The sequence below is a fragment of the Pseudopipra pipra genome, chromosome Z, assembly GCF_036250125.1.
Source record: "Pseudopipra pipra isolate bDixPip1 chromosome Z, bDixPip1.hap1, whole genome shotgun sequence".
Taxonomy (NCBI): Eukaryota; Metazoa; Chordata; class Aves; order Passeriformes; family Pipridae; genus Pseudopipra; species Pseudopipra pipra.
The window spans coordinates 16,047,077-16,190,742 of NC_087581.1; the positions used below are offsets into that span (position 1 = coordinate 16,047,077).

The 143,666-nt window shown below is 41.5% G+C and overlaps 3 protein-coding genes and 1 long non-coding RNA gene across 10 annotated transcripts; 3 read left to right on the forward strand and 1 right to left on the reverse strand.

Annotated features, from left to right (window-relative positions):
• Positions 1–2,460: 2,460 nt before the first annotated feature.
• Positions 2,461–9,913, forward strand: SETD9 (SET domain containing 9). 2 transcript variants are annotated; one of them, XM_064642076.1, is made up of 6 exons: positions 2,463–2,674; positions 3,396–3,760; positions 5,497–5,620; positions 6,582–6,697; positions 7,854–7,959; positions 9,769–9,913. In XM_064642076.1, exons 1-6 carry the CDS (start codon positions 2,577–2,579, stop codon positions 9,854–9,856), a joined length of 897 nt encoding a protein of 298 aa, XP_064498146.1. In that variant the 5' UTR covers positions 2,463–2,576; the 3' UTR covers positions 9,857–9,913. The 2 variants fall into 2 exon arrangements, with proteins under 2 accessions (XP_064498147.1, XP_064498146.1); XM_064642077.1 differs by lacking the exons at positions 7,854–7,959; positions 9,769–9,913 and adding an exon at positions 6,932–7,100 and having other exon boundaries at positions 2,461–2,674.
• Positions 9,914–22,740: 12,827 nt separating this feature from the next.
• On the reverse strand, positions 22,741–44,848 carry MIER3 (MIER family member 3). Of its 2 annotated transcripts, none has more exons than XM_064641142.1 (13): positions 44,387–44,848; positions 43,736–43,760; positions 41,467–41,612; positions 39,539–39,673; positions 38,013–38,133; positions 35,725–35,810; positions 35,462–35,534; positions 33,189–33,340; positions 32,650–32,731; positions 29,040–29,131; positions 27,060–27,187; positions 26,723–26,868; positions 22,741–26,638 (listed from the first exon to the last, which is right to left on the reverse strand). In XM_064641142.1, the coding sequence occupies exons 1-13, from the start codon at positions 44,831–44,833 to the stop codon at positions 26,181–26,183; spliced, it is 2,091 nt and encodes a 696-aa protein (XP_064497212.1). In that variant the 5' UTR covers positions 44,834–44,848; the 3' UTR covers positions 22,741–26,180. The 2 variants fall into 2 exon arrangements, with proteins under 2 accessions (XP_064497212.1, XP_064497211.1); XM_064641141.1 differs by having other exon boundaries at positions 29,040–29,134.
• On the forward strand, positions 27,191–29,701 carry LOC135406740 (uncharacterized). The gene is made up of 3 exons (XR_010426453.1): positions 27,191–27,336; positions 28,568–28,630; positions 29,510–29,701. It is a non-coding gene; the product is annotated as an uncharacterized LOC135406740 (long non-coding RNA).
• A 10,379-nt stretch (positions 44,849–55,227) lies between the features above and the next one.
• On the forward strand, positions 55,228–100,653 carry GPBP1 (GC-rich promoter binding protein 1). Of its 5 annotated transcripts, none has more exons than XM_064641144.1 (13): positions 55,228–55,329; positions 55,750–56,796; positions 57,586–57,653; positions 79,969–80,087; positions 85,231–85,354; positions 85,842–86,068; positions 86,712–86,778; positions 88,326–88,510; positions 89,304–89,444; positions 89,914–90,075; positions 95,058–95,239; positions 98,545–98,647; positions 99,719–100,653. In XM_064641144.1, the coding sequence occupies exons 4-13, from the start codon at positions 80,025–80,027 to the stop codon at positions 99,875–99,877; spliced, it is 1,413 nt and encodes a 470-aa protein (XP_064497214.1). In that variant the 5' UTR covers positions 55,228–55,329; positions 55,750–56,796; positions 57,586–57,653; positions 79,969–80,024; the 3' UTR covers positions 99,878–100,653. The 5 variants fall into 5 exon arrangements, with proteins under 5 accessions (XP_064497214.1, XP_064497217.1, XP_064497213.1 ...); XM_064641143.1 differs by lacking the exon at positions 55,228–55,329 and adding an exon at positions 55,342–55,629; XM_064641146.1 differs by lacking the exon at positions 55,228–55,329 and adding an exon at positions 55,342–55,561.
• The last annotated feature ends 43,013 nt before the right edge of the window (positions 100,654–143,666 follow it).

Here is a 143,666-nt window from a genome sequence, read left to right on the forward strand (position 1 = left end):
AATACATGACAAGGATTAAGTAAAAGATACATTACAATTAATTTATCTTCCTTTACTTGATTTACCATAGAAGTTCTGAATTGTGCAGTACTGCGTCATACTTGCAACACTGCAGCCTAGTTTTAGTAACAAGGGACGGCAGAGATCTCCTGTCCCGGCAGTTGGCAGTAAAGTCAAAGACACCTACTTAGAGAACCAAATGTCTTCATTTGCAAAGGGCATGTTCAGTTCTTCCACAAGCAAATGGTAAGCTCTATGCCTGTTTGAATTTCTGTGGTGGGAATAACCACATTTCTACATCATGGTCATAGGTTGAAGTCTGATGTTTCGTCTTGCGAAGTTCTCACTTAAAGGTGACAGCTGCCTCCAGGACATGCTGGAGTGTCATGAAGATCACGTATGTCCTTCCATCACATGAGTGGGCAACCTATGTGCATGGCTGTTGTGACCTGACTCAGACCACTTTCCAAGGCACTCTATTTCCCTTACTAACTTTTCACTCATTATTTAGCTTTCCATACCAACCTGAATCACGAATGTGACTGTCTTGCTTTTAACAGCTACAGTATGCATGTACTGTGGCAAACATGTATGTTGTTTTCTGGTTATGGCACGCAGCTGCTAATATCCGGAGTTGAACGGAGACTTTTCTTCCCTGTCATTACCGAGGAAGTCCAGGAGATGGCAGGGAAGCACTTTCAGGCAGCCACTGTGCCTTCTGTTGTTTCTCTCGGTTTGCAATACCTCAGTTGCAATACCTCATTGCTCAGCTCCTGTTCTCGAGAAAGATGTGCCAGGTCAACAGCAGAATTAAAGTGATTATGGAGTAAATCAAGATGCAATTTATAAATACTTGCAAGGCTCTGAAACAGGAAGTTAATTCAGTTTGTTTCATTGCTTTGGTGGACCTGTCTCAGATTCCCAAACTCTCTTCAAAATTTCAGGTCTGGCAATAGGAGTATAACCCCTGAGAGTGTTTGGAGGTTTGATTTCTCTGTTTACCCCCAAACCAATTCTCAAACACTTGCTCCATGTTTTTAAACTAATTTCTGAAGAAAGTAAAACATGTGCATACACATTTGTGTTTTCCTAATTCATTGGCAGTTTTTAACTAAAAAATAATGCAGATAAGGAGCAGTATCCAAAGATGTAAGTATTGTGAAAGTAGGTACCCAAGCAAGGAGGGACAACAGTGGCTAAAGAGGTGACAACAGTACCCTTATCTTGAGATGTGTAATGATTTGTAAAGAATGATTTGCAGAGCTTTGCTAATTTTTGAAGATGAATTGCTGAGCAGTTGTTTTCCTCACTCGATTTTTGTTTTTTTTTTTTTTTTAAAAATGTTACAGATAAATGATGGTAGAATGTGGCACCAGTTGTAAATGCTCATGATTTGTAGCATATCTCTTCAGTCTGGCTAGGTGGGTGTGTAGTAAATGCAGCACTGATCAGCAGGCTGCATCTCCCGGTCATCATAGCCAAATACTTGGCACAAGTGTGGACAGAAATATAACAGGTTTCAGGTCTGGACTATTGATCCACTCTCTTCATGCTACAGACTTGTGATCTAAGTCTTATGAGGAGCAGCTGAGGGAGCTGGGGTTGTTTAGCCTGGAGAAGAGCAGGCTCAGGGGCGACCTCATCGCTTGCCCAGCAATCCTGAAAGGAGGTTGTAGTCAGGTTGGACTCTTCTCCCGGGTAAATAGTGACAGGACAAGAGGACATGTGGTTCAGGTTGGACATTAGAAAGAATTTCTCCAGTAAAAGGGTAGTTAAGCACTGGAACGGTCTGCCCGGGGAGTCGTACTTCTGAAAGTGTTCAAGGAACGGCGGGACGTGTCACTTGGTGTTGTGGTTTCCCTGCCGTGGCGGTGTTCAGTCATAGGCTGGACTCGATGATCTTGGAGGTCTTTTCCAACCTAATTGATTCTATGATCATCTGAAGCACTAACAGCCCTCGGCATCACTAAAAGCAGGCACGAGATGATTTTGAAGAGCTGACATCATAGTGCCGGGATTGCTCCTGGATGCAGAACTGTCAAGGAGGTGGGTTCAATCGCTGCTTCTAGATAACTTCCAAGCCACCTTTTTAATCTGGTACCAGATCTTGTCTTTTTGAATTGTTTCATATAACACAGAAGGGACACATAACATTGTTCAGAGAGAGGTGTGCGTGCTTATATCTGGAAGGGCCGTGAGTTTCCTTTCCCGAAGCCCGCGGCTCTCCCTGCTGGGCTATCCCTGGACGCCGCCCCCCGAGGGGCCGAGTCCTCACGGGCCCTCCCGCGCCGCGGCCGCTCGCAGCCAATGGTAGCTCAGCACACAAACGCGCCCACGGCCGCTCGCAGCCAATGGCAGCTCAGCACACAAACGCGCCCGCGGCCGCTCGCAGCCAATGGCAGCTCAGCACACAAATGCTCCCGTGGCCGCTCGCAGCCAATGGCAGCTCAGCACACAAACGCGCCCGCGCGTGCCCGCAGCGCGGAATGGCCGCCGCGTTCGCGGCTGGGCCGGGAGGGCGGCGCGGGGCTGTGAGGGAGCGGCCGTCGGGCTGAGCCGGCCGGGCTGTGACCGCCATGGGGTGGGTGCTGCTCAGGGCGCTGCGCCGCCGCTGGGCAGCCTACAAGTACCGCTTCGTGCCCTGGCTCGCCCTCAACCTCCGCCGTCAGGGCAGGTGAGGCGCGGGGGGAGCTCTCGGGCGCCAGCCCAGTCCCCGCTGCCCCTCCTCGGACGGGACCGAGGCCGCCGCTCGGGTTTGTCACTGGATAGTGGTTCGGCCTTGGGATATCCCTTGGCTGGCATGGAACTCTTATTTAGATTTTTTAAACCGGTATTTAACATTGAAACTAGATAGGTTGATTGTTGAGGTTTGGTTTTGGTTTTTTGTAAGGTGCGTTTGCCCAATTTTAAAAGGAAAACTAGTGTTTGAGTTTAAATGACTATGACATTGTTATAAGTAACTAAACTAAAACAAGTAACTAAATTAAAGTCTCTCTCATCAGCATAACATTTATCCTCACCTCATTTAAAGTGTTATGAACTACTTGTATTTTTTTTTTAATAAACTTCAATAATCATGTTTCATTTTTGGTGCATTTGTCACAGAGAGCTCAGGAGGGTTTAATCTACTTGATTTGCAGTAAATACACAGATGATGGTTCTATAGTAGAGCAGGCACTGGTTTGAACTAAACAATCCCTTTTATTTCACCTTTAGATGTTTTCAGTGTTATAAACAGTTCTAATTAGAACAAACATGAAAAAAGTTAGGGGTTTTCTCTAATAACACTGCACCTAAGTTACTGCTGTTGCAAAATGGCTCTTTTCTCCTTATTTAGGAAAAAATGTAATATTAATATATCTTTTTAATTTTAAAATACTTTCTTTTCTTCACAGGACCCTCCGATATGTTCCTGAAAGCTCTCAAGACAAAATTATCTCTGATGAAGATGTCTTTGAGACACTACTGAAAACATTTAAAGCTCTGTTCCTAAATGATTTCAGTAGACAAGCGGATATTTTGGCCTTGCTTCCGGAAGTCAAATGTCAGTATCTGGAATTACTGACTTGGGAGCAGAAGTGGTCAAAAGTAACTTCATGTAACCATGGGAGTCAGCAGGTGTTTAGTCCTGAGGAAGTTCTGTTAAACACACTTGGATTCACTGTTGGTAGAGACCAGAGTTCCCTCGTGTCTGCTGGAACTGGAGTCTTTGTTACCAAAGGTTTTGTGCCAAAAGGGACAGTTGTGTCAATGTATCCTGGTAATGGAATGTTCTTATTTTTGGTTTAGATGTGATTTCTAACTGTTTAATTATGGATTGCCAAAGTTCATGCTTATTTTTATTTTATGGCATTTATTTCTGTCATTTCTTAACAAAATCACAAGTTATGGTGCATGAGAATATTTATAAACTGACTAGACTTGTTTTGGAAATAAGCAAAGCAATATTGGGAGGGATAATTTTATTAATTAAAAAACTTCAGTACTTAAATTCTGATTTTCCAGCTGTTACAAAAGCTGTTCCAGATTCTTTAAACACAAATGCATGGGAGAAATTTCAAGTAGCTGAACAGTACAATTTAGTTCCTTGGGGTTTCCATTTTGGTTCAGGATCTGAAAAATGAGGTTCTGAGACCTCCACACGAGTCAGTAGACAAAAGCATGAGTTTCTTCAAAGCACAAAAGTATAAACTGGAGAATGAAAATAAAGCGTTCATTTAGCAGAACTATTCCGTAAAGTATGTGTGGAAAAATCAGCACTCCTCTTTCCTTCTCCTCATTTCTTGGAACTGTATTTATGTACATTTCTTAGGAAGGTTTGTAATTCTGTCGGTATGGCCCAGCTAGGAGCGCTCTGCTGCCATGCTTTGAGTTTGTTTCTGTTTCATCTGTCAGCAGAATCACCCCCTGCATGTGGTCTCTGGCTTGTGCCAGCACTGCGGGATCGGGAGCAGCCCGAGCCCTGGGCAGGGGAGCACAGGGGAGCTGTGCCAGGGCAGGAGTGTGCAGCCATTACCACTGACTACTGGTGAACTGACCAGTTGTCAAGTAACAGTCATAGTGAGTGGTCCTGCTGCTTTGCAGGTCACTTAAATTTTAGACTCATACTAAATGTGAGCCTAGGTTCATTCAGAGTCTCTTCTGGCAGCTCCTCTAGCATTAAAAGGGGATGGGCAGGTGAAATGCCTTTCATTTTCAAGGGAATGAAGGAAACTGCAGAGTGATGGGCTGGGTATGATACCCTGTGGACAGAGACCCTGCATTTGTGAGCACAGCCTGCCCATGGCCTTTGCCTGGCTCCTTGTGAGGCTGCAGTGAAGGACTTCTACTGAGGGGTGCTGAAGGTGTAGTGGGTGTGAGGGGGATGCAGGACAGCAATTCCATGAAAAACTGCGAGCCTGTCAGCTCTTACTTTTCTGTGCTTGGAAGTCGGGGCAGGTTAAATCCCCTCTGCAGATTTGGGAAACGGTCTGCTGACATAATTTCTTCTTGGTTTGTCATTTTCCATTTCCTGTACCAGGCAAAATCTCTGATGTAGGGTGGTGGAGGTTGGTGTTTCAGATTCTTTGCTGTCTGCGTGTGCTTTTCAGAATCCTGACATGGTAGAAACAAAATAGCATAGTCTCTTCAGATGTGTTTTCCTGAGCAAACATCACTTGACATTCTCCTCTCTGAGGCTGATCAGTTGGCTTTAAGGCTTTATCTGCCTGTCCCAAAGATACTGAAGTCAGGCCTTCTCTCTGATGATTTCCTACAATGGCTTCCCTCTTTGGAATACCTCAACTCATTTAGTTGTGTGAGTTTTTTTGCATCCCAGAAAGTTGCGTATAAAAGCCTTTAGATTTACAAATGTCAATGTCACTAAGTGAGAAGGGACTTCTCTCCTATCCCCTCTCTCCTTTGAGTTTCTGTGTGAAGGGGACTGGATGATACCATAAGCCCATTCTAACAACTAACTTATTTTCTTCTGAAATAATAATATCTGTCTTGCAACAGGTACAGTATACAGAAAGCATGAGCCCATCTTTTTCCAGTCCCTTGGCAATCCCTTTATTTTTAGGTGCATTGATGGCATCCTTATTGATGGGAACGATAAAGGACTATCAAGATCAGTGTACAGGTAAGCAAAAGAAATGGGGGATTGTCACTCATCTGATTTAAAAGAGGGGTACTAATAGTCTCAGTTCCCTGTTGTCTTACCCTAAATTGAGTTTACATGATTGTCATCCACCTGTGTATATCTCATAATGCAAACAACACAAGGGTGAAGAGTTGCTGGTTGTGATCCTTTATTGTGTCTTTGTCTGTAACACCAGAGAGATGAGTTTAGATGTACTGAGACTTTCTTGTAAAGAAATTAGTTTTAATAAGCAGGATGTAGCATAAAAGGATTTAAATGTTTCTGAGCTGTTACTCAGACCTGCCTAGTTTGGCCCATCAAATCCAACTCCCTGCTCCTGGCATGACTGCCTAAAATCAAACCATAGGACTAAGAGCATTGTGTAGACATTCCTTAAACTCCAACAGACTTGGTGCCGTGACCACTCCCCAGGGGAGTCCAGTGACCAGCCATCCTCTTGGTGAAGAATCTTTTCCTAATGTCCAGTCTGAACTTTCCCTTACACAGCTAGCCTGGACTGCTTTAACTTACCTTAAAATATAATTTGTAGCAATTTGTGTTTAAATATGACATGAAAAGAAAATAGTAACTAGCAAAATTATCTAAAATAATACCTAGTTTGAATATTAATACCTACTAATACCAGATTTTAATTTTGGGAGTGAATTCGGGGCTAATACTGTAATGAGCCTTTGCATCTTTAGAGGTGAGTGAGATGAGTTGACACTTCTGTGACAGTAACATTTGATGTTGGTTTCTGGAAGAGTATGTGGTAGTTTTGTGCAGATTCTTTCACCAGAGTCTGAAAGACACCACGCACCAGAGGGAGGTTTAAATACTCTTTTTAAAGTATCGTTAAGGTGTTGATCTGCAGCAACTGTGGCCATTTCTACAGGAGGAAGTAAGAAAACCTGTTAGGTGAAGAAGCAGTGATTCACACTGAGGCTGTTGGTCATTTCAGGTCTTGCAGGAGGAGAGATCAGCTTGGCCCATTTCAGATGAGTGATGAGAGCTGGCTCACTGATGCTCCGCAAAACCCACTGGCAGTGGGACAGTATGTCAACAACTGCTCACGTGGTAAGTTTCCAGGTAAATTTTTGAGGCTTGAGTTTGTCTTTATAGATATAAATTACTTTGGAGGTAACACAGAGAATAGGATACTGATCTTAGGGGACAGTAGTCCTGTTTAAAACAAGATAAGCGGTTACAGGATAAAACGTTTCTGAGAGTTTTTGTCACAGTTTGGTGTTGGAATCCTTCAGTGCAGCAGTGCATCAAATACCCTTATTCTTTTCTCACTAATTCCCCCAGTTTCCTTCCTGGTAGAATGAAAGGCACACACCCCAAAATGTGAGATGGTTGGATAGGATATCTGGCAAAGGTCCACCGGGCTGAGACAGAACACAGAGTTTCAAATCAAGCTTCCCAGTCTGGTTCCAGCAGACTTCCTGAGAAAACCAAATGCACAGTGACATATACAGTAAGATTCTATCACTGCTCATTTTGAACCGTTTTTTTAGACTTCCTCATGTTTGTGCACAAAATCTATGAAACTGTTGGTATGATCTCACTGTTAGACCTGAAGAAGGGAACTATTTATTCTGTATCACTGTTGGTCTTAAGTAATTCATGGGAATGGTTGTGATACATGGAAAGTTGAATTGATACCATACCTACCATATCTAGCTTCTGAGTGGCTTTCATAGCCTGCATTACACTAAAGATTCCCTGACTCCAAGTAGCATCCAGAAAAGTTGCTGGAGTAGCAAACCAAGTATGGACTGGCACAGACAGTCCCATGAAACTGTTTCTTCCAAGTCCAATGCCCATGAAGTAGATTTCCCTCTTTCTACTGGACAGATTGGGATTTCCTCCCTGGCTGTACTTCTGACATATTTTGACACTAGAAAAATTTTTTTCAGTATTTTTTTTAACAGTAAAAGCAAACATTGTGTATTAACAACATTAGCAGTGCTGTAAGCTGTCTCTGGTGCTAAGAAAGTTGTGCCTCCTCATATACAAGTTGATAATCGAGTCAGGCTCCTGTAGTTGGTTGTGTAAATTCAAAGTAGGACTTCAGGGGAGTGCAGTAGCTCCCAACAGAGGAGCGGTTTTCAGTCCTGATGAAGCACCTGGTATTATTGTATCAGTACATTTGATGTTTTTACAGATCTTTAAGCACTATCTAATATTTCCTTTGGATTATAGAGACTTTTTTTTTTCTTATTTCTAGAAAAAGCAGCAAACGTGTGTTATCAAGAGTTTGATGTCCCGGAACATTTTCCAATAGAGCTGAAACAGTACCTTCCAAACATCGTCTACAACCACGATACAGAGAGGTTGGCAGCAAATGAAAGAGCTCGTGGATTTGTATGATACAAGCATACTGCATGTGTAAAAAAAGACAGACACAGTTGAAAAATAATATACAGTATGAAGATGAGTTACACAAAAATGTGCAGCTATATGGGAGAGTTAGCTCTTTGAATACACTAAGTTCAGTTCCAAGACTGTTTGTTCCTTTTTCCGCATCTTCACAAGTGAGTTCAGCGTGAAGACACGGTTTTACAAGCAGTGATTGGGTTGCACTGTAGGGCAATTCTTCTGAATCCCATAAAGCACTGGTTATATTTTGCTTGTATTACAGTATTGGAGGTTTTCAGTATGTATTTCAGATGTAGTTAGTGATCTTTAACCATTCAAAGCCCTTCTGAGATAGTTCAGGTTTAGACTTCTTACTCTCCTGGTTCTCCGTGTCTTCTGCTTATATGACAAATAAGCTGAATTTGCAAAAAGAAACCTAAAATTATATTGAGACAAGTGAAGTACTATGAAGTATAAAGGCATGTGACTTTTAGTTATAGTACACAATTACAACATCCTCATTATGATGTGGAAATTCACCTTTTTTTGGAAATTAAAACACTTGGAAACCTTTCTCGGGTAATCCTCTTCATTTCAAGGATGAATGAGGATTTTAGAGCAGATCATGTGAACTTTTAATGTAATTCTGGAGCTATTTTAAAACTCTGAAATTGGAGAAAGTTATGGTGCATATTGGCAAATTGGCTTTTCTGATTAAACTTAGACTTCGTTGAGGCACGGTTTAAGATGCCCTTGTAACCTGCAGATAATTAAGTAAATGCTAATAAAATAACCAGTAGGACTGATTTCTGATGAAGCATGGATGCTGTACTTGAAGTGTGAAAGCACAGTGAGGAGAGATAGGCTATGGGACCTTTTCAGGAAGGGGGAATTTTGCTCTCTTCCTTGGAATCTGTGGAAGAAAGTATGGTCTTTCAGTCATTATTTCTCCCAGTGTACAGCCACTAGACAAAAGATCATATCTACTTCCAGCTGCTTGGTTTGATACTGATATATACAATGCTGGCAGCTTGTGTAATCTGGTTTCTAAGTCTTTTTCTGTCTTGTAAAAGAGTTCTTAGGACTTGTTTACCTTTTGTTTGGTATGTTTCAAAATGGCCTCACACTAAATTTTTAGTAGTCAGACTGTTTGGGTTGATGCTGTTTTTCTGGTTGATCAGCATCAGAAGCATGTGCTCTCCTTCCTAGAGTAGATATTTCAGCTTTAGGGCATGGTCATTTACTGAAAGGAAGTTGGGGGCGGTGGGTTCCTAAATATATCTGTAAGAAAAATGCCAGCCCCTGATTTCAGCTTGGAGTTTATGGAGAAGTCACCCATCACTGTAGATTGAAGCAGATCTCTGATGCAGTTCAGTGCTGTCTTCCTGGGTATTGGTGGGCTCAGAGTAGCTTTAGCCAAGTATCACCTGTGGGCAGGTGTGTCTAGAGGAATGGTTTCTACTCCATGAACTTTGATATAGCTTCTCCTGTCTGAGTAAGTCTTGACCAATTCTTTTCAATTCTGAATAACTGTATGAGTGAAAACATTATTTGCATACCTACATAGGCTGTGCTTTTTTGGTAATTGTATTTGTTTTGTTTATATTTGCTGTCTGTATTTCAGTGTTGTTTTTCCATGGTCCCTGCCCTGCATTATGCCTATTACTCCCAAAACTAATCTAGACAAAGCCATTGTTTTAGCTTCTTGAAATGAAGAATTAAAAAAAATTCAAAAGGAAATATAATTGTTCACTTTCACATGTTTTCTTATCCTTTTTTTACAGCCACCTGAGGTGTGTAGTTCTTGTCGCTCTCAGAGACATCAAGCAAGGAGAAGAACTTTTTTCAAATTACTACACTGTTGTCAGATGAATTAATTGATTCAAGACTGAGGAAATCTGTGTCAATAAAATATGTACTATGTCTGTACTTCAAGCTTCATCATCATTTTTACTCAAGGGAAGGGCTGTAGCCTCTACCATTTGGAGAGCAAGCTGAAGGCTTGAATTTCTCTGAAAACAGTCCACATTCAATGCACAGGTGAAGGTTTACCCATTTACATCATTAGGTTCTCAGCTGTCTGCTGTTTTTCTGCTTATTGGTGTTCAGCTGTCCATATGGTAGCTTATAAAATTAAAACCCAAGTTCTGGATATGTCATTAAATCTACTCAGTTGCACAGTTGTCTGTAACTGGGACTCAGGATGTAACTTGTAAAAATAACTTCCCTCACAGTTCACAGTGCTGACTAGTTCTGGTTCTCAAGTTCTTGGAGCTGACCCCTTTGGTATCAGCTTCCTTTTAAAAAGTATTCCAATGCTGCGAGTTGGCCTCTGGATGACAGTGCACCATGCAGGCACAGCTGAGGGGCCCACCAGCATGGTTCCAAAATGGGCTTCATGTTAGGACATCTTAGCCACTGGCTTCAGTCCTGCCTGTCCTGGGCTAGGAGGAAGGGTGGTGTGTGTCTTGAAGCCTTGTCCAGTCTTAACTTCAGTGATTCACTGAAAGTTTCCTGGCATGTGGCAACTTTCATAGCTTTTATTCTCAAAGACAGAGAGCATCATGTTGCAGTGTAGCTGGAGGAAACAAACACAAACCAAGTGTGCTGTGTATTTTTTTAATGAGTGGCTGGTATAAACTGATCCAGGTATTCCTACGTTAATTCTTGCTGCTTTCTGCAGACTGCAGTCAGAAAGACCATCCCAGTATACTTACTGCAAAAGTCCAAGCAAGCCTCCCAGTGACTTCGTGGTTGGCATAAGCTCATGAGAAAGGAGCTGGGAAACAGTGTGCTGTAAGGAATTAGGAGTGGCTGGGGCAGCCAGGGTGCCCTTGCTTGGCTGCTGAAGCACCTGGTCTCCTTTTCAGAATGCAAAGCTTTTGGTGTCTGTGTTACTTGATCCGTTTCCAAGCCTGAACCTTGTATTTCAGATTCATTTTGAAGTCCTTTGCTGCCAGAGCAGGCTGGCTGTTTCAGCAGGATTTAAATAGCAGAGCTCTGAGGTAGTAGCATCTCGCTCTGCATGGGTTGTGCAAGTTTTATGGTGATGCTTTGGATGACTTCCAGTGACAGTCCTTATGTCTTCACTGCGTGGTAACAGATCAGACAGTGATCTACTGAAGTCTACTGAAGAGGATGCTCCTCCTCCATGACTCTGAGGACCCCTTCTCTCCTAAACTGGCCTTTCTCCCTAGCTCTCTACAGGCCTGTCAGCCTGACCTCAGTGCCTGTCAAGGTTATGGAGCAGATCATCCTGAGTGCAATCACACAGCACCTACAGGATGGACAAGGGATCAGACTCAGCCAGCATGGGTTTAGGAAGGGCAGGTCCTGTCTGACCAACCTGATCTCTTTTTATGATCAGGTGACCCACCTGATAAATGAGGGGAAGGCTGTGGATGTGGTCTGTCTGGACTTCAGCAAAGCCTTTGACACCATCTCCCACAGCATGCTCCTGGAAAAGCTGTCAGCCCACGGCTTGGACAGGGGCACTCTGTGCTGGGTTAGGAACTGGCTGGAGGGCCGGGCCCAGAGAGTGGTGGTGAACGGTGCTGCATCCAGTTGGCAGCCGGTCACTAGTGGTGTCCCCCAGGGATCAGTGTTGGGCCCAGTTCTCTTTAATATCTTCACTGAAGATGTGGATGAGGGGATTGAGTGTACCATTAGCAAATCTGCAGATGACACCAGGTTGGGGGGAGTGTTGATCAGCTGGAAGGCAGGAGGGCTCTTCAGAGGGACCTGGACAAGCTGGAGAGATGGTCTGATTTCAACAGGATGAGGTTCAACAAGACCAAGTGCCGGGTCCTGCACTTTGGCCACAACAACCCCATGCAGAGCTACAGGCTGGGGACAGAGTGGCTGGAGAGCAGCCAGGCAGAGAGGGACCTGGGAGTTTGGATTGACAGGAAGCTGAACATGAGCCAGCAGTGTGCCCAGGTGGCCAAGAAGGCCAATGGCATCCTGGCCTCTATCAGGAACAGCGTGGCCAGCAGGACCAGGGAAGTGATTCTTGCCCTGTACTCAGCGCTGGTGAGGCCACACCTGGAGTACTGTGTCCAGTTCTGGGCCCCTCAGTTCAGGAAGGATATTGAGGTGCTGGAGCAGGTCCAGAGAAGAGCAACTAGGCTGGTGAAGGGACTGGAACACAAGTCCTATGAGGAGAGGCTGAGGGAGCTGGGGTTGTTTAGCCTGGAGAAGAGGAGGCTCAGGGGAGACCTCATCACTCTCTACAGCTCCCTGAAAGGAGGTTGTAACCAGGTGGGGGTTGGTCTCTTCTCCCAGGCAACCAGCAGTAAAACAAGAGGGCATGGTCTTAAGCTGTGCCAGGGGAGTTTTAGTTTAGATATTAGGAAGAAATTCTTTACGGAGGGAGTAATCAGGCATTGGAATGGGCTGCCCAGGGAGGTGGTGGATTCTCTGTCCCTGGAGGTGTTTAAGATGAGACTGGATGTGGCACTTAGTGCCATGGTCTAGTAACCATGGTGGTGTTGGATCAAGGGTTGGACTTGATGATCCCAGAGGTCTTTTCCAACCCAGTTGATTCTATGATTCTGTGATTCTCTCTGGGAGGAGATTATTGGGCACCTTATGATCTGGGGAGAAGGCTGGATGTTGGGGTACCTGCAGCATTCCTTAAGTTGGGGTTTACGGGTAAGTGGGCATCATGGATGGAGTGATGCACTTCACCCGTAGCAGAGAGACAACAATACACTATAACAAGTGAGTTAACAATCTCAGTGGTAGGTGTGGCCATGGTTTAACAAGATTTGATGGCAAGGCACACCTAGCTATTTACTGCATACGGATCAGGGTCAGACAAAGCTGTCACTGCGTCCCTGCTGTCAGATCATGAGGTTCAGACAGGAACCTCCTGCTTTCTAAACTCCTCAGACAGGAGTTCAGGCACAGCTGGATCCAATCCTCGTTCCAGGCTTGGTCGACAGTTTATCAATTCTTTGTATCCCTGAGCTAAGATGTCAAAGTTTAGCACACTTACTGAGAATGTGCTGCCACAAGGAATTGCTTAACCTAGAGGCATAACATCAGTAGACACTCCTGCTCAGGGGGCGATCCTGGTGTGCAGCCACTGCTGTGCTGGAGAACTCAACAGACTCTGGAGTGCCCACTATTTATGGAGGAAGATGACTGGCTCACAGTCATAGTTGTACACTGGCAAAGTGTGGTGGTTTGAGACCCTCAGAAATCCAATTTCCAAGTTCAAGCCCCCTCTCCCATAATTTGCCCCAGTGTGAGGGGGTTTTCAGACAAAACACAACTACTCAGCATTGGGGGAAGGGGAAAATACAAGGTTTATTTACATACATATATCTATATATAGGTAACAACTTAGCTATCACTTCTATGATGAAATAATATATTTACATTAGATTAAATTTCTCTTTTTCTTCAACAAGAGTCCAAGAAGGAAAGAGAAAAAGTCCTTTTGTTACTTTTCAGGTCACAATTCCTTCAAATTAGTTTTTGTGGTATTAGTTAGTGTCCTTTATTTTTAAGGCAGCAGATTTAAGTATTGCAGTTAGAATTTTTCTGTTCTTACTTTGTGAAAATTCCAATCCCTTGAGCCCGAGCCTTCGGGGGATTTCCTTGGAGACTTTCACTCTTCTTCTCCAGTGCTGCCGCATTTCGAAGTTCCCTTCAAATGGAAGTCCACCCCACTCTCCAAAAGAGGGTCTCTAAAAGGGGTTTTGGGGAGATTTAATTCAGTCTTACCCTCAAAACCATCTTTATTGAGTTTTCCCTGTTCTGTTGCCGGCTCTTCTTCGTTGCAGGAACATCTCTCTGTGTCTCTGAGCCTGGCTCCATGCCATCTCGCTGCTGCTGGCTATCTTTCTGGCTTTCAGCCATCGCTGTCTCTGTTCAGCTCTGCAAATAACTGTCTCCTTCCTCCCCCACAGAGGAGGGGAAGAAGGTCCATTCAGAGTCCCCCTCGATCACCAGCCTCAAGGGGGACTTCACTCAGCTACCGAGCTGCTCCAGGCCCCCCAGCCAGGGGCTGGAGGGGGGGGCCTGCTGGCCCTCCCTCCTCGTGGCTTCACAACATGCCTACAACTTTTTCAACTTCCTTCTCTTCTGGCCTGTGCCATATGTTGATTTTTACAGTAGTGAAATGTAGCACATCAGGAACACCACCCCCTGGGCTTAACCACTTTCTAACTCCAGGGGCAAAACACTTTTTATCCTAGGATGCAAAGACATCTGGGCCACTGTTCCAGGTAGGTCTGGCTGCTGTGTTTCATCTGACTCTCAAATCCCCCACTAGTGGTTACGGTTTAACCTCTGGATGGAGGAGCAACCTGCCATGGTGGGGAGGACTAGTCTTGGCACGCCAGGAAACGCAAGTGCCGTTCATTGTTTTGCAGGCTGAGAGAGATGCCGTCATGTCAGGCCATAGGTTACTTCGGCTGTCTCATTATACACTTGTTAATATGCACTTCTAATTGCCCAACTTAAACATGTACTCCTGACAATTTTGAAACTTAGGTTTACAATTTGTTTATTGAGAAAGATTTGCTTTCCTGCTCTTGCTCCCTCCTGGATGTGAATGTTGCTTGTTAGTGCAGGACCACAATGCTGAAGTGCAATGCTCTTCTGTCACTAACAGGGTGCCTGGGAATGGCATCTTCCTGATGAGGTACTAAAACCTGACAGCAGCTTCAGGGACTGCTCATACATAAGGCAAAGCAGCACCTGGCCTGCAACTGGCAGCAGCACTTGATTTCTAAATCCAAAGCGTGACAGGAGGAGGAGCTGCACTCAGGTGGTACTTCTGAGCAAGAAGCAGCACAGTGTGATGACTGAGTGGGAACAAGGAAAATGGAACAGTAGAAGTAATGGTTACACATACATCACAGTGTAAGGAGCTGCAGTTCCTAGGCGACTTCTGTGGCACTCTGGAAGGAGAACAGGAAAGGTGTGAGTTTGTGTAAATGCTGCTGCTGCTCATTCATCCCTCTTCTCTTGCTCTTAAAGCCACCATTTCTTCCTGGCTCATCAGACCCTACCATGAGCTTATCTGACCTGCTAAACATGGTAACGACACCACCACAAACCCCACCCAGGCTTTCTTGCTTGCTTTGTTTTCTGCTATTGCAGTGAGTGAAATAGCTCATAGAAGGGCCAGAGTGAGCAAGACAGCAGGAGGCCCATAGGTGGTGGCAGAGTTGCTGATTTGACTCACTGGATCTTATGAAGCTATGCTTTCAGACACTTCTATTTTGCACATAAAGGTGATGCTGTACTTACCCAACACCTCATTGCCTGCCAGGCTGCTCTGCTCCCTGGCTGTGTGTTCCTTCCCTGTACCAGTTCTGGATCTCACCTGGTGACACAGAAAACCGAGTCAGTAACTGCAGCAAAAGGCAGTGATGATGTTCTGCCATGTTAAAGAACTGTGTCAGATCTTTGGCATAGCAGGCAGCTGTGTGCCAGCCAAGGCACAGGAGTGGTTGGGGATAGGCAGCTGTGCTGCAGGGGGCCCACAACCTCTGCATGGTGTAATAAGTAAGCAATGATAAAATAATTTGCTCGTCAAAATATATATATTGTACTTTTTGTATATTATAGCTAATGCTTTGTTGGGACTGGGGAGTTGTAAGCTGCGGAATAGTTAACTACTGTGTTACTATTATAAGTTGACTATCCTGCAACTGGCAGTCCCCTAGTTGGCAAAGATAAAGTATTTTGCTTTACTGAGTACGTATACTATATCCTGTTTTTCTAAAAATATTAAGTGTACTTATTAGAAAAGAAGAAAAGAACAAGGATCAAGGAGTCAAGGATGAAAATGATGAAAGAAGAGCCAAAGAGAACATCTGGACACCATAATTCATACCCAACTCCAAAGACATTAGAGCTAATTAAAACTATTGATGGAAAATCCCTGGCAATTAAAATGGGCCTACAACAGAACCAACCAGAACGAAGCCTGCAAACTCAAGCCCAATGAAGAGCTAACAAGTGACTATGGGAGGGGAGTTGAAAAAGTATAAAAGTTACTGTTTGTTTTTATTGAGCTTGTGGGCCGTTGGAGAGCAGGGGTCTCTCCAGGCCACCCAGCTGATTTGCTTATTTGCACTTTATATAAATCTTACAATAAATTTTGCTGCTATATTTTGATTTGGTTTAGTTACCTATAACAATGGTAAAGCAGCAGGAAAGCATGTTCCTGCTGGGGCACCCTGGCCTCCTCCCGTACCAGAGGGCCAAGTGTTACTGGGAGCTCTAAATTACTTTTACTTACAGAGAGGGAAGAGAAATCCAAGAACTAGTACAAAGTATTTTATCAAACTGATTGCCTGTAACCCTTGCTGCCTTGCAAGCTGTGGACAAAACAAGTCAGCAAGGCAGCAGTGGCAACTGAGGTAAGTCTGGAGGTGAGGGTTAGATTGAACCACAGAGTGGGGTTCCTGAGCTCTGGAAAACCAGAGCAGCAGCGCTGAACCCCGTTCAGACCCAGAAGCACTCAGAAGCCAATTGGGCACGTTGCTGGGAGCAATGCAGGAGATTTCAATGGCTCTAAGGAGCACAAGCCACTGACAATGATGGCAGAGTATGATAGGGAAGGCAGGGAGGGCAGGACATGGCAGGGTGAACAGAGAATGGCAGTGAGGGCAGGGCACAGCACTTTGCATGGCTGCTCACACAGGAAGGGCTCCTCTTTGACCACCTGGGTGGAGCTAGTAGAGGCAGATAAACAGACTCAGTATGTGATGGAAAAGAGCTCGAAAAGATCCTTCCAGCCCCAGTCTTATCAGTGTACTAGTTTAAGCTTTTTCAGTTACGGTGTTGACACGCCGCAAAGCTCAGTCCCTTAGAGCTGTGGGAGTCACTGAACTCCCAGCTATGTCAGAGGCCTCCAGTCAGACCTGCTGATGGCAGATGCAGCTCTCCAGGTCACAGGTTGCCAGGAGCACCTGCTGCCTCTTTGTGAGGCTGTGAGAGAGGGACAGTTCTTTTGCAGGTGTGCCATGGTTGAAGAGCTGTGTCACCAGGGGAAGGAGCTACAGGAAGAAGTGAACAGGCTACTTGGTATTTGAGTGAACGTGCAAGAGGCTGACCCATTATTTTCAGAGACACTACAGTCTCAAGACTCTCAGTAAATCCAAATCTCCATTGTAGTGGAGAAGCAGGTGGACTCAGAACCCTGAAATGTAAATAGTCAAGGATCTGTTGAAGATGAAGGCTGGAAGGAGGTCACTGCACATACCAGGAGGAAGGTTCTTCCTCCTGGAAACTGAATGAGTAGGACTGGTACCTTCTACAACAGGTATGAGGCTCTAGAAGGCCACACAACTGATGAGGTGAACGAAGGTCCCTCTGGCATAGAGGAGCTTCCTAAGGCAACACCAAACTGTACCCTGCATCACAACCTCCTCTGTCAAGAGAAAAAGAAGGGTAGTTGTAACAGGAGTCTCCCTTCTAAGGGGAACAGAGAGCCTGATATGCAGACCAGACCCCATCCACAGGGAAGTCTGCTGTCTCCCAGGGGCTCAGATAAGGGACATTACTGGAAAACTCTCCAGTCTAGTAAGGCCCTCTGATTACTGTCCACTATTGGTTGTTCAAACCGGCAGTGACAAAATAACAAAGAGAAATCAGAGGGCAATCAAAAGAGACTTTTTCAGGGCCCTGGGGTGGTTGGTAAAGGGATCAGGAGCACAGGTAGTGATTTCCTCAATCCTTCTTGTAGCAAGGAATAATATTGATAAGAATAGGCAGATCCCTCAGGTCAATGAGTGGCTCTGAGGTTGGTATAATCGGAAAAATGTTGTGGTTTTTTGACCATGGGATAGTCTGCTTAATGCCTGGTCTGCTCATGCCTGCTGGAACGCACCTTCCTCAGAGGGGAAAAAGAGTTCTAGCACCGGAGCTGTCAGGGCTCGTTGACAGAGCTTTAGAGTCGCTTGGAAGGGGGAAAAGGACAAAACCAGGCTGGCCAGTGATGGTGTGGCAAAATTTGAGAAAACCAGCACTTAAGAGGATCCCTCAGTCTGCCTCAAGAGGTGTTGGCTACAGTGTACCACACCTGAAATGTTTCTACACCAATGCATGCTGCAAGAGGAACAAACAAGAGGAGCTCAAAGCTTTGGCCCGGTCCAGAGGTTTGACATCATTGGCACAAGTGAAACCTGGTGGGATGAATCCTGTGACTGGAGTGCCCTGTTGGATGGTTACAGGCTCTTCGGGAGGGATAGACAGAGCAGAAGAGGTGGAGGGCTGTTGTAATGTAGTGGAAGGGTTAGAATGTATGGAGCTCACAGTCGGCAGTGGCACAAGTTGAGAGCCTCTGGGCAAGAATCAAGGGGCAACCAAATAATGAAGATGTCATTGTGGGAGTCTGCTATAGACCTCCCAGCCAGGACAATGACGCTGACAAATTATTCTTTGAGGAACTAAGGGGCACTTCCAAGTCAACTGCTCCAAGTCCCCCCCCTCTATGGGGGACTTCAACTTACCAGAAATTAACTGGGAGCATCACACAGCTGGTACGACTGAGGCCAGAAGATTCCTAGAACACTTGTATGACAACTTTATTGAATAGGTCCTAGGGGAGCCACCTCAGAAAGTTGCCATCCTGGATCTGCTGCTTGTCAACAGAGTGGATATTGTGAGCAAAGTGGAGATTGGTGGCCGTCATGACCACAGCAACCACCAAGTGATCAAGTCTAAAATCTCTGTTGAGAGGAGAAAAAGTGCCAGGAAAACCTGAGCTCTGGACACGAGCAGAGCAGACTTTGGGCTGCTCAGGGAATTGGTAAGTAAGGTACCCTGGGAAAATGTTTTTGCAGGTGCTGGGATCCATCAATGCTGGTCGCTTTTCAAACATCACCTCCTAAGGGCACAGGAGCAGGCAATTCCCAAATGCTGGAAGTTAAGCAGATGAGGCAGAAGGCTGGTTTGGATAAGCAGGGATCTTCTCTCGGAAATAAGGCAAAAAAGGAAGGTATATGCCCAGTGGAAACAAGGTCAGGGGACATGGCAAGAATTCAGAGACGCTGCTTGTCACTGTAGGGAGAAAATTCATGTGTCCAAAGCTCAACTGGAGCTGAAGCTGGCCAGAAATGGGGAGGACAATAAAAAGAGTTTTTTCAAATACATTAATGGCAATTGGCAGCGTAGAAATATCATCAGCCTCTTACAGGATGAGGATGGTCACCTCACAAATAGGGACAGAGAAAAGGCAGAGGTGTTTAATGCAGTCTTTGCCTCTGTCTTCAACATGGATGATGGACCAAGGGGGTCTCAGTGCCCTGAGCTGGAGGACCATGACTGTGAGAATGATCAACTCCCAGTCAACCCCAAAACTGTGTGGGATCTACTGCTCCAGCTGGATCCCTACAGGTCTATGGGGCCTGATGGGAATCATCCCAGAATCCTTTCTCAATGATTTTTGAGTGATCATAGGAATCCAGAGAGATCCCAGCTGATTGGAAGCTGGTGAATGTTGTCTCAATTTTCAAGGACAAGAAGGAGCACTCCAGAAACTCCAGGCCTGACAGTCTCAGTTCAGTGCTTGGTAAAATTATGGAGAAGATTATTCTAGGAAGTATTGAAAAACACCTGAAAGACAACACAGTCATTGGTCACAGCCAGCAGAGCTTCATGAGGGGAAAGTCCTGCTTATCAAACCTGATTTCCTTCTATGATGAGGTAATCCACCCAGCTGATCAAGGGAAACCAGTTGGTATAATCTGTTTGGATTTCAGTAAAGCTGCCTCTTATGTATCCTTCTGGACAAAATGTCCAGCACAGCTGGATGAACACATCATGTGGTGGGTGAGCAATTGGCTCATGGGTCGAGCACAGAGGGTAATAGCGAATGGGGTGACATCAGACTGGTGACCTGTCACTAGTGGGGTTCCACACGGCTCCATCTTGGGCCCTGTGCTCTTCAACATCTTCACAAATGACTTGGACACAGGACTGGAAGGAATACTAAGTTTGCCAACACCACTAAATTGGGAGGAGCTGTTGACTCCCTGGAAGGCAGGGAGACCCTGCAGAGAGACCTCGACAAGTTAGAGAGATGGGTAATCACCAACCAGATGAAGCTTAACATGAGAAAGTGCCAGATTCTGCACCTGGGACACAGCAGTCCTGGAACAGAGAGAATGACTGTGGAAAGAGACCTGGGCTCCTGGTCAATGGCAAATTGATTATGACCCAGCAGTGCCCTGGCAGCTAGGAGAGCTGTGTCCTGGGGGGCATCAGGCAAAGCATTGGCAGCTGGTTGAGGGAGAGGATTTGCTATGACTCACCCCAAAAGGGGAGGGTAACCCAGGTTCTTATTAATAAATTCCTTGAGGTGGATTAGGGTGAAACAACACTGAATAATTGGTGTTTGTAAACATATATAGGTAGGGTTTATTTTAGAACAGTTTTGTTTCAGAGGTAAACAGTTATGTTGCCGTTTTGGGTGTCATCACCTATAGTAATACAGCAATATTAAAGAAAAATAACACTTTAGGAAATGCATAAGGAAAGGAAGAGAAAGAAAGGATAAAAGTGGAAAGATATATATATATAGTCACTGCCCACTGGATCCAGCAATGAAACTTGAGAATTGCAGTTTCCTTGCCTGTTGATTAAAGTGATGGTCAAAGTCCTGTCAAAGTGATGGTCTTGATCTACCGGGGCTGGGGGAAGTTCCCTGCAAAACTCAAAGATTTCATGAGTTGTTATTATTAAACACTTCAAGCTCAGGTGGGAATGCCTTGTACCTCCCCTGGGGCAGGGAGTTTTACAATGGATCCTGTCACCTGACATGTCATGAGTTGATGCTCCTGCTCCCCAGAGGGGTTTTCACAGCAGTCGTGTAAGGGAGGATACTGGCATGATAAGAAGGATTATTGCACCTTGCAGGATTTGCCTCTTCTTAGCTTCTTCCCTTACCTGGAAACCCAGTTTGTAACTTCAGGTATGCATACTCTCCTGCATCTGGGATAGCTGGACAATGGCACCCACATATCTGATCTGAAGGTCCTTTCACAGTAGGCATATTCAGGGAGGGGTGGGCTTTGCTGGGTGAGCAGCTGTTTCTTTTCAGTTTGCTACAGTGGGCAAAAGTCTTTTGGTGATCTTAAAAAGTTTAAGCCATTAACTATTTCAGTCTCTGACAGGATTGTCCTGCTCTGCTCTGCACTAGGGCAGTCTCACCTTGAATATTGTGTGCAGTTTTAGGCACCACATAAGAAAGCTACTGGAGAGTGTCCAGAAGAGGGCAATGAAGATGGTGAAGGGCCTTGAGGGGAAGTCATATGAGGGCACTTGGTCTGTTCTGCCTGGAGGAGACTGAGGGGAGACCTCATTGCAGTCTACAACTTCCTAGTGAGGGGAAGAGGAGGGGCAAGTACTGATGTCTTAATTCTTGTGAACCAGTGACAGAACCCAAGAGAACAGCATGAAGCTGAGTCAGGGGAGGTTGAGGCTGGATATTAGGAAAAGGTTCTTCCCCCAGACGGTGGTTGAGCGCTGGAACAGGCTCCCCAGGGAAGTGGTCACAGCACCAAGCCTGACAGAGGTCAAGAAGGATTTGGACAATGCTCTCAGGCACATGGTCTGACTCTTGGGGATGCTCCTGTGCAGTGCCAGGAGTCGGACTCGATGATCCTGATGGGTCCCTTCCAACTCAGCATATTCAGCGATTCTATGACTTAGGCACCAAACAGCCAAGCACAAGGACTTCAGGGGCTGCTTATCTCTTTAGTGACAGAAGGTAATGTGTCCTGAGACTACCTAAATGGAAATGTAAAGTTATGCAACTACCAAGTTGAAGGGAGAGTTTTACATTGAATATACAGATACTAAACTATCACAATTTTTAAGACTCCAGCTTTGCAAGGCAAACAAGTAGTTGTATCAAAACAAGAAAGGACAAGATGGGGTCAGTCATTATCATTTCTCCTAACAACATCGATCCTTATCCTAAACAATAAACAAAGGAAGGTGCAACTTGTAACTGAAGTGTTTTGGATAGGTATTTTGTTTTGCACAGGTATTTTGTTTTGCATATTGTGTTGACCATCATTACAAAGACACCTACCTTATATGTTTTCATCAGAGGCAGAAAAGATCATTACATTACTTGGCAAATTACAACTTTTGCTGTTTAGAATTGTATCAGCTTGCACTCCTGTATAATTGAAAAATAACAATATCTTTACCTGAAGCTTTATTGTGCCAACCACTGTAAAAACAAGCATTCTGGGCCTAGCAAAGCACAGCACTTAGCATCTGGCCTTTGACAGAACTGGTATGTAAGATCTTACAAGGAATATGGTGCTTTTCAGGGTCCAAAATTAATGCTTTTTTTCTTGAGGGAAAGGAAAATCATGCCAAAAAGCATTTCAAATAGTTTAAATTTAGCGTTAAGGCCTAAGCCAAGTAAAATTTTTGTATTCACACCTGTAATGTAGCTTGACATGGATTTAAGAACTCGGGTGAGTTTTCTGTTCCCGAGAACAGCAATGTGATATGCTGAAGCCACAATAAAGTCCCATCTTTTATTTGCTATACTTAAGTCATGTTTTAAAAATTTGAGAGAAACCATTACTTTACTATTTTACCTGCATCACTGTGTGCCGCATTTTTCACTCTTCTCAGTGCTAGGTAGAGTGGTGGTCTGAGACTCAGCAGTACCCAGAGCTGTTAAAGTATGTTCAGAGTAACTGCAAAATATCTGGAAATGAAGTAGCAAATACAGTGCAGATGCATGAAAAGCTTTACAAGTAAAGAAAGGTTTCCAGACATTTATTTCTGGAACTGTACACCAGGTATTAAAGTACAACAAATACAAAATAATGCTCAAAAAATCAGTGTTTATGTACAAATATTAAAACCAATGCAATAACAGCGACTTCCTCTTGAACATCTGATACTAAAACATGTTCCGATTGTCACTTGATTTGTTGTTATGCACAGGGTACTTACTTTGAACGGAGAATAACTGGAATCTCTGTTTTATTAGGAAGACTATATCCATTCCTACTTTATTTTACAATTGATAGTATCTTCTCCTCCTTCTTTCAGTGAAAAATAGGAATAAAAAAAATAGTAACCTTGTAATTATCTTACAAATTACTGTATTTCGTTTCCCTGTAGACAATGTGCTTGTAATGCTGGGCAAATAGTGTCCCTGTTGGTCAGTTTTTCCATTAGTTTACATTCAAACTTGAAATACTCACTAGAGACTTTGGTTAAATTAAGTAGTGTCACTGTGTTCTACTTGAACTTAAGGTTTCCTATACTTTTGACTCTCAGTTTCAATTGCAAAATTCATTGACCTAATTGTATACAATTTCATATTCCTCAAACAGTATTGTACATCCTTCAAGTAAATTCAGCAGTTTGACCATGACAAGAGGAAGACTAAACACTTCAGAAACTAGCATGAAAAGATGATGTGTGACCAACTGAAATACAGGTATTGCTATAATCACAGCACCAGTTACACGTCTAAATGAATGTGCTACCCTCTTCAGATTCCCTGTACATAAAAAGGATACATTTACTGCAATTGCCCATTATGGATTTTTTTGGTTTGTTTGTATGAAGAAAACATGTGGCAAAGGACAAAGAATTCATCACGGTTTGTTATAAGAATTGTGCTTCACCATCCAAGAACCAAGGCATTCTAATTTCTTCATATGGTTGCAATTCAGTTATCTCCATGCTGACTTTCAAAATGCAATTCTTTTAATAAACAGTAACAAGTTCTCCATTTAAAATGTTTAAACTGAGAGAAAAAAAAGTAAGTCCAGCTTTTAAAAGAAAAGTTCAATAAATAGGTATTTTACATGGATAAAGTCATAGTGGTACAAATTTATGAATGTCACATCAAGCATGCACAAAAATGTTACTATACACAGAAGTAGTCAGAAAATATTGAAAGAGATATCTAAAAAGATATGAAGAATTTACATATTTACGAAATCTTGCAAATTATTGCCTCATTTTAACAAGGAATTAAAAGTAAACGATACCAGCTAGCTAGCCAACAGGCTAAGTAAGATCAGCATTTATATTAGACTACCTGGAATTCACTTTTCTCTCATATCATTTTCTGAATTTTGGTCAAAGTCTTTATTAAATAACTAAAGTGTCCTTTCAACTTGCTGACAACCCAAACCTTAGACAAGTCTCTGCCTACATTAAGAGCCCAGCAATGCATAGATAAACTGAATATATTACTGCATCAGCTAATGAGAATGGGCATGTTCATTTAAGTGCAACTGGTATAAGCATTCAGTCATCTTTGTATAATGATTTTTTGCAGACCAGCCACTCACTGTAAACCCATAGATAAACTTGAATGTGTAACAATGGAGGATTTATGGCCAGTATTTTACAAAATTACTTAAAATGGGTTGATTCATAAACAAAAGAAACAAGGTACAAAGCTCAGCACAAAACACAGCAGTAAGAAGCTGAGAACTTGGCTAACAATGTCCAGAGTACAACACAGGGCCAAGGCTACCCGTTATTTACTGTGTACTTAATTAAGTTACATATTTCAGATGTTTAAGAACTGATTAAAAAATTATATCTACTTTTGTCCACTGTGCTAAATTAATTTGTTTTTAATATGGTAAATGTGCTATTGCATAAACACTTCAAAGCAATCCTCATTGCAATGCTGTAAAGAAAATTCCATATGCTGCATCTGAAACTCGGGATGGCAACGCAGTTCACAGTACGCATAATAAATACCCTCTTCCCTTTCAAATATTAAAGTCACTAGTTTCTAATTACTCAGCATAACCTTGAAGCAACTATTACAAATATCAACAATGCAAACAATCACTTGAATAATGAAAACAAATTAGTGGCAATTAAATCCATAATACAAAACAGTGCAAAGAAAAAGAATGGAGGAAAAAAGGCAATCCTACTGAAGTAAGGTTCAGGCTCCCATTAAACACCCTGCAAGCTGTATGCTACGTCAACCTGTCACAAGCCAATACTACGCTTGGTTTGACTCTCCTACAGGAATTGCAACAAACATTTGCTAGACAAACTTCCTGGGTGGCTAAAATTGGTTCAAAATAAAAAGGTTCAAACCAAAAAAATTTACTGAAGTTAAATAGTTGCTTTTATGGGAGACATTTTTACTCATCCTTTCCTATTTGACCAAGGAAGTGAAGTGCCACTTTGAAACCAATGACTTGCCAAAACAAATAAATGCAATCCATGCTAAATAAAAACTTCCAAGCACGTACTTCAAGGTTCTACTATTCCTATGTAATCTAGACAGTCCCTAAAAACTGTAACACTTTGAACTGCAGTGCTCCAAACAATTTAAAATGTCTTCCAAATGTAGACTGTTTGTTTAGTGGTAAATCCTAAGCTGTGAAGACTGTAGCTTTATACAACATCAGCTACTTCAGAAAAGTTAAGGTATATGATTGCATTACTCTTCGAAGTCATGGACAAAACCTACCCAAATTCAATATAGCCTAAAAGTCATCTGTTTAAGCCAGTAAATTTCAAGTACACAGACACCTACAGAAGCATGATTACTCTGTGTAAGGTAGCCATGGCCTATAGTTTTGCAACAGCATCCAAATGTAGATCTTCACTTTACTCATGTTAAGTTCCTTGTGCTAGCTTCCACTAACATGAATTTGCTGTTTTGTAAACTGAAGTGCTCTAGTTTAATATCACATGAGTAAAGGTTCCATTTAAAAAACATCCTTGGATGTTTGTGCAGTTTAAAGTAAAGAAACCCATCCCTGCCTTTATAAGGGGGGAAAAAAATGCTACATTGAGCAGGGATCAGGATTGGTACCTGTAAACATTGTTATTTCACTGCATTCATTACGGCAAAAGTAACTTAAGACTAAAAAGCCACTCCAATCTGTTCAGAACTTCTGTGCTGGTTTTGAAACGGTGGCCTCCGTCTACAGGCTTTAAAATAAAACTGAAGCAGAGCTTAAAGCTGCACTACAGAGTTCTTTTAGTCCCAAACTCTGTCAAACATCCTATGACATTTCCACATTTATGGACTGAAAAAAGAAATTACTCTTGATAAATCAAGATATAGTTCTATACATACAAAGACATCACTGATGTCATAAAGTTCAAACTTCCAGTGAAAGACTAGGCAAACCTGATAGCTCCCATCAAGTTTACTACTACTGCATAAAGTACCCACTGTTTGTTTAGTTTTCCACAGTCATTCTGAGTGAAGGGCAGCATGTTGGTGGAGAGTGTGGGTATTGATAAAACCATTTGTTTCATTTGCAGATAGACTGCTGAAGTCAGCCACTGAAACAGCCATTTTGGCACTGGTAATGTGGTGTGTGTGGTTCTCAAAGTCCACACCAAGGTTATTTACAGAGACATCATTCATGAAAGACTCTGGGACAGCAATTCCCATTTTCAATCTCTTCGCAGGTCTTTCTGTCTCCTCACTGCATATGTTCATTTGGTTTAGCTCTGAATGATAAAAGCCAGTCTCAAATAAATTAAAACAATCACTTTCACCATTGCTAGGCAAGTTAAGCAATTCTTCTGTTCCAACAGGCACATGATTCACTGGTGCTCGTGGTAAGCTGTCCATGGGAGGGAAAGTGTCATCCAGGCAGTTCACGTCTGAAGTGTGGCAGACTGTAGCTACACTGTTTGTCAGTGCTGGAAAATAGATGAACACAAATGCAAATGAAACATTTGTTTGCATAATTTTAACAAAGAGATTTATTTTTTTTCTTGATTTACCTGTCAACTCATTGGCAGTGATAGAGTTAAGAATGCTCAGCTGCTGATCAGGAATGATTTCTGTTCGACTGTTAGATGTTAAGGCTGAAGAATGGACTGCTCCACCAAGGGATTCTGCTTCATCTACCAAACGATCCATGTAGTCCCTGAAAGAATATTGCATCCACCATGTATCATATAACCAGAAAACAAGACCTATAAATGATGATGGATTTAATTTCAGTTGCCTTGGCCACTGAGGCATTACAATGCAGTGACAGAAAGGGGGGCGGGGGGGAGAAGTCTTCTACATTTATGATTTCCAACAGAAAATATATTTCAAGAACATTTTACTTACGTAACTCCAGGATGATGGTTATATCTCTTCTTTCCAAATCTTGTTTGCTGAGCAAAGTAATCATAACGTTCTGACTTTTTCCACATGTAATAGAAAGCCACACACTCAGCCACTGTTCTGGTTCTTACCTAACAGGCAACAAGAAGAACTGACAAGATTAATGCAAAGACTTAGGTTTTGTCATCTTCCAATTCCAAATTCTGCGATATTATTAGTTTTTACTGTTCTGGAACAACCAAATTTCCTTAGGAGACTTCAAACAGATCTGCAGTTTCAAGTAAGTATTACATTTGGTTTACTCTATGTATTATTTGCCTTCTTTTTAAAACTTTATTGAAACTCTATATCTGAAGTACTTACATATATAAATATACACCCACAAAGCCACTTTTAAACTGTTAGACAGATGTTCCCTTATGATGAAAAAAGCTGAACAAATTAAGGACCTAAGGGAAGTGAAGCAGAGAACACTCTAGGTACGTATTCCTTTTGGTAAAGTCCAGAATTGTGGAGGCTTTGACAACAGATAATCACAACAGTAAATGCTTAAACAACAAAATAAAATTGTAGTCTTGTTGAGAAGGTATAAAGGACTCAAAACTCATTCTGATTTATGTTAACTGTTTGTCTCTTTCCCCAAAATGGAGGTTGCTCTGTGAAGTCAGATTCCTGGAGAAAAGAATCATTACTTCTACCTATACTTATATTCATTTTTTGACGCAGAAACATTTTGCATCATCATCGGCCCACAGTTCTAGTTTAAGTTTTACAACTATAATATGCACTTTTATCCAGATACAGTCTGGCAGTAAAATAAACTTGAGTTTAATCAAACTTACACAAACATCAGCAGCAAATCCAAAATGCCTTGTGTGTAGTGTAAACCTTGCTAGTTTAGACATATATATACCAGGCAGGGGAGGAAATTAACAGGTGTCCATATGATAGTATGCAAAGTCCCAGTTAACAACAGTTTCCAGTGCACTGACAGAGAAATATATCGTGAAGCTCCTCCATACACTAAATCTTGTCTAGCTGATACTTTCAATATACCAAGGACATCACCTTATGCCAGGTCCCAGAACTCTCCCTAAACTTTCTGGCATTTTATCTACTTGTCAAAAAAACCCCCCAAAACAGTGGATTTCTTACACAAATTCTGGTCCATAGTGACAGATACGTCAACACATGTACTTTGTTCCGTGTTAGAAAAAAATATTTTTAATCTCTGATGCATCAATGTTTATTTGTAAGGTCCCCTTAAAATCTGAATCAACTAAATATTACTTAGGATGGGTTAAACCAGGTATTGAGCAAGACTAGCAGACTGTTGTTAAACAGCAACCACAACCCTATAAAGTTTACCTGAAATACAACAAGAACACCAGACTCCTAAAGAAAAAAATTTTCAATGCGGTATCAAAAGCATAAAGGAGATATACAGGAAATTTTGAAACATTCATATTGTCAACTGTTGCTCTTTCATAAAAAAAATCTCTGTTATTCAGGCACAGAGAGGTCAATCAGAAGCAATCCAGATGAAGATTAGAACTCCTCTGCTGCTCAGAAAAGTGAGTACTGACAGATGACTACACTTCATGAAAACAAAGAGCTAAGCCTGATTCTGTAAACTTGCACCTACCTGGTTAATTTAAGTAAAGGTACATTCTCCCTTCCTACAGCCATGGTACAGAAGTACTGTACTTCTAGGAGAGGCACACATTTAAACTGAGTTGTAATGCACATGCATAATAGAAGTAATGTCAACACATTGATTTCAGAGGTAATACATTGATTCATCGTGCAATGCCTAAGGATTCTAGTGACGTCTAAGGAAAAAACTAGTGCAAAAATGCCAAACTGGTTTTAATACTGTTCTTGTTCCCCTCTTCTGTACAGCTTCTGACAAACATATTGCTTTTACATATTTTCAGCATCATATAGTTTACTAATTCTTCCATTTAACTGTAAAATACCAACCTTGTTTTTCTGTATGAGATGAAAGTCTTTTCCATAAATCAGAAGTGCATGTTCAAAGCTTCTGCACTCTTCCTCTGTCCATGCTGTCATCTCTTCTAGACAATTACAAAAGTAGCATGAGAAACCTGATTTTGCTCACTAATCTTTCACAAATAATAAAATTTTTGTTCCTAATGGATGAATATCCAAACACATTCTAAAAAAAAGTAGCTCAGTTATTTAGATCCATGTTATTTCCTCTACTGAACGAATACCCTACCTGAAATATAACATTCTTCTTTATAAAGAATCTTCTAGAAGAGTTTCATTTCTGAAATCTTTCATCCCTGAGGGCAAATGATATTCAAAACAATCACTGCCTTGAGGGCAAATGATATGTAAAAGATGTATTATTTTTTAATAAGTTTGTTGTCAAAAGAATATTTGATTGCATCAGATAGGTAACGTTCTCAGTATTTCTTCTTACATAGGATACAAAGAACAGTGGTTGTTGGAAAAAGGAGTGAAGAAAAATCCTGTTTTAAAAGATGACCCTGCCTTGAGTGAGTGAGCAGTACTTTGGTTCAGGCATCACAGACAAGAAGGCCTGACAGCTCAGCCCTGGTGTGCAAAATAGATTTTTGGACAAACAACAACACAACACAAAAACTCTTCTTACTTTCCTATCTTGAATGTGACTTTGGGTATATATATAAATAAGGAGGGATTTTTCAAGCATCTTACAATCATAATGGTGACCCAAAAAGTTTTCATTCAACTAATATTTAAAACCAATGGGGGACTGCCCCCTCCACATTTCAAAACATTTCTGGAAGCAGACACTGAAACCAAGACCTTTGTGCTCCCAGATGAAGGTGATAATTACACCACTGCACTGCCATGCTCTTTCTTTTTCAGCCCCATTAATTTTTTACTCCTTACTAAGAGTCTTCAACCTTTGAAGAGAAGGAGATATCTCCATGTAAAGTCTCACTGTTGAAAAACTATCCTAGGAGCGGTGGATTTTTAATTCCCACACTGAGAATAATAGTGAGCTTCAGTAGGTAGAGGAGATCATAACATAATGGTTACTCTAAGAGGCAGGCACTGACAATATTATAGAATCACAGAATCATTAAGGTTGAAAAAGTCCTCAGAGATCGAGTACAACCCTTGACCAAACACTAGCAACTAAACTGGAGCACTAAGTGCCCTATATGTCCAGTCATTTCTTGAACACCTCCAAGGGATGGTGACTCCACCACCTCCCTGGGCAGTCCATTCCAATGTTTAACCACTCTTTCAGGGAAGAAATTCTTCATAATATGCAATATAAACCTCCCCTGGTGCAGCTTGAGGCCATTTCCTGTCATCCTGTCACTAGTTGTTTGGGAGAAGAGAACCAATCCCCACCTGGCTACAACCTCCTTTCAGGTAGTTGCAGACAGTGATAAGGTTACCCCTGAGCTTACTTTTCTCCAGGCTAAACAACCCCAGCTCCATAAGCTGCCCCTCCCAGAATTTGTTCTTCAGACCCTTCCCCACTTCACTGCCCCTCTCTGGACATGCTTCAGCACCAACATGTCCCTTTTGAAGTGAGGGGCCCAGAACTGAACTCAGGATTCAAGGTGTGGCCTCACCAGTGCCAAGTACAAGGGGAGAATCACTTCCCTGGTCCTGCTGGCCACACTGTTCCTGATAGAGGCCAGGATGCCATTGGCCTTCTTGGCCACCTGGGCACACTGTCTGGATCACATTCACCTGCTGTCGACCAGCACCTCCAGCTCCTTTTCCTGCTTTTCAGCCACTCTGCCCCAGCCTGCAGCATTGCCAGAGTTACTGTGACCCCGGTGCTGGATCCAGCACTTGGCTTTGTTGAACCTCATACAATTGGCTTTGGCCCATCTCTCCAGCCTGTGCAGATCCCTCTGCAGAGCCTTCCTGTCCTCCAGCAGATCAACACTCTCACTCAACTTGGTTATGCCTGCAAATTGACTCGGGGGCACACTGATGAAGATATTAAATAGAGCTGCCCACAATAGTAATCCCTGGGGAACACCACTTGGATTTAACTCCTTTCATCACCACTCTCTGGGCTCAGTCATCCAGGCACTTTTTACCCAGTGAAGAATGCACCTGCCAAGCCAGGGCTGCCAGCTTCTCCAGGGGAATGATGTGGGAGACAGTGTCAAAGGTATTTTTCAATCCTGAAACAGGACTCTAAATTCTAGAGAGGTATTGAATTTAGGATATAGTCCTGCAGCCAATGCTTTGTTTAGGCCTATACAACATGAGGTGCCTGAAGCATTCTTCTAATAGTCCTTATTGTGCCTTTCAGCTTTACCTTAGTGTCCTGGTTTTGGCTGAGATAATGTTCTTCCTAGTAGCTGGTACGGTGCTGTGTTTTGGACTCCATACAAGAATAAAGTGGTAACACACCGATGTTTTAGTTGTTGCCAAATTGTACAATCAAGGATTTTTCAGTGTCCCATCCTCTGCCAGCGAGTAGGTGCACAAGAGGCCTGGGTGATCATAGCCAGGAGAGCTGACCTGAACTGGCCAAAGAGACCATACCACAGACTAACATGCTCAGTATATAAACTGGGGTGAGCTGGCTGGGACGGGGCAATCGCTGCTAGGGACAGGCTGGGCATCAGTCAGCAAGTGCTGAGCAATTGTATTGTGCATCCACTCACCTTTCTGGGGGTTTATTACTGATTTCATTACAATTATGATTGCTATTATTGTCATCAGTGTCATTAGTACTGTCACTATATTTTTTTGATTAAATTGTTCTTAGCTCAACCCACAAGTTTTACTTTTTTTCCCTCTGATTCTTTTCTCCATCAGCTAAGGAAGCGGGCTGGGGGCAGGGAGGGTGGTGTGATGTGCAGAAGTAGTGAGCTACTTAGTAGAAGTACTGTGATACTTAGCAGCTGGGGTTAAAGCAGGTCACTTGTCTTTCACGGTACTGAACTTGTAAACACTCAAGTTTCCTTTGGAGGAGCTATCTGCCAGAACATCAACTTATACCAGGGCTCATAATCCATTTCTACTTTATGCAACACATATGCAAAAATACAGGACAATGAACTGTTTTTGTTAAATGACTGGCTCTGATTTCCATTTAAGGGAATAATAATTAATGGGGACAAACAAGATAGAAGCTCATTTTCCAGCAAAGCTATGGAACTATTCAGTAGAACCAGTTTAGGGTTGGCATAGCACAATGTCAGCACAGTGAGGAGGAGAGTGGGGCTTATTTATGTACCCAGCCACTTTCTCTTGATTTTGGTACAAATGTCATCAGATCTCAAAAAGGTACTAGATTATGTGTGAGAACTGCCTTGTGGGAGCAGAATCACCACTCTCTCCAATCTGTGCCATTGTTACAACAACAGTTGTTGTAACTGAAGAGAAGGTCAAAAGTAAATCCTCAACCTTTCTACACATTGCAAACTTCTGTAGCAGAATTTCCAACTGGCCAACCATCAGATTATACCGAATTTGTGCTAAAGTCATCATGGATAGTGATGTGTTCGTTGATCTGATTCTTACTCAAGGTTTTCCCACAAAACATTTTTTTTTTCCAAACACACATTTCTGAAAAACCAGGTACTCTCTCTCTTACCCTGGGACACCTTTCCATTTGAGCAGTATCTCTCAATTGCTTCTTTAACATTATGGCTACTTTTAAGAAGTTCATACAGCGCCTATAAAATAGAAAAAGACTTCAGATCAAAGTTTTCCAATTTTCAACCCAGACCTCCAAAACTAGCCTCGCAGAGAGGCTATCTAATGTAAGAAAAAACAGGATTTGTTTATAAATATGGTGAATATTTAAAAATAACAACCAAAAGCAAAACCATCTAAAAGTTGAGACATGGTTTAATTAAAAAAAAAGTAAAATCTTATATGCAATTATTAAAAAAGTTAAATTTGTCAACATATGACAATCAGAAACATCACAGATCACAACACTGCCAACAACCAAATACTTGTGATTTTTAAGCATGTGCATAAAATTACAAGTAAGATCCTGATGCAATAACATCCAATTAAGGAATGAAGAAATTGAGTACTGGTGCCATTACAATACAAGGCAGAGAAAGAGAACACACAGTAATTACAAAGCAATGTGTCACAAATGGAACAAGATATAAAACGTACTTGTTCATTGTCCCGTGTATGTAGTCCTTCAGGAATTCTGCCAATCATTTTTTCATTTCCTGTTCTTAAGGAGGTTTCAAAAAGGTATTCTTTAACTTTACTTTCTGAGATCACATCAGGTTTCCAAAGTAAATGGTCTTCATTTTCATAAGCTGATAAAACAGAAATCCATTAGTACCAGGTGTGATATTTTTAAGGGTGTAACATCAAAAGCTATTTCAGAAGTAAAAAGAACAGGAACACAGAAGTAACCAAATCAATCATTATCATGCCACTTGTAAATTGCAAGTCATTACGGCTATTTAGCCATTTTCAACTAAAATTTGCCAAAAATTACTCAGCAGAATGGCAATCTAGATCTCCATGTGGCAATTTGGTTTTCCATTCACTAACAACTGAGTGAGTATCTTAAGAACTTGGTATGTTGCTCCTTCATAGCACATTGAATTATGTATGCACCTCCTAGGCAGCTTATTTCCAGGACAAAATACTGGACATGCACAAGAGCTGGCCTGAACCTTTGCCAGTATGTGCGTATGTTTCAACACCAGATCAAATTATTGATCAGAGGATCAATATATGTGATTACCATTGCACACAATGTTTCACATACTTTCTTGGCAATAAAAATTTCGAGTTATTCGATTCAAACACAGAAGCATAATGGCTGCCAGAGTGGAAAAGAATGAGATTTTCAAAGCTCTCCTAGCTTTGAACATAAAGCAGGAACATTAAGCCAAGGTGGGGAATAAAATTACACCTCTGAAAGTTCTTTTATAGCTCAAGAATATAGAAAGCTGTCAGACAGACATGTTGCAAGTGTAAAGTTTATAGGAGAGCACAGCTGCCTTCTAGCACAATTCTGGTAGCTTGGATTATATAGCACAAATGTAAGCCCCTGTTTGCCATCACTGGATCCTCAGGGGGTAGAGAAAAGGCTTTCATAGAATCGTCCACCCCTACATCCAGGTCCAACCTTACAGAGCACTGCTGACATTCAGCTTCAGCTTCCTTTATCAACCAAGGCAACACAGCACTTTTTGTTCGAGTCCATGACTGATAATCTCAGAAGGAGCTCCTCGAGCTCTCTGATCTCGGAGCCATCCCTTTGCTCTTAGCCATGCCATCAGACAAGACCCTCACTGATTCTCTCTAGTACCAGCTCATTACAGAGAAAGTTGTCAGATTAACCTCTCCTCGGTCATCCTCCGATTATTGGCACTTCCTTAGTTCTTGGCTGAGGAGACATCAAGATGTGTAAATAGTAAAGAACTATCCATATAAATCTGGTTCTTACTCCTCCATTTCTCATCACCCATCAGCATCATGCTTGAATCTTAGAAAATCAGAGGCTTCCCCAGATCTTAAGCAACACAAGAGATGTTCACTTCTTAACACTTCCAACTCCATTCATATCAAACATTCTTATTCCCTATTGCAAAGGAGTATTCTTCAAAAAAGCAGGTAGTAATGTTGAAAAGACTTGATATAATTAATTTAAATAATATCCTCATTAAAAGCTACAGTAACAGAACACAAGTAACTTACAGAATATAAAAAATTTACAGAAAAACCCTCAAATGCTCTTTGTTTCCTATTATTATATCACCCTAACTGCTTTTTAATTTCACAGCTGTTCCAGCCATGAGCAAATTTTTTTCATTATTTGCCTTTTTTAATTCCACAGCTGTATGTGCCAGGTTTTTAAAGATACAAAATAAAACTCTACTAAATAAAGTTCTTTTTCTATTCTAGCACCACTACAGTTTTTAACCTAAATCTGCAATGGAATAACATCATATATAAAACATCACATTTTTTTAAGAGATGGTGTATCAGGACCTCTATCAAGGAAATATTTTTTTCCATGTCAATTTTGTAACTCACATGGCAGTACCTGCCAAAAAACAAGCACAGAAAAATACTGTTTGGAAGATCTTCAGCGTGAACTAAGTTACATGTTCATAGCCTTGTACTGATTCTCTGATCAAAATATTTCCTTCTTAACCCACAGTTTGTTTCCTCCTAATTTTACCAGATACTTCAGCATTAACTCTCCAATTCTGTCTTGAGAATGTTCTCTCCAAGGTGAAGAGTGACACTTCTGAGATGTAATTAATGGTTGTGTTACTTTAGTTTTCTAGTGCCCTCTTTAAAGGTCTCTGAGACTTCAGCTAAGTCATTGAATTTACCTTAAAAATTTAAATAACATTTTTCCATCAGGTGTTATGTATAAACATAAAAAAACTACTATGACAGTCAGAAGAACTTACCCTTTTCATTATCACTGCATCTGCCAAGGTAAGCTGGAATTTCAGCCTGGTATTGTGAACCAACCATTATTTCCTGAAAATGTAATAACAATAAAGAGAAAAAGTTATCAACAATATTCTGTGTATGGAAGCATTAAGTGTCATTAACTTGGCATTTCAACAGAGAATTCCAGAATTAAGATATTTTTGATACATACTATAAATCTTAATAGATTTTTCTTAACTGTAAAGTTTTTTTTAATTTTAAAAAATATAATTATTACCTTTCTCAAATCTTCAGATGAATTACCATGGTCTGCCTCTACATCTTCACCATCAGATTCCTTATCTCCATCACATGTGGTGTTTGCTTCAGACAAAAAGAGGGGAACTTTTTTAGCGAGGAAGAATTTTCAGTTCAAACATAAAACTACAAGATACACTTTACTTTTGAAAGGAGTACCTGCTTTTAGTCAGGGAGACACTTATAATGGGTCTGTTGATCCACATTTCTATCAAAATCAAAGTACCATGAAGTCAGAATGCATTGGTACTTATATACTGCAGAACTGAAACATTTATCATCACTGCAACTGAGACAATCTACTGTATTTCCAATAGTCAAAAGGAATGAGATCATTTTTCTTCATCTATTTTTTCAATAAAAGCTTACACCTTAAGAGAAAACCCAGAAAACTTCCAGGGCTATAACACAGCTTCAGGTTAATGACAAAGAGTAAAGCTGAAGGCATGTCTTTATCACCTACTAAAATTTTTCATCAGAAGTTTTAATGGGCACTCAAAACACTCCTTTAAAAAAGTCTGCCTTAGTAGGTGTGAAGATACAGGAGAGACACACCAAGTAGAATAAGTAAAAGACAACAAAACACTGCTTATTCTTCTTTAATCTTTTTGCACTCCTCAGGAAGAAATACAACAGAGCTCTCCAACCAATTCAAATACAGTACTCCCTTAGAATAACTCATACTTTAGAATCTGGAACATTGTGGTACTAGGTTTGAAGTAATTCTATTTTTACAACTGTATGATCCCCAACAGAATGGAATTTACCGTTCTGATATGATTACAGCTATTTTGTATCCTCCAACTTCAGAAAAGACACAAATTGAAAAACTAAAATTGAATTTTAGCTTCATCACAAATAAAAAGAATCACAAACATCAGAGACAATATCCAAGACTGCATGGACTGAGGCTCTTCTTCTGTAATCATTACTACAATCACCAGTCTGACTCTTTTTGGTTTTACAAGTAGCAAGAAAGAAGCTAACCTGAATGCATGAAATAATATGCCTGGACAGTCAGAGGCAATTATTCTATCAAATTAATGTAAATTTAACAAAATAGCCTATGTTATGTATTATACGTGTTTATCTTAAAACTTAATGTTATCTTAGTATCTGAGAAATAGACAGAAATCAGAAAAAAGATGGAACTGCCAACAGTAAAGAGAACTGATATCTCCTTCTTGAAATGGTGGATATTTGATTTTAAATTGTCCAGCCTAATGTTCTAACAAAGTAACATTTTGATATAAAACAATGACATTTGAGAACAAAGATGACAGTTTCTTAATCCTCAGTAATATGAGGGGGAAATACTTTTTTTCTAAAAAGGTGCCACACTTTAAATGTCATATTAATGAACAGTTCACAAATGCCATAAGTTCTGGAGTTTGCTTAACTGAAAAAGGGGCCTTATAATTTTTTTTGTATCTCTCTTTCAATACAAATGTCTTACTTTTATGACACAGCAGCATTTGAAGGGCTATGATTGCTGGTGACTGAGGCAGCACACTCCCTTTAACCCCTCCTTCTCCAGAGCAATGAAATCCCCCATGGAATAGCTTGCCAAACTAAAACTGTGATAAAAATCCTCCACGTTGCTCTAACTCCAGAACACCAGTGAACAAATGAGATGCAAGAGGCAATGATGAGTATCTCATCTGGGTTGGATACCTGAATCACTGGTTCCCAGATCTTTCCCATTATAGCTCCCTGGACAGGGAAATTTTGGTGGTCATGGATTTACAGGCCCCATCCCATATAAAACTACTTTGGCTCACCCCATGAAGTCCTATGGAAAAGCGTTGAATGTGTGAAGGGAAATAATCACAAAGACACTGTGTCCCAGCTCACATCCACGGGCTACATGGAGGAGTCCCTGGCTTAAAAGCAGCAGCAAAAATCTTAGTAGAGAAACACTAATTTAAAAGAATGGGTTACATATTCACTAACATATTCACATGCGTTACATATTCATTGAAAATCATGAAGGGTGTTCCTCAATACTGTATTAACTATTGATTATGAAGATATTTTATTCATAGAGAAATTAATTTTACTTGTGCTTTGAGCAGAGAACCAAATAGAAGTCTTTAAGGTAATCAGTAATACCAACCAAAGGCAAAGTGCATGTACGACATCCTGCAAAGCACTATTTCTCAACTCCTGGTACAGTAAGCACTACTCTGCAATTTTGACATTTTAGGGCACAAAGTTATATATAATGCTAAGACTCTTTGAGTACTATTATAAAATCAGGTTTCCTACATCTTAATGGCCGAGGAAAGAAGTCGGTAGCCTCATGTGAAGTAACTGATGGTGTCAAGTCATCAGCAGAGGACTGTGTTTCTTCATCATCACCTGACAAGAGGTCTTTAGCGATTTCCTCCTGTATCATTAAAATAAAAAAATAAAACCACAGACTGACTATTAAATATAGACTGGTGAGCATGTAGATTCAGAAAATTGTTAAGTCTCATTAATTAAAATGACTTACTTTACCACAAGAAAATGTAGCAGACTGTACTCCCTTAATTGAAAAGCTAGTTTGCTCCTCCTAAATCTAAGAACAAATATAATGGTTCATTTCACAGTCACATATAGAAGACAAAGGGTAAATTAACCCCTATTACAGCAAACACACAAGAATTAAGTTCTGCCAGCATCAATCTCAGATGTTCCTCCAATTGCTTCCAGTAAAAAGCACCAGTGTAAACGGCCTCACATATTTAACATTCTATCATTCTTTGCATCACAGATACACTGAAGCTTTAAAAGCCCCCTCAACTCTGGGGAAAAACAGACAGGGTTTTTTGTAGACTTTTGCTGAGAGGACAGTTACAGATAATAGACAACTTTCCAAACCACAAAAGAGTTGACGTTTTTGCAGGTTAAAGAAAAGATATTATGAAATAAACATCACACTTCCTCCACAAGCAAACATGTTTGAACCCCTCAGACAGAGATTTGGAAGGGAAAGAACTGTATCAGATAACAAGCCAATACATTTTGTAGCCTCAACACAATCGTGAATCCTAATGAGAATCAGATGTGCAGCGCCATCATTACACCCTTCTTTCTGCGGAGTTTACCATTACATCATACTCACAGGAAGAAAAAAAGAAAAAAAAAAGACATATACTTACTACTTGCATACTTTATAAGCTCAACTACAAGCTGCATATGCTTTGTAGCCAAAAATCTCAGAATTTAAAGTTAACTTGCAAAACACAAAAGCTGAAATTTCAGGGTTTTACTTCAGCAATGCAACATATATAGTCACTGCACATAAACCAATTTCTCTCTCACTCCCCAAAGCTGAGACCTTCCCAAATGATATGCATTTGAAAATAAAATTCCAGAGCATTCAGGATTCCATTTCAAAGTTATACACAACCATTTTTGTACTTGATGTGTGCTGGAAGTCAGAATTATTTCTGGACATTACACATATTATTGAAAAATCTCATTTTTTAACAAAAAAAAAACAGAAGAAACAACAAGCCACCTACTTCAAAGTTCTTTGCATGTGTTTTAGAAGAACTATTAATATATTCATTTCTGTTTTGTACTAATATAGTGCCACTAAAGTTGCTACGCATTTGAAACTGTCATAATTATTATTAGAACTAGATCCTGAATATCCTTGAAAAGGTAGGAGTTCAAAGTTATAATGTATATTGAAATTAACAAAGATATATATTTTATATATAAAGAGATAGTGAAACATGATTTAAGGTTGCCCAGATTTCTGCTTTTAAATAACAATTCAGGAGAAAACGGTTCTGACTTACTTTATCTAGAGTCATATCTGGAAGTTCATCTGCAAGTTCACTTGGAGAGCTATTTGCACTGGAACCTGCCATAACTGGAATCGTGGGTTCATAGCCATAGAATGCCAGCAAATCTTCCAGTGGCATGCTTCCTTCCTAATATAAGAAGATTTACAACATTTCAACATATTGCCAAGTACTTGTAAACAGTTCATGTCTTAGAGGATAGGACATTTTGAAGAACAAAAGTAAAAAACAAACAAATTAAAACTCAAATGAAAGCAGGAATGATTAAAATATTTTAAGGCATGGTACTGAAAATCGTGATTCCTGATGGAAATAATACATGAACATGTCTCTTGGCATACAGTGAAGTCCTGTCAGGGAAAACTGTTTACTGCATGAAACTACAGACTAAGTATTAAAAGTGTGCTCATTATTTGATTCATACTATAGAGCATGATTTGTCAATATTTCAAGACAGAAATGCAGAAAAACTCAAAGACTTAATTCCTACATAGCTACAGCTGCACATGTGCAAACCTCCACAAAAGTAAACTAATATAGCAACTTTTAAGCTCTCCCTTTCATCTCCTGCAAAATGTATTTTATATTAACCACTGAGAAGGTAACAGGAGAAAGACAGCTAAGAAGAGAAGGCAAAAATCAAGAGAGACTTGATTTATAACTTGTTTTTTCCAATAGTTTTTATTGAGTGATTTTAGTAAGCATCATCATAGTCGCATTCTAATACAATCAATAAAACAATAAACGGTGAAGATTTTTTTTAGCTACCTGATTCAAGTCACCAAAGTATTAAAAATATTTTCCACTACTTATACCTTTAAAGCTCTATTACCTCTAAAAATTTGTTGAATTCATACACTGATTAAATTACTTTCTTTCTTTACTCAGCTAAGGTCTTAGTTCTGCACAGACTTTTCACAATGGTTAAAGGTAAACTCATGTCCAAGTCTTTCCAGGATCAGGATCTAAAGTAATTAAGTGTTTCAGATGAGTGGCTCTCAGTCCTTCTTTCATTATAGAAGCAGTAAGAGAACTTCATGGAGTAATAACTCCATTTTTAACCACTAGACTCAGCAAGCTGCTTTACAGTATAACTGCAGGTTCATAATCAACAAAAACACAATTAAGGTAGTAAGGAAAAAAAAAATCAGGAGTATAAACACTGTCAACTCCACACTCAGAAAGTTTGTTTCTACATGGACTATATAAACACAGCCTTGCATCTGATGCTTAAACCTTGCACTTTTCTGGAAGTCTGTTGACCAAAACCTGCAGTTATGCTGAGTGATGTAAGTGGATCACCAAACAGTAATTCAAACAGCATCAATCTGTGGGTGTTCAGCATTCAGCAAGCGTTTAGAATAGGTGATGCATTGCCACAGATGAACAAGAGGTGTAAATACAAAAAACCATCTAATTAAGAAGTGTAAAATGGAATAGGAAAGGCCAAGGAGCATGCTGATCATTTTGTACACCCACCAAATGCCAAACTCATGAAACTAAGACACAGAAGTATCATTTATACAGTAAACTAACATGACCGATCATGCCTAAAACAGGACTGTTTGTTTAGAAAATCAAAACCTGACCAACAGAATGAAATACAGCTAGATGTCACTTTAATAGTATGCAAAATGTAGAGTTTCAACTTACAAGTAAGTGGTAAGTGATCTTAGATGACAGGACTCTAAAACCTTCATTTGTGATTTCTCTACTAAAGAAAATGGACTACTAAATGAAAAGAATATGAATACTAATACCTTTGAGAAGCTAAGTTCAGCCTTTTTTGTGATGATGCACTACCAATCTGATTTTCTTTTAAACAAGCTGAAAATGCATTTTTGCAGAAAACTGCACTATACAAACTGAAGAACAGGTTGAATGTATGTATGGACATTCATGAGAGAGCAAGTCACTCTTACCTTTTCCAAATCTTCGATTTCAGAGCTGAAATTTTTGCTTTCTTCCATCATTTCCTCTTCTTCAAGAGTTCGCTCATCATCATAATCATGTACCAGCATTTCTGCAGAGGGGTCAAAGTCATGATCCTCAGACGATAACGAGCCAACTGTGAAAAAATTTCACATGAAATCGCACAAATTCTTTAACGAATGGGGTCAGAACTCTCAGTGGAGTAACAAATTCATACCTATTTGACAAAATCAGCTGTTTCAGCTGACCTTCCCTTTTCATATTTATAAGTAATAAACACAGATTTCTCTCTTGATACATATAGAGTACTTGGGAAAAGTACCTAAAAGCAAAGTTCCAGAAAGTACAATCCCAAATTAATATTTTACTCAATAAAAGGTTGTTCAAAATACCCTTGAAATAATCATTAAGGTACAAAGCACACACATCACAAGATTTCAGATGCTGTGAATTTCAAGGCTGTGACCTACAGACTCTGATTCTATTTATGTGATTTACATGGTGACAACCATAGTTTTTCACTGGTAAACAAGTAACTTAGGTTCTGAATCCACTTCCTATTAACAGCAAAATAAAGTTAGGCTCAATTCCAATCGCTTTAGCCTCACGGATAGATCTTTTAATACAACTAATTTAATTCATAGCACTTGATCCAGAAGAACACATACAGCAGAGTTTCAAGAAGTATTGAGGAAAAAACACCAAAAATAACAAAATGCTTCTAATGAATAACATTAATTAACAAGCTATTGTGACAGCTCTGTGGTCCAACAGACAGGTTTTCATGACTGAATACTCCTAAGTCATCACAAAAGTACTGTTATTATTTTAAATACACTTTGTCATTTGAAAGGTTATCATTAGATTTAGTAAGTTTTAAAGACGCAAATATTCTGCACTAGAAGTCATGTTCTACAACAAAAATCACCAAATTACAGGGTTGTTTTGCTCTGTAATGTTCACTTTCTTATGCCTTTCTGGATGGAGAAAATAAACAGATTGGGATATTTCTCTTTTACTTCTGTTTTCCCCTTACATACTAGTTCTCTGTTGCAATCCTTGGCCTACAAGCAGCAACGAAAAGAATTTTTATCAAGAATTATTTCTATGAAGAAACTTCTTCAAAAGTTTTGAAGAAAACAATTACAAATTTTCAATCCCCTTCAAAATCCTTTTTGCACTGCTTCCAGCCTTGAAAGAGACAACTGTATATACTAACACTTCTGAATCCTAAAGCATCTAATTTTTCAGCAATTATGCTAAGTGTTCATTCCTTATACGCAGGTAGCTAAACTTCATTTAGCTTGCTTAAGACAAAACTGTGAAAGTTTGTAATATCATACTATAGAGAAACATTCAGGCGAAAAATGCTTTTTTATTCACATGCTATTCATATATGGTCTCACAGATCTTTCAGTTCCAGCTAACCATGTACTACAGTTGCAGTGATGACATTATGTGTTTAATTCCCCCACTGCTGACCATCACATCCTGCTCTAGTTTTAAGGAATCACAGAAGTGCCAACTGTCTCTATCTAACCTGTATTTAAAGACCTGTGCTTCTAATTGCTGTTCTAACTGATTTTGCATTTAATGCAAGGGGAAATTCTATTCCACTGGTAGACTTTTTAATATAAAGTCCCACTTCTTCAGTGGTTCTGAGTGTTCAATATCCCATTTAGAATATTTAAAACCACACTGAAAAATACAAGCTCAAGAAATTTCACAGGAGTAGCTAAAAAAGATGACAAACAACCAGTGCAGAAGGTAGTTGCGCAGAAGCAAATATGTTCCCCAAATACCTGAGAGCAGCCCTGCTGATGTTAATTATGCTTGCTCGTGTAAAGTATTCCAAAGAACCTTAATAGCAGTTACAGCCTTAAAAATTACTTATCATTACGATTTTAAACATTTTCTGTTATTACCAAGGATTCGAAAATTTAGACAAGCCTCTAATTATCAGCAACAAGAGAAACTGGTTTCTCCAGGCTACATGGATTTACTGAGATGTAGACTTAAAAGTGCCACAAAACTGTTTTCGTTTTGGGTTCCAAGCAGTCAATTTCTAACTGCAACTGGAGTTAAGAGAAAGACTCCGCAGCCCACATCTCTGCTTAAGAACCTGGCAGGTGGTTAAAAGCGTGCACACGAAGCCTCAGAAAAGACTACAAGAGAATAAATTTGGGAAGACGCAGCAAGGAGAGAGCGGTGCGCGGGCGACAGGCCGGGTGCCAGGTCAGGAGGTGGGCGAGGACGAACCTGGGCTCGAACTCCCAAAGGAAGCCTGCAGGGAAGAAGAAAGAGCGAGGTGAGAGCGGGCTCCCTCCGGCTCGGCAGCAGGCAGGGTTCTTCCATCTCACGAAGCCCTGGGAGCTGCCCTCTTTCCCCGCCGCCCCGTTCTGCCCCGCTCCCCGCCGGCCTCGGCCCCCGCGTCCCCCCCACGCTGGCCCCTCCATCCCGCTCACCCTCTCCCATCCCTCCTTCCCTCGCTCCCGCCCGCGGCTCTCCGTCCCTCCTCCTCCCCTGGCAGGAGGCCCCCCGGAGAAGCGCCAGGCCCGGCCGGCGCTCCCGCTCCGTCCGGCCCCGGCCCGGGTGGGACGTGACACAGACCGGACTGGCTGCCACCTCCTTCCCGCTCCCAGCCCGGGGCTCGCTCCTCCTCTCTCCCTCCAAGCGCTTCTCCACCGCCCGCTCCCCGGCGGCGACACCGCCGGCCCGGCCCGTCCCGCGGGCCGCGCAGCGGCACCGCGGCCGACCCTCGGCCTGGTCGCGCAGGCCGCGCCGCCCCGGCCCCGCCGCCCCGGTCGGCCCCGCCGGGAGCTCCCCGTGGGGGTGCGGGGGCGGCGCGGGGGCGCTGCGGGCGCGGGGCCCCGCGGGGCGGCGGGGGAGCCCCGCGCCCGGCCCGCTCACCTCCGCCATATTGGGACGATGGGGCCGAGCGGCAGCGCCGCGCCGAGTGCCCGGATGGCGCCGTGAGCCAATGGCGGCCGCGGGCCCCGGACCGTCCGTGCGGCGCAGGGGGACCGGACCGGGCCGGGCCGGGCCGAGCAGGGCGGCGGAGGCGGGGCAGCAGCGCCGGGACCCGCCGGGACCCTCCTCTGGCGGCGCCGCCCCGGCCGGCGACGGCGCTCGGCCCGCCCCGGCCCCGCCCGGAGAGGGCGCCCGCCGCACTCCGCCCGCCCCGCGGCAGGCAGTACGCGGGTGGCTCGGACAGCCCGAGGCTGGGGCGCGGGGGGGAGCGGCACCTCGGTACCGAGTCCCTGTCCGGGTGCCGGTGTGCGGAGGGCTGCTGGCTACGCTGACGCCCACGTCCGAGGTGTCAGGAACAGAAAACAGAACTCCAAAGCTTTCAGCCATTCTGCTGCGCGTCGCCTGCTCTGGCATAAATAGGGAAAGTGAAATTTACTTCGCAGTGTTTTGGGGTTTTTTGAAAAAAAAATTTTTTTTTAAATCTAAAAGTTGTACGTCTATTACACATAAGTAATATCTGCTCCATTTCACAGAATTGTTAGGGTTGGAAGGGACCTCCGGAGATCATCCAGTCCAACCCCACTGCAAGGCAGGGTCACCTGAAGCAGATGACACAGGAACACATCCAGGTGGGTTTTGAATGTTTCCAGAGAGGGAGACTTCACGACCTCCTTGGGCAGCCTGTTCCAGTGCTCTGACACCCTCAATGTAGAGAAGTTCTTCCTCATGTTGAGATTAAACTTCCTGTATTTTAGTTTATGGTCCCTGTTCCCTGTCCTGTTGCTGGGAACCACTGAAAAGAGTCTGGCACCATACCCTTGGCACCTGGCTTTGAGATATTTGTATGCATTAATGAGATCTCTGTCTTCTCTAGACCAAACAGGCCTCTCCTCTCCCTCAGCCTCCCCTCATAAGAGAGATGCTCCAGACCCCTCATAATCCTTGTTACCCTCAGATAGACCTTCTCCAATAGCTCCTTGTCTTTCTTGCGTGGAGGAGCCCAGAACTGGACACAGCACTTCAGATGTGGCATCACTAGGGCCAGCCTAGAGGGGGATGATCACCTCCTTCGAACTGCTGGCCACACTCTTCCTGATTTCTTAGTGGTACTTTTTGTCCTGGTACACATAAAGTGGGACTGGGCTGTTTTTTGCTTAATTTCTTCATCTCGGGCTATGAAGACTGATAGTTTGAATTTTGGAGTGATGTTTCTGTTTCTGGCCAAAATTTCAATAGCCGTACTTACCTGGGGTAAGATGATGACAACATAAAAATTGCAAGACTTTGCGGAAACATACATTTTAGGAAAGTTGTAACAGTCACAGCAGCTTCATCAGTACTTTAGTCTCTTACGCCTGATCAGCCTTTGCCTTTTTTCAAAGTTACCTGGTAAAAATGATCAGCTAGAGACAGACAGGCTATGTCAGAACACACTGTACATAAATGTTAAGAAAGAAGATTCAATCCTTTCCACTCAAAAATTAAGAAAGCAGATTTAATCTTTTCTACCTTTGACTGGTCTGGAATGCCATTATAACCCAGTAATGTTCCTTAGCCTTTCTCGGTTTTGTTCCCTCCTGTCTCAGTTTAATGAGACTGAAGTGTTTTGCTAAGGAGGATGAGTTATGAGCAAGACCAAACTCCTCCCTGTAAGCAATTGCAAATCCAAATTTAAGAAGCTCCAACTGAGGAAGTATGGAGAAAGAAAAATTAACAGCCCTTTAATAAAGGATATATGAGTATTGGCAGAACAACAAAAGAACACAAAACCAACCAAACAATAATCCTGTATCCAAAAATCCCCTTCAAAAAGGAAACAGTTCGGTACTTCCCACCTTTTGGCGCAATTCTAACCACGGCCAGCAGGGGCGCTGCTGGATCCCTGGAGGAGCAGAGCCTGCCGTGCTCGGTGTTATCGGCAGGGGGCGCTGTCGGGCTCTGGCGGTCGCCGCGTGGGGCCCGGTACGCGGGAGGAGCCAAAAATGGAGATCTTACCCCCCACACTGCGAAGGGGAAGAGGACAAAAAGGGGGAAAAGGGGGCTCTTCCCACGAAACTCACGCTGTCTGCGGCTCGCTGTGGCTGGGATTTCCCTCCCCTTTGTCGATGGGCACAAGCCACTGCCAGCACAGGAGCGGAGGAGGGAAAGGGCGACGTCCTCCCCAAAAAGTTCATCCGCAGGTGAGTCAAGCCTCTCTGAAGTGTTATATGTAAATAAACCAAATCAAAATATAGCAGCAATTTTTATTATAAGATTTATATAAAGTGCAAATAAGCAAATCAGCGCGCTGGGTGGCCTGGAGAGACCCCTGCTCTTCCAACGGCCCGCAAGCTCAATAAAAACAAACAGTAACTTTTATACTTTTTCAACTCCCCTCCCATAGTCACTTGTTAGCTCTTCACTGGGCTTGAGTTTGCAGGCTTCGTTCTGGTTGGTTCTGTTGTAGGCCCATTTTAATTGCCAGGTACTTCCCATCAGTAGTTTTAATTAGCTCTAATGTCCTTGGAGCTGGGTATGGGAATGGTATCCAGGTGTTCTCTTTGACTCTTCCTTATCATCTTTGTCCTTGACTCCCTGATCCTTGTTCTCTTCTTCCTTTTTTAATGAGTACAATATTTTTAGAAATAGACAATATTTTTAGACAATATTTTTAGAAAATAGACAATATTTTTAGAAAAACAGCATATAGTATACGTGCTCAGCAAAGCAGAATACTTTATCTTGCCAACTAGGGGACTGCCAGTTGCAGGATAGTCAACTTATAATAGTAACACAGTAGTTAACTATTCCGCAGCTTACAACTCCCCAGTCCCAGCAAAGCATTAGCTATAATATATGAAAAGTACAATATATATTTTGACGAGTAAATTTTACCATTTCTTATTTATTACAGAAGCAAAATCCGAGCAGGTCCGGGCTGGGGGCAGAGCAGGGCACAGGCAAGCGGAGGCAAACCGGGACCAGAAACAGCCAGGTGACCAGGCTGAAAACAAAGTGAACCTCGGACTCCTCCAACATACACCGTGCCTGAGTTAGGGCAATAGTGAAGTGTCCGTTTTGGAGGAGAGGAAAAAAAAAAAACCTCCCCACCCCTCCCCACACTCTTCGGAGGGCCATCATCTTGGAACGTGGATCTACTAGCTAGTTCCTTTGTGTGTGTCAATTACCCTGGGCAAACACCTACCCCCCTCCCTTGTTCAATGTTTTTCTTTTACACAAATGCACTGGAAAGAAAAGTTCCCTGCTTGGTGTTTTAGAACAAGTAAATCTGTGACACCTTCAGATACGACAAACCCAGTTCCCTGTTCTCTCGAAGCCTCAACTTGGGTGAGACAAAATGTGTAACACATACACGGGCTTGTTTATCTTATCAACAAAATAGCACAGAAAATGCAGCAGGAAAAATCCCCAATTCAGGGAAGTACGTATTTGCTACTATGTACATTTTCATAATAGGAATTCTCCCCAATTTGTATGCAAGTAGCTATTTCCTAACTTCTGATGTAGTTTACTTCTGAGTCATTAGGCTGTTCAACATGATGAAGCTTTTCAACTGTGTGTAATTTTACAGAAAAATTTGTTGTTTATTTGCCAATTAAAGTATTTTATCAGATTTACAACTGAGTTTTCCTATTATAATTCAGTTCTCTTTGATAAAATAGTATGACCTCATAGCTCTATCACAGCAGGTCATGACGTGTTCCAGAACTGCCATATGAGTTACAGATTACCGAGTACTGCCTCTGTATGTCTTACTGCTGGGCAAGGAGGAGTGTAGAAGTTTTTAATGAAAAGGTAGGTGTGTAATTGAATTATAAACAACAACGAGCGTAACGAGAAAAAATTTCTATAAAGTATAGAATTGCAGGTTGCTAATTTTCATTTTATAACAGTGACATATGTGTCACACTGGGTGAAGGGAGAAAACCATTGTGCTTTTTGATGTCTCTCAAAATCCTTTAAATGTGTACACCATTGCCATCATAATTTGAAAAATATTTAAGAAACGTATTAAAGAAATGCTGTTAGCCATTCTGGCAAAGTTAGTATAGTGTAATAAGATTTTATTGTTTTGGGAGGACTGAGGAGGAATGTTTCCTAAACAGGAAGCCCTGTACTTGTGTTTTGAGTGTATTTGGCCTATTTCTTGTGAGCCAATTTATAATTACAGAATGACAGAATCATTTGGGTTGGAAAAAAACTCTGAGATCATTGAGTCAAACCTTTAACTGATCATCATCTTGTCAACTAGACCATGACACTAAGTTGAAGTTGCCATAGCCACACATCCTGTCATTTCTTGAACCCTTCCCACCCAACTTGGTGTTGCCTGCGAATTTACTGAGGGTATACCTGGTCCCCTCATCCAGAGCACCAGTAAAGTTTAACTAAATAGGACTGGACCCATTACTGAGCCCCGGGGAAAACCACTAGTGACCAGCTGCCAACTAGATGTGGCACCATGCACCGCTCTCTGGACCTGGCCATCCAGACAGTTCTTAATCCGATTCTTAGCCATGAAGGCTGCACCTGTCCAAGCCGTGGGTTGCCAGCTTTTCCAGGAGAATGATGTGGGAGATGGTGTTAAAGGCTTTGCTGAAGTGCAGGTAGACAACATCCACAGCCTTCCCCTCATCCACTAAGTGGGTCACCTGATCTTAAAAGATAAGGTTGCTCAGGCAGGACCTGCCCTTCCTAAAACCAAGGGTCTTATCCCTTGGTTTTCCTGTGTGTGCTGCATGATTGCACTCAAGATGATGTGTTCCATAACCTTGCCAGGCACTGAGGTCAGGCTGACAGGCCTATAGTTCCGCAGATCCTCCTCCTGGCCCTTCTTGTGGATTGGCATCACATTTGCCAACATCTATTTGTCTGGGATGTCCTCATTTGGCAAGGACTGATGATTAGTGATGGAGGCTTCCACCAACTCCCTCAGTACCCTAAATTACCAAGCTTACAATAACTATCATCATTGTCTATCAAAAAGTTCACAAAGATACACATATTTAAAAAAACCCTACTATGCACATGGGTGGTGGACAAAACTTGCAGCAAATCCTTACAAAAATGTTCTTTGTCACTTCACTTGGATGAGATAAGTTTCTAAATTAGTAATTAAAAAATGGGGGAAATAAAAAAAAAATTGGCACAAGTTCATGCCAATACAGATTTTTTTAAAGGAAAAAAGGGATAAAGCAAATAGATTTGGCTAGGAAACAAAACTATTAAAATGAGATCTGCTTTTATTTAGGTATGTACAAGATCCTAACATCATGCTAGTCATCTAGTCTCTTGATGTCTGCTTTTAGTTCACAACTTAGCAAGGCTAATTTTTGGGGAAAACACTTTATAGAGAAAAGAGTAGGGTAAAGACAAACATCTTAGGAAAATTGGTCACTTGGTATTGAACGTTCAGTTCATAATTCCTCCAACTTGTTCCTTTTCATCTAAACAGTTTCTTGTGATTATTTTGAGTTCTTTATAAAATTCAGAACAGTCAATATTCACTTGCTGTTGCTTCACTTTTCTGGGTGGAATAGAGTAGAAATTAAGTACATTTAGGACTTACATACGTATTATTTTGGAGAAGTTGTATACCATGACTTTATTCTTCAACAGAATAAATATAATTTAGGCAACATTCATCTGGGACATATTTGAAAAACAGCTGTACCCTTTTAACTGCAATTTATTAGCTTTCATTACATGAAAAGAATACTACTTAATGGAGATAACCCATTAAAATATCTTCAAATAGCCCTTAGTTTAATACTGCACAATGTTTCTGAAATGCATTTTTGGAGAATGGTGCTCTTATTGTTGAAGGGGAAAAAAGCTACTAATCAGGCTATTTTCAGTTACAATATATGTAAAAAACCTGAAATGGAGGAGGTGCTCTTTTAAAAGCTTGATTCTAAATAATGTTTTAATCTCTAATTAGTATAAACAAAAGCATGGCCTCTGTGTTCTTATCCTGGCTTTTCACTTGTGTCACCAAGATACTGATTCTTTGAGGTAGAAACACCATTGTCTTGAATGAGATAAAATGATTAATTTCAATAATGTAGGTCAAATATGTACTTATGTGACATTCAAAATTAATACTGTGGTATTACTTCAAAATATGAAATGTTAACTACAGCTTTATTGAAGCCTTTGCCTAGAATTTTGCTACCATCAAAGTCAGTGGCAATTTTAATATGAAAATTCTTCAGAAAAAAAGAGTCAACTTACATTTTAACTTTCAGACCTGTTCAGTACTTGCTTATTGTGTTTAATGCATAGGACACAGAGATGCTCAGAATTATTGAAAAATCAAGTAACTAGAGGTTATACATCATACAGTGGAAATAATAATGGTGGGTTATTTAATACAGTCAAATCCTGTTATCTTATTTCTGTAGACAGACCCACTGAAATCCTAAATCAATTGGAAAAGTCATCGTACCTTCCTTTCCTAGAAGGGATAATACATAAAAATAGACAAGCCCATACACTTTCTACTAGTTTTCATTGTGTTACTGCAAATAATAATGAGCAGATGTTGCCATGCACTTCTGTATAATGCTTCCATTCTTTTAATTTGGCTGCTTAAAATGTTTCATATTGTGAACATGCAGCTGAAAGATATTTAAGACTTTGAAATAAAGACTGTTCATTAAAACTGTGCTTGTACTGAGGAATTCTCACTGTGTTTGCGAACTGATTGTACAAATACTCCTTTGTTTAGAAGAACATACATTAGAGTTGGGTTTTTATTACTAACATTAGATGGTCATTTGCTTTCTTGTTTTTAAATATTGGGCTCACTGTATCAGAAGCTTTCTGGATCAAATGTGTATTAATCAGACTTAAACCTGTTCTATGAAAATTTTGATTTTGGCTTTCTGCCTGATCCTTTGGTTCAGATTGATATTGGCCACACTGGGTTTTAGTATAAGGTTAAGTATTTGTACATCTTCATGCAGTGACACAAAAATGTGTAATAGTAAGAAATTAAGTATATTTCCATATTTTTATTTATTATTTGCTTAATTAGCAATCTGAGTGTGTACTATAGTCACAAAAGTATCTTGTATTTTCATGTATCATGGCTGGGCTTCGCGAACAAAGATTTAGGAAGGCTCTATCCACGTTTGTTACAAGCACGCTAATGAGGCCAATACGAGATAGACATATCCAATTGCAAAAGGCACAGCAGAAAGACTCCTTAGGTGGTATATTCTGCAAGACACAATTCTTTCTGCATTGTCTTTTCTCCTCAAGAGTGATCCTGTGTGCTTTCTCAAAGGAAGCAGCAGCGTTATAGATGGTGTGTCTCCAGACCTCCCAATTGGAGGCCAGAGTAGACCAGTTATGATGATCAGTATGGCTGAGGCTGAGATGTTGTTTCAGGGAGTCCTTGTATCTTCTCTTCGGGGCTCCTCTCTTGGCGGCAGCCAGTGGCAAGTTCACCATAAAGCAAGATTTTAGGGAGGTGGTGGTCCTTCATCCTGGAGATGTGCCCTGCCCATCGCAGCTGTGTTCTCAGCAACATGGCCTCAATACTTGTGACTGCTGCTTGTTCTAGAACAGATGTATTGGTCAAATAATCTGACAGTGGATGTTTAGGATTGTACAGAGGCAGCATTGATGGAAGCGTTCTAGGAGTCGCAGGTGGTGGTGGTAGATGACCCATGATTCAGATCCATATAAGAGAGTAGACAGCACTATGGCTTTGTAAACACTGATCTTGGTGCTTTTCTTCAAGTGTTTATTACGTCATACTCTTTTGTGGAGTTTTCCAAAAGCACTATATGCCTTTGCTAACCTGTTGTCTATCTCTCCATCAATCTTACCATCCGAGGAGATGAGGGTACCTACGTAATTAAACTGCTGGACTGATTTGAGCTCTGATTGGCCAATGGTGATATAGGGATGATGGAAGACTTCCTGAGGTGCTGGTTGATAGAGAACTTCTGTCTTCTTTAAGCTGACTTCCAGCCCAAAGAGCTCAGCAGCGTCTGCAAAGCAGGATGTTAAACGCTGCAGAGCTGCTTCTGTGTGGGCAACAAGGGCGGCGTCATCAGCATAAAGCAGCTCCCGGACAAGATGGTTTAAGGTCTTGGTGTGGGCCTTCAGTCGTCTTAGGTTCTACTGCTAGAAGAAATGAGCACATTTTAAGTGCCTGCCAAAATACATTTTAAACTTTTGGTCTCTATGCTGGTTTAAAAATAAACTAGGGGTAGAAATGAACCCAACTCAAGAGAGATTACAAGTCACAGTTAAAATTTACTAAAAATATTACAATAAATACAATGATACAGAGAAAACTGGTTTTAACTTCCAAAGACAGATGTATAACCCATCACCCTGGGACAAGAACAGAATGGTGTTCATTAGTCCCTGTGCTGAGCACCACGTGGCCCCCTGGATGCAAAATAAAAGGAAAAGAAACCTGTTGGCTTCACTGATGGTCGCAGTTCTGTCAAAGTGAAGATCGCAGTCTTGTTGAGAGTGGCAGTCGCAGTCCTGTTGAAGTTATGGTCCTCCTCTGGATCCGATGAACGGTACCAATGTCCCAAAACCTGAAGATTATATGTGCTTGGGTTCAGATGGGAATGCCCAGTACCTCTCCCAGGGCGGGGATTTTAACTCTGTGATTCATGGGATATTTTTGAGATCTTTGATGGTCTAGGTCGTTGCAGGTGACTATTATGCCAGTCCAGTATGGCCCATTAGCAGAGATGACCCCTCAGGCTAGGTGTGAAGGTGCTAATGCCTCCCTGGAGGAGAGTTATCACAGCTGAGTCATTGTGTGAAGACAAAGAAAATGCTGCAGGATTCTTTAACACCCAACTTGTAGCCTGAGGTGTCAGGTGTACCCTGGGCAGCTGCTGCAAATGATCCATTATTAATAGTCCATCAGAAGTGACAGAGAAAGTGTAGAGTACACAGTTTTGGTTATACCCACATAGCGATAAACTGGTCCTGGCCCCTGTAATTAGGACAGTCTCATAGATCATCCCATTAGGCAAGAAAGGAGAGGTGGTGGTGTGGTTCTGTACATTAGGGAATGTTTCAATTGTATGTAGATCAAGGATAGTGATAAGTTTGAGTGCCTATAGGTAAGAATCAGAGGGAAGGCCAACAAGGCAGATGTCCTGGTGGGATTCTGTTATAGACCACCCAACTAGAATGAAAAGGCAGACAAAGCATTCTACAAGCAGCTGGCAGATGTCTCATGATCACTGGCCCTTGTTCTTGTGGGAAATTTTAACTTGCCAGATGTCTGCTGTAAACTCAACACAGTAGAGAGGAGGCAGTCTAGGAGGTTCCTAGAGTGTTACCTTCCTAGAAGGTAACATCCTGGCAGAGCAGGTGTGTGAAGCAGCAAGGGAAGATGCCCCACTGGACCTGCTGTTTGTGAACAGAAAAGGACTGGTGGGTGATGTGGTGGTTGGAGGTTGTCTTGGGCATAGTGACCATGAACTGATAGTTTTCAATTCTTGGTGAAGGAAGAAAGGGGGTCAACAAAACCTGCACCATGGACTACCAGAGGACAGACTTTGGCCCCTTCAGGGCACTGGTTCGAATAGTCCTTGGGGAAAGTGTCTTTAATAAGAAAGGAGTCAAGGAAGGCTGGATATACTTTAATAAGGAAATATTAAAGGTGCAGGATCAGGCTGTCTCCATGTGCTGAAAGACAGCCAGCAGGGAAAAAGACCAGCCTGTCTGAATAGGGAGATTTCGCTGGGACTCAGGGTAAAAAAGAGAGTTTTTGACCTTTGGAAGAAGTACTCAGGAAGAATACAAGGGTGTTGTTAGGTCATGTAGAGACAAAATTAGAAAGGCGAAAGCTCTGCTAGAACTCAATTTAGCCACTGCTGTGAAAGATAATTAAAAGAGTTTTTACAAATAAATTAACAACAAAAGGAGGGCCAAGGAAAATCTCCATACTTTATTGGATGCAGAGGGAAACGTTGTAATTAGCAAAGCCAGCTGCTTCTGTCGGTTCGTCTGCCGATTCTTTGTTGTTGGATTAAATGGTGGTTGTTGGTGCTCTTACCGGCCTCGGACCGCTCCGGCGCCGAACATACTGCAGCGTCCGTGCCGCGGGCGCCGGTGGGGGCTGCGCCAATATCCGGTGAATTACGGCGGCGCCGGGGACTCCCGCGGCGGGGGCGGGGCGGAGAGCGCGCTGGGGATTCCCGGCCGCGCGCAGAACGTTCGGGATCGTTCCCGTGACGTCACGGCGGGGGCGGCCCCGGGAAGCCCCGCCCGCCCCTCCCCCGGGGCTCACGCCGGGGGGGACGAAGGGTGGGGGTGTTGCGCGGCGGTTCTCGCGAGGCTGGCGCGGGGGCGCGCGCAGGGGGCACTGCGGCGCTGAGGGGCGCCATTTTGAGCGAGCGAGGGGAGCGCGCCTGTGCGTGTGTGCGCGCGCCTGTGCGTGTGTGCGCGCGCCTGTGCGTGTGTGCGCGCGCCTGTGCGTGTGTGCGCGCGCCTGTGCGTGTGTGCGCGCGCCTGTGCGTGTGTGCGCGCGGCTGGCGAGCGGAGGGGGGAGCGACGACCGCCGGGGGTGCCCCGGAGGGAGCAACCAGGATACCCCTGGGATAACCTTCGGATACCAGCAGGATACCCCCGGGACGTCCCCGGGATACGGGCACAGCAGCCGCGGAGCAGCCGAGCCGCCCCGCTTTGCTCCGGTCCCTCCCCCGCCGCGCCGCCTGGCCCGCCCTCGGCGGGGGCGGAGGGAGCCGCTCCCCGCGGGAGGAGCGGGGCGGTCCGTGACGGCGCGGGGCGGCGGGGCCGCAGCGAGAAGCTGTGCTCCCCCTGGGCCGAGAGAGGCGGCCCCGGCCGCGCAGGGGTTCCAGCTGCTCCCGCGGGAGGTGTCCCGGGCCCAGGTCAGCGCTTCCCGCCCGGCGCCTTCTGGACAGCTGTTCACCTTTCCCAGTAAAACGAGAAATGACCCTTTTCTTTCCCTCTGGATTATTTTTTCTCTTCCGTCCCCAAGCCCACCCTCCCTTTCTCGTCATCCCTCTCCTGCCGTTTTTCTTTCGGGAATGAGAAACAGAAGAAGGGTGTCGCTGATAGGCTGTGCTCTCCGTCAGACATCCCTGCCGCCCTCTCCGGGATGTGAGTGGAGGTGTAACCGAGGCTTCCGCTCTCGGGTTTGGCATCCGTGTTTGCTTTTTAACATCCAGGTTTCTGTTTGTTTCTGTTTTTAAGATTCAGGTTTGTGGGGTATTGTTGTTGTGTGTTTGTATAGCACCAGTCCAGATTTCGTAAAGGAACACTGATTATTTTGCTTCTTTTTACCATAGGCGGCGTGGACGACAGAGGGAATCCTGGATGTTTTACAGCCTTTTGCTCCAGCTGGTAGAGGAAAAAAAAAGGTTCACGCTGACCTGCAGCAGTTGCTTCCTGTGAAAGGGGAGAAATACCGGACACTGTTCTGGGATTATTTTTGCGTGCTGCGTCCTGAAAAGGCTTCTCAAACAATCAGTAGGCATCTGAGAATTGAAGAAGTCGTGAGATTTTTTTCTTCAGTCAGTGCCGAGCACATCACCCTGGGATCTTTTGTCCTCATGGCGTGGATACATTGCTAAATTTATCAAATTCTGAATACTTCAGCTGCCAAAATAAAGTGCTTTGTTGTTTTTAGGTACGCTTACTTCTAGGCAGCATTCTGGCTGAGTCATAGGCATAACCAGTTTTGTTAACTGGATCCAGGTTAAATGTGGCCTGACTCAGTGTGTAGACATTGCTGAAAAGTTTCATGGCAGATATTTTTTCCCCCTTACTTTATTTTTTAGATTTTTTGACATAACCTTCTTCCATTTTGCAGTGAGACCCATTTTTTAAATGAAGAATCTAACAGACGTCTGTTTATCATTTTTTCCTTTATATTTTATGTAGTATTTTTGCTGAAAAATGTTGTTGCCAATAAGCAGTATGGAGGTATCCAGATAGCTGTTGTTTACAAACGCCTCTGTTACCTGAAGCTGGGAAATGTTCTACGGTTCGTATGTGAAAGTTGGATTTTTGGCTTCTCAGTTTGTGGTGTAAAACGTGTATATATTTTACCTGGAGCTGATGCCTCTTATAGTGATATTTACATGGAATAGACAAGACAAAAAGGTGTCAGAGACAAGAAAAGATTTTTAAAACAGACCGTTGGCAAACTTTGTAAATAGCCTTGTTGAATCTGTAAAAAGAAGGATGGATAGCTGATTTCTGTGAGGTCAAATTTATGTCAGAGTGCTACGAATGTAGTATCAACGGGAACTCGGGATATTATCTCAAGGAAAACAAACTGGAAAAATACAGATCTCACAGTACTAACACCTTGTGTCGTCCTCTTGAATTAGGTAAGTGTTGTAGAGTTCATAAATTCATTTACAGTTGAATAAACCTTTTATCAATAGAACAGTTAAAATGGTAGTGTTTATTGCCTAGACGTTGTTGTTTGGGGTTTGTTTTCGAGAACCTCGAAATGAGCTTGTTAATTTTTACTTGCTGCTTTTTATAATTAATGGAATACTTCTTTATGAATTTGAAGAATACATGTACAAGGAGAAGCGTGTAGGTAGGATTTTTATGGGAGATTAAAAAGTAGATACATCTAGACTAAATCCATACGGAACTTAACCTTCATGTTGATGTTGTAATCTCAGCAATGAGCTGTTACGTATATCTGAACAAGTCTGCTGGATGGCTTGCATGTCTCAGTCTTCCCATTTGTATTAGATGTTTTTGCAGCATCGAGGTGGTACTAATGTAGGTGGGGTTTTACTCTTTTTTTTTTCTTTCCACTGTTCTTTGTCAGTTGTGAAAGCCAGGTAGTTTTTACCAAAAAGCATTTTACTGTCTGTGCAGACTAGCTTTTTACTGTGTTGATATTTCACATTCGGGTTCAATGTATTTTCTTATTCTGTAATGGGAATGAATGAATGAGCGTATGGCTGGTCTGCAAGTATAGCATTACAAAAACACTCCGTTGTCTTGGAAGAATTCAAAACAAAATCTAGTGGTGAAGTGGCTAATCTTATATGTTGTTTTTAGATGTATTGCAGTTCACTTTCTTGTATGGTGATTAAATATTTCTGTGGGTAAAATTTAAATGTTGAAATTAATATGTTTATAATAATTTTTTATAGGTTTGCATTCAGCTGAGCTGCTACTGCCTTAAAGAAAATCAAGATGAACAGAGCAACTTAATTCAAAAGTCAGTGGTAATTTTACTAAGTTCTTTCTCCTCTATCCTCTTGATGATTCATAAAGCTTTAAATAATTAAAGTGTTATTGGGTAGACCTTAAACTGAGAGTCTGGTAAACACGGCACGTTTACCTTAGTTGTCAGTTTTTAAAAATATTCTTAAGGGCTTCTGCAATACTGGAGTATTAATAGTAGTGAACTAACAAAAAAAAGAAAGGTTTTCTCTAAAGGCACTGCAAAGATGATTGGGAAGATTGCTTGTATTAAAACCTTGTAGAAAAAGTGAAGTTAAGCATGTGAAACTGTATTTAAAGATTACTGCAGTGTTTTTTTCCTTCTGTAGCTTGTTATTTTGACCACAAATGAAGAACTTGCATTTACACCAGTTTTATAAATTCTTGGACTCACTAAAGTTATATTCTGTGTGTTGTCAGTATCTAAAAGTTGAATTAGCTTTGGTTTTTTGCTTTGGATGGTCTTGCTGTTTTGTAATTTTAACTTGTATTTCAGTTTTGTTGTTTTGAAAACATGGAAACTGTGGAGCATGAGTAGGAGGCTGTTTCTGTGATCTCTGGCTATGGCTTGTGATTCTTCTGTGTTGAGTCTTGGTGTGGCTGGGAATTGACTGGTAAGGTGAGCCACATGTGAAGGAACCAAACCAATAGAAAAGAGTGATCTTCCTCATTCCTGTGCTTGGTTCAATGTGTTTTGTTTGAAAGCATTTGGTAAATGGAGAGTTTAGGTGTGAGTGGTCATTTCATTTGACTGTTGTCTATATTATGCTCATGATATTATTCTAGGTGTTCACTTCTTAACTCATAGAAAAAGTGATGTGTCTCTTTTCTTCAAGCTACTTCAGTGCTGTGAGATACTTTTATCTCTCTTCAAGAGGCTCTCACTGAAATCTAGGAGCTTCTTCCCACACTTAACTATTTTGGGTGACGTCTTTTATCTAAATTCTTTCCCTTCTGGAAGTTTTGAAGAGTTTGCTTTTTAGCTTCATGTAATTAACTCTGTCTTTCCCCCTCTCTGTATGTTGGTGGGGTAATGCTTTCATTCTTTTCACCGTGTTTACACTTGGGAAGTTGTGAGGTCCCACACTTGAGAGGAAGGAAGCACCCAAAATTTGTAAATGCTCATTGGTCAAAAGGAACAACAAAAGTCAGAGGGCCCACCAAAAAATCACAAAGTTTTGTTAGTAAATTATACATTTGGCATTGAAACTGGTATGTTAGTCCTACTATATAAGCACTATATAAGCACATGGCAGTGGGGTTTGGATAAAGGGTGAAAGATAAAGGAAGAGGTGAACCCAAGAGAGGGCAACAGAGAGAAAGAAAAAGCGATCATGAGCTCTGCATGGCCCCTTCTCCAGTCACATCCCATTCTTTTGGGAGTGTTAGTACCAACAATCCTTTGTCTGTTTTATAGCAACAATCGTTGGTTGGCTCCACAGCCATCCAGCTGTTGGTGTTTGAGACATACACACTACCCCTTCTGGGATCCTACAAAAGTGTGTTTTATTTGTGTGCATAAGTGTTCTACAAGGATTCGGGCATGTTTTACAGCAGTGCCCTGTATCCTAAACAAAATTCATACACAGATGAGGCCTACTGAGGAGAAAATGCCAAGCCTACTGGTCAACTTTAATTTCTTCCCCAGGTTTTTATTTTTTAAGTGCTGACAGTCTGTTGAGTGGTTTGCAGACGACTATGAAGATAAGGTTCTTGCCCCCAAGAGCTTATACTTTAAGCCTTGATGTAAACATAGTTTTTGTAGAGGAATAACTGTCAGCAGCTTATGTCTTTTACTGATGTGTCTATTTTGGTAGAATCGTAAAATGAGTACATTTGTTTTGGCCAATTCTTAAGAATGGTGTAGGTTGCTCTGCTGTGTGAAAAAACTGTTGGTGGGAACTTTTGAGAATAAGCACCCTTTAATATTGCAGTAAAGCTGAAGTGGAATTACAGCTGTAAAATGATAAAGGCAAATTGTGCAGATATTTAGCTTTGCACAAGTTAATGTACTCTGTGTGCCTTTCCCCCCCTCCATTCTAATGTGGTTATTCTGTTTAAAATGTGGATAAAACAGTGCAGTGGTGACAGTGCATCAATAACTTCTGAGGAAGTTCCTTTTACTTATGTTTTTAGTAGTAGGAGTAAATTCTGTCGTGCTAGGTGGAGGAGAGAACAGGAGAAATATTTGGAGACCTTATTATAAATAAATGTGATTGAGAATTGGCCTGTGTTTTGTTTTGGTTTTTGTTACTCTGTGTGTTTGAGCAGTAATTACTACATAGCAACTGATGATGATGCCCTGTGTGGTGCTATCAACTCTTACACAGTCACCTCCTTTCATATTTTGGGTAGTCAGGGATAGATATAGAGAATTGTTTCTCTGCTTTATATGCTCAGGATATGGCAGAACTTCTGCCTTTTTCTACTTCTACTTTTTCTACTTCTGCTTCTTCAGATCCTTGTGAGACTCCAAATTGGAAAATAATTCCTCATTATGTAATGTATGCTGACTGGGACGGTGATGTTACTGAACTCACACTTCAGCTTTTGGACTTTGAACCTTGCAAAAGGGCAAGAGATTAGCGTTTCTCAAGCTTTCTGCTTGATGATCAGTACCATTTAGCAGAACCATTAGACACTAAAGTGTGTAGAATTTCAAGCAGAAGAAACCTGGTTATGGTTTACCTTCAAATATGAAGTTATTTCATTTTATGAAATAATGTTGGGGTTTTTTTTTATTACTCTACATTTTGGTACAGTGCCAGAAGAAAAACTTTTTTTGGATAAGAAATCTTGATAATGTTATTTAAAGAACTTACTAACTTTGGTTGTTGTGATATCTGTATTTGACCTACAGAAGTGATATAATGCCTGTTGCTTGTGAACTGTGTGTATATGTAGAAAAGGTGATCATATGATAAAGCACAGTGGTTGGGATGTCTAGAATAGCAGTGTCCCCCCCCGGTTTGCTGACATTCTAGATCCTTATGTAAAACAAAGGGCTTGGACCCTGAGTACAAATGAAGATGGATTTTCATTTTTCTCTTTTGTCTGCTTGTTTGTTTTTTGCTAAGTCTCTGTAAAGCTAGATGTTAGGACTGTGGTTGTACTAGAGAATGTGTTAGCTTTAAATGGTTAAAAAACTGACCATTGCAATTTGTACACTTCTCATGCCTAGGCACGTCCTAAGACTTTTGGAAGTTGTCAGATTTGACAGAAGACCTTGTTCTTTTCTCAGTGTTCTACAGGAAGCTTTAGTTGCTATATTTCTTTTTAAAACATGAGGCAAGAAGATAAATTATAAATTGTATGGATATCTTTTGTTCTTCCAGCTTGTTCAGTGATAGAATACTCATCAGGTCAGTTCTGTATTGGATGGTGGGGACAGCATAACTAAAGCTAGAGGTTTTGTCTGGCTCTGCAGTAGCATGGTTGAAAAAGAAGAGGCTTCAGCTGAACTATTTTAGAACTTTAAATGTCTCCTGACCCAATGGGAGAGACCTTTAAAGGTTCTCATCTCTTTTATTGAAGGTGTGAGTCTTTGACAATAAATTTTAGAGGACCAAAAAACCTGAGAGAATTGCTGTATGCAAACTTAACCTTTTTGAAAGATGACTTTACATTGAAACGTAGCTGGGGGTGACATGAACGTTTTAGCCTTCAGAGCGTTAAAAGCTTGATCGCAAAGATGTAAACTTATTTTGTTGTTGTGGCTGTTCATTTACATGGAGAAAAAAGAAAGAAAGAATCTTTAGTTGAAGTAGTCATGCTTTTGCAGCAATTTGTGATTGGTAGAAATGCCTCCAGTTTCAAAAACTTGTAAAGCTTGTGTAACGGTTTGAGTATTATTTTCTGTTTTATTAACGTGCAAATTCTGGATAGCAAAATAACTTGAAATTAGTTTATTTTGCTTTGTTAGAACTACATGAATTGCAGAGTAGTAAGGAAGATATCTAATAAAATGTGTCTTTAAAAGGACAATGAAAATTGAGACAGGGTTTGAACAAAAGTATTGTTTAGTGCATACACTTGGCAACTTCAAATTAGTGCTACTCTTGACTAGAGATAACAGAAAAGGAGAATCTGTTATCATAGGAAGTGATAACAGTGGTGCAAACCACTTAAGGAAGGGTGTTTTTTTTGACAGAAGGTGTGTTTTGTGGCAGAAGAAAAAACTTTTGATGGAGGGGGTTATTTTGAAGGCCTGCTTAGGCCTTCAGAAAAGTGCTGAATATTTCTGTATATGGAGAGTGTGTAGTCTGATGGCTGGGACTTGTGCACATAGTTTCTTTGCCTAATTCAGACCAACACTTAGAAGTTTTTCTGTGGCTCATGCTAAGTAGCTGAAGTAAAAATTTGAAGCTGGCCCATGATGTGAGGACTGAAAGGAGAGTTTGCTCTGTAGCTTGGTTATTCTAGAATTGCTCTGTCTTAGTGAGAACTTTGCCTATGATGATGCTTCTTCAGAAAAAAGAAATGACTGTGGCAAGTGCCTTTATCATTTTGTTGTGATGAAATGCAGTACAGTTGGTGTTTGGCATATCTTTGATAGTAAACATTCAGTTTTAATCCTAGAAAACTGTGTGCCTCTTTTCTCTTCTTGTTAGATGGTCAGTCTTTTCTGAGGCGTCATACAGACTGACTTGTTGGACCTTCTGAAATTCAGACATATGCTTCGTTTGCCTTCTGATGAAATAAGAATTTGATACACTTGCTGGAGCTCATTACGAAGAAAGCAAAGCAGCCCAGCAGTAGCTACAAGCTTGAGACACTGAATGTAACCTTTCTCCTCCTCTCATGACACTATAGTATACTTTAATTCTGATGGTTTACAATCTTCTTTTGCCACATTTATAAAAATTATACTAAAAATTATGATGACAAGATGAGGGTGGGTTGTCAAATGAGTTTGTAGTTAAGGTTCCTACATGTAGTTTATGGTGTGCTGTACTTAATGTTGTATATACTTAATGTAATAATAATCTGTGAGGCATTAGGTAAAAGATCATGGGAATGTGCCACTTACATATGCGTACGTGATAATTTTAGACTTCCCTGAAAGATATGAATGTACATATATCTGTATGCTTTTAACATTTATTCTGTTCATGGTTTTCTCTGTGCAAATCAATAGACTGAACTTCTAAACTGGTCTTCAGGGAGCATCAGGAAATTTAAATTTGTATCTCCCTTCTAACTTTGTGAATTTGTGGCCTGAAGCTTTCTTTTCTTCCCTGTTACTAAATTTGCTATTCCATTCACAAGCTTCAAGTATGCCTAGCTAGTTGAGTTTATATTGCCTTTTATTTTAATGGTCTTCTGACAATCTCTGAAATACTCAAGTGCCATGGAAACTGTTTCCTGTAAAATGATATAGACTCTCCACAGAGAATGAGAGTATAGAAGCTGAAAATACAGAACTGTTTTTCCTTGTCTTTTGATGATGAATTCGGCTGTCAGGGGTTTTTTCCCCCAATGTTTAGCATTAGTTTAAAATCTGTTTTTCCTACAATATTTTGGTCAGCTCTATTTAAACAGGATGTAGTTAGTAATATGGCCAAAAGCACACAAACTTCTAGTAAATCAAGTTTTTAAAGTGTGTAAGTTTTTTGGCTATTTTACTATTATACTGCTTAGTCTTGTCCTTATTATAGTGATGTCACTATTTTATCTGTTTCTTCATGCTAGAATATTATGGAAAAAAAAGCTGTTTATTACAAAGTGTTACTAAATGTGTCTCATCAACAATAATGAAACTTGTCTTAAATATTGGAGACACCTTTCTGAGCTAGGGAAGTATTTGTATTTTATACACTTCAGGAGACCTCTCTGGAGTTGGATCTGTTCAGTACTAGTGAGACTGTCTTTGCCTCTGAATACTGGTTAGACAAGTTAACATGCCCTTAAAATTGTGTGGGGTCAGTCTCTGATCTCACCTCCTTGTCATCTTTAGTTCTGCTGTGCTTTTTTCTTCACTCTCAGTGTAGAAAGGATCAGGATAGAGATCACTTAAATGAAGTAACTTCTAAGTCCATAGGCCTTAACAGGATCCTTCTGTGAGTGCAGAGGGATCTGGCTGATGTCATTGCAAGGTCATTCCTCATTATCTTTGAGAGGTCTCATGGTCATTGGAAGGTGTTCTTAAGTATGACAAGAGAGCAAATGTTAATCCTGTCATGAGGAAGGGTAAGAAGGAGAATCTAGGGAACCACAGGCCAGTCAGCCTCACTTCAGTTCATGGGAAGGTTGTACAACAGCTGATCCTGGAAACTTGTTTCCAAACACCTGAAGGACAGGAAGGTGAGTGGGAGCAGTCACGATGGCTTTATGATGGGGAAATCACACTTAACCAAGCTAATAGCCTTCTACATGAGGTGACTGGCTTGGTAGGTGAACAGAAAGCAATGGATGGTGTTTATCTTGACTCTAGTAACGATTTTGACATTGTCTTCCATGATGTCATCATAGAGAAGCTGACAAGTACGTGTAGAGAAGTGAGGTGTATCCAAAACTGGCTGAATGGTGAGGCCCAGCTCATCAGGGCTGTGATCAGGGCACACAGATCATTTGGAAGCATCTCTTTCTGTGCACCCCAGGGTTCAGTGCTGGAGCCCCTACTATGGAACATCTTCACTGAAGTCCTGCACAGCGGGGTGGAGTTTACCCCTAGCAAGTTTGCAGATCATAAAAAATGGGGAGAACTGGATGATATGCACACACTTGATGTTTGTGCTGCCGTGCAGAGGAACCTGGACAGGTTGGAGAACTGGACAGAGGATCCTCATGAAGAAAAGGGAAAATGCAAAGTCCTGTGTTGGGAGAATAGAGATAGTGTATGAACAATTTCCTTTGCATTTCTGTAGGCCTTGCCTTGGCATGGCTGGGTACAGACAGTAAAAGAACTGCATGGCTAATATGGCTTCAGCCTTTGAAGTTAGAACAAAGGAGGCTCCCTGCCAAGATTAAGGTGGAGTTTCAAGAGGGTGAACGTGTGCCCTCAGCTCATATGGACACCTGTTGTGGTCCAATTAGCAGTGGACAACAAAGTATGTTGCTCTTATGTATCCAATACTGTGTGAAGAAGAATCACACGTCTGGGTGTAGCAGCGGTGTATAATGAGTGTTCTTCTTGTAATAAACCGACATTTTGCTGACCAAATTGGCCTGTGAGCAATCTGTCTGTGCCCCTGCACCGATAGCCCTGTCTCTGATGAGTAGTAGCTGCATATGCCAGCTGCAGAGAAGTAACTGGGGGTCCTCTTGGAAAGCAAGCCAACCATGAGTCAGCAAACCATCCTCATGTTGAAACCAACATCTCCTGGCACCACCTTAGGAAAAGTGTTGCCAGCAGGTGGAGGGGAGTTCAGTTTGCTCCTCTACAGCCATGGTGAGGCCTCATGTGGAGGACTGTCACAGTACAGGCTGTGTAACACTGCTATAGGCTCCCTGATAAAAAAAAGATGTGACTTAGTGGAGTGAGTTTAGAAAAGGACCACAAAAGTGATAAAGGGACAGCAGTATCCTTCCTTTAGGCAGAGGTTGATTCTTGAACTTCTAGGGAAGTACAAGATGATCATTAGTCTTTCAGAAAGATCTCTGGATGCTATATTTTAATTTTTCAGAAGGTACTTTCAAAATTTAAAATCAGTAAGCTATTAAACTTATGTTTCTCCTGTAGAATTGTGTGAAGGTGAAAATGATGATGGAGACTTTATTTTTGTAAATGCTACAGACTGTTAGGACAAGAGTAAGAGAGGTTGCCCTCAGAAGGATGTTGCAAGGTAGCTTTGTTACAAGGTGATGCTTAAAGTTCATAGCCCTGTTTGTCATGAATTAAAGAGCTGCATTATTGAGAGTTTCCTTCTATAATTTGTGAAGGGTGTGGACTTGGGGAAAAAAAAAGGTAGGGTTACATGTTTTTACACTTGATTCTTAGGGGTTGTGAAATTGTTATAGTGTTTATAGTTAAGTATATTAAAAATATCATGGTAAATGTATTTCTTCTGTTTAGAGCTACTTAAACTGAATAATGAAAATCTCAAAAAAATCACAGCAGTTAAATGTGAGTGCGTATTATTTTATCTTCCATGGTCCTTTCAGGATTCTGTTTTAATAATTAGGCCTATTTTTTTCTTTTTTGACCTGTTTATAGAAAAAACATGGAACTGAAATTGCAAATGCTTTGATTGCATCTGCTTGCTCTGCTCTCTGCCCTTCCAATATTCCAGAAGATGATTCCTTTTGCCTCTCTGTGTGTGGGCTCTCACGTCCACAGACACAGACAGTGCAGAGATTGATTGCCTTGACCTCAGTTCTCATGGGAGTCACTTTTTCAACTCCTGAAGAGTATTGTGCCCTTCCAGAGATGCTGTATGGCTATTTTTAGTGTTGTGTAAATAGAGAGAGAGAGAAGATTTTTAATGCTGTAGAGATTTGATGAATATGGTTCAAGCTAGTAGAAATTCTAGGGAAAGGATCATCTTTATAAGAGAGTGGGAGTGATCAGGTGAATTACATTTGTGTAACCAGTTTATTCCAGATCTCAGCAGCCTTTGTTTTTATGACATGTTTAAAGCCAGATTAAAGACTTTTGTAAAGGAATTTGCTATTGTTCCACTGTTAGCAGGAGCAGCACATAAAACATGATATAAATTTCTACTATATGAAAATAGTCTGGTTAGATTGTAATTGCTGCAGAACTTGAGCTGGAGACTTTCTTATTTTATTATTTTTATTGTTATTTATTTTGATTTTATTATTTTTTTGATTTGTTTAATATTAATTTTAATTTTATTTATTTTAAAGTTTTGTCTGGGCTAATTTTATAGGTGCCTGGCATGGGGGGAGAAAAGTCTAAGGTCTTTCTTTGTGCCTTATCCTTTTGCTTCCTAACTTTTGACAGCACAGCTGCTTCCTGGTGTAGTGCTGAAGCTGAGTTATTAAATGCACACTTCTCTGTCTGTAGTGACTCTGCAGTTGCCCTGTCTGTAATGAGTCTGGTATGTGACTGCAATGTATTCCATTTTTGATGTGCTACGCCGAGATACAAGCTGGAGTAACACGTGTTTGCTGGGGTTCTGCTTTGTGCTTAGCTTGTAGTGGTCTCAGGCTTCACTAGTGGTTGGAAAGTACTGCTAGGTACAGCCAGTCTGCCGATTTGGTGAAATTGCTCCACAGTGAAGGAGAGTGAAATCTGTTAATGATTGTGGTGGCAGCAGTCCCTAATTTAGCATTATGGAGTGAGAACGAGAAAGCATTTTTTTCTCTTTCTCCCCCTTCTCTCTCGGTAAACATAGGGCAGGAAAAAAGAAGGGGATTAAAAAAATTAATTTTTACTGCAAGGAATTACACAGACTTTATTAAAATGTGACAGATTGTGTTTGTTAAAGCTGACGTGTATTCCATAACACTGTTTTGGATAGTTTGTTCATGAGGATCTTCTTGATATGTTGTATTTCATTCCTCTTTTTAGTGTGAGAATTGCATGGAGGTTTTAGCTTACAAGCAAGTTTTGCAAATGAAACTTAAATATTAGTAATTTTGGCTGTTCCACTTTTTGTCCCAGCAGTAGTAAGTTAAACATTGCAGATAAGGTGAAATTTGTAATATTAAGATGAAGCTTGAAGATGCACTTTGTTAAGGCAATCTGAAAGTAAGTTAGTGTGACTGTTCATGAATACAACACTGTTTTCTGCTTTTGTAGCATATTGAATTCGGGACGCCGTGCGGCGGCCGTGGGGGTGCTCTCCCCCCGGAAACCGTGCGGTGGCCGCAGGGGCATCCTCCCCTGGAAGCCGCCCTGTGGCCCGGGGGTGCCCTCCCCGTGGAAGCCGTGCAGCCCAGGGCCGGCCCTGGGCCCCGGGCCCACATGGGGCTGCCCCCCCCCCCCCGGCAGGGAAAGAAGAGAGGGAGCTTCACTGACATGGCTTTGCGCCCTCCTGAGAGAGGAGAGTGGAAGCCTCTGAGCACACAGAGGTTTGCCGGTCTGTTTTGGGGGAGGGGGAGGGCAAGGGTACTAGGTGGGCCATGGGGGTCCTCAGACTGGAAGGTGGGCGGGCAGGGCAACCCTGCATGAAGTGTTGCAGGTAAGCGGTGCGTGGGAAGATATGAGGTAACATGGTGAGGGGAGGATAAGGTCAGAGTGAATAATGGTTTCCTCTGGGGGGTTGGGGGTCTAGGCCAGGCTGGGGCCTTGAGAGGTGCTCAAGCCCTAGGTGGGTATGGGGGCCAGAACAGTTTTGTTCATTTTTTTGCTTTTGGCTCACCTGTGGCTACTGCCCAGGTTCGGTATGTTCTGGATATATTTGTTACATCCTGAAAGGGTGGTCAGGACAAAGGGTTGTTCCTGGGTATTTCCTTGGGATTGAATATAGGTAGGTGGCAGAAAAGTAGGAAGTGTAAGACTTGCCGTAGTCATTTTAATAGTAAAAATGTAGCCTGTGTAATCCTGTGTTGTTGTGAGCTACACTGGTGATGATGGTACATGCCTTCGGTAGGGTCGCCCATGCCAGACAGGTCAAAACTGTAGGGTCAGATACAATACATCCTTGGGCAGGATGAGCTTGTTAGCTTTCTGGCAGTCATCCTAGGAGAAGGACAACTCTAATCCCAAACCAGGGCTGTTGGAGCTCGCTTAGCCCTGTAAGGCCATCCATCTAAGAGAAGGTCACTCTAATCAAACCTACATCCTGAGGACCTCGCTGCCACTGTCCAAGCTCACTCGGCCCTGGCAGATGAACCTTAGGATTAAAGGGTGGATCCAGTTCTGTGCATGCTGTGTCTCACCTAAAAAATCCACTGCGTGGGCTCAAAGGCTTTACCCACATTCACAAAGCCCTGTAGCGACGGGTGAGGGTTGAAACAGCAGGTGAAAGGTGCACTGGAAGCCGCAGACCCAACCCTGCATGCAGGCGGTTCAGGATATTGGTCATTTGAGACTGACCGGAGATGACAGTCTCTTGGGGCAGCACCCTGAATGACCAAGCAGCCTTTTTCAAGGACAGCACTGCTTGCTCCACTTGGAGAGGGGCCTGGAAAAGGTGACCTAAACAAAGCTCATCTCCACATTTCACCCAGCTGGTTAACTGTGGCTAATGGGCATCTTCTACTGAGGTGGTCACACTAAGATCAAGAGACAAAGGCATACACCTGCCTCCAAAGGTGAAACCAAACTGACTCTAGCATGCTGGAACATCAGAACCATGCTTGATTCTGCGAATAGTGGACATCCTGAGCATTGCTCTGCCCTAATTGCCCACAAACTGTCATGTCTCAACATCGACATTGCTGCTCTCAGTGAAGTTCGCCTTCACGAGGAAGGCAGCCTCAGAGAACATGGTGCCGGTTGCACACTCTTTTGGTCAGGTAAACCCAGAACCAAAAGGCATCTCTCAGGAGTTGGCTTCAGATCAAAAACTCTATTGTTCCTAAACTCGAAAATCTGCCGACAGGTCACTCTGACTGCATTATCTCCCTGCGCCTTCCACTCCACAACAACCAACACGTTGTCCTCTTTAGTATATATGCCCCTACTCTCCAAGCTGACCCTGCTGAAAAAGATAAATTTTACACTGACTCGCGCCACCTTACCCAGAAGGTTCCTGCAGATGATAAGATCATTATCCTTGGTGATTTCAATGCCAGAGTAGGAAAGAACTTAGAAGCCTGGAAAGGAGTATTAGGCAAGCATGGTGTTGGAAACTGTAGCAATAATGGTCACCTTCTGCTAGAATTCTGTGCAGAGCAACAGCTCACCATCACTAACACTATCTTTCAACAGAAAAACAGTCTGAAGACAACCTGGATGCATCCTAGATCTAAGCACTGGCATCTCATTGATTATGTGTTGGTGCGACAGAGAGATGTTCGCGTTGTCCATCACACCCGCATGATGCCCAGTGCAGAAAGCCAAACAGACCATCGACTTGTGCGCTGCAAACTTAACTTCAATCTCAAGTTCAAACCCAAAAAAGGCAGTATCCCAAGGAGGAGACTCCAAGTTAACAATCTCCAATCAGCCCCAGTGAGAGACAGATTCCAGGCAAATCTTCAAACTAGGCTCGAAAACCATTCCATAGATTGTATAGATCCCTCCCTTGAAACACTTTTCCACCATATTAAAAACAGCATCCTGCAGTCCTCTGAAGAATCCTTAGGGTTCTCCTTCAAGAAGAACAAGGACTGGTTTGATGAAAACAATCAAGAGATCCAGGAATTGTTGAAGAAGAAGAGAACTGGTCATCAAGCACACCTTGCACTGCCTTCCTGTCACGTGAGAAAAGCAGCCTTTCATCTTGCATGCAGCAAGCTCCAACAGAAACTCTGTGACATCCAGAACAAGTGGTAGATCGATCTAGCTGAAAAAACTCAATTATGCGCAGATATAGGTGATTACAGAGGATTCTATGAGGCCCTGAAAACAGCATACGGGCCTACATACCAAGTCCAAAGCCCTCTACTCAGTGCTGATGGGCAAATGCTTCTGACAGATAAAACCTCCATTCTGAATCGTTGCTCTGAACACTTTCAGACTCTTTTCAGTACCAACCGTGTAGTCCAAGACTCAGCAATTCAGTCCATCTCACAACAACCAGTGAAGAATGAATTGGATATTACCCTCACTTTGGGAGAAACCCTCAAGGCCATACAGCAGGCGAAAATTGGCAAGGCAGCTGGGGTTGATGAAATTCCACCTGAAATCTGGAAACATGAGGGCCTTGCACTCCATGCTAAATTTCATGAGTTTGTGGTGTGCTGTTGGGAACTAGGCGAACTACCATCTGACCTTCGTGATGCAGTCATCATCACTTTGTATAAGAAGAAAGGAATTAAATGTGACTGCTCAAATTACCGTGGTATTACTCTGCTCTCCATTGCTGGCAAAATCCTGGCAAGAATACTTTTAAACAGACTAATACCCGCTATAGCAGAAGGAATTCTACCTGAAAGTCAGTGGCGTGAAACAAGGCTGCGTTCTTGCACCAACCCTATTCACAATCTTTTTCAGCATGATGATCCAAAGGGCCACTGCAGACTTCGATGATCAGGACGGTATCTACATTCGATACTGTACTGATGGAAGCCTTTTCAACCTCAGGCAACTGAAGGCCCACACCAAGACCTTAAACCATCTTGTCCAGGAGCTGCTTTATGCTGATGATGCTGCCTTTGTTGCCCACACAGAAGCAGCTCAGCAGCGTTTAACATCCTGCTTTGCAGATGCTGCTGAGCTCTTTGGGCTGGAAGTCAGTTTAAAGAAGACAGAAGTTCTCTACCAACCTGCACCTCAGGAAGCCTTCCATCATCCCCATATCACCATTGGCCAATCAGAGCTCAGATCAGTCCAACAGTTTAATTACCTAGGTACCCTCATCTCCTCGGACGGTAAGATTGATGGAGAGATAGACAACAGGTTAGCAAAGGCATATAGTGCCTTCGGAAAACTCCATAAAGGAGTATGGCGCAATAAACACTTGAAGAAAAGCACAAAGATCAGTGTTTACAGAGCCATAGTGTTGTCGACTCTCTTATATGGATCTGAATCATGGGTCATCTACCGCCACCACCTGCATCTCCTAGAGTGCTTCCATCAACGCTGCCTCCGTACAATCCTAAACATCCACTGGTCAGATTATGTGACCAATACATCTGTTCTAGAACAAGCAGCAGTCACAAGTATTGAGGCCACGTTGCTGAGAACACAGCTGCGATGGGCAGGACATGTCTCAAGGATGAAAGATCATCACCTCCCTAAGATCTTGCTTTACGGTGAACTTGCCACCGGCTGCTGCATGAGAGGAGCCCCGAAGAGAAGATACAAGGACTCCCTGAAACAACATCTCAGCCTTGGCCATATTGATCATCATAACTGGTCTACTCTGGCTTCCAGTCGGGAGGTCTGGAGACACGCCGTCTATAACGCTGCTGCTTCCTTTGAGAACGCACGCAGGATCACTCTCGAGGAGAAAAGGCAACGCAGAAAGAATTGTGCTTTGCAGAATTTACCATCTAAGGAGTCTTTCTGCTGTACCTTTTGCAGTCGGACATGTCTATCTCGTATTGGCCTTATTAGCCACCAGCTTGTAGCAAATGTGGATAGAGCCTTTCCCAAATCTTCATTTGTGAAGCCTAGCCATGATGATGATGAGCATATTGAATTCTGTCTGTGTCATTGCAAGAAAAAGAAGAAATTGACTTATACTTTGATTGTAGTGGTGTTCTTCATGTTTAAAAAGTTTGTTTTTTAAACGTTATATTGATTTCAAGTAGCAAGGGAGGGAGGGGAAATAATTGCTGAGGAGGCAGTATTCTTACATAGCTACCACTGAAGATGGGGAAAAAGTGGATTAACTATTACAGTGTTATCCTTCTGTACATGCATCATCTGACACATTAAACTTTTTACTTACAATTATTAGTGTCTGACTTAGAAGTGTAATAGAAATTGACGGGTTCAAATGTTTGTCTCTAGTCTTGAAGTTGTTTCAAAATCTTGTTCTGATCTTCAGAACATGTGTTCAGCCTCAATCTGCTATGTTTGATATCTTCTTGTGATTCCGATGGTGTTTCGGATTAAGATATCTCCTTTCTTGATGAAATTTACTCCTTAAGATATCCATAACCACTGCTTAAATATATCTCATGTCCTCATTTTGTGAGGCAAAGCAAGCCAAGTAATTTCCTTAGACTTGTCTTTTCCCTGATCGCCAAAATAGTTCATCATTGCAAAAAGAAATTTCTTTTTTCAAAAGAAATCTTGAATTTCTGTGCTGTTACTCAAAGTGTGATTTCACTTGTATCTCTTTCTATGGTGAAAGAAAAATGTAGCAGTGAAGGGAAAATTGACTATACTGTTTAATATTTGATTTTTTTGTTTGATTTGGTAAGCATGAGCTAAACTAATGATAGTTGCTTTAGTTTCATTTTTCTTGTTTTGCAGGGTTTGGGGATTGACTCTGGGTATTGTTTTTTAGCCTTTTCACAGAAGTCTTGACTCCTGATCCATGCAGTGGTCTGTAATACCCTTTTCTTACCATGTTACTTCCTTTTCTAAAAGAGAGGCAATATATTAAATTTTCCAAAATGCTCTTCAGATAACACAAATTTGTTTAGAAAATAGTGTTTCCTGCTGCTTTACAACTGATGAGAAATAGTTTCTATCACCTTATCAACTCAACCATGAAAAGCCCTATCCCAAAATTTTTTTGTGTGTTGGTCAAGCGTATTTGGTGCAGTGTTCTTAGCTGCGGATGTGGCTCCAAGTAGATGACTGAGTAATATTTATGACAAATCTCTTCACTGTACATCACCTAGAACAAGCTGTTCATTATTCTTCGACAGTCACAACCTTATTATTGAAGATCATACTTCACAAAACTACAGAATTAAATTTTATTTAATTGAAAATTGGATTAATTATTTCATGTTACCTGAAACAGAATGCTTTACAGACTTCTTTCAGATCTGCCCTTCCAAGATGTATGTCCTAGTTAGAACAGCTGGGACCAGTTCATCACGGTATGGGTGTAATCCAAAATTGTGTGTTCTATAGCCTTCCATGCCATTTCCCAGAAACTGGTATCAATAGACCATTTACACCATCTGCCCATAGAGCCTGACTCCTCAGGCTATAAACTGGGTGTTAAGAGGCCAGCAAGATAGGAGGGTGCTCTTGTCCTCTCACTCATTGTGGAACTCCCCACCCTGAGGGAGGTACTGGGCATTCCTGCCTGAACTGGAGGATATATAATCTTGGAGTTTTGGGATTTTTTTAACCACTCATGGGATCCAGAGGAAGACTGCAGATCACCGCTCTCAACCAAACTGCAACCACCACTTTTCAACCAGACTGCAACCATCACTCTCAACCGGACTGCAATCACCACTCTTGACCAGACTGCAACAGCACTCTCACCAACAGGTTTTCCTCTCTCCTTTTACTTTGGACTCAGGGGGCCCAACGAACACCGCTCTGTTCATGCCCCAGGGTGCTGGGTTATACATTTGGGTTTTGTGGGTTAAAACCAACTGTTTGTCTATATAATCGTATTTATTGTATTATTTTATTAAATTGTTATTCTGATTATAATCTCTTCTTTGAGTTGAGTTCATTTCCCCTGCTGGTTTACCTTTAAACCAGCGCAATGTAAAACTTAAGAACAAGATTTTTTCCTTTGCTGTAAACTATTTTATTATCCATAACAAAGGAACACATGAATGTTACCTAACTTTATGGGCTATGAAGACTTTTTTTACTGAAGTCAGTACACTACTTGAATTGGGTATTGCTGATGATGTTGCTGAGATGAGACAGTACTTTGATCAGCCTGATTAAAGACATTTGAGTGTTAATAGTATGGGGGTAGTAGTATTTCAGTATCTTTTTCTTATCTTGCTAAGAACTGTGCAGCTCTGTTGCAGTAGCACACAAACTGAGCCCAGTTTGGTTAAAGAATGGCAGATTTGTGCTCATAGGGATTGGTGGCTGAAACATTCTGTGATATATTTTGGGCCTACTCTTCTGTTACTGAGAGAGGTTCTGAAAGCACTGGAATTGTGTTCAAGTCTGTGGTGTTTGTCTCAGTTTACTTCTGATAGCTCTATTAATGCTGGGACTACATCAGCTGCTTTGCGTTACTGAACAGGAATTGTATATTGTGTGGTGTGCACGTAAGAAAACATTCTAGCAGACATATGGGTTCTTCATGTCGGTATAATTAAAGCAGTGTCATACTCTGCTAACTTTCATTCTGTTCACATACTTTAAATATTGTTGTTTTCATTTAATTTAAAAGTAGCCTTGGACTTCTTCAGGGCAGATTTTGGCCTACTCAGAAGACTGGTTCAGAGGGTACCTTGGGAAACAGCCCTTGAAAACAAAGGGGTCCAGGAGGGATGGACATGCTTCAAGAAGCAAGTCTTGAACACACAGGAGCAGGCTGTCCCAGTGTGCCAAAAGGCGAGCTGACAGGGAAGATGTCCAGCCTGGCTGAACAGGGAGATTTTGAACGAAATTAGGGGGAAAAAAGAGAGCCTATTGATTATGGAAAAAATGACTGGCTACTCAGGAGGAGTTTAGGAATATAGTTAGGTCAATGTAGAAAGAAAATCAGAGAGACAAATGCACAATTTGAACTCAGTCTAGCCACTTCTGTTAGGGATAACAAGAAGTGCTTCTACAAATATATCAGTACCAAAAGGAGGGGCAAGGAAAACCTCCATTCTTTGTTGGACATGGCAGGGAACATAGTCACCAAAGATGAGGAAAAGGCCGAGGTATTTAACACCTTCTTTGCCTCAGTTTTCAACAGTAAGACAGGTTATCCTCAGGACAACTGGCCTCTGGAGCTGGTAGACAGAGACAGGAAGCCAAATAGCCCCCCTTTAATCCAGGAGGAAACAGTTAGTGACCTGCTGAGCCACCTGGATCCTCACAAGTCTATGGGACCAGATGGGATCCATCCAAGGGTGATGAGGGAGCTGGTGGAAGAGCTCACCAAGCCACTCTCCATCATCTACCAACAGTCCTGGCTCACTGGGGAGGTCTCAAATGATTGCAAATTGGCAAATGTCATGCAGATCCACAAAAAGGGCTGCAAGGAGGACTTGGGAAATTACAGGCCTGTCAGCCTGACCTCAGTGCCTGGCAGAGTTATAGAGCAGATCATCCTAAGTGCAATCACACAGCACCTACAGTAGGACAAGGGATCAGACCCAGCCAGCATGGGTTTAGGAAGGGCAGGTCCTGTCTGACCAACCTGATCTCCTTTTTGATCAGGTGACCCTAGTGGATGGGGGGGAAGGCTGTGGATGTGGTCTGTCTGGACTTCAGCAAAGCCTTTGACACCGTCTCCCACAGCATGCTCCTGGAAAAGCTGTCAGCCCACGGCTTGGACAGGGGCACTCTGTGCTGGGTTAAGAACTGGCTGGAGGGCTGGGCCCAGAGAGTGGTGGTGAACGGGGCTGCATCCAGTTGGCAGCCGGTCACTGGTGGTGTCCCCCAGGGATCAGTGTTGGGCCCAGTTCTCTTTAATGTCTTCACTGATGACCTGGATGAGGGGATCAAGTGTACCATTAGCAAATTTGCAGATGACACCAAGTTGGGGGGAGTGTTGGTCTGCTGGAAGGCAGGAGGGCTCTTCAGAGGGACCTGGACAGGCTGGAGAGATGCTCTGATTTCAATGGGATGAGGTTCAACAAGGCCAAGTGCCACTTTGGCCACAATAACCCCATGCAGAGCTACAGGCTGGGGAACAGAGTGGCTGGAGAGCAGCCAGGCAGAGAGGGACTGGGAGTTTGGATTGACAGGAAGCTGAACATGAGCCAGCAGTGTGCCCAGGTGGCCAAGAAGGCCAATGGATCCTGGTCTGGATCAGGAGCAGTGTGGCCAGCAGGACCAGGGAAGTGATTCTTCCCCTGTACTCAGCACTGGTGAGGCCACACCTGGAGTACTGTGTCCAGTTCTGGGCCCCTCAGTTCAGGAAGGATATTGAGGTGCTGGAGCAGGTCCAGAGAAGAGCAACAAGGCTGGTGAAGGGACTGGAACACAGGTCCTATGAGGAGAGGCTGAGGGAGCTGGGGTTGTTCAGCCTGGAGAAGAGGAGGCTCAGGGGAGACCTCATCACTCTCTACAACCGACCTGAAAGGAAGTTGTATCCAGGTGGGGGTTGGTCTCTTCTCCCAGTCAACCAGCAGTAGAACAACAGGACACGATCTTAAGCTGTAGGGGAGGTTTAGGTTGGATATTAGGAAGAAATTTTTTACGGAGAGAGTAATCAGGCATTGGAATGGGCTGCCCAGGGAGGTGGTGGATTCACTGTCCCTGGAGGTTTTTAAGTTGAGACTGGATGTGGTACTTAGTGCCACGGTCTAGTAACCACAGTGATGTTGGATCAAGGTTGGACTTGATGATCTTAGAGGTCTTTTCCAACCCAGTTGATTCTATGTTTCTTCAAGGCAGGGGTGTTCTTTGGAAGTAGTCTGCTGATAAGTGTTAACCATGTGCCTTAGTGTCTCCTCAGTCTTTGTAAAGGGAGCTGTTGTTTGATGTCTAGCTGGAAATATGTTGTCAAGCAAATTGCTTAAGAAGTCCCTTCAGTATTTTTATTAATAACTTCAGTCATGAAATAAAGTGTACATTTATTAAATTTGTTGATAATATGAATCTTAATAAAGGTTGCAAGTGCTTTGGAGGACACAAAATGCAGATATGTGTCTGATTTCTTGGGGTAGCTGAAGTAACGTGCCTGAATAACAGGAAAAAAACCCCCTGGCTCAAATTGGTAGAAGGAACTTCTCCAGTGTCCAAATGTGTTGCAGAATAATTTGCTAGACTCGGTTGTTGGTCCAACTTAAGTTGGAAAGCAAGCAAGGAACACACTAGTGTGGGCAACTAAGCTGATCATGAGGGGTTTAAGCATAGTAAATCCTGTATGTGGGAGCAGAGCTACCTTACTGACTTCCAATTCTTAACAGTTGGTGATCTGTTTACCATTTATCAAAAATTCCTTCCTTAGAAGGAAAAGTATCCAAGAGCTATCAGAGATGTGTCTGATCATCTAAACAGAGATCATGCTTGTAATGAAACTGTTTTTTATTAAAAGACATTCTAGGATGAACTTGTTAACAACATCAGAAGACATCTGTAAGAGTTGTTAATGAAGCTTAAAACATGGAACTGTCAACTTTAAGCTGTGTAGGCTATGTACTCTAGAGAAGTTGTAAGAAAATAACTATTCCTGACCTGCTGTTTGGTATTTAATTAGCTCCTGGGGTGTTTGTGCCTTTTTAGAGTTAAAAACATTTAATAATGAAAGTACTCTGTGTTCCCATGTCTAATTGCCAGACCAATCATATGTACAATTAGGTGAAAGAAAGTGTTTTCTTGACTTTGGTGTGGAGGTTAGTATTCACAGGAGTTGTTTTTCTTGTTAGTCTTTAACTATAATCTGTTAATTTGGTCAGGTAATGTTCTAGAAGAACATTTGTGCTTTTGTTCTTGAGGTTCTTTTATTAAAACTATTTGGAAGAATTAGTTCTAGGAGAGTTTTTCTTCCATGGGCTTATTGAAATTTGCAGATATTCTGCTGCTGACTTTGTGCTCTGAGTGTGAGTTTTGGCCCAGGCCTCTGTCCTTACCATTTCATTATACTACTTTTTAGGAAAAGGATTGACTTCTCTGACAGAGCAGCACTATCAAAAACTTTTCTAGAGCTTTTTTAGCTGAAAATGTGAGGAAGACTTCAATCTGCTTCTAGAATAATTGTTGCATGAAGACAGAGACACCCAGTGTCAGTGAGCTGTGGGAAAAGCTCGTCTAAAAACACCTTTCCAGTCCTTGGATGCTTGGCGATCACCAAATCTTTCCTGAATCCTTGTTTTTTTGTGCAAAGGGTAAAAGGTAGGGATGTTTGTGAGTTAATAACGAATGTTTCTCATGACAGTTGCATAAATAGTGTTAGGAAGCTTGACTAGTTTTCTAAAAAGAGTAAGATCAGTCTGTAAGATCAGTCTGTTAAGAAATCAGATTGTTAGGGCATTTGTTGTCCTGTACCTTGTAGCTGAGGCACCAGTAACTTGGTAGTACTTTGTGGAATCTTTGTTATGTTTTTACTTGGTATAAATCTAATCTTACTCATTGCTTTTTGGACTGTAAGTGCCTTGGTCTGAAGATTTCGTTGTTTTTGTGCTGATCTTTCAGTATTGATGCCCGTCTTGATCCTCTCTAAAGATTTCCTGATTCTTGTACTTGGAGGATAAGAACTGTATCTCAGGGAAGGAGAAGAAATTTTTTCTTCCTGGCATTTGCTCAGATTTGTTAATTGCTTCATCTGTTTTCTATACTATTGCTGAGTAGGATATATCAGTAAAAGTGAACGTGATTCCTGTGAGAAAGAGGAGCCACTTCTGTGATGGTTCATTGATTCCAGAACTTTCTTCATTTGTTTTTCACTAGTTCGACGTAACTGGAATATTTAGAAAATTTCTCTGGATTTTTTGGTGAGATTAGTTTTGAAGTGAGTGTTAGATGACTTCAGCAGAGTAATTTATAGTGAGTTATTTGGATGAGACATACCTTTATAACCTTGTCTTCTCTATTTAATGACAGTAATGGTCTATCTTACCTTAAAGTTTAACTCTGGTATTGGAGGTACCTAAAAACCTAAGTATGAGCTCGTGTCATTGAAAAGATGCTCAAATAAGTGCAGTTTAACATTAAGTAAAGTCTAACAAATCTGTTAGAAGCTGGAACATTCTTGTCTGTCACTGGAAATCTGCAATAGCCTGGTTCAGGCCATAATTACAACAATAATTATGGGTTACTGTATACCAGATTCCACAGCTCTTACTCACATTACAGCAGCCGTAGATTAAAGTGAACTACATCTGTGCTTTCTGACTAATAGATTTGCACTCACATTTATTTAGATCTTCATGTGAAATGTGTGTGGGTACTTACTATGTTTTCACAAATTCATATGAAGTTCTAATAGTGTGTATCATACTTAAAGTATTTTTGAATCATTGATCATTTTTCAATGACTAGCTGCAGAGCATTATTCAGTTACCCTCACATAATTCAGGCAGTGTTTCATCCACTTCTTTCCTGTCTGTGCTATCGTTCAGCTTTGGGTAATAGAGTTCATATTACCTTACATTCTCTTGCTTATTAAGAAATGTTTTCTTATCTGTAGGAAGAGCGTAGGGTAGAAAAAGTATTCTTGAGTTTTAATCTTAAGCCATTACTTTCTCTTGCCCATTTTCAAACTGGAGAATTTTACTGGATTTTGACACTTTGCATATGTAGACTCTGTTTCCATTGAATCTAGAGACAATGAGGGGTTTGTGGTTGTCCCAAGCATCTAGTTTTTTCATAAGGAACTTTAATATGGCCTCTGAAACTAACTTTTAGGGACTAATTAAAAAATCAGCTTCTAGGAAGCTGAAGAAATAGCTCCTGAAAGCCATTCTAGATATTACCAGGAAGTATTGTAACAAGCTAATTTTGCCATAGCGTTCTGGGTCAGACCTTACACAAGAAACTTCATCCAATTTATAAGAGGAAATAAAGAAAGGAATGTTACATTTGTATTTTCCTGATTCCTGCGATATATTTGATTTGTGTGACACTTTAGTAATAAAAGCACAAATGTGATACTATAAACGAGACGAGGGTAGTTAGATTCTAAACCGTATCTGTGTGAGAAAATAATACTGGAAAACAGAAGGGAAATACAGATCAAAGCACAAGAAGTTTACTCCTCTTGTAACATCTGGAAGTACTCCATTTCTTGTTCTTCTGTTTGCAGGGACTTGCCATGAGGTGCTAAGCCTTTTTCCATTGATTCAATGAGACTGGACCTAAATGGCGCAGCATGACTTTGCTCCAGCCTGGCTTAATTTTCCTACTCCACCATCGTCAACAAAGGTATGTTTCTTTTGAACAGGCACTCCCATTATTTGGGAAGTAAATGTCATAACCTCATTCACAGTAAAAACCTCTTCATGAAAAGGGTGGTGATAGACGATATCTGGCAAGTTTTATTGTCGTGATTTAAGTAGTTGTATCATAGAGTTCTTTGCTTGAGCAGCTGAGTTTGTGGATAGAAGCGCATGCCTGGCCTTGTCAGAGCTGTGGTTGGCTTAAGATTGCCTTCATCAGGAGTTTAAAGTGAATTACTGTATTCTTTGCTAGAAGTACCAAGGCAGAGGCATGTACTTGATATTCTTGCTTCTGACTTTTCTGTGTGTCCTATAAATTTTGCAGAACTGTTATTCTGTCATCCAAGTGATTAAAAAAAATGTTTTTTTATATTATCTGAAGTGGCTCTGCATGGTGGGATGCTTGTTGCTACTGATGGAGTGTGGCCCTTTCAAACTGTTATGCATCTTCACTCTGGTTGTTTCATCTGAACTACTATTACTTTATATAATGGGACAGTTAATTTGGAAACAGGAAATAACAACCTCTGAATTGCTAGGATTTGTATATATTCTAGGAAATCTTGAGTATGTCTGTCCTGGGAATGTTTCTTTTTTCCTGGCCTGTCTTTCTACTCTTTTTTAATTCGTGCAAATGCAGAAGCAGAGTCAGCACTGGGTATTAAAACTCGTCATCTGTTTCCCTAGTTGTAGACCTGTCTTCATTATAATCTCTTGAATGCAATATCTATATCTTCAGCTATGAGAATGGGTTTGCCTTTCTTTAGTGTATTTATATGAAGTTTCATGCAGTCTTTCATGTCCATGAAAAGTGCTTAGGCTTGAAAAATTTATGGCAATAGACTTATGGTGTTGTTAAATTCACAGATAGCTGTCAGCATTAGCTGTGTTCCTAATGCTTTGCTTATGTATGTCTACACACACTTAACACCCGTGCATTTTTTTTAATCAAGTTGTTTAATGTCCTTATTTCTTTTGCTCTCTTTATGGGCTTCTACTCTGACCTGGCTAGATGCTTAGTTTAGGATAATCTATTAGTAACTCAGTTGCTTTTCTGGGAACATCAGGCATATCTCTTCCATGGTGGTTCATGGAGTCTGTTTTCATTCTACATAATTTCTGATGCTTTCAACTCTTTTGATATGATTTTTTCAATTTAATGTGTTGTAAATGTTGATATGTGTCAATATCGCAGGATAAAAGTAATGTTCAGAACTACTCCAGTACCACTAGCATATATCCGAGTTATTGGTTATATTTGTCACCTCACTCCTGAATTGTGTGAAATTACATTACAAGTATATGTTGTGGATCCTGTTCTCTTTCGTGATTCTTTGCCTAAAGGAGTTTAGTTGAACTTCCTTCTGTTCCAAAAACTCCATACTGTATGCTTACTCAGTTGTAGTATTTGTGTGTCATTGTTGGGAATGCACCTTATTTCCCTGCATTAACTCCCTCCTCAGTGGTCAACATTCTATGATATACAGCACATTTGGATAATAAGCACTTGACAATTAAGTTTGTTCTTCTATGTAGTAGTTCTTAGTTTACAGAATAAGACTTGTCATTGCTCTCTACAAGACAGGTCTCAAATGTTGTGGCCCCCTGTCTGCTCCATTTCCTAAAATAGATTTATTTTCTATGTCAATAAAGCAGAAGAGAAGAGCAGATAAGAAGAAAGGAGATAAAGAGGAAGGATGGGTTGAGGAAGGCAAGGTGTCTCATATTGCATGCAGAATAGAGCTGGGGCAAGCCTATGATATCAACGACATTTAAACTTGAGAAGGAGAAAGTGAACTCTTCTCAGTCAATTTTTATTTTCCTGAAGAAGCACTTTCAGGAATTGCACCTACAGAAGCTTGGTTTCCCTCCTCAATCCTTGGTACCTGAGACTTTTTTCCTTACATAGCTTAAGGCTAGCTTATAAAAACCCAATGCCAGGAAGCTGTGATTGTGAAGGAGCTTTCTAATGTGACAATACAGATTACAGCTTGACTGAAATCCATCCTATGTATTGCTGCTGATTGCCTCTTAACAGCAAGCTTTTCTGTCATCTCTTTGCTGACAGAGCAAAAGCCACCTAGATAGGTGGGTACCCCTCACTCAGCAGGTTTTGTTTGGGTGTAGAACTACTGTATTTGTGTCAGTGCACTATTGCAGATGGGCAGGTGAAAATTGGAAGGTATTGTGAAGAGTGAAGCCATTTTGGGATATGGACAAAACTTTGAAGAAAGTATTGCTCTAAAGAGTGTATGAGGAGATTGCAGACAAATAAACTCCATTTTTGCAAGTTCACTTTTACTTCTTGTTAAGCAGTAAGACTTTTTATGCTTCTAAAAATCTGTGCTCCTTCTTTTTCTTGGCTGGCTGAACCAAGTCAGACAGTTTCTCAACTTCCAGAAATTGCCATCAGATTTCTTTTGATTACAAAGCTTACTGTTATCTCTGCCACAAGAGGCTTCCTAGCCTGGTACCTCCATCGTGTGGGGAAAACGGAAACTGCATGATCTTTGCACACATTTTAGAGGCTTCAGATTTATTGTATCATGTACAACTTGAACACTGTATATAAAATGCTATCAGTTATACTTTGTGAAAATGTTGATTGTTCCTTGAAGGTACTATGAAAAAACGAAAATTAAACTCCAAAGGCAATATTAGATTGTTGTTTTATGTAAATGTACACATGAAGCTCTCTTCTAAAATTTCACCTATGATTGGCAGATCTGGAACTTTCTGAAATTTTTGGCAGCTTATTCAAAATCTGTTTATTTTTTACTTAAATATTTAGATTAATTTGATAATTTTTGAAGTACTTAAATATTTTGATAGTTTTTTGCAGTTTTCTGTTCTTTCTCTCTCCAAGTTTGTCAAGTAATTCACTTCTCAGTTCTCAAATTGAGCGGGCAGTCCCTTTACATTTGAATTCTGTTCCATTTGGAAATACATGCTTTGAGTTTTCAACATATCTGCTTATTTGAGTTTAAATTTTAAGTGAATTTTGAACAACACCTTGAGCTCTGCAGGGGCATTGTCAGTAGAATTTGGATATGCTTTTTTTTGTGTATGATTGTCTCTGTGGGAGAGATGGGAAGAAGGAAATAATTTTCTTCAATGTTTTCCAAAGTGGTGAAGCCTATTACTGTGATTTCCTTTTTTGTTTGTTTTTTTTTTCCTACTCACTTTGATCAGTGGAGTACTTTTAATACTAATATAGCTTGATTAGATGTTACTGGGTAATAACTGTTGAAATAAACTTGGAGCTTTCATTTTCACCATTACTGTTGTACCTTTTCTCCTGAATGTTGCTGAGGAGAGGGAGTGAGCTTCAGGCAGCGGAGTTGGTACTTTGGGTGTGGCAAAGTCGATACTCCCTGGAATCATAGAGTGAGTTGGGTTGGAAGGGACCTTAAAGATCATCTAGTTCAAGCCCTCTGCCAGGGGCAGGGACACCTTCCACTAGACCAGGTTGCTCAAAGCCCCATCCAACCTGACCTTGAATGCTGTCAGGGGTGGGGTGTCCACAGCTTCTCTGGACAACCTTGTTCGGTCCCTCACTATCCTCATAGCAAAGAATTTCTTCCTAATACTTAATCTAAACCTACTCTTTTTCAGTTTGAAGCCATTCTCCCTTGTCCTATCACTACAGTTCCTGTCGAAGAGTCCGTCTCCAGCTTCCCTGTAGGTCCTCTTCAGATACTGCAAGGTGCAATGAGGTCTTCACACAACCTTCTCTTCTCCAGGCTGAACAGCCCCAACTTCTCAGCCTGTCTTCATAAGGGAGGTGCTCCAGTCCCCTTATCAACTTTGTGGACCTCCTCTGGACTCACTCCAACAGTTCCATGTCCTTAGCATGCTGGGGACCCCAGAGCTGGATGTAGTACTCCAGGGTGGGGCCTCATGAGAACAGAGTAGAGGGGTTGAATCACCTCCCTTGACCTGCTGGCCATGCTGCTTTTGATGCAGCCCAGGATTTCATTGGTTTTCTGGGCTGTGAGTGCACACTGCCAACTCTTGTTTTTTGTCAATAAGCATATTTCCACCCAGCAGTGCTTTTATATATTTGTACCTCTTGTGGCCCTGGGAGGTGCTGGATCTCTTGTATGTGTGCAGCACAGTAAGTCTGCTGGGAGGGAAGAGGGCTTTAGTTCCTCTGCATCAAAGGTGGCTATGCGTGAGGGAGGTGCTGTGTAGCACAGCCCTCTGCTGTCTGTCACTGGTGAATATCTGTGGAAAGCAGTAGGGATCAGCATTACTTCTGCAGAATGAAGTTAGTTTTGAATTTTCAACATGTAGCAGCGAAAGAAATGGTGGAGTGTTAAAAATGTACACCCAGACAGAAGTTATAAGAAAAATAGGTTGTGTAAGACAAGATGTTTTTTTGTTTAATCTCTTTAGTTATGAATTCTAGTTTGGATGTGGTTTGATTTCTGAGTGCCATTCCTCAAAATAAGGTTTTAGTTTATAAAGTCTTCCTACTGATACATTAAAGATTAATTTTTAAAAAATTTCTTATATGCCTATTTATAAGCTGAAAATTTTGAGTATCTTTGTGAATTTGTACACTTTTCCCTCTAGGTTTTATTTGTACTTCATAACTGGCTGTGTTTGCCATATTAAGTTATAATGACAAGACTAATTAATTTGGCTTCTTTTGGATACAGCTGCTTCTGGTGGAAGTGACGCCTTGCTTTCTATGGAATGCACATGTGTGGTCTCTGAAAATCCAAACTGAGATGCCAGACTTTTCACGCCTTTCAAACTGTGATCCTTTGTCATTTTTTACCTTTTCTCTTATTTTTTTCCTCTGCTACAACACACGTCATTTGTGCTTTGTTCTGCTGCCAAAACAAAATAGAGACTTAGGGTTTTTACCTTCTGTCACAAGCGTAGTCCTCAGTGCTGTTTCAGTGTCCTGGGGCAGAAGATACAGCTTCCACTTTGCCAGCATGAGAGATGGCAACGTATCTCTGAACATGTGCGTACTCAAAGACTGCTACATTGTTTGTCATTCAAAGTTCCTCAAAAAATTGATTGTATATACTGTGAACAATGTGCATGTTCCAGCTCTGATGATTCAGTTATGCTATTAAGCAGATCTCAAGTCTGCCACTTGTGCTCCTTTACAGTCATCGCTGAATTTTGAGAAACATTCCGAAAATTTTTCATGGACTGAGAATCGTTATGAGGCAAATCGCAGAAGACACAACTCTTCGGAGGGGTTTGATCCTAACATTGGGCAGCCTAATGGAGGTATAATTTGCGGAATGTTGTGAATACGTTTGTCACTGCTTTGTAGCACTCCAGTCAGAAAAGAAGTCTGATAATGCTAGCTCATCTATGCTAAATTCTTTTTCTGCGCTAAAATAGCGCTAACGGAAAAACAGATCTTCTGGGAGAGGATGTGAGCACTAAGGGTTGGTTACAGTAATGTGACTCCAGGTGTATCTCGCTCTTGAGAAGAGTAAGAACTTTAAGTTAGTACACTAGCCAACAGCATTTAAATGAGCAGCCAAAAAAGGAGGTTGACTTGTCTTAATGTTGGCTGACTATCCTCTTTCTCTGGTACTGTTTTGTAAATTCTTCCCTGCTGTTTATGTCAATGAAAACTTGTTTATTATGCTATCATATCCCAGAATATAGAGCTGCTGACTTAGCTTCTTTAACAATTATGCAAAAGTAGAAAGTTCTTATATAAAATTGTTTGTAATTACATGTCTTTAAAATTTAAATATCTAAGGGCATTTTGGGAGAAAAGAGAGGAGTGATTGGCGTTCCCAAGTCAGAAATGGTCCAGAAAATATAAACCATCGTGGGGGATACCATGGCGGAAGTTCCTGTACTCGTACCAGCGCTTTCCATTGTGGAAAAGGGCAAGGACTGCATGACAATATCGGTGTACCTGATAATGAAACCCGCAAAAAGGAAGACAAAGAAGTACCCAACCAGTTTGAGGCTGAGGATTTTGTAAGTTAATTGTAATTATGATAAACAAGGTTACATTTTCTCTGCAATTACCATTTTGCCCATTACAATCTACATCATGAGATATAACTGATTTCAGATCATCCTATAAGAGATCACCCTTTCCCTGGTAAGAGGGTGTTAGTCATTTTTCCACTAACATGTTTCTCATTTTGTATCCAGTTTTTATCATTATTATTACTTGTGTATTTACGTGAGACTACAGTTGAATTCCAGTTTACTGTGGTATGTGTATGTATTAAATCCTACACAGTTACCTTACTGGAAATCTGAAGTAGTAACAAAGTGATCTTTATGCCAATGGCCTTTTGGGATCCCATGCTTCAACCTAGAATGTAGGATGTAAGGGAGGGGGTGCTCTTTCTCTTTGAAGAAACATACATTGGTTTTTGCTTTCTCTGGGCAGTTCGTGTAATGGTATTGGCTGCTGCTTGAGGTGTTTGGTTGGAGAAGAGAAATGAGCGAGCACTGACCTGTTTGGATCACAGAGTGATGTGTCTAGTCTGTCTCCATTTAAACATCTTTGTCAGCAGAGGTCATACTGCCGGTGTTACCCTGATTCTGTACTTCATTCATCCCAGAATTCAAGACTTATTTTTTTAACAATGATAAAACTTTCTTTCAGCCATCTTTAAACCCTGAATATGAGAAGGAACCAAACCAGATTAAATCTTTAGCTGCAGGTGTGTGGGGTGAGTATTTTTGATGTTTTTAAGTGCAAAAAGGTAGTGGAGATCTGGAGCAGTTTTATTTGAAACACAGGCCTTTTTTTAGAATTATAGAGGTAGCGTTTGAAATTGAGAAAACTAATATTTTTACAGTGTAGGTGTCTTTTTGTGAAAGAGGTAACACTTCTAGTTGAGTATCAGTCAGTTGGTCTGTAGAGGCAGCCACAACTAGGATTCTTTCCTAGAACAAATATACATCTTTTTGTAAAGATGTTAAGAATTCATATGGACATTTATCTTTATTTTCAAGAAGAAATGCAGTGAAGGTGGGTCACCTAAACTAGTGATGTGATTGTTAGTTGAAGGCTTTGTAAAAGAATGCTTCTGCATGATTGGACGTGTTGGAAGAGTTTGGAGAGAAACCTGGGAAGGCTTGAAGGGTAGATTAGCTTGCCGAGATTTAAGGTCTCTTTCTGGAAGCAAATGTTGTTGGTTGTGTTTATGAATTATTTGTAACAAATCCAGTCCTGAGGATAGGCACTGGACAGAACTGTAGTCTAGAATTGTTTTCTCATCTCTGAGCACATTTGTCTATCACTTTACAGTTCTATGGGCTCTATGTAGTCAGTTGTTTACCCTTAAGAAGGTGTTTAGATTGCAGGGGTTTTAAAGTAATAAATGTACTTAAAATAAAAACACTTCTCTTTATTTAAAAAAATACTTTTGATTACACATAAAGGCTATTCCTTAAACTGTTGCTAATACTGAGATTTTAAATGGTATTTTAACTTGCTGATTCTTGTTATCATACTTTCCCAGTATGTTTTGCACTGTTAAGTAACATTAGATGTAGGCCAACCCCTCAATATAAATACCTAATTGCTTTTTTTTCACTTTTTGAAAACTTTAGAACTCTTTTTAATGGGTGTTCCTGAAAAATGCTAAATGTCAGTTTCTCTAGTATGACAGCTGACTGTATGTCCCTTAATTAGTGCTCCATTAAACATGGAAATGTTGTAACCTTCAGATGTGCTGTTACACCCATCTAAGGCATGAAGCTAGAGAAACTAGTCATTGACATGGTCTGGAGTAGTGCCCATCTTGTCTCATGTTTTAGAGAGCCTCCATGTGGAGCATTTGGCTCTAAACTGACCTGTTAATAAATATATAAGTAGTTATTCTTTTAGAAACCTTAGGGGGAATACGAAAGCCAGAATCTCTTTTGAAGTTTGGGTAAGTATCAACAACTTGGTTTTAGAATTGCTGTGTAGGATTCTGTGTAGAACTGTGTATCTGGCTTCTTTGAAGAATATCTTGACTTTCGAAAAGTGCAGTTCCTGCATTGCCAAATGTAATATTTTACAAATAATGGTTGTAGAAAATGGAACAGAACCTGTGTTTGTCCAGGTTTGTACAATGTATTCTTTTTGGAACTAATACTGAATTAAGTTTCTGATTTATGCCTGTTTGCTCTGAACCATAGGGCTGTCCAGTACCTTATGAACTAGAAACTAGAAAGACTGTATACACATGCACATACACACACACACGTCTTTTTTCCTTTTTTCCAGAGTATCCTTTGAATCCTAAATCTAGGTCTCAGAGAATGCTGGTCATTAAAAAGGGTAATACGAAAGAACTGCGTATATCTGGATTCCCAGCAGTGGGAACTCTTCATTCACAGCTAGTGAGGAATGGAAGTGGCACAAGTGTTTATAAAGGATTAGTCCCCAAGCCTGTCACTCCACCTGCAAAGGTGAGTATTGGATACTGGTGGCATTAAAAACATGCTGAGAAAAATCATGCTGTAAGTCTGAATATGCTTACTTTTCTTCTCTGTTCCTAGATTATCATGCTTTCAATTCTTGCTAAGTGCAGCACACTCTGAAAGTGAATAGAAACAACTTTTTCTCCTTTTTAAACTATACTGTAATTGGATCCCTCTTTTTTTTCTCACCCTTTTTGAGAAGTGCAGGAGCTGTACAAGTGAGAGTTAAAATGATGTTTTTAACTAACAGAATAACAGTGCCTTTTGTATATATGATTGTAACAGAAAAAAAAAGAGATACCTAGTGGAGAGGTATAGTCAGCATAGTAATACCTTCAGAATTTATCTCAGTTACAGGAGAGATGATGTGGTAACCTATCAGTGTCATTCTGGTCTCTTTCCAATTGCAAATTTCCATGTTCATCTATAATTTTTTGTTTCAGGAATTTTTCTGTGCTCTTAAGAGCATATGATGGACTAGTTCTTATATCTAACATTCTGGATTTAAAAGGAATACTTTCAGCTGTTGAAGACTTATATTTTCATTTTTAATACCTCAGATGTGAAGATCTTAATTGTTTTGAAATTTTAGTCTTTATGTAAACAGTATTTGTGAGCAGATGAATTGCTCATAAAACCCTCTTTTGCAGAAGAAAACAGATGTTTGCACTATATTTAGGTTGTAGTTATGATTTGTGCTTAATCATGTTTCTGAAGATTCCTGAAAAGAATTCTTTTGTGGTGAATGAGTCTTTAAATTTCTGTTTATATTTCTGTTTAGCCCACACAGTGGAAAAGCCAAGCAAAAGAAAATAAACTTGGGAATGCGTTTCCTCCGGAATCTGCATATGGTGTTGGCAGTTTCAGTCCTTTCAAATCAACTCTCAAGGCATTTGCTGTAACACAAAATTCAGTGAAAGAGGTAAAGCAATATCTTTAGTTCTCATCAAATCTATAAAACATTTAATTTGGCTATATTAGGGTGGTCAGTAAGTTTTATGCAGAATTATATTAAATATGTTTTTTTGAAAGTTAATGTGTGAGAAAGATGGAAGACACATCACTGGCCTTTAAGTACTGCACAGTTTCCTTTGTGGTTTTAATTTGGAATAACCCCCCTGCCTTAGGAAGTATAATCTGCTAGGTTTAAATTTCAAAACTGCATGATATTACATGGTCAGAAGGTCCACTGTTCATTAGCAGTGCTTCATAAACTTGCATCTCGAGGTTTACATGTACAAACTATGTATACCAAAATACAAATCTCCCTTCTGCTTTTGACTGTGAATATATGTGAAACCTGAAACTACAGGTGCCTTTGTTTTTCGTTCTAAAAGTTTTCTAAATGAATAAATTCTAACATTCTTTCTTTTTCTGACTTCCTACATTAGTGTAATCGGTCAAATTCTTCATCCCCTATTGACAAATCTGGTCAGCCTCGTTTAACAAAATTGACGAGAATGCGAAGTGATAAGAAGAGTGAATTTCTGAAGGCATTGAAACGAGATAGAATGAAAGAGGAACGTGAAGATGAGAATCATGATGTGCAGAAGGTAGTTTTGTTAGGCCTATTGTAGATCCAGCCATAGTAGTTTTCAGACGAATCATCAACTACTTTTGATTTTGTTGTAAGCAGCTCCTAAGTTGTGGTCTTGGATCTGTAAATGGGGGAAGGGAATTATATTTTGATGGATTTAATCTTCCTCCAGTGCTGCTTAGTAGTTTCATTTTATCTTTCTGCAGTAACTGTTAATGCATGTTAATGACTTACGTACTTGCGTGTGTCTTTGTGTGTGTCTTTGTGTGTGTCTTTAGCAACAATAAAAAGAATAAATTAAGCTTAGCAAACTAACCTAATCATAGATTCATTTATGTTGAAAAAGACTTCTAAGATCATTGAGTGCAACCATTAACCCAGCTCTGCCAAGTCCACCAGTACACCATGTCCCCAAGTGCCACATTTATATGTCTTTTAAATATGTCCAGGGATGGTGACTCATCCACTTCCCTGGGCAGCCAGTTCCAATGTTTGACAACCCTTCCTGTGAAAAAAATTCTTCCTCATGCCCAACCTGAACCTCTGTTGACACAGAAGCCACACAACTTCAGGCCATTTCCTCTTGTTCTATTGTGCATTACTTGGAAAAAGAGGCTGACTTTGGCCTTGCCACAATCTCCCTTCAGGTAGTTGTAGAGTGATAAGGTCACTTCTGAACCTTCTTTTCTCCAGGATAAACAACTCCAGCTCCCTCAACCACTCCTTATAAGACTTGTGCTCTGGCCCTTCCCCAGCTCTGCTTCCCTTCTCTAGACTTGCTCCAGCACCTCAATGTCTTTCTTATAGTGAGGGCCCCAGAACTGGATACAGGACTCGAGGTGTGGCCTCACCAGTGGCCAGTCAGGGGGACAATCACTGCCCTGATCCTGCTGGCCACACTATTGCTGATCCAAGCCAGGATGCTGTTGGCCTTCTTGGCCACCTGGTCACGCTGCTGGATCATGTTCAGCCACTGTTGACCAGCGCCCCCAGGTCCTTTTTCACTGGGTAGTTTTCCAGCCATTCTGCCCCACTGCCTGAGGTTGTTGTGACCCAAGGTCTGGACTTGACACTTGGCCTTGTTGAACCTTGTACCATTGGCCTTGGCCCATCAACCCAGCCTGTTCAGATCCCTCTGCAGAACCTTCCTACGCTTCAGCAGATTGATACTCCCACCCAACTTGATGTCATCTGCAAACTGACAGTGCACTCAGTTCCTTTGTCCAGGTCCTTACTAAAGACTTTAAACAGGACTGGCCCCAAGACTGAGCGCTGGAGAACCCTACTGGTGACTGGCTGCTGGCTGGGTGTAACTCCATGCACCTCCACTCTCTGGGCCTGGCCACCAAGACAAGAGTGCACCTCTCCCAAGCTGTGGACTGCCAGCTTCTCTAGGAGAATGCTGTGGGAAACCATGTCAAAAGCTTTATTAAAATCCAAGCAGACAACATCCACAGTCTCTTCTTCATCCACTAAGCAAGACACCTGGTCATAGGAGAGTATCAGGTTGGTCAAGTAGGACAACGCTGACTGGGCTTTGTCCTCTGGTTGTCCTGTGTGTGCCACATGACAACACTCACACTGATCTGCTCCATGACCTTCCCTGGTACCAAGGTCAGAGTGACAGACCCATGGTTCCCCAGAATCTCCTTCCAAACCCTTCTTGCAGATAGGTGTCATGTTTTCCAGCCTCCAGTCAGCTGGCACCTCTGGTTATCTGGGACTGGTGATAAGTGAAAGTAGCTCAGTGAGCACTTCTGCCAGCTACCTCAGTACTCTTGTGTGGATCCCATCTGGCCCCATAGACTTGTGGAGGACAGTGTTTCATACCTTGGATGTTAGTTACCCTGCAAAACAGAAAAAACTTGGTTGTGCTTCTCAAACCATTTCCTTTCTAATTAGTGTTTAGAGAGCCAGAAGTTCTCTATTCTTGCTCCTCATCATAGGAGCAATAGCCCAATATATGCATAAATAAAGCACCAGTTTTTACTTCCTAAGTGGGAAGGAGGCCTGTAATCTCTGCATATAATATTCATCAGGCTTCTTTCAATCTGAATTGATTGATGGAGTGCTTGACTGACACCAGAGAATATTTGTGTCAATGTTACTAGCCACCAACAAGTTATCATTAGTCCAAGTGAAGATAAATATTTTATTATTCAGAATGAGGTTGTGGTGGGGGAAAAAGTTTTCCCCCTGAAGTTATAAAATGATAGTTATAAAATGAAGTTATAAAACCACCCAGGGGGTGGTTTCCCGTGGGGTTGAGCCAATGAGCACTTGCAAAATATAAACATATCACCCAGACCAGAAAAGAAGAGTTGTAGTTGTAGTTGTAGTTGTTGTTGGAGAGTAGCCATGTTGTAGAGCCACAAGGAGAAGGGGCAGGAGCCTGATGGGGGCTCTGCCCCCCCCCAGCCCCCAGCTGGGGGGCTAGGGGGACTTGGAGCAGTGTTAGACTGGACTAAGTATCTGTAGCTGAGAAGCTAGGAGTTTTTCTTCTCCACCATGAGCAGCAGCAGGAGCAGTGCACGGAGAAACGGGGGTAGAGAGCCAGAAAGAGATAAGAACTGAAGAAGCAGCAAACCAAGCATGCAGCTAATCAGAGAGACGGAGAGTTGTCTGAAGAGAGAGAGAGTTTGGGTAAGAACTGAAACAAACTCCTCAAACCCCTCTGAGACCTCCTAGAGAGGAGGAGGATGATGGACTCTTACTTGAGAAGAGTCTTGGAGTGCTACAGCACTGCAGAGAGGAGCTGAGAAGCTCAGGCTTCCTGGAGCTGGACTGGGACGGCCAAAGGAATGCAGAGTCGGGCTTTGCCCCCCTGCTGCTCTGAAAATCAGAGCACAGGAGCTCTGTAAGGGAATTTGAATCCCTTGAAGATAAGGACCATCACGAAGGCTTCTGCACTTTGTTGATATGACGTGGTGAAGTGACCTTTGTCCTGGTAAATGCAGCCCACGGAAGAAAAAGACCCTCTCTTGGAGTCGAAGGGCCGAGAGGGTCTTGGAGATCCCCCTCATGGGTATTTGGAAAATGTGATCCAGCTACAGCTGCTGCATAGAAGAGAGAGAGAGAGAGAGAGAGAGAGAGAGAGACTGATGCCCTAGAGACACTGCTGCTCTGAGAGTGGAAAGGATCTCTTCCTTCTTCCCTCCTAGACTTTTACTTGGAGAAAGAAGAGATGTGATCCATTGTAAATACTGCTTTATCATGGTAGAGATAGTTGAGATTGTGTATGTAATGTATTGTAATATTTATGTGAAAAGTCATTGTAATATAATCCTTTCACCCCATTTTGAGTCTTGTATGTTGTCTGGAAAACCCATCTCACACTGGGCTGAGATGTGGGAGGGGGGCTTGGACTCGAGAATTGGATTTTGAGACTCTTAAAGCATGACAGAGGTGATTATAAGCATGTTTGCTGTAAATGAGTGGTTGAAAATCTTTTATTAAAAACCCCCCAAATCATAAAATACAAATCAGCTAGATAAATGAGTGGTTTTGAGGAATGTTTAATAGGATTCCAAGATATGAAAAAAAACAAACAGTGCCAGTGCACATTTCATAAAAGTAAGATTGACTTCTCTGACCCTGATCCTATTTCAGGCAAAATAAAATTTGTTGTAATGGGACTGTACAACTTACGTATTTTTTGTGTGAGTTAAGATAGGTCTGCATCTTTTTATTACGCTTTTGGGGGCTGAGCACCCTGAGATGGGTAATGGGGGTAGTGTTGTTCATGTGTTCAAGAAATAGACAAATATTTTGATTTAAGATTAAAAAGATACTGGGAAATACCGTCCTGAGATTCAGAATTTTGAAATAATGTGGCAAATCATACTCAGCTGCTGAATCATGCTTAGAAGAAGCTATTATCCCCTATATATTAAAATTTTTATTTATAAAAATTTAATATTTTTATGTATTTTTCTTGATAGTATGAGATGCATTCTTCAGGCATATGATGTAACAGCTGAATGCGTGTTTACTAGGATATGTGTTCTTAGCAATTTCTTGCTGAGCATTCTAAAATTTCTGAAAGCAGACAACACTGTGAGTGGGAAGGAAATGATGACGGTCTTGATTCTGGACTCTGAAGTATGGTTTCTTACAAATGCAGAATTCACTGAATTGCATGATTGTGTCCTGCTGTGGATAATGCTGTTTTATGCCCCATTTGGGGATTTTGTTGTTGAAAGAGTGTTACTAAATAATGATCATACTCTTTGCTTTTGCAGTTGGTAAGACTTCTGAGGCTATTTGGCACATTAATAAATAAAAGTTATGTGTTGCTGAATGAGTAGAGGAAAAAAGAGACATTTCTGGTTTATAGGTTGAAGACCTTTTAATCCTTGACTGAACCTGAACAGTCTGCTTTCTAAATAAATTTTCTTTAACTCCTATTTCATGGCTAGTAATTTACATTTGCTGTTCACAACAGCCCGAGAAGCTAGGGTGAGTGTACGTGTGTAGGGGAAGTTGTCTGAATTTGAAGAGTACTATACAGTCTTTCTGAAATCATGGCAGAGAATGCTGGTGCCATATTGCAGGTGTGACCTGCCCCTTACACTAAGTAAACTTGAGAGTTCTTTTGCTTTCGGACTTTTCCTGACACACATGGCTCTGGTATTTAATTAGGAATATTGTTTGTAAGTTCAACATACAATAGCCCGTTATTTCTGTAAGTATGAAAGGCAGCTTAAGCAAGTTTGACTTCTAAGGTATGTTTGAAACTTTGCAGAAAGATGTTTGAGAAAAAGCATGGAAGTTGTTTTCTACATTACTTGATCAGTAGCATACTGTAAGATTTCCATAGTATGCAGGTATTGCAAACTCTAGTTCTGTATGAACAGAATTACCCCTGAAGTAGTTTAGAGTCTCTGTGTTTAAACTTCCTTTAATTTAAATGGAATCACTAAATTGCAGCACTTCTGGATATGTACTTGTGGATGATATTTGCTTTTAAACTTTGTAATGTTGTATAATTTTTAACAGGATGATGAGTCCTTTAACTTGCATAACAGCAACAGTCATCATGAGAGAGATATAAACCGAAACTTTGAAAATGAAATTCCACAGGAGAATGGCAATGCTTCAATTACACCTCAGCAGATCATTCAGTCTTCAACTTTCCCTCAGGCAAATGTTCTTTCAAGTTCACTCGAGGCAGAGCATAGGTATGTATTTCATTATATAAAGTGGGTTCCTTCGTGGTAAGTGAGCATGTTCATAAATTTTTACTAGTTTAGAAGTCAGAATCTGAAAACTGAGAACACAAAATGTTTCATGAGTAATGTCAGATTTATCTTTTAGACATGTACCAGTTTAACATGGAATATACTTTGTTTCTATTAGACTTACATAAAGTTGCTTTACTAAAAATTTGATGTATTTCTGTATAAAGAAAAAGGCAAACTGCATAGTGACTTCATCCCTCTGATTTTGATCTAAATGTGTTTAGGAGGAACAATGTATGTAATTGCCGTTTGTATTAATAATACTTTAAATGCTGCATGTTATGTAAAGCTCTGTTGAGTTTGTTGTCATAATTAAAGTAATTAATTATTTCTGTGGCTGACTGGTTGACACTGTTAGTGATATCACAAGACAGTGCACTGAAAGGTGAGCAAGTAACTTCACAAAAAGGATTGAAACAATTCTGTTATTAAAGTAGCTGCACTAGTGATTGATAGAGATGAGAATGATGCTGCTGGAAAAAACTCAGTCTGGAGATGAGCTTGACATGAGCTCTGTCAGATTCTTACGGTTTTTGGCAACTACAGAGTTGCAGTGACTAATTGGACAGATCTTTCTCTTTTTTGTGATAGTCTACGTGTGCATTAGACTAAAGAACTCTCCCTTTTGTAGTAACTGCAGAAGAAACTTCCATTTCCTCTTATTCCTCATGAGTATGAGAATGCCGTTCTGGCATATATTTTAGAAATATCTTTATTTTTTGTGAAATAGCTTTAATCTCCCTTAGCGTTTAAGGTCAACAGATGCCTGGTTTGCCTGAAGAAGGTGCTAATCCTTTTGCCAAAAACTTTGCGTCAATCAAACTTAATATCACCGTTCTTAAATGTAATGGTGTCTTCACCCTCAGATAGCCCCTGTTTTCACAGCATCTTCACATGTAAAACCATCTTATTCCTGCTCAGATACTGCTGTCCCTCTTTTGGTACTAGCTAAAATACACTGATTATTGTATCTTTGGGTATCTCAAACTTAGTTACAAGAGGAATCTTTCTTGTTTCATTTCCTCCCCTCATCCCAAAATTCAATCTTAGTTATCATGGCTGGGCTTCGGGAACGAAGATTTGGGAAGGGTCTCTACCCATGTTTGTTACAAGTGCGTTGGTGGCTAAAAAGGCCAATACGAGACAGGCATGTCCGATTGCAAAAGGCACAGCAGAAAGACTCCTTAGATGGTAAATTCTGCAGGACACGATTCTTTCTGCGTTGCCTTTTCTCCTCAAGGGTGATCCTGCGTGCTTTCTCAAAGGCATCAGCAGTGTTATAGATGGTGTGTCTCCAGACCTCCCAATTGGAGGCCAGAGTAGACCAGTTATGATGATCAATATGGCCAAGGCTGAGATGTTGTTTCAGGGAGTCCTTGTATCTTCTCTTCGGGGCTCCTCTCATGCAGCAGCCGGTGGCAAGTTCACCATAAAGCAAGATCTTAGGGAGGTGATGATCTTTCATCCTTGAGACGTGCCCTGCCCAACCGAACTGTGTTCTCAGCAACGTGGCCTCAATACTTGTGACTGCTGCTTGTTCTAGAACAGATGTATTGGTCACATAATCTGACCAGTGGATGTTTAGGATTGAACGGAGGCAGCGTTGATGGAAGTGTTCTAGGAAACGCAGGTGGTGGTGGTAGATGACCCATGATTCACATCCGTATAAGAGAGTAGACAGCACAATGGCTCTGTAAACACTGATCTTGGTACTTTTCTTCAAGTGTGTATTTCGCCAAACTCTTTTATGAAGCTTTCCGAAGGCACTATATGCCTTTGCTAACCTGTTGTCTATCTCTCCATCAATCTTACCATCCAAGGAGATGAGGCTACCTAGGTAATTAAACTGTTGGACTGATTTGAGCTCTGATTCACCAATGGTGATATGGGGATGATGGAAGACTTCCTGAGGTGCAGGTTGATAGAGAACTTCTGCTTTCTTTAAACTGACTTCCAGCCCAAAGAGCTCAGCAGCATCTGCAAAGCAGGATGTTAAACGCTGCAGAGCTGCTTCTATGTGGGCAACAAGGGCGGCGTCATCAGCATAAAGCAGCTCCCGGACAAGATGGTTTAAGGTCTTGGTGTGGACCTTCAGTCGTCTCAGGTTGAAAAGGCTTCCATCAGTACGGTATCGAATGTAGATACCGTCCTGATCATCGAAGTCTGCAGTGGCCCTTTGGAGCATCATGCTGAAAAAGATTGTGAATAGGGTTGGTGCAAGAACGCAACCTTGTTTCACACCATTAGTTATTAGAAAGGGCTCAGAAAGTGCATTGCCATATCTGACTTGGCTGTGCTGATCCTCATGAAGTGAGATGATCATTTTGAGGAACTTGGGGGGACAGCCTAAACGTTCCAAAATCTGCCATAGACCTTTTCTGCTCACAGTATCGACAGCCTTGGTGAGGTCAACAAAGGTTACATAGAGACCTTTGTTCTGTTCCCTACACTTCTCTTTCAGTTGTCTGAGAACAAACACCATGTCTGTGGTGCTTCTGTTGGCTCTGAAACCACACTGACTTTCAGGTAGAATTTCTTCTGCTATAGCAGGTATTAGTCTGTTTAAGAGTATTCTTGCCAGACACTTCAAATTCAAATTCAGACTGTTCAAATTACCATGGTATTACGCTGCTCTCCATTGCTGGCAAAATCCTGGCAAGAATCTTAGTTTTAGTCTGTGCTGAAATATCAGCATATGCTGTTAGCTGAGACTCAGTTGTAAGGAAGCCTGACACAACTCTTGACATTATTATGTGCTATAAAAAAGAAATTATATGAGGCCATTTCATCCTGAATTGGTACCCTTTGACAGACACCACCAGTGCTCTTCATGACTGCTCTGTTATCCAGGAAAAGCTGTAGATTGCCTCAGCGTGAGTCTTCATCTTTTCATACTGTTCTCAAGGGGATACACTGCTGCTCCACTAACAGTTTTAAGTTATGCTAAGGAAATACATTCTTACTTTTCCACCTGACACAGGTGAAAAAGTACCTTGGAATGAATGTACAGTTTTCACCACAGGTAGTGGTAAAACAGGGTCATCTGTGAGGGACCTGAGAACTCAACTTGTGTCCTTTATGTATCTTTTGCAAAGCTTGGAACCTGCTTTTATGTAAGGGTTTGTTTAAAAAAATACTAACTGATTAATCAATGCATTTATTACAGGTCTTTAGACATTTATTTAGGCAGACGTTGAATGAGTGTGTGTAGTAAATTACCTAATGTTGTCCTTTTTAATTTAAAGGTTGTTAAAGGAGATGGGCTGGCAGGAAGACAGTGAAAATGATGAGACATGTGCCCCACTAACAGAGGATGAGATGAGGGAGTTCCAAGTCATTAGTGAACAGGTAACACTAACTTAATGTTGCATTGTAAACTTGTGGTTGGCTACCCTAAATGCCTACCTTTCAGGAGGATCTGCAGTAATTTTGATGGTTTGTGATGTTGCTCTTCCAGTATCATTTCAGTCTTGTGCTTTTGGAAGTAAAGTTGCTTTAAAAACACAGGGTGCCAGTGCTGACTGTACCTAAGGACTATTCACAAAATATCAAGGGAAGGGTAAGGGAGTGCTTCTGAGCGGTTTCAGCATTGCTAGTAGTAGAATTGCACAGGCTTTCCAGCTCCTCAACTTAGCCTAAAGAAAAAGAATCTTCTTTCAAGGCAGTTTCCTTGAGTACTCTAAAATCTTCATTTTCTTTCCTGGGAATCGAGAGACATTTAATTCATTAGTAACAACGTATGAAAGGGCAATCTAAACTGGATTTTTTCTTAATTGTTTATTTTTATTAGCAGTGTTGAGTATACCTGGTGGGGTCAGTGAGTAGGACTGGAAAGGAGAATCGTGTGTGGTGTTAAACCCGAACATTTGATATTTCCATAAGTCTAGTTACACACATGCTTGTCTTGTTACCCACCTTCTGCATTATGTGTGGAAATGCAGTAATTCCTTTCTTGTTGTAGAATCAGTTGTTTACTTTCTCTTCAGTGTCTTTTACTTTCCGATGACATCAGGTAGACAGACTGGGATACTCATCCCTCACTGCTGCTCATCCTCTGGGCCCCTTCCGTATTGCAGATCCTGCCCTTCTTAGCACAGGTTTTTGCAGCGCTGTGGGAGAGGGGACTGCATCACAGGAGAGACCATTTGGGAGGAGGCATCTCTGGGGCAGGGTGGGTGGGGAAGTGGGTGAAACTCTTGTTGACTGCAGGAGTTTAGCACAGTTGGAAGTACTTGAATACAGGTGGCTGGCCTAGAAGTAAAGGTGCTCAGGGGAGTTCTCTTTTTTGTGTGTATATGAAAAGGTAGTTCTGTGGATCCAGTGTAGCCCAGGAATGAAGATGTAGAGAATGTTGAATTGCAACAGATTGTTATGTTTGGCTTTTTCTTTCTCTAAATGTGTAATGTTTTCACATTTCAGTTACAAAAAAATGGCCTTCGGAAAAATGGCATTTTGAAAAATGGCCTCATCTGTAATTTTAAATTTAGCCCCTGGAAAAACAACACTTTCAAACCTGCTCTGGAGAATGAGGATTCTGAGACAAGCAGCAGTGATACATCAGATGATGATGATGTATGAAGACTTATGTAACACCTGTAGAAGCCCGTTTTTTCCTCATGGAGACTGGGGATGTGTTATCCAAAAAAAAATAATTCTAATTTATGTAATAACATGCCCAATAGAGAACGAATGATGGGACTTTCCTCTGAAGGAAGCTAAGAATGTTTTGTTAGGTGTGTTGAAAATCACTATAATTTGTCTGTAAACAGATGTTGTAGAATGAGGTGTTGGGTTGACCCAGCATTGACTTTCATCACTGAAACATTTCTGACTAGCAATGTGACAATGATATAAATCAGACTTTCTCAATTAATAATAAAAGCGAAGAATTGTGTAATGTCTTGCAAAGCTTCTGTCTTAAAATGTCTAAGAAAAAAAGGGCAGCTCGACACAGCATTTTGCTTGCCAACTCATTTCTTTCTTACAGTGGAAATCATTGAGTCCACTTTGTATGCAAAAAGGGCAATGTAGCATGTTGGCTCAAATGAGCAAAGTGCACTAAACCTCCTTTCCTTAACTGAGCTGTTGAACTGTTCTACTTCCACAAATAACTGCTCTTCAGCCACTTGTAGTGTCGTTGTTGTTATTAATGGCAAAGGACCCTGATGTTACAGTTCCAAATTTTTAGAATTAACCTTTGAATTGAAAGCTTTAAAGAGTATTGCAAGACCCTTATTCTCACAGTGAAAACATTTCTTATGGGAAAACAGTGTGATTTTACTATTCAACATGCAGAAAAATCATTACACTGACTGGATTTGTCCACTACATGGGAAATAAACTGATTTACAGAGTGTTGTCTCAGTGCTTAGCATTATGGGTATTGTTTTTAAATCTGCTAAGTTTTGTTTTCATTTATATTAAATGTACTCTGGCATCAATGGCTGCCTTTCAGAATGAGGTGAAAATATCACAGATCCTGCTTTTATAGCACCAGAATTATATCTGTGCAATAACCATTTGTTTTGCTTATTTTTTGTCAGACTTTTAATTTATGATTGCACATTTAAAAACCAATATTGTATTATTTATAGTTTTATTTGGTTTATTTTAGCTGTTTAAATATTTTCCACAGTTTTACAGGCTGTGTAGCATTAATTCATAAGCACAACTGCTCTCAGTGATGTCATATATGTTTATAACATAGCTTATATATATATATAGACATTCCCCTTGAAGATATTTTTAAATTGTACTATTTCTTATAGGAAATTATTTGCAATTTAAAACTCTAAACCAAGCAAAAATATTTATAAAGTTGAAATTTTGGCCATATTTCTTTAGGAAACTACTTTTTTTTATAAGGTGGCATCAATTTTAGGCCAAAGTTAGTATGTTTCTCTTTTTATTTATTATTAATTTAAATAGATATTTCTATTCAAGAGGTCAAATTTTTGTATTAGAACGGGCATGCAAATGTTGATGTAGTTAATTTTAGCATGGTGCATTGAAATACTCCATTTTCTAATCTAAATTTAACAGGATAAAAATGTTTCTTTTTTAAAGAGAAAACTGCCATATCAGTAATGAAGTCTTTCCTACCTGCGTGCCCTACACACCTTTCTCCTTTCCCTCTTGCAGGTTTTTTTTTACTAACTTTGACACCTTGGTGTAGTTTGTTCACTTTTTGGTTTTCACATACGATCAACAGGATATTCTGCCTATCCTAATTATGTGGTAGTATGTGAATGTGCTACTTTTAATACTAAGTTAAAACTTTTTTGCCTTGGTGTTTCTCAAAGTGGAATGTAGACTCTTCACCCCCTCTTTATTCAGTTTAGTAACAAGTGTCACTTCTGTAATTAACCCCTTGGGAAGATAATGTAATTATATAAGAATTGTGTTATAATTTTATAGACTTAGGAAACTTAGAAGTTGGAACTGAAAGTTCTCTTCAGAGAAAGTAGAAATACTAGTTATACTTGGTACTTCTTTTTTGCTAGTTTATATCCTGAAACTGGTAATGGAAGGAATGGTTATAATGAGCTGTAAGCAGAGGAGGTAACAGGAGTTGGGCCATGGTTTTACTTTGTAGAATGAAACACCTTTACAGCCTTTGTAACTTTTTTGTTAGTGTGTGGCTTCTTCACTGGTGTGTGCTGATAGTTTTGGATTAATATCTAGTCCTGTACAGTGGTTTGTTATGCCAGTTCAGAGACCTGACAGAGGTCTGTGTAGTCTCTAGCTTAAATGGTTATCTGCCTGCTCTGTTATTTCTGTTTTCCCTTCACAGCATTGTGGAAGTGGGTAAGGTTTGTTATTTCCACCAAGGAGTTGGATTGCCTTCAGTTGTATTTACTTATGGCAAAGCTGCGTGTTCATCATCTTTTGTGTCACTTTAAGAAACTCTTTCTTTAGTCACTCACTGTGGAACTCTTTTCAGTTTTTTTATTTTCCTGGGAGATGTCACTTGAAACAATGTTTCGTTTTCATATCTTACTTCCATAAAATGTATGAAAGTATTTTATTGCACTGTTCCCCGCCCTTTTGTTCAGTGCTTGATGAGATAAAGCAGAATGAAATCTGATTCTCTAGCATTTAACAATAGAACTTTATCCTGACTTTGTTCCTTTCCCAGGGCAATTTTAGTAGTTAATTGGCCTTTTTCTTCTCTCATATGTAAACCATGATCCACTCCCAGGATAAATCCTCTCTTGTTTTTTTACTTGAGCAAATGTCTGCCTTCAAGGCTTAAGAAGGTGGTGACAAAGCTTGCCCATTGACATGGTAGGTACTAGTAAGCTTTGAATGGTAAAGAATGTCTGCTGGAGATAGTTTGTCAGTGCTGGGCTGAAAGAGCTTGACTTTATTGATGGTAATGACTGATTGCTGCGCACAGACATGGCACAGCTGTATGGTTTGCAGTCCCTACCATTTCTCTTCATCATCCTGGCTTTATTGGCAGGGAAGCATCTGTTCCTGGTTCCCCGTTCCAACCCTCTTCAAAAGCGAAGAGGAGTGATAAGTCATAGATTCTTCTCATCTGCTATTGATGGGGAACGGCCCTCTGCCTGCTGCTGGTGTTGGGGGGGTACCTGTGTTTATGGTGGGGAGCTGGGACTCCTTTACTTCATCTAGGATGACTAGAGGCCTCCATCACTGACTTGTGTGGGGTCTTCCTCTCTGTTAAGGAGGAATAGATGTCGTTATCTTTCCTGAAAAGAGTGTTAACTACAGTTAGGGTGTCCACTGATTCATATTGGATCCAGTCAAAATTCTGAAGAAGATTTTTATGGTCATCCCAGTTCTTTGAGAAATGTTACCAAATGTGAAGGAAATTAGGGTTTATTCCCCCATGCAGTTGCCTGTGGAGGAAAAAAAAAAATCTGCTTGATTTGTGATGGGGACCTCAACTTTAGTGTTTCTTCTTTAAGGAATATCTCTTCTACAGTAAATACATTTAAACTGCTGGCTGCTAGAAACTGGAAGGAGTTTAGTCAAGGATGTCTTTGTTTTCCCTTTTTCTCTTTTCTGCTGGGCACCGGTTGAAGCAGTATAGTCAGCTGCAGGGAACTTTTGCTCTGATTAAGAATTATTGCACTTGTGCACCAAGAATTACTGGCTCAGATCAACTTTCCTCATGCTGTCAACTTTCCTCCTCTGAGCTGTTGTTTTTAGTCATCAGTGAGCTTTATTGCAAAATGAATGAGGTCTGTTTCATGCCCTGGATATCTGCAGCCTTCCCTAGAGGTGTGTTCCGTGCATCTCTAGGAAATGGTTTCACTAAACCAGCACTAGGAGTGATCTGCAGAGCAGTCTGGCTCTGGGTGAGGCAGACAGGGCAGTGTCAAAAAGTCTTCTGTCTCAGGAGGTTTGTGCTTCCTCAGAGATTTGTAAGCAACTTCTAGGGTCTTTCTCTTAGTGGGTTGCAGTCTGGAAAAGATCTTCAGACAGGTTCAAGAAAAACTGATACCTTAAACCAGTTTGTCAGTAGAGGGTACTGCTGCTTCTGAATGCAATGCCTACCAAAGTCTGTTTTGTCACAGTCTCTTGTGCAGATCAGATCATCTGATGGGTGTGTGAGCTCTCACAGGACCTATAGTGGCATGCATTTCTTAAATTCCTTACCTGAGAGTAAGCTCAATAAAGCAAATAGCAGGTCATGACGTGCAGCTGTGATCCTGCTTACACTACCATGGTGTCTTTGGTATGGTGGCTTCCTTAGGATTCTTTTTCCTTCTGTGTGGTAGCTTGATGTCTGAGGGCTCTGTGCTATTGTAATCTTTGCATCTCCCATCTCCCATTGCTTCCTTCTGAAGACTGCTGAAGTTCTACCATCTTTATCAAGTCATGGAGCTCCTATCTGAGCTCAGTGCATCATGGATGGGTGAAAAATGATAGAGCTTAGAGTAATTTACCATACATGTGCACACACTGTGTTGCATACATGTGCTCTGTTACAATTTGAATGCAATACAAGGGGACATTGTAGAATTGTCAGCAATAATCTATTTTCTGTGCTTGCCATTTGTACCTGTTGGTGTTAGTGGTGGTTCTTGTCATGAGTATCACAATTCTTTCCTGCCCAGGGTATACAGGACTTAAATTACAGCCAGGCTGAAGGGCCTCTTCCTCAATTATCAGGTTCACTTCTTTCCCCTACAACATTGCTTTAGGTAACAAGGCACACTGTTTGGAAGTATAATGTTGGAAATGAGGTGATCTGTAAGGAATTGACATATACTGTAAGCAGCCAGCTGAATCAAGCCACGCCGTTCATGGAAAGCTTCATTACCAAAAGCTGAGAAATAGTTCTGTCTGCATTGGAAGGCTGTTTCAGATAGAAGCTCGAGTTTGAATGTAAATTACACAGATACGTTACTAAATCCTCACATCAATATTTATTTTTCTTTGCTTCAATTTCTTATATTGTCCATCTCCAAAGGGGGCATGCACAAATGATCTTTGTTCAGAATAAATACATTTTCATAGTTGAGATGAATGAATTAGTTATTTTGAAAATGCGGTTTGGAAGGATCTGAATGTTTCAGTTAAACTATAAATTAGTATTATTTAATTCTTAGTCTTTTATTTTATAAACTGCTAAATAACAAACACAGTATTGCAGGTGAAACTGGTGATACTGTCTGTGGTTATGGCTACCTTTTGCTTCCAGTGGAAGGATCTGTTCACCATCAATTAACTGCCAAATACGCTATGGAACCAGTTTTCCCTGGCTGACCAAGTCACTCAGGATGCAGCTGCAGGGTGGGAGAGCCCAGCAGATGTGTTGAAGGCAGCCACGACCCTGGAGAACTCAATGGCGGAAGAGGGAAAGGAAATTTTAGTGACAGAGATTTTAAATGGAAGCAAATGGGCTCATAATTCTGAAAAGAAAGGTCTGCAATATGTTTCTATCCTGATCATGTGGTGACAGTCTTGTGTTCTGCTGCCAGGGAAGTGTTCCTCCCTGCCTCTTTAGGGGCTGGTTTTGTGCTAGAAGATTACAGCCAACATTTGGTCCATGTGATGATCCCAAATTATGCAGTTGCATTGTAAGAAAGTCAACATCTCAGGTGGTTCATATAGGAGTTTGATGTGGTTCTTTTATTCCTTGTCTGGTTTGGTTTTTTGGGTTTTTTTTGCTTTAATGTTGAGAGAACATAAAGCTGGTCAGGACATGCTAGGTTTAACAGTGATCAAGAAAGATGTTGATTTTAGTGGATGTTTCTGAAAATTTTTATTTTAACCTTGGTAATTTACTCACTTGAAGAAAATGGACCACACTGTGGGCTAATCACAAGGATACAAAGATAAGGTAATATTGACGGACTCAGTACAGGAGTACAGACGCAGTTAAGGAGGAGGGGAGTAGTTCTGTGTTCTGTGCACAGCAGGGATGATGTGTTAAGTAGGTAAAAAGAAAATACTGCAAGGCAGGTGTCCTTAAGCATATATGCTTATGCAATTAAAGACTAACAGGTAACACATGCCTGCAAGGGCCTGAGGGTTGCACAGGCTTGTGCTTCCTAGCCTTCAGCAAGGTTCTGTATTTTTCATCTTGACCTTAATTTTCTTTGAATACCTTTCTTGTGCCACTTAACAAAGGTGATCCTGATGTTAGAATAGTTTCTTGTATGAATGGGAAAATTAAGACTGAAAAAAGAGATTAGAAAAGAGCTAGAGCTTCTGCAAAATCCTGAAGGGATTTTTAGGAGCAGGCACAGTTCTGGGGGTTCTGAGGATGAGAGTGCATGCTTGAAGTAACCTGGGGTGTAGAAGTGCCATTACCTAAAGGATGCATTGCTGCTAGAGCTGGGGAGAGCAGCTACAGTGCAGACTAAATCTGCATTTTCCTTAAAGTTTTGTTTTTGTTTTTTGATACTTGTTTTGTTTGGTTGGTTGGTTTTCTTGTTTGGTTGTTTTTTATTTTTCTTTGGGTTTTGTTTGGTTTTTTGTTTGTTTTTGTTTTGGTTGTTTTTTTGTTTTTGTTTGGTTTTTTTTTTTTGGTCTGGCTGCTGTTAAGACTTCTGAAAGGCAGCTTGCTTCACCTTTGAATTTTTGGTAGATTTTGTGTTGCAGAAACTGCAAGTCCATAGCAAAAGGACCTGCCCAGAAGCTGGTCCACTTGGGCAAAGGCAGCAGAGGACATAGACATGACACCTTCACCCACTAGGACTCACTGGGTTCTTTCCCTGGATGACCAACGGCAGGTAGCAACTACAGGTAGAGCTGGCCTCAAGGAGTGCGAGTAGGGAGAGAAGGCTGGAGCAAAAACTGCTCTAATCAAGAGAGGAAAACCATTTGTAAAGAAATAGTAGTAAATAAGAGTGAAGAGAACTCTGCAGAGGCATTGCTCTTGGGGCTGGGTGGTGGAAGAGGTCAGTGTTAAGCAGAAGCAGCTGGATAAAATGAAGGATGGTCAGCTTGGCTCTGCTGAAGAGGGGCTTTGGCAGTGCTGCCACTGTGGATCAGGAGCTGGGACTGAGCTGCTTGGTGGGGCTGTGGGAGCACTCTGGGGGAGAGGTAGCCAGTGACTCCTTGGTGCTGTGCTGGCTGCAGGAGCAACAGGAGCCATGAGGCTGGGGGCTCAGTAAGGTTAGGGGAGCTCAGAAACATACCGAGGGAGGAGAAGCTGCAAAGAGGAGGATGAGGACAGATGGAAAGTGGGGACTTAAAGCTCCAGGCTGAGCTGGAGGGTTTCATAGGGCAGCCCATACCTGGTGCAGGCAGCAAACACCTGCAGGTGGGTGAGTTGGCGTCTGAGTGCTTTAATGGTGTTCAAGTCCAGTCAAAGAGTAAATGTGGAAGCAAGTGGAGGAAATGTGGGTGAAATTGTTCTGGCTGAGTAGTGAACTGCTCAGTGGTGTGTGGATGGATGATGCAGGGGAGTTAAGCAGGGGAGCCTGGTTCTGCAACTGCTTCGTTGTTATTTTTTTAATAAAAAGTAATAAACCCATCTCTGCTATATGTGGTAATTTAGGATTTACCAAATCAGGATGGGCAGACCTAGTTAACTAATAAGTAGAAAGCCTTAGCAAAGAAGAAACCTTGTTGATTACCTTTGAAACAGTGGCAGTCTTGGCAGAACTGTGAGGTTACAAGGGTTATAGTAGTGTTGGCTTTTTTGGGAGGTGAGCCCCTTGCCCCTCTGGGGATGCAGTGAGCCTTGTGGCGGGGGTGTGTGTGTGGACTGGGGAAAGGTGTTTCTTAACACTGCTCACGTTGGGGGTGCCCAGCAGCAGCAACGTATGTATCAGTGTATGTACAGAGTGAGGAGCAAAACCTCAACAGCCAAAATTTTGTCATGAAATTTTCAAAAGAATAATATATCCTATAGAATTCAGTGCTGCTGAGGGGACTGGCATCCTTTAGCTCTCCTCTACGTGTGTATTAATTTCCCGGGGTCTATCGATGGCACTTGAGCAGAAGGGTTTCCAGTTGCGCTGGTGCCTGCAGGCTCCAGAAGAGGGTGCTGGAGATCTTTGGCTCGCTTTGCTTCCTGCTCCTGCTCTATCACAGTTTCATGCAACTATTGTTAATCTGGTTTCGTTTTTCCGAGCCAGTGTAACTACATATTCTGTGCTTTTCTAATACTTTAATACCAACACCTAAATGCAGAGACAATTGCACTGTTCATAGAACTGCTCTACTTTGGTACAATTTATGCCTGTACTCTGGCATAAATGCCTGCCTGAAATGGCTGCCTGCTGTTGGTTGGAGATTGGCTAGAGAAGGTCTTAAGCACAATAGCCTGCATGTATAGATCTACTATAGATCGTGGAGGGCAAGACAGTTCTGACATATTTTTAGCTACAACAACTCTGTGGGTACAAGAACGTTTGTTAAAAGAAAAGTTTGGAGCAAAATCTGTTCTGCTGTAATTCTCCCCTAGAGTAGATCCCCTATTTGAGGTTTGCTGGTTGCAATCGTGCCGCAATGATGCTGTCTGAAACTTTGCAGTTAGCTTTGGGGAAGACTGATGTTTTTCAGTCAAAATTTAGCCTCTTTTCAGATATGGGCTAAACAGTGTTGTGTTCACAATAGGACGGGTACTTCTTTGCTTTTTTTTAAAAAAAGGCATTTAAAATAGACAACAGAAAAAGGCTTATTCTGATTCTGTTCATCACAAAAAGCTGACACTAGAGGACAGAAAAGATATAGTTGAGCCATGCTCTCATTTTTGCATTTGCAGCTAGATTGCTTCTTTTCCAACTTAGCATGAGAGGTTTTTTATAGTCTGCAACTTGCAGCTCACTTCAAGGAATTTTCTACTGGATTTTTGTAAGAAGTTTTAATCTCTATCCTACTCTGCAGTTCAGGTGCTGATGGGAACGAGTTGGTGCTTGTTGGAAATGAGCCATGAGCACTTCCAACAAGTTTTTGTGGCTTTTGGACAAAAATCTTCAAATCTGAGTTCCTAGTGTTAAGCGCCTTTATCTGGACATGTAATTGCCTCATTTTTCAAAGATGGAGAGCAACTCCATTCCTCTTCACCAGTGGGAGTAAGAGATACTGTGATTGAAAACAAGACTTCACAGCTTGATTTTAGCCTTCTAATTAAAAGCAAATTTGTTTTAACTGTCCAGACCTAAGGGAGTTAGGGAACATGTATTGACATGCTAGCCTGTCTTTGGGATGAGAGGTCATACTCTGCTTCTTGCTCAGGCAGATGGACAGCACTCCTCCCCAGTTTCTTATGTAATTACACTGTTGGGAAAGAGATGCTGCAGGTGTTTGTGTCCTCAGTTAAATGCCCTCTAGTTTCTTGATGACATTTGTAGTTGTCAGCACAACATCCTGCTGTAGGGAATAGGGATGTGTGGTACTAGAAAGCTGCTTAAGGATTTCTATAAATAAAAATCAAGGACTGTATGTGTAACGGAGGTCATGCACCTACACAGTACAAAGCTCTTTTATGGTAGGACTTTGGGGATTCCTGGAGGTCCAAGTGAAATAAAGCTGCCTGTTGTTGTCTCCAACTCCTTGGAAAACAGCAGATATCCACCCAAGAATGGAGAAGTAAACCCACAGGTCTTGTTCTTGTTACTTCTGTACTGGATATTCCTTCATCTGCCTACACAAGAGTTTTTGCTAAATCTCTCATGCAGGCCTCCACTTTGCTCATCATTTAAATCACGGCCTAGATTTTCACTCCTTTAAAAAACCAAAAATACCCTAAAATACGCTTGCGAAGAATAATTTAAAAGAAATCCTCTGCCCTCATCTTTTTCCACTCTTTCAATTACTTTTTCTGCCCTTTAAGAAGAGCTTCAGCATTTCAGTTCTCTCTTCACTCAGCAACAATATCCTGCAGTATTTCAAACCTGAGGATTTCTCCCGATTATGCCAGAGGCAGAGCAGATTACATCTTTCACATGTTGATGATTGCAGTGATGGTGCAAAAGTGGGGGCGTGCGCAGTGCCTTGCATGCTGCTGTAAGCAGATGGCATCGCCATGCTGCAGTGCTTGAGGCAGGGCTGTGCAGCACAGGGAATTCTGAGGGCTTCAGACCCATAAAATTATTTTCATTGCCTGTAAGACAGGCCCAAATAATTCCTTTTTATAGGAAAGAACATTCTGTAGTCTATCTTGCTCTACTGGTAAAGGCAGAATACATAAAGCAGGCTGTTAGGACTGAAAACAGGTGCTTTGAAGAATACACTTGGGCGTGCAGTGGATGGACAATAGAGCAATATGAAATATAAGAGAGTTAACTAACCATCTCAAAAATGTCACTGCAAGATGTGATGTAAGCATGCAGTAGGTTCTAGAGGTGAAAGAAATTAGAAAATGTACTTTTCTTCAGCTGAAGTATCAAAGTTTTTTCTGGTTAAACCTTTTATAACTTTCTTTTGGAAATGGCGTTGCAAGAACATAATAAAATCTATTAAAAAATACATATACATTGTAAGTTTGCTGATTCTTTTTTTCTTATCCCACAGTAAACTCTTTAAAACCAATGCATATGAGCGTGTGTGTGTATGTGCATATACATAGAAATTTTTACATTGTATAAGGACTCTGAGAACAAATTGTGTTTTGGTCCTTAGTTTCTTCTTGAGCCATCTCATTTTCTGTGGAATGTTTCATTTTTTCTGCCTTCTCTGTAAAAGGACACACTGCCTAGAAGTTTACACTGTTGTAGTCGCAAAGGCCCAGGTATCCAATGGCACATAGGTTAATCCAGTGGGCAGAGATGCAGCTTTTGCTGAAAGTGCTTGGTTTGACACAACATGAGGAGGTTCAGAGGAGCACCTGACTGCAGCTTTGTGCAAGCAGAATATGCCCTTTTCCTCCCACCAGGCTGGGTTCACCTCCCAAGACTAATAACAAGTTACTGTCTATGTTTGTTACTGATTAAAATCCTACCTTGGTGAAGCAAAATATCAACTCTCTGCTACGGCTTGAGTGCTCACAGGTTATTTTCAAGTGTGGTAGGTATGGAATGAGTAAGTCTAAACGAGGATCTGAGAAAGTAGATTGGGTGTAACTATGCTGTCTCTTTCCTGACCTGCCTACTCAATAACCTGCAGATGGCATCTGTGCAGGCTTAATACTTGCAGATCTCTCCAACATCATCTCTTCAGTGGATTCTTCTTGTTTTTCAGTATGTACTAAAACATATGTTAAAGTAAAATATGTTGAGCAATTCCAAGTGGGGAGGCTGGTCTATCCCTCTGGCATGCTTTCTCCCTGTGTGAGGAGCATTACAGGGCACGAGGCTGTTGCTGGAGTCCCTTCTGGGGTCACTGATGCCAGTGAACCCACCAAGCATAGGAAAAATGGCTCCTCTCTTCAGGACTTTGCAAGAAAACCAATTCTTTTTTTCCTGGGATATGTGATTTATATTTATGTTTGAGTAGTGAATGGCTTACTATGCAGGGAAATCAGAGGCAACCTTTCCAAAGGTTATTTACCATATGTCTAAAAGCCACAGTGTGTAATTGAGAAACGGAGAATTCATCTCACACAGTGTTTGTACATACAGTTTAATATATTCTGGGGTTAAAGTGAACACTTAGTCCAATGAACTCATCATGTTTGTTGTTTTTATAGACCTTACAACGTGCTTAGGTTTACATTTGGGAAACAAAAGCAGCAATCAGCAGCTCTTGGCTTTCATGTATCAGATCTTTCCTAAATGGAATGCAAATACACTTCTGTAATATTTAGCTTTGTGTTGACATTATCTATTATATTCTTGCCTAGCCATCAAATGAATAAAATAGATGGGTAGGGGCAAAGTAAATTTTTTTCAACAAATATTGATGTAACTTGCTACCTGCTGGTCTTAAGGCTTCGTTTTCATCTGTTTATTAAGGAATGAAAGTAATTAACTTTACATATTATTGATTTTGAGCATTTTCATATTGATTTAAGCAATTTTCACTTTTCTTTCCAGATCTCTGTAGTATTCCTACACTCAGATTATATAAACAGCAAAGCTCCCATGCATCAGAATAGTATTGGATTTGTAGCCATGCAGGGAGAGCTTGATAAAACCATTTTTTTCTTTTCTACTGAAAATCAAGATTTTCTTGGACCTAAGACCAGATGTGAGTGTTCATGTAAGTATGCTGATTTGTATTTTATGAGTTCTAAAATCTTATTCTATTCTGGTTCTACAATCCTCAACAAAAGCACTGGGTTGAGTTGGTCACATAATATTTATGAATTTTTTATGTAGCTGAACTGGAATTATGCAGCTTTCTTCAGTAGGAACTTTGAGGTCGTAAGATTTCGCTGAATCACAGAATGTTGAAGGTTTGCAGGGACTGCTGGAGGTCATCTTGCACAACCTCCTTGCTCAAATAAGGCTGGCTGGAGCTAGTTGCCCAGGATCATGTCCACATGGCTTTTGAACATCTCCAGGGATGGGCAATGGGTTCAAAGTCATCCAGATTGCTCTTGCTTGTGGAGGTAATGTGACCCTGGACTGCTTGCAGTTCCCAGCTTCTGCTGGGGATCATCTCCAGGGCTATGCCACCTGGGCTCCCTGCTGTAGTGGTGCTGGTTGCTTGAGGCTGTGCCATTGTGGCCCACTGGCAGACAATTTAGGGGGCTGTAATTGGGCTGGACTGCTGTATGGCTCCAGGGCCTCTGCAGCACTGTGCCATGCTGTTGTACAGCCAGAGTGATCTCTGCCAAAACACAGTGTGCCCTGGCACTGAGTTCTGCTCTACAGAGCTGCTGAGGGGAGGTGATGTTCAGAGCTGCCAGCCCATCCTGCTGCTTAGGAATTTTCCCTGGTATTGCTGCTGTAGGCACAGTGTGAAAGCACTTGCGTACCCCAAATATGATCATCCGCAGAAGCCTGCCAAGCCACCCTGGACATTGCAGGGTGTCAGGTTCTGGCTGCTGCTCTGCCAGAACCAGAGCAGTGCTGGAAAAGGGTTCATCACCAGTACAGTGCTGTATGATTGTAGTCACCCTGCCAAGCCTTTGGTGATTGCTAAGTGCTAAATAACTGCTGACAGCAGAGAGCTGCCTGTGTTCATTGTATCAGTTGGTCCTCTGTGTTTATCACCAGCAAAAAAAGCACACAAAGGGAGGCAAACTAGAAGTGAAGTGGATAGGAAGGCACAGGAACAAGCTTTTCTTTGTCTTTATGCAGTATTTGTAGGAAATGTTTTAGAAGGCCTAAATACCTGGCATTTGACCACCTCAGAGGTGGTCCTTTTGCAGATGGAACTGCTCTTCCAAGCTGAGATATCCAATAGTACTATGTTGTCAGGAGTGTGAGAATAATCTTAGGGAGGGAGAGGGGGAGAAGTAGTCCTTGGAAAGAAGTGTGTAACCCATGTCCAGCAGAGTGGTACCAGCTGCCAATGTGATCACATGGAGATTGTGGAGAAAAAAATGGTTGTTTTTGTTTCTTAGATTCCTCCAGGTTCTTGAAAGTTCAACTGTGAACACAGGAACGTTTTTGCCAAGACAAACAATCAAGTGGATATTTAGGAAAGCAAAACAAAACAAAAAACCTTCAGAGTTTGGGAAAAAACTTCTGAATGGTTGGAATCAGCAGCAGGTTAAAAGCTTGTGTGTTAGTGGTAGTGTCTAAAGACCTGGTAATGTCAAACAATGTTTGAAGCACGGTGGAGGTGGGAGCGGGGGAGAGCTATTGCTCTCAAACAGCTTCCAACCATTTAGCCAGGGCATAATTCACTGGAATTAAGAATGTGAAGAGGTTTGTGTGCAAGATGTGCCACTCGCTTGAAATCAGCACTAGTGTGTGACCTAAAATAGTGAATATTATACAAATTGAAGAAGTGCATATGTAACTAACTGGGAGGACAAACATGTTAGCTCTGCATTTCTGCTATGCCAGCACATGAAGAAAATGAGCCTTCCTGATATCCCTACACAACTGTTTCCCATTTTTCATAGAACACTCCATCAAAACAGAGCCAGCTCCAGGATCCATATGATCTTCAGTGAGGTTGTAGCTACTTCCCACCAGCTATACACAGGCATTGGGAAACTGGAGCCAAAGTAACTGCTCATATTGTGCTGGAGCTGGTGGTAGACCTGGTGAAGGAGACCTTTCTGCTGGCACCCATGCTCCCTCCTTCCTGGGGGTTTGTGGTACCATCAGCTGATGCTGGGGAACATTGCCAGGCAAATTGACTGGTGTACTTATTATTCCTGTTGTTCCTGTTTCAGTGGCTTTTGTCTTGCTTAAGTAGCAAAGTAATTTTATCTGCCTTCCTTCTGGTTTCCAGTGTAACTAGCCAACTGTCCTATGATAATTCAGTTACATAGCCCTGGCTTTTAAAACTTACAAACCTCCCTTTTCCCAGTGAAGGTGAAATTGTGATTAAATATTTCTGCTTATTAAAATGTACTCATAAAACAGAACTATTTTCACATTTTTCTAAACAGTCTTTGATGTAATATTAGCAGTTGTATAATGTTACTTTTCATACCACTATAAGATGGCTCTATTTTATATAGCAGTGGAATGAAGTGGAAAACAGGCAGCAGGTTATTTCCACAGCCGTGCTGATGTCCCTCCCTCCTGTTGTGCACACTTCAGAAACAGGTCAGACTTTCCTGAAACACATTATTTTTTGTGAATGTCTTTACAATCTGGACAGACTTGCACAGAACTATTAATAGGATTTAGGTCAGCAAGAAAAGGAGAGATCTGAGGTTTTAGGGGTTAAGGTATTGCAGAGAAGGGAAACAGACAGGTGGCAATTCTTCTAATAGACATGTACTTGATGCTCTGTGCAGGGGAACCAGTGCCCAACTCTCTGTCAGCTCCCTTCCATCACAGTCAATCAGATGTGCATGCAAATTAATGAACCCTTTTTCAAACAAGTCCTTAATCAAGAGCTGGTGCTATAATAATTACATCCTAGTTCCTCGAGGGCTTGTTGAAGTACTTTCTGCTTTAAGGACATCTTTGGCTTGAAAGTGCGTATGTGAGGGAGTATTTGGAAAGCAGTAAGTAGCTATAACCTTCTCAGAGGTCATGTTTATTTGATTGTAATATAAATCATGCAGCATTTTAAGGTCAAACTCTTCTGACAGCTGGGGAAGGTTGTTCCTTGTGTGTATTCTGGTACAGGCAAGCTAAGATTAGTGTTTGGAGAGGATACACCTTGGGAGGGTATGCTATATTTAAGAGCTGGTGTCAAGTTCTAAATCAATAGCTTATTTGGGAGTTTGTGCATGGATTTCATGAAGTGTGTTCCTGCAGAGGCTGAGGACAAGCATTCCCTACATGTGTGGTACCCTCACAGTTAGGTCTCATCATAAGATATTACATAATGCATGTGAAAGGTACAGCTCAGTGACTGGGGTGGAAGAAGAGATTTCAGGCAAATGCTAAGCATGAAGAAATCATAGCTCATCATAAACTGATTAGCTCCTACTGTGCCAGATATTATGTTCAATATCTAGATACTGAAGTTAAATGGCTGATCCTGAAGGCCATGTGTTTTGTAATAGAAGGGTAAGTGCTTTAGATTATTTGCTTGTTGTAATTATTTATCCAAACAATGACAGAGCTTCCCCTAGCCCCGTTTAACAGAGAACATTAATGTTCAGGGTGATTTCTTGTTCCCTCACTTTGCAAGTCTGGCAATCATGGTTTTGCAGATCTGTGGGAGATGGCATATTGCCAGTGCCCACCAGAAGGTACAGTTTGCAGGCAGATTACATTTGATGTACTTGAAAACAATCAACTCTCTTTGAAACATGGGGAGTTTTTTCCATGCCTTAAGTTAGAAAAGGTCCATCTACGTCAAACTCTTGATTTCCAGGAAAGACGAAGACTGTTCAGCAGGATTATATCAACACCAGATTTTTTTTTTAGCCTAAACACTATCTGACTAAATGCAAAAATCCTAGCAGAAACTGCTGACCTTTTGCATGACTCTGCCTGCTGAAGAACTGTAAATGAATCATCCTGCAGTGAAGTGTAAACAGGATGCTGCCCTTCCATTGCTGCTTTGTTTACCAACATGTGGTCATTGAACTGCAATGGTATCAAATTAGGTGACAAAAGCAGTTTGTAGCAATACAGGGATCTAGAGTCAGACCTGTGGGAGAGGGTATTCCTCCCCTTCCCTAACCCCTAATTCCAAGCACAGACTGAAGCAGCAGAGTTCTCATCTTCTACCAGGCCTGAATAGTCCTGTTTTGAGACTGGTCAGGGTAGAAGTTAGCAAAGATGTGTGAAGTGCATGGGGTGCATGAGTGCAAAAGGGACTCACTTCCTTTTGTTGAGGTTTTACATGGCGCCAGAAAACCCAACCAAGTCTCACAGCAAAACAAGTGTTGTTCCCTCACTTTTCTGCTAACAGATTTCTTGCCCACAGGAAAATGAAGCAGCAAGTTGCCAAAGTAAGTCCTAAAAGCTCAAAAAAACATGGAACAGAGTAGCCAATATAACTGTGAGGGTGCACATCCATGCAGGTTGGCCGTGTTTTCATTGTGCTTCCCTGTGCTTCTTTTTCTTTCTGCTCAGTATGGGGGGAGCCATGGAAATCCAACTTTGCCTTCTGCCTTCCGTAACAGCAATATGGAAACAACTCGATGTTGGATTGGAGCAAGGCAAGTAACTGCTTAGCTGAAATGGTTCAAGAAGGCCTCGAGCAAATTAATGGAAACACATTAAATACACAAACTGACTCAGGAAAGCCCGCAGGTACAATGTCCACAGAAATTATCACTATGGCGACTATTCTGCTTGCACCCATACTTCTGTTCCTGGCTGCTGGGGAGTCAGGGTAGTCAGCTGGACCTAGTCCAAACATGAAATTTTTATTATCGGTAGATTTGAATTCATAAAAATAACTTCAGTTTTCTGTGCTTAATGGACTTTATGGTATTTTTGAAATCTATTATGTTTGTGATCAGCATTACTGGGATTTAGAAGGGGACACTGATTATTATGCTCTGGGCACATTCTGTTTACGTGCAATATCTACTGCATTTTTTTTTTTTAAGAAAAGAGGTTGTTGATATGGCTGTGCAGCTGAGGCTCTTCCAAGTGCTTTCACATTAGCATGACCGATCCCTGTAGCATCTCATAAACCACCAACATGATCTGAAACTAACTGAGCCAGAGGGAAGCATACCAAATACATACAAATTGCGTGTTGTTTGAAAATTGCATGGTTGATGGAATTGAAATGGTCTTTAGTGTGCATCTTATCCTGACAAAACTCATCATTTGTTTGTTTTCTGCTGTTTTAAGCTAATGGACTCAAGGTCAGGCTTTTTAGGATTATGCAATGAAGTAGTTAAAAAAAAATCAAACAAAACAAAGACAGTTTAACTATTTTTTTATATGCTCCACTTTTCCAAAGCCCTTTGTGATTTGTGCAACCAGGGCAATTAGGAAAAGTATGTGGCGGGAAGGCAGAGGACAGGACAGCATATGGTAATTTCTTAAATGTAGTAATTGTGTTTGTGAAGAGCTCAGGTGAGAGCTTTCTTTCAGGCAATGAAATGGATCAGGACTACTTTGTGTTCATCCTTTGATTTTTCATAGCTTCCTCATCAGTTGCCTGGTTCAGTCTGTTGTTGTGGGGTTCCAGGTGGTGGCTTGATTCCCTCTGGCCCTGCTCAAGCTTTCCAGAGCCTGTAACTGACCCTCATGCTGTGCTCAGCAGGACAGGGAGCAGGACAGTGGAGGATGTGCAGGAGTCAGTGCTGGAGACAGTCTCTTTTCAGAACACAGGATCCAAGCCCTGCTGTCCTCGAGACTGGTCCTCCATAAAGGAAAATACTGACCTGCAAGCCCTTAGGCTTAATAGTGAAAATTAAGCATTGGAAACATTGTTTTCTAAAAGGTTACCTTGTTTTGTCAATGCCATTTGCACTCGTCTCTTATTTTGCCCTGGTTCTGGTGCATACTTGGCTCAGTGAGAGCTTTTGATCCTGCTTTAAAGCTTGCACCTTGCTGAGGGTAAGTCTCTACACTTAGAGAGGTTTTTCTTGTAATATACTACTCATATTGTTTTATCTACATTGTCATCTTAACGTACCATATCTGAGCCCTTAAATTCACAACAATAACTTCTCTTACTACTAAATGTCCCTTACTTCACAACTATACAGTGGAAATTATTTTCAAGCCAAATTCCAGGTGAACAGACTCTTTCTGAGTTTCAGATTTTTTGTTAGATATGTCAGACTTTCAGAGTTCCTTGGGACACTTTTGCAATAGTTGACTGAGTTAATGAAGCAAAGTATGTCTTTTCAATTTTAGCGATTATGAACTGTTTGGTTCACGTGGGCTTCTAGTGCCCTCCTAAGGTGGGAAAAAAGGTGTGGAAATGGGCAACTTCTTTGAATGCTTAGCATTGATGTGTATTTATAGCACTCAACTACACAGCCCTTTAATTAAATCAGATAACAACTAATTGCCCAGAGTAGGTATTTTTCTTATCTATCACCCCCAAGGACACCTTTTAAAGAATATAACAGCAAGATCTAAAGATGCTTGAGCAGTCTTGTCTCCCAGCCAGCACCACATCACCAGCTGTTCTGCTGTGTGTGTGCTGCTGTATTCTCAGACAAGGGTGGCTAACAGTGGTTTAGCCTTTGCTAGCTGGCAGAGTTTCCTCCTAATCCTTGTGTGCTGACATCACGGTTTGGCAGGTGCTTGTAAATCAGTCTTCGAGCGACTTGTGATCCAGACTGCCTGCTAGTCTGCCAGTGTCCCACCACAACAGGCATCACACCACTTCCCTAGGTTTCTGTTTTCCCATCCCAACCTCTGTCTCTATGGAGTTTCCAGGATGTCCTCTGCCTCTGGGTATTTTAGTGCTTGGCAAAGAGACAGTTCAGGCATTGCTGTAGCTTGAGCGGCATCAGCCATGGGAAATTGAGCACCTCCACTGTGAGCAGCACCTCAGGAGTCTGCACCACCAATAACCTCTGTCTGTGATACTTATTTGCTTTATAGACTCACTTTAAATGAGAAGGAAATCTTTATCCTGCTCGGATAAAATATAAGTTAGTTTATATTCCTAAAATTCATGAATTAATTACAAATAGAAGAGCTGACATCACTTGCCAAGACTTCTTGGATACCTGAGCTTGCTCATCTGATGGCACGATGAGTTCCTCCTCCACAGAAGAGGACAGTCAGTCAGGCCTTGACCAGTTTTGGTGAGATTTTGCTTTTGTCTAAAATGTGGGAAGGAACAGAAGACACTAAAGGAGTGGGAAGAGGCACAACAGGAACATGTGGGGAGAGAAGTAAAAGGTGGGAAAATGCCCTCTAAGGGCAGGGGAGTCAGGTCCATGTTGCAGAAAGCCTGTCTCCTCCTTCAGCTGCAAAAAATTATTTATTAAGGCTGCTTAGTGCTTTCCATTAGAAGAATTTTTTTTTATTATTATTAGAATTTTCTTATTACTTTGACAGACTTTAACTGCATGGGCTGAAATAGCAGGTGTTGTGAGTCCGTCTCAGGTTAACTAGTGATGTATTTATTTTTGAAGGGGGTTGGTGGAGTGTGTAGAAATTTTACCCATGGCTATCTGAAAGTTGCAGACAGGGAACATGGAATGGGAAGAGATATGAGTGGCTGGGGACAGCTCCACTTCTCCAGATTTCTGTTTTTCTGTACCAGCCTCTGTCTCTGCAGACTACCAGTGAGGGATGATTAGCTTGGCATGGGAAATAAAAATACCTTTGTGATGAGCAGAAAGACATGAAGCAGTGGCTATAAAATGGTGCTGACGAAAAAGAACTGCAGCAAGAATATCACAGAATCACAGAATATGCTGAGGTGGAGGAGACCTACAAGGACCATCGAGTCCAATTCTTAGCCCGGCACAAGACCATCCCCAATAGTTACATCATGTTCCACAGAATATCATCCAAATGCTTCTTAAACTCTGTCAGGCTTGGTGCTGTGACCACTTCCCCGGGGAGCCTGTTCCAGCACCCAACCACCCTCTGAGTGAAGAATCTTTTCCTAATATCCAACCTAAACCTCCCCATATGCAACTTCAGGTCCTTCCCTCAGTCCTGTCACTGGACACTACAGAGAAGAGATCAGTGCCTGCCCCTCCTCTTCCCCTTACAAGGAAGCTGTAGATTGCGAAGAGGTCTCCCCTCAGTCTCCTCTTCTCTAGGCTGAACAGAACAAGTGACCTCAGCTGTTCCTCATATGGCTTCCCCTCAAGGCCCTTCACCATCTTTGTAGCCCTTGTTTGGACACTCTAAATAGCTTAATGTGTTTCTTTTATTGTGGTGTCCTAAACTGCACACAATATTCAAGGTAAGGCCACCCCAGTGCAGAGCAGAATAGGACAACGAGCAGGAGAGTAACAACATAATTATGTTGTCTGAGGGCAGTTTGAATAGTTGGCACAGTATTCAAACTCTCCACTGGGAGAATCAAAAATGCTGATTGAGCAAAAACATTTGTAGGGAAATGGATGGTTTTAACAGAATCTTCCAGTCAGATAGTTCTGCGTAAAAACTTCAAAATTGCCCCTAACTCTCCTCTTTTCTTTTTCTTTAGATAAAAAATCTGGTGGGTTTCTTGCCTTTTTTTTTTTTAATGCAGAACAATGTGTCACCCTAAACATTTACGTTATATGAAAGAATTCATAAAATAAATAGGGCAAAATAAGAACATAATGTTCTGAAAATATTAAAACAAAACAAATAACAAGGCAGTAGTAATTTTCAGAACATTTTTAACCTGAAATCAAGCTGAGAACCAATTCCAAAACATCAGACTTGTCTTGGCTATGAAAAGACATTCACATCCCAACTATGTGTTCAGCTCTAATTCTGGAGTGCTCTACCATGCATGTACTGGATTTTCAGTCTTAATAATAGTTTTCACTTGCAGTTTGAGTGTGAGCTGGAAGCACACTATGCAGGTGGAGGTCCAGGGGCTGTAATTTTGGCTGTACTGAAATTGAGTGGCTTGGCTGCCTTCAGCTTTTCACAGCAAAGGCCTTCTTATCACTTTTGTCTGTTAAAAAGAGAAACAGAACGGAAACACAGAGTAGAGGTGGAAAATATTTTGTGGGAGCCTCTGGTCCAGGGCAGATGGTAGGTGATAAAGATTTGGCCCTGATGCTTGGCTGACAAGCTCCTTCTGGAGGGGGCAGAAGGACCCATGAGACTCCCATTCTGCACTTGCAGCTGGAGCTAAACAGGCAGGAGACTGAGTTCAGGGATATCTGAGGACTTTGTTGTTGCAAATGTTGCTTTACCATAATAATTGGTAGCAAAAGCAGTTTTGACTGAGCAGAGGCCAATAACTGTATGTAGCCCAACATTCAACTTGCATCAGGTATTTTAATGAAATGCTTTCCCAGGCTGCCAAACTATTCCCCTTCATTAATAACATCTAAAGCAATAGGCTAGTGGTTTCTTTTATAAGCCTATGTTTATATTTGCTCAACTGAAAGGACCTAGTTTTGACATATTTAATTACTGGTAAGAACCAACAATAAAAGCTTTCAGGTCTGAAGGATACCTCAGCTCTTCAGATGTAACTAGTAAATATTTGCTCTCAGAAACATACTGTGGTTGATTTTGGTTCAGGTAATACTTCAGTATGTATGGTTTCATTTGCTGGGCTGTGGTTCCAGGAAGCCCTGACCAGGCATGCAGTTGCTAAATCCCTACATTATATATATATATATATATATATATATGCACACATATATACATATATGTGTACATATACACATATATATATATATACACACATATATATATATATCTAATGTGCTCAGCAGCGAGGCACCCCTTACTTGCTTGAAGTTTCATGTATCTTGGGCCAATGCTATACAGCTGCTTGTATAGAGTATGCACAAAAATCACTGCACCTTGCTCATAGGTAGTCATTCTTGTAATTGTGTACAGCAGCTGCTTAACCTCATAAAGTAACACTAAATTTCAAATAAGCATACGAAAGTAAGTAAAGTAATAAAGCTTCAGGAATAGTTCTAAGGCAGAGTATGATATATTTGTGTTTTGTGTAATTCTAATGCCTTGCAGAAGTAGTTTTTTGTTAATAAAGGGATTTTGTTTGCTTTGTGTTCTTTCTGTTAAATGCAACATATCTAGGCTGAAGGCGCTGAGATGCAATAAACCCAGACCATAAACAATCAACACTTATGGAGTCACTTTTCAAGATTTTCCACATCAATGAGGAAAATCTGTTGGAATTAATACTTACCCAATCCATCTGGCAGTGCTGGCATGTCTTGTGGTAACTTTCATTGGATATTGTTGTGAAATGTTTACTTTATTGTTTTTCTCCTTCTTTCCACACATTTCTTTTCAACTCCTGCTCCCCCACCCCTGACAACAAAGAGATTAACCAGCCTCTACCACAAGTGCTCTGGAACAAAAAGAAAGGACATGTTTTGCTTTGTAAGGAGAGAAAGTTGGTGATGATCCTTGGCTCCAATTTTGCAAGTGCAGACAAATGTGGTTGGTTTCCTGGCCTTTTGTATATATGAAGTTAAAAAGAGCTACTCACGTGAGTAAAATCAAACACTTACCTCGGTTTAGAGAATTGAGGCTATGTTATCAGACATTTGGATATTTGTTTGCTTTCAACAATTAATTAAAAATGATGGAAAACTGCTTTTAATGTGCCATTAGGCAAAACATCATTAGAATTGGTAATCTATAAAAGGCATTTAAGTCACAGATAATTTCCAGGCTGAAATTACTTCTGCAGCATTTTAATGACTGTGCCCCTGGTGTGTGTTCTGGCAATTCCAATAATTATATCAGGCTGTTCTTGTTTTCTTGTTTTGCTGCTGCTGTTTCTAAAAGAGACTTCCAGGGAGATCACAGATGATGCCAATGTGGTTAGAGCTCTACTGATGTGCTCTTTAGGTCGCTGAGGTAACAGATGGCAAATGTATTTAATTACCAGTAATGAAATAATAAACATCAGGACAAATAACTCATACTCGGTAGCCTTGCATTTAACTAATACTCTATCATTCTGTTATGTTAAAGACTTCTCTTCTAGGAGTGCCAAAGGAGACATTGTAAGATAAAAAGCTCTTGTTCCACTGATTATTATAGAGGAGGGAAAATGCAGAGTGCCTCCTGACTGCAAGTAATAAGAATTAAATGCACTGGATTGTAAATTAGAGAAGACACCATCATAGCATGCAGTTCAGATGAGAGCTCAGCCACAGCACTTTCTTACGGATTCCTGCATTCCTTCCTTATCATCCCTTAACACAGAGACATGAATAGATGCACAGACACACTGAATAATATCACTTACATTATGTCTTGCCAACAAAAAAAAAAGAAAATGTACAGCTACCCTGCTACCTCTGCCCTGTTAAGCACTTCTGCTACAGAGGAAAGCACTCTTCCTCTTTGGGTCATTTTATTTTTCATTAAAACAATCTCTTAAGCGAAGAACTGAGACTTAGAAGTGACTAAGGTTTTCCAGCACTGGCTAGTGTTCATGTTAATGTAGGTGCTGCAGAGGTATAAAATGTTGAGCCACAGGCTCCAGTTCCCTGTGCAACAAGATGGAGAAGGGTTTGCAAGGGGATTCTTTCTATGTGCTCCCATTCCCATCTCAGCTAAATCATGGGGGCTTTAGCCAGCACATGAACACTGTGAAGACAGTAAAACAACTGACATATGTAGTGCTCTGTGAACAAAATAGCAATCAAGTCATTAGGAAAAGAGGAATGTTCAAGACATTTTCAATACTGCCTTGAAAGCGACATTTTTTTGCCAGATGCATAGTCTGGTAGATGCCAAATAACCTAAAGGATGGGCATGCCCAGAAATTTGTCATCTCTTCCTCAAGTATAGTGCTTGATTTAATGAGACATTATCTCTCCCTGAAGACCTTGGCTCGTCAAATCACTTCTTCTATGATTGATGTTACAATGCCCTTCCTGGACAGTCAGCTCCAAATGCCTTTTCCAAGTTGCCTGGCAGATGCAGTGCCTCTCTCCCTGCAGGGTGGACCTCTATCCTCAGTTGCTTCTTTTTAGACTGAGGGCTCTGAAACAATAAACAATACAAATTTTTTTCTTAGGGGGAACAAATCCACGCCTTTGAACATCTTTGTATCTGTTCTCTGAACTGTTCTCAATTCTATTACATGCTGCTGAAGATACAAGTAGTGGAACCACATACAGTATTCAATTTCTGGATAAACCCTGTATTTATACGGGGACATAATGATGTTCTTGATTTTAGTCTCTGTTCCTTTTCCAAGAATTTTTATTATTCCATTTGCTCTTTTGACTGCAACTGAGCACTAAGTTGACGTATTTATGGAACTATTTATCATAATCTCAAAATTTTGCTCAAGTGGTAATGGTCAGCTTGGAAACAATCATCTCACATTTGGAATTAAGATATTTTGGTTTTCTCCTTTGAGGCTGACTTTATAATTATCTGCCCTGAATTTCAGCTGTGTGTTATTTTCTAGTTATCCAGTCTCATGAGGTCCTCTTGAAATTGTTGAAGATTGCTCTTTTCAGCTACCCTGAATAAATAAGCATCAGAAATGTCACCACACTGGTGTTTCTACATCATTCTAAACTTGTTGAACACCACAAATCCCAGTGCAGACCCTTGAAGAATGCTTTCTGTCACCTCCCTTAATGGCATAAGCTGACTGTTTGCCTCCAATGCTATGGCTGCTCAGTTTCCCTAGAAATCATAGAATCAACCGGGTTGGAAAAGACCTCTGAGATTATCAAGTCCAACCTTGATCCAACACCACCATGGTTACCAGACCGTGGCACTAAGTGACACATCCAGTCTCATCTTAAAAACCTCCAGGGACAGAGAATCCACCACCTCCCTGGGCAGCCCATTCCAATGCCTGATTACTCTCTCCGTAAAAAATTTCTTCCTAATTTCTAACCTAAACCTCCCCTGGCACAGCTTAAGACCATGCCCTCTTGTCCTACTGATAGCTGCCTGGGAGAAGAGACCAACCCCCACCTGGCTACAACCTCCTTTCAGGGAGTTGTAGAGAGTGATGAGGTCTCCCCTGAGCCTCCTCTTCTCCAGGCTGAACAACCCCAGCTCCCTCAGCCTCTCCTTATAGGACTTGTGCTCCAGTCCCTTCACCAGCCTTGTTGCTCTTCTCTGGACCTGCTCCAGCACCTCAATATCCTTCCTGAACTGAGGGGCCCAGAACTGGACACAGTACTCCAGGTGTGGCCTCATCAGCGCTGAGTACAGGGCAAGAATCACTTCCCTGGTCCTGCTGGCCACGCTGTTCCTGATAGAGGCCAGGATGCCATTGGCCTTCTTGGCCACCTGGGCACACTGCTGGCTCATGTTCAGCTTCCTGTCAATCCAAACTCCCAGGTCCCTCTCTGCCTGGCTGCTCTCCAGCCACTCTGTTCCCCAGCCTGTAGCTCTGCATGGGGTTGTTGTGGCCAAAGTGCAGGACCCGGCACTTGGCCTTGTTGAACCTCATCCCGTTGGAATCAGAGCATCTCTCCAGCCTGTCCAGGTCCCTCTGAAGAGCCCTCCTGCCTTCCAGCAGACCAACACTCCCCCCAACTTGGTGTCATCTGCAGATTTGCTAATGGTACACTTGATCCCCTCATCCAGGTCATCAGTGAAGACATTAAAGAGAACTGGGCCCAACACTGATCCCTGGGGGACACCACTAGTGACCGGCTGCCAACTGGATGCAGCACCGTTCACCACCACTCTCTGGGCCCGGCCCTCCAGCCAGTTCCTAACCCAGCACAGAGTTCCCCTGTCCAAGCCATGGGCTGCCAGGAGCATGCTGTGGGAGACGGTGTCAAAGGCTTTGCTGAAGTCCAGACAGACCACATCCACAGCCTTCCCCTCATCCACTAGGGTCACCTGCTCATAAAAGGAGATCAGGTTGGTCAGACAGGACCTGCCCTTCCTAAACCTGTGCTGGCTGGGTCTGATCCCTTGTCCGTCCTGTACATGCTGTGTGATTGCACTTAGGATGATCTGCTCCATAACTCTGCCAGGCACTGAGGTCAGGCTGACAGGCCTGTAGTTTCCCAAGTCCTCCTTGCAGCTCTTCTTGTGGATGGTGTATCGGGGACGGGTTACTGTATCAGGGAAGGTCCGAGATATACAGACCCGAAAAACAGACACCATTGCTAGCTCAACACAAAAAACCCCCAATATTTATTACAAAAGGTGGCCAAGAAAATGAACAAACCCAAAAGGGAGGAACGAGGAGAGGAATAAGCCCCCAGTGCGATCTCCCCAGTGACCCAGCTGTTGCCTATAAAGTTATCTTACCGACCTAGCATTACCCATAGCAGAAGCTGCATCCTTGGAGAGTCAGTAAGTTAACAAGCTGGCAAGCGTCCCCACCAAAAGGCAACGTTGTCCTTGAAGTAAGCTAGCTCCCCAAGAAAGCACTATCTGCTTTTTAAACAATTAATTGAGAGACCACAACCTCCCAGGTGTGGCCAGCACCACCCAGCCAAAGGCCCTCAGTCCCACCTCCCAGTTATGTAAGTGCTCCTCTTCTGCGCACGCGTGAGAACTTCAGAAATCCCCGCATGCATGCACAGTGTGTTTTGGGGGTCTATCTTAATTGAGTCTGGGGCCGAGCCTTCCTCACTTCATCATCAGGATAAGTACGGCCAGTCTTCGCGAACGAAGATTTGGGAAAGGTCATTACCTTTCGAGCCTGCACAGTGGATTTTTTAGGTGAGACACAGTGTGCGCTGAACTGAGCCCACCCTTTAATCCTGAGGTTCATCTGCCGGGGCTGAGTGAGCTCGGGCGGTGGCAGCGAAGTCCTCGGGACGTAGGTTTGTTTAGAGTGACCTTCTCTTAGATGGATGGCCTTACAGGGCTGACGAGCTCCATCTGCCCGGAGGGGTTCCCTGACTGGGAATCGAACCCTGGGCCTTGGCCGTGAGAGCGCCGCATCCTAACCACTAGACCACCAGGGGGCCCCCACTTCATCATCACTTTCTTCTCCAAATGCCCTTGACGGACAAGTAATCAATCACAGGACACCAATTAAAACAGTTTATACAAGAAGCTCTCTTCAAGGACAACTTTCCCGCTTATCAGTGCTTGTTTTCCCATAACTTGGCAGGGAAAGAGCAAAGCTTTCACAGGTGGCAGGGCCAAACACAGACCAAAAGTATTAGCATAAATTCACCCTGGTACAGATGGGCATGACATTTGCCAATTTCCAATCATTTGAGACCTCCCCAGTGAGCCAGGACTGTTGCTAAATGATGGAGAGCGGCTTGGTGAGCTCTTCCACTAGCTCCCTCATCACCCTTGGATGGATCCCATCTGGTCCCATAGACTTGTGAGGATCCAGGTGGCTCAGCAGGTCACTAACTGTTTCCTCCTGGAATAAAGGGGGGCTATTTGGCTTCCTGTCTCTGTCTACCAGCTCCAGAGGCCAGTTGTCCCGAGGATAACCTGTCTTACTGTTGAAAACTGAGGCAAAGAAGGTGTTAAATACCTCAGCCTTTTCCTCATCTTTTGTGACTATGTTCCCTGCCATGTCCAACAAAGAATGGAGGTTTTCCTTGCCCCTCCTTTTGGTACTGATATATTTGTAGAAGCACTTCTTGTTATCCCTAACAGAAGTGGCTAGACTGAGTTCAAATTGTGCATTTGTCTCTCTGATTTTCTTTCTACATTGACCTAACTGTATTCCTAAACTCTTCCTGAGTAGCCAGCCCTTTTTTCTGTAGTCTGTTAGCTCTCTTTTTTCCCCTTCAAAATCTCCCTGTTCAGCCAGGCTGGACATCTTCCCTGCTGGCTCGCCTTTTGGCACACTGGGACAGCCTGCTCCTGTGTGTTCAAGACTTGCTTCTTGAAGCATGTCCATCCCTCCTGGACCCCTTTGTTTTCAAGGGCTGTTTCCCAAGGTACCCTCTGAACCAGTCTTTTGAGTAGGCTGAAATCTGCCCTCTGGAAGTCCAGGGTAGCAGTTTTATTGATGGCCCTCTTTGCATCCCTGAGTATTGAAAACTCTAGTATTTCATGGTCACTATGCCCCAGACAGCCTCTGATCACCACATCTCCCACCAGCCCCTCTCTGTGAACACCAGATCTAGCGGGGCCCCACCCTTGGTAGGTTCATTTACCAGCTGGAGCAGGAAATTATCCTCTATACACTCGAGGATTCTCCTAGACTGCCTCTTCTCTGCTGTTGAGTTTCCAGCAGACATCCAGCAGGTTAAAGTCACCCACAAGAACAAGGGCTGGTGATTTTGAGACATCTGTCAGTGTCAGCTGCCTGCAGAATAATTCATCACCCTCATCATCCTGACTGGGTGGTCTATAACAGACTCCCACCAGGATGTCAGCCTTGTTGGCCTTCCCCTGATTCTGATCCACAGACACTCAACCTTATCATTACTGACTTAAAGTTCTACAGTCAAGAGACTCTAACATATAGAGCCACCCCTCCACCTCTCCTACCTTGCCTGTCCCTTCTGAAGTGCTTGTAGCCGTCTGTGGCAGCACTCCAGTCATGCGAGTCATCCCACCACGTTTCTGTGATGATGACTACATCATAGCTTTCCTGCTGCACGATGGCTTCCAGCTCCTCTTGTTTGTTACCCATGCTGTGTGCATTGGTGTTCATGCACTTCAGCTGGGCTGCTGATTTCACTTCTAACTCTGGCTTTCCACACTTAGGCTCATCTCTGGAGACCTAGTTTCAACCCCTTCCCCCTTCAAACCTCCTTTAAAGCTCTCCTTGGTGAATGACCTTGCTGATAGGGGTAGAAATGCAGAGAGATTATCTGACAATCATGCATAGATGTCCACACACTTGCCAATCTGTTTAGACAACTCAAAGAAGTTTGTAGACAGAAGTTTGTAGTGAAACTGTGCTGATGCTTTTCAAGTCTCCTTGTCTCTTCTCATGTTTGTTTACTGTACACCCATCCTTCTTGATTCCAGATATTTTCCTGCTTCACAAAAGAGGAAGGCATTTTTAAGGTTGTGAGGTTGTAAGGAAATGCTGAGTTGGAAAAGTAAGTTTTGGTAAATCAAGGTTTGAGACCTGCTTATTGAAGCATATTCTGCTGCTTTTATCCTCCTGCTCTTCAGTTAATATTGGTTTAACTGGTGGAGTCCTGTGTCCTTTACCTTAAGACTATTAAAGAGACTATGAAATAACACAGATGCCCTAAGGCATGTAAGAGGACTATCCCTCCAGAGTGACAGTTTTCCTTACAGCACACAGCTTACTGTCAGCTCTCCTGAAGCTGCCTGCACAATTTAACAATTCTTGCAATAATCCCTCCTCCAACTGAGTATGTAATCTTCCACAAGACTTTAGCCAGTTTTTATCAAAGTTTGTTTCCTTTGCTTGCTTTTTAAGAAACTTTTAGTTTCTTTAACATCAGACTGGTGAGCTGTCACTAGTGGGGTTCCACACGGCTCCATCTTAGGCCCTGTGCTCTTCAACATCTTCATAAGTGACTTGGATGCAGGACTGGAAGGGATACTAAGCAAGTTTGCAGATGATATGAAAGTAGGAGGAGCTGTTGACTCCCTGGAAGGCAGGGAGGCCCTGCAGAGAGACCTTGGCAAATTAGAAGGATGGGCAATCACCAACCAGAAGTACAACAAGGGAAAGGGCCGAATTCTGCACCTGGGATGGGACAACCCTGAATGTTTGTACAGACTAGGGAATGAGGTGCTGGAAAGCCGTGCCACGGAAAGGGACCTGGGGGTCCTGGTTGATGGCAAGTTGAATATGAGTCAGCAGTGCCCTGGCAGCCAGGAGGGCCAACTGTGTCCTGGGGGGCATCAGGCAAAGCATCACCAGCAAATTGAGGGTGGGGATTGTCCCGCTCTGCTCTGCACTGAAGCGGCCTCACCTTGAATGTTGTGTGCAGTTTTGGGCACCACAATAGAATAAAGATATTAAGCTATTAGAGAGTCCAAAGGAGGGCAATGAAGATGGTGAAGGGCCTTGAGGAGAAGCCATATTAGGAAGGACTGAAGTCACTTGATCTGTTCAGCCTGGAGGAGACTGAGGGGAGAGAGCTCATTGCAGCCTAAAACTTCCTCATGAGGGGAAGTGGGGAGCAGGCGCTGACTTCTTCTCTGTGGTGACCAGTGACAGGACCCAAGGGAATGGCCTGAACCTGTGTCAGGGGACATTTAGGTTGGATATTAGAAAAAAGTTTGTCACCCAGAGGGACTCCCCAGGGAAGTGGTCACAGCACCAAGCCTGAGAGAGTTCAAGAGGCATTTGGACAATACTCTTAGGCACATAGTGTGACTCTTGGGGATGGTCCTGTGCAGGGCCAGGAGTTGGACTCGATGATCCTTGTGGGTCCCCTTCAGCTCAGCATATTCTGTGATTCTGTGAAAAAGAATATGTTGGCTTGGCTTTGGTTTTCATAACCTCATATTCTCCAGTTTCTGTTTCACTCTGTCTTTCCTTAGGCTGCCTTTCCTAATTTGCTCTAAAACCTTAAATGTCATTGAAGTTTGCCCAACATAGGTTTTTTCTACTAATTCACTTTTCTCCCTATAATTTGAATATGGATGTTAGTTTCCTATTATCCACTCATATTGTGCCTTCACTAACTAGAGAAGTTTATGGAAAATATTTGCTATCAAAGCCAAGATTTCATAGAAGAGAACCTTAAACGTTTTGAGATTGAGTTTGTCTGATTTCTTCAATCCAGAATCCACAAAATCTTTCAGTTCTGCTTCCACTTTATTTGAGGTACTTCTAATTTTCATACTCTTAGTCCCATATTCTGTCTGCTGGCTGCATTAGCATTTTCTTTAACAATATTTTACTTCTGATTTCAATTAGTTTTAGGTCCCATCTATTCATCCTTGTGGTATTAAAGCTGTCCTGACTTGTGTCGCCGAACGTAACCAGTTGTTTATTTTCTGCTAAAATTTCACACTCATCATAATTCTCAAAAGTTTATATATCATCACCGTACTTATTTACTCCTAAAACATTGCTTCCTCTTCAGTCTTTTCTTTCTTGACAGCTTCTTTGACTAACTGGGAAATTATTAATACAAAACGCATTCTTTTGTACATGTGAGTGCATGTTTGGATGTAAACTGACTCCTGCCCAGTAAACTGCTTTACTATGCATTAGCTTGGTCCAGTAATAGTTTCTCAGATTTCGGTATTTAGTAATGCTTCATGCTAATTTATAGAAGTTCAGCCTTGAGTAATACCCTTACTCAGCCTTTGGAGTGTGTAAATATTTACCTTCAGTGTAACTCTGTGAGTTGCTCTGGAGGATGGCGAAATTACATGGAAAACATGTGGGTTTGCACTTCTCTCTAAAAGGAATTAGGCTTTACATAGTTACTACAGGATTGTCTCAGTTTGACGGGAGAGAAATGTTTGCTAAGGAGGGCAAGTTATGAAGAAGACCGAACTCCTCCCTCTAAGCAATTGTAAATCTGAAATTAAGAGGCTCCAGTCAAGGAAATGTGGAGAAAGAAAAAACAACAGCCCTTTATTAAAGGATATATGTGTGTAGGCAGCACAACAGAAGAACAAAACCAAACAACAATCCTGCACCCAGATTCCCACCAAAAGCAGTTCAGTTCTTCTCACCTTTCGGCACAATTCTAACCCCGGTCAGCAGGGGACGCTGTCGGAGGTCTGGGGGGCGGAGGCTGTAGTTTGCTGTTGACAAACCCCACGTGGCCAATGGCAGCTCTCAGCAGTGCCGCGGGTTCGAGACCCCAAGGTGGGCTCCCAGCCCTCGGCCCCGAAAGGGGCAGCCAGCAAGGAACCGAGGTGTCAGTCCATCCAGCCAACAGCAGGGAGACCCAGGAAGAAAGGGAAAAACTCACAAGATGCTGGCAGTCTCCGTGACAGCAGAGGTGGGTGCGGTCCTGCAGGGGCGCTCTCTCACTGGAGAAACCAAATGGAGCTCCCCTGGTTCTTGGCAGCTCCGATGAAATCCGAGCTGAGCTAGCCGACAGTGGGCAGGACAGGGAGTGAGAGGAAAACAGAGGTGAGCTGGGGCCCAAACGCAGCTGGAATGAATGGAGCTTTTTTTTCTCCACCCTCCACACTCACCCCCCAAGTTCTGCCCCGTAACCCACTCCTTCTCCCCTGAGGCAGAGAAAAAAGAGTACCAAACCCCCAATTTCTACCCCGTAACCCCGTCCTTCCCCCCTGAGGCAGAGAAAAAAGAGTACCAAACCCCCACTCCTGGCCTTGGCTAGAGGGAAACAAAAGAGTCCTGCCTCTTGCCCAGAGGAGTCGCTTAGCATATCAACAAGGCAGTCATTAACCTCTAAGCTGAGCAATCACCAAAACCTGAAAAACTTGTCTCCACCCTTAGCCAAGCAGTTGGTGTGAAAAAATTACCAGAAGCTAATGAAAAAAAAAAAAAAAAAAGAAAACCTATGACAAGGATGTGACCTAAAATTTGTTCTAAATGTTTTTTTTTTGTTTGGGTATGATCACACTTGCAGGAAAATCTTGATTTAAAGAATCACAGAATCACAGAATTGTTAGGGTTGGAAGGGACCCTCTGGATATCATCCAATCCAACCCCACTGCAAGGCAGGGTCACCTAGAGCAGGTGACATAAGAACACATCCAGGTGGGTTTTGAGTGTCTCCAGAGAGGGACTCCACAACCTCCCTGGGCAACCTGTTCCAGTGTTCTGCCACCCTCAATGTAGAGAAGTTCTTCCTCATGTTGAGGTGAAACTTCCTATGTCTGAGTTTATGGCTCTTGTTCTGCATCCTGTCTCTGGGCATCACTGAAAAGAGTCTGGCACCATCCTCTTGGCAGCCACCTTTGAGATATTTATATGCATTAATGAGATCCCCTCCCAGTCTTCTCTTCTCTAAACAGGCTCAGCTCCTGCAGTCTCTCCTCATATGAGAGGTGCTCCAGACCCTTATCATCTTTGCAGCCCTCCACTGGCCCCTCTCCAGTAGCTCCTTGTCTTTCTTGTACTGAGGACCCCAGAAATGGACACAGCACTCCAGATGTGGCCTCATTAGGGTTGAGTAGAGAGGCAGGATCACCTCCCTCAATCTGTTGGCCACAGTCTTCCTGATGCCCCCTAGGATACCATTGGCCCTCCTGGGCATACCATTGGCCCTCAAGGGCACACTGCCAGCTCACAGTCAGTTTGTCATCCAAGACTCTCAGGTCCTTCTCAGCAGAGCTGCTCTCTAGTAGGTCAGCCTCCAACCTCTACTACTACTTGGGATTATTCCTCCCTGATGCAGGACCTTACACATGCCCTTGCTGAACTTCATTAGGTTTCTCTCCACCCAACTTTTCAGCCTATCAAAGATCCCACTGAATGACAGCACAGCATTCCGATCAGCCACTCCCTCCAGCTTTGTATGATCAGCAAACTTGCTGAGGGTACATTCTATCCCTTGGTCCAGGTCATTGGATCTCATTAATGCATACAAATATCTCAAAGCTGAACAAGGCTGGACCCAGTACTGATCCCTGGGAAACATCAAAACATCAACCAGGCCTCCAGCTGGATTCCACTTGGCTGATCACGATTTTCTGAGCTGTCAGCTAGTTCTTGATCCACCTCACTGTCCATTCACTGCCTGAACTTACCTATGAGGATATTATGGGAGACAGTGTCAAAAGCCTTGCTGAAGTTGAGGTAGACAACAATGCACTGCTCTCCCCTCATCGACCCATCTGGCCATCTCATCTGAGAAGGCTATCAGATTGGTCAGAGAGAGAGTTACCTGCTGCTGCAGTAGCAGAAGACATCTCATAGTTGAAGCTGCCTGGGGTTTCCACTGTGTAACAAGTGGAGAGAACACAAGGTTGCTATGGGCGTGGTGCTTCTGCTGCTTGGATAGAACACAGCTGGGCCTAGGGACTCAGGCTGTGAGCGTGGGGGCTCATCTGAAGCTTTAATTTTGAGCAGCACTATCTTTTCTGCAGTGACATGAGCCAGGAAAGGTCACAACCTTTCCTCGCAGTGGTACACAAGCGAAGTACTGTTGTTGGTGCCTGCTGCAGCAAGCCTTCAACACAGCCCCGGGCAGGCATCATAACATTGTGTGGTAGTCTCTGAGATATAGGCTGCCAAAGACTCAGATAAGATTCCTACATTTCCTCTTATTCAGGGCTAAAGGTATGTTCTTGTTGCTTTTATCCATAAATATAAGATCCAGTTAGCTATGTGCAGTGCTTTGTTTCAGAAAGTAAATTGGGCTTTACGCTTGTAGCACAGGAGGGAGAGATCAGGGAAAGTGTGTCGTGTAACTCCCTGGAATGCAAAGCCTCCACCTGTGTCAAGTGGTACCTGGATCCTTCACCTGCAAGGATAAAGCTCTGATTGACATTGGCAGCATCCAGGCTTCACCCACAAGGGCCATGTTTGCAAAGATTCTCAGGGATTGCGTACCCTTCCCATCTAGGTTCTTCAACCTTTTTTAAGATTTTGTTGTCATTGTTATTTGCTTTATTTTATTTTGTTCTAAATCATGGCTGTGTATAGAATTGCTAGAAATCCAGGAGTTGTAGCATAATAACTGTTTTCTCTGTGTGTGTATATGCATCTGCGTATGCATTTGTTTATAAATAAACTTCTAGTCCTGACATTCTAGGAAGTGTTGTTACAGCATACTGGTCCAGATGGGATCATTATGAGCACTGTATAAAATATATATCCCTCCAGATATACCACATATGTTGCATTTATAATGCATTATAATGCATCATTAAGACAGTCCAAGAATTTGGGTTGATTGCTCTCCACTGCTAACTTGAAAGAAAGGACTTTTATTTTTCCAATGAGAATTTACAAATCAACCTCATGATGTGAAACTAGATATTGTTTTGACATCTTTTGCCTCAAACTAATGCAAGGTACTAAGATAAAATATTTGACAAGCAATACCCTAGGTGATACAATGTTTAGACTCGGGCATAAAAAAGCAAGTAGAGAGCAGAACACAGTGAAAAATGTCTGACAGCTGGTATTAATTAGATAGGTTCAGGTTCACCAAGTTGAGGTGGCCAGAGAAAAACTCTTCAAACTGCTGCTTTGGTGGGAATATTCAGTTCTGCTCAAGGGTGATCTGACTGAATGACACACTAATGATTTTTTAACAAGAAAGTCTAATCCTTTCTGCTGCTCTTGCTTCATAGTGGAGCCTCTGTGCTCTTGTAGCATCAAGCCTAGGAGCAGGACTCATTCTCCTCTGTCCATGCTTTACAGATTACAACCAGACTCCCAAAGGTAAAATTCACAGGCATCCTTGCTAAAGAAATGGCAACCTTGTCCCATGGTATTTCTCAGGTAATTAATGCTTTGCTAGTAGTTCCCAGCCCCTTCTTGGGCCACCAACTCTCTTACCTCATCATCCATTCTCCAGAGAATGCAATTGATCTTACTTATTAGTTATTAATATTATTAAATATTAGTGGATTGACTTATTTTCCATTTTATTTATACATAATAGTGTACTGACACAAAAACTATGTAAAAAGGAGATATTAAGAGATACCTGGGTTGCAAAGTTAAGGAACATAACGGATGCAAAAATGACTGTGTTTTGACCAGTCTTATTTAGCATATGCATTGCAAAATCATCATCTCTAATTACGAGATGACATATCCTACTTCTGGCCCAGGTCCTCTGCCTTATCTAATACTGAGCACCCAGCTGCTCTGAATCCTCACTGAAGCTGCAGAGCAGATGAGGCTCGTTTTCCCCATGATTAGCCTTATTTACATTGCTTTTGAAGACGTCTACGAAGAAAGTCATGGAAGTACCCTGACAAAGCAGGGCAAAGTCCCTGTCCTAGTCAGGTCTCCTGTCACTCATCTTGCCTTTCCAGATGGCTAGTCCAGACCCCGTTCTCCCAGCGCATGTGAGGATCAGTGAGGTGGTCCATGGTTGACTAGCACCTCTGCCAGATGCCCGAGAGCCCGATTTCTCAACCAGGCCAGGCAATGCCCTGCTCCAGACTTGTTGAAGGCTGCAGAGAGGGTCAGCTGCTTCTGAGTCAGCAGCTGGAGCTCTGGGCAGCTGCAGCACATGTAGCAAACCTCTGGTTTGTAAGTTGCCCCAGTCTGGACAGATTTTTATGGGAACTGCAAAGATATTTTAAATAACCAAGGTTGATCCTCCCTTCCTTTTCTCTGTCTCATATTTGGCTCCAATCTTAGGCATCTTCTAAGAAAGATTCAAGTGATTTCAAGCAATTTCTTTTTTTTCCCCAGCTCTCTTCTCAAACAAATGTAGCTGGTTTTGCTGAAAAACCCCACAAAGATTGTAATGGACATCCAGTATGGAGGACTTAAACTCGAACAATCTGTCTGGGAAAGCTGAGATACAAAGCATAAGCATGCATTGTATTCTAGAGGAGAATTAGTTAGGTAATTAAGCACATGGCATGTTACTAGTATTTATGATATCTTCTGAGGAGAGGAACAGCACCTGATATTGGGATATTGGGACTGCTGTATAAAGAGTGGTGATGCATTCTTTCTATTCACATAAGAATTTTGCTAACACCTCATTAGTTTGTTAAAACCAGATAGCAAATCTTGAATAAAATAATGGCAATGGTCCCAGAATAATTAACCACAAATTACAAAGTCTGTTTAGTTTAAAAACACACACACTAAACAGGGTACCATTTATTGTGATAGTCACTGTCATCTCTGAATGTGCATGTTGACTTATTAATGATTTTGAGGTATAGTGAATTGTTATATCTTCCTGCTATAATTAGTATTTCTTTTCAGCAGCTGTTGAAAGTTGTTGTTTTTGTGATACATGATTTGTTTTTGCTGTTTTTTGAATAAACTGTTTTAGGTACAAGAAACATTAACAGTGAACCATCTGTTTTGGGATACATTAAGAGCTCATTTAAAGATGGCATTTGAATAATCACATTCTCATTTTGAAGTTTTAAAAGGAGAACTTAGTTTTTAAACAACTGATGACTCATGTTAATGTTTTGTGTTTTCCCCCCTTACAGAATCAATAGTGTTTCTCTGTGAAAGAGAAGAATTCTGTCACTTGAATGTTTTTCAAACTTTCAACCTTCCCTAAATCATTTGTATTCCTCCAATCTCTGGAACTAGAAGTAATACACTTAGAAGGATTGTGATGGGCAGGTGCCTAAGTTTTTTGAAGTATCCTTATAATCCTAATACTTTTAAAAAATCTTGATAAAGCAAGTGCAATGCATACTTTCATAGGCCAGATATTCTCCTTTATTAGGGAGAAGGATAACCCTGAGGATTTCCTTCTCATCTGTGCTCTTTCTCCAACAGATGAAGCCAGTGGGTGTCTCCCCATTGCTGCTGGTGTGGCACAGGATCCAAGGCCTCTGAAAGCCATTCTGTGCAGATATTAGAGCTGGGAGATACTTATATGGCATGTGTGTCCTGTGCACTGCGTGCCTGGGCGTACTGGCAATGTGTAAACCAATACCTCATAGGCTTTAGGGAAGGACATGTGTGCTCTGAGATTCCAGAGGAAGCAATTGGCAAGGGTATTGCAGAGATGAAGGCACAGCAAACAGAAATCAACCGAAGGTTAGGTTTTTAGCCATGCAGATCATTTTATATTCCCTTTGTTGCCAGTACGCAAAGCCAGTTCTGTAAGTTAATTTGTTCCCTTTAAGATATGTAAACTGAACAGGCCTTTGGAGGTTCACATCCCTTTTCACTAACTGTGGAGTAAACCTAGGAAAGTCTGTTGAGATTGGACACCTACTTTGTAGGTGACAATAAGCAGAATGAATGTCACCCAAGGCAGAGTAGCTCCACACCTCTCCCCCTTGCAGCCTGATTACCTTGTCTTGTTTGTTCTACTTGCTCTTTCTGTGTACCTTTAAAAAACAAACACATGCCAATTTGAGCAGGCAGAGTACCTATTACCTTGTACTGTCTATAGAGGAGATGAGTACCTTTTATGTACAATGCTCTTCTATACTGCATCCTTTTGTGTGTCTCATACATGGAAAGTTAGAACTGAAATGCAATTTTTTTCTGTTTACATTAACATCTATAGATATGGTAAGGTAGACAGTGCTCCACAGCTATAGTTGTCCATCTCTTCAGTATTTATGGTACAGCAAAGAGCAAAAAGACATCTCCATCTGATAATGAGGACTGTACCAAACTTTCTTCTTTATGTTTTTGCTCAATAAGATATGTAGTTTTCAAATAAACTGTTTTCATAAACAATTTTGAACCACAGAGCTTTTATCTGTTTCCGATTTCAAGAAATCAGAATGCTGACTGATGTATTTCTACTGACTACCAAGAAATACTATTCGTAATCTATTCTGAATATTTGAGGAACAAAGTGGGCTACATGTCTCTCCTAATTCTCAGGGTAACACCACATCTTTTGAAAGCAGACTAACTGTATGTGTAAGTCCTATAATATTTAATCACTTGTGGGAAGTAAAAGGTCAAGGTGGTTTGTGATAGATTTTGAGATAATTTAATCTGCAAAAAATCGAAGTAATCTTCTTTGAACAAAAACTCTTATTTCATAGGTACAAATATTTTTCAATAGTTGCTCCCTCTCAGGTTTTATCTACATGGTAGTTTTGATTAAAGTCTCCATGTATGGACTATGTGTGAAGTAAATATGCAGTTTTCTTAGTATGAAGTAACAGGGAAGCCCTTGCTGCACCCAACCTTCTAAGTGCCTGCTGTACTGGATGCCTGAGGGTAATATCACTGGCTTTATCCTCTAATGTTCATCCCCAAAATCCTCTCCAGTGAGCCAACTGGCTTTCTCAAAGCGGCTAAGAAAAAATCTGAGACCTTGACTATCTCAATAAAAATTGTGCCTGGTGGTGTGTCCTCCAACACACGGATTACTCCAAGAACGGAAGAAACAGCCTTCCCTGCATTAGCATCTGGGGAATCTTCAGTGCCTCAGTTCTCTCAAATAATAGCCCTTGTCTCTAAGAAGGAAATGCAACAATGAATTATGGCCCAGCAGATCACTTTCTGCAAAACAACAGTCAGAGGAGAGAGCTAAAACCATACAAAAAATTTTTTTCTTTAAAATGCCAACAAACTCTTCATTAAAGCAGAACATTTCTGTTTGGTTTTTTTTTTTCTTTCCTAAACTCAAAAGACTAAGAAGTTTCTTGCTGGAGTTTTTTATTGCAAAATATTATTAAATCACAATAACACACTGTGAATAAAGATGTTGCTATCAAACTTCCATAAATGAGTGATAAGGGGAAAAAATGTTTTTTATACTTTTCCCACAACATCTCTTGACAAATGTTGTTTTGGAATTTAAAACCCTTTACTCTTCTGATCAGAAAGACAGTGTGTTCTTAGTAAAGGAAAAGTATAGGAGTTAAAAGACATGTAGCACAAACATTTTAGCAAATTGATGCTGGAAATTACATAGCTGCAAGCTTAAAACTTCCAAAATTTATTTAACTAATAATATAAGTAAAGACAATATTTTGGCCCCTGAATGCAGACATGAAGGAAACTACATTACATTAGATTAGTGATCTAATCAGTACAGGACACCTCAGCATGGAACCCAGTGTACCCAGACTTACTGTCTTTATAAACAAACTTACCAGTCTTATGGTTATAGATTGGTCAACACTCCAATCGAAAGTGATCTACAAAATCATAAAAAGTTTCTAAGATTTGCACATGCAAGCCAAAAATGGAAAGTGGTTATTATTAAAAGATACTTTCATATGAGAGAATGACAGAAAAGTCTCTGAGCTTTTTTGTCTTTAGTCTTTGCTTATCTTATTTTTCTTCCACTGTTGTATTTTAAATGCCAGGTTTTCCATGAGAGTTTTCAAGAAAAGAGGTAATTTTCTTAATGATGTTGTTTCCTTATTGAATTAAATTTTTATACTTGAACTTTTCCTTTAAATGGAAAAGGCCTTTGTCTTTACAATAAGAGTTATTTGCACTTAATTTTCTCTGTCTTGCACCTAAAATTTATAGTGCTGAGGGAAAAAAAGTCTTATTTTTATGAAAATATTCATAACCATTACTCCCCCCGCTGACCATTATTTTGGAATAGAAAAAGGCAAATGTTTTCCAGTTATAATAAGCTGCCAAAGCTTGGAAAAACTGTCATTTTGTCAGTTTTTGTTAATTTGCTTGGGTTTTGTTGATATGTTGATTTTTTTGCTTTGATTGCTTTTTAATATTAATGAGCTCACCCTTACTGGTGCCTTTTCCGTGGCTCTCATCACCTTGTAAGCGTGGTCTCCAGCTACGTCAGCTCTTACTCTACCACTGTGCCTGTGTTTTCCATTTTGTGAACCTCATTAAGGGTACTTAGAAAGTTTATCCTGCAAAGGGTGCCCAAAGTGTCTGAGATTTTCAGAATCGGGTAAACTGTTCAGTAATCAAATTCAGATTTGCAGAAGAGTTTCTTGCCCTGAAAAGAATCTCCCTGTATTTAAAGGCCTCAGGTTAGCCCAAAGCAGGAGAGAAGGTCACTCTCTAATTTAAGGATCTATCAGTAATATTACTCAAATGGATTGCTCAAAAATGGATTAGTTAGCAATATGAATTTTTACATTGACCTAATGCTCCCACCAGCATTTGGTGCAGTTCAGTGCTATGTAGTGTAACTAGCTTGGGCCTTGGAAGCAACATTTTTGCTCTTCCTTCCCTCCTATGCTGATTCTCTTTTGCTTTTGATTCTTAGCATAACTTTGTGAAAACCAACCCTTTGTCCTGGCTTTCTATGACACAGAAGCTTTGAAGTCACTTCTAAAGTGCTAATTAGCCTTTCACATTGTTTACGAACTTTTGGTGTGATGTCAGAATCTTCAAATTGGATGTAAGTCCTATTTTGGAAGTGCTGAGCTAGGGTCAGGAGGAGTGGCAAATGTTTAGCACCTGAGAAAAACAGGACATTTCATGGACAATGAATAAGGATTAATGGTCTAGGCACTCAAGAAAAAAGTACCCAAACCACTTTAAAAGATTTATCAGGACTTACATTGAAAATTCAGGTCATAAAGAAACACCAGGAATAGGTCCTAAGCCATTTCAAACCTGTTTTGCATGAATGGGAGTATCCCTCCTTTTCCACATGCCCTATAGGGGAGCTCGCCTCACAGTCTGGAGTTGTAGAGCCACAGGAAAGTGCCTGAGCAGCCACAAGGTGACAGGAATCCACACTTACCCGGCTGATGTAATTCTTCTTAATCCTCAAAGTAGCAGATTCATATAGTTGGTATTCTCTCTTATTCCAAACAATTCTCCTATTCTAAAGAATGCTATATGCTAAAGGATTCCTTTTTAAGATAAATGTTGAGCTTCTGCATTTCATATCTAAGCCCTGACCTTCCACTGGGTTTAACACGTCCCACCTTTCTCTCAGAAATCAAAGGACATCTGATCTACTTGGTAGAAGAGTGCAAAGTTTTTGTTCCAAGAATGAACAACAGATTTGCACATTTGTGCGTGCATGAGTGTGTGTTAAAAGTCCTTGTACCGTATTGTAACTAAAGGCCTGCTTTCTGAGGTGCAGAGCTTTGCAGTCTCTGAAGACCATAATCTGATAAGACTGTCCCAGTGACCACCCTGTCACAGTTAGGAGTTGCCCCTTGGTAGTTTTTTCTGTTGATGTGCTGATTCCCATCAAGGGGATCCCCTTTTGTGTGAGAAAGCTTCACTACAACCAATAAAGTGTGCAAGACTCCACTCATATCAAGTGGCCTATTTTTTTTGTTGCAATAGCCTCATGTACTCTTTCTTTGAAATTACAGCTCCCGATGACCATTTTTGGTTAATGGTGGGCTTAAACTTCATCTGTTAAAGAATAGCATTTTCCTCCAAAATGGTTTAAGTCTATAATCTTTCTGTCATGGTAATGACACTTTTAGGGCTTAGAGGGGTATAATGGCATTGTACCCCCATACAAAGAAATTTTATATAGAGATGGAGGATGCAAACTTTTAAGAATACCAGAAAATTGTGGCCTGGGCATCTGATTCTGTTTGGATTTATTACTTACATTTAGATATTTTAAATTGTGACAATAGTTTTATATCTAATTAATCAAGGCTGAATTTAATTTCTTCTTTTGAGGATAAGTAGGGGATCGGAAGTTAAGTATCCATCTTTCATACTCTGGGGACCTCCTAACAAATAAAGAGGCACTAGGAACAATTTATAGGATTCCAGGATTTAAGTTCTAATGAGTCCATAAGGAAGTGATGTCTGTTATGTATTGCTTATGACAGCTTTTGAGTGATGATATAAGGAGTTCATCTTACACACTTCCTAGGAAATGCTTACAAGCTGCCCTGTTATTCTTTACAAAGGAGACCTAAAGATGGATTGAACCAATATTTTTCACTTCTACTGCTGAATTTTTAATATTCAAGTTTTTAAAAGGTTGTGATTATTTGCTTTTCATTGGACAATTATAAAGATTGATGAGGTTCATTTTAAATAAAAAAATTTTAAGAATAGGATTTGATGTGAATTACCCCCATATTTTTGTGAGGCTTCAACTAGAAATTTTTTTTTTCACAAAGGTTCTCCTTATATCTGGCTAAATCTTAGTAGTAGTAGGAGAAAACCCTGAATTTATTTTTTTTTTAACCAGGAGCCACAAAGATATTGAAACCTGATCTGGCTTATAGTACATTTTCTCTAAAAAAAAGGAGCAAAGATAAAGATAGGAACACAGTTCTAAAAATTAAACTAGAAAGATGAGCTTTGTTATTAAAAAAGAAAAAAAAAAGTAGAAGATGGCTAAGCTTCATTTTTCCCAGAGCCACCAAAATTTAGGGTCTAGTGAAGTCTGAATTTCTCATTTGATTTCTCTCATCCCTATAAAGAAGAAATATGAATGATGGCAGTCTGTAAAAGTCTTTTGTCAGCGTTGGTGACAAGTGAAGGGTAATTGGGTCTGGATTGTTAGGATAGCAGTTGGGATCAAGCATTCCACTCTTGAACCAACTCTGAAACATGTGAAGAAGAACCTGGGTGAGCTCCTTCCTTCCAGTCTGGAGGCAATGGGCAGAAGGTTTGACTGAAGAAGGATAGTAGTCATCATGTCAAGGATTCAGTTCAGCGTGAAAGTAGGGTGCAAAGCAGGTCTGCAGGATGCTTGTGGGTGCAAGGAGGAGTGAAGGGAAGGAGTGTGAATAAGAAGGTGTTGGAGGGGACCTTGGGAATAAGAATGAGGAGCTGAGCAAGACAAAAGGGGGAAGATGACAAGGAGAATCAGAGATGGAAAGACCTGCCCTGGGGCGAGAGTAGAGTGTTGGGGCCATGGGGACACTGTTCCATAATGGCATAGAGGCTTTTGGCAGTGAAAGTTATAACTGTGAAAAGCCTTGTAGAGAGAGATAAGGCCTTTCCTGCTTGCCACCAAGGCCATTGTAGGGCAAGACAGAGAGAAGGGTCTATCTGAACCTGTTTTTCTGGTAGCTCTGCAGTTCAAGAAGAAGGAAGGCAGCAGCCTGTGGAAAGGATAAAATCCAAGACTTTAGAATCAACCCTAGGAAAGGGTTTGTGTGCTCTAGCTTAGAATGTGAAAATAAATATTTATAAATGAATTTCCATTAGAACAGAGAAGAACCAGTACGCTGAATGTTCTGAGCTGGCAAACAGCCTGTTAACTTGCAGTTCTTGTCATGTGATTTTTCCTAATAGAGTATGTTTCTTGAAAACTAATTGCATCATCTCTGCTTTGGAATAGTATAAACTTAGGAGATCACAGAAAAAATGCAGAGGTGATGGGTTGCTTATAGCTCTGATCTTGTAATAATGAGGCTGTATTATTATTTAAAAAATAACTGATTCTGTCAGAGATGCTCCTCTTTTGAAATATGACGCACCATATGTTCAGTGACTCAGTTTCTCAGATGTTGTATTTGGTTTATTAAAATCTTAAATTCTGTTTCTACTCCTTCATATTTTTTTT

Excerpts from the sequence above, each read along its gene's own strand:
- GPBP1 (XM_064641144.1), top strand. The coding sequence starts at position 80,025 with ATGGCGCAGCATGACTTTGCTCCAGCCTGGCTTAATTTTCCTACTCCA. Across the intron at positions 86,069-86,711 it reads AGTTTGAGGCTGAGGATTTT|CCATCTTTAAACCCTGAATA; the intron begins GTAAGTTAATTG and ends ACTTTCTTTCAG. Across the intron at positions 95,240-98,544 it reads TCACTCGAGGCAGAGCATAG|GTTGTTAAAGGAGATGGGCT; the intron begins GTATGTATTTCA and ends TTTAATTTAAAG.
- MIER3 (XM_064641141.1), bottom strand. The coding sequence starts at position 44,833 with ATGGCTGAAAGCTTTGGAGTTCTGTTTTCTGTTCCTGACACCTCGGAC. Across the intron at positions 43,761-44,386 it reads ATCGTCCCAATATGGCGGAG|GCTTCCTTTGGGAGTTCGAG; the intron begins GTGAGCGGGCCG and ends TCTTCCCTGCAG. Across the intron at positions 26,869-27,059 it reads AACCATCATCCTGGAGTTAC|GGACTACATGGATCGTTTGG; the intron begins GTAAGTAAAATG and ends ATATTCTTTCAG.
- SETD9 (XM_064642076.1), top strand. The coding sequence starts at position 2,577 with ATGGGGTGGGTGCTGCTCAGGGCGCTGCGCCGCCGCTGGGCAGCCTAC. Across the intron at positions 2,675-3,395 it reads AACCTCCGCCGTCAGGGCAG|GACCCTCCGATATGTTCCTG; the intron begins GTGAGGCGCGGG and ends TTTTCTTCACAG. Across the intron at positions 3,761-5,496 it reads AGTTGTGTCAATGTATCCTG|GTACAGTATACAGAAAGCAT; the intron begins GTAATGGAATGT and ends GTCTTGCAACAG.